At 41.6% G+C, this 144,179-nt stretch overlaps 3 protein-coding genes and 1 pseudogene across 3 annotated transcripts in view; all 4 read right to left on the reverse strand.

Moving 5' to 3' along the window:
- Positions 1–1,284, reverse strand: part of LOC121810589 — a 1,293-nt gene extending 9 nt beyond the window's left edge. The window contains exon 1 of the mRNA XM_042211350.1: positions 1–1,284. This exon is cut by the window's left edge and continues 9 nt beyond it. Within this exon, the coding sequence (XP_042067284.1) occupies positions 1–1,284 (1,284 nt within the window).
- Positions 1,285–10,515: 9,231 nt separating this feature from the next.
- On the reverse strand, positions 10,516–13,444 carry LOC121810590 (histone-lysine N-methyltransferase set-26-like). Its single transcript, XM_042211351.1, has 2 exons — positions 12,519–13,444; positions 10,516–11,056 (listed from the first exon to the last, which is right to left on the reverse strand). Exons 1-2 carry the CDS (start codon positions 13,442–13,444, stop codon positions 10,516–10,518), a joined length of 1,467 nt encoding a protein of 488 aa, XP_042067285.1.
- A 10,520-nt stretch (positions 13,445–23,964) lies between these two features.
- On the reverse strand, positions 23,965–97,889 carry LOC121810592 (annotated as a pseudogene).
- Positions 97,890–112,854: 14,965 nt separating this feature from the next.
- LOC121742012 lies at positions 112,855–118,158 on the reverse strand. The gene is made up of 7 exons (XM_042135022.1): positions 117,808–118,158; positions 117,139–117,195; positions 116,898–117,047; positions 116,466–116,536; positions 114,576–116,351; positions 113,772–113,922; positions 112,855–113,677 (listed from the first exon to the last, which is right to left on the reverse strand). Exons 3-7 carry the CDS (start codon positions 117,037–117,039, stop codon positions 112,965–112,967), a joined length of 2,853 nt encoding a protein of 950 aa, XP_041990956.1. The 5' UTR covers positions 117,040–117,047; positions 117,139–117,195; positions 117,808–118,158; the 3' UTR covers positions 112,855–112,964.
- Positions 118,159–144,179: the final 26,021 nt, after the last annotated feature.

Consider the following 144,179-nt stretch of genomic DNA (forward strand, 5'->3'; position numbering starts at 1 on the left):
GGTTGAGTTTGCGCTACTGGTCACGGTGTGGTTTACTCCTTCTTCCAACCTGATATGGTGCATGCATAAATCTGGGCTAATGCCCACCAGATCTGTCAACTTCCACCCGATGGCCTTCTGATTTCGCCTCAGTACTTCCAGCAATTTATCTTCCTGCCCTTGGGTCAACTGACTGTTGATGATAACTGGCTTTATTTCATCTTCCCCCAGATAGGCGTACTTCAAATGTGCTGGAAGGGGCTTCAATTCCTTTGCGGGCGTCGGTACTTCAGTAGGCAGATGATTTTCTTCCGTTTCTCTTCTCAGTGGCTTGCCTTGATCAGGCAGCTTCTCGAGGCTAGACACTTGAGAAATCCCGCTTGACCCAGCTGGTGGCCGTCGTTCGCAGAAATCCATCACCACTTTCGCGATGGCTTGATCATCCATTTCACCGACGTTCATGGCTTCACACCAGTAGGCGACTTCTCTCTCAACCTCTTCGTCCGCGGTGGAGTCTGTGAACTGCCTTTGTATGAATTCCTCCTCCAGATACTCCTGGACTAGCGGGTCGGTCGCATCCACCGAATACATGTTTTCACTGTCCGACGGCCTCTTCATTGCTTCGTCAATATTGAATGTAAACTGTTCTCCATTGAAATCCAAACTGATCGTCCCATTACGGACGTCGATTATAGTGCTGGCCGTAGACAGGAACAACCTTCCCAACAGGACTCCACTAGACTCCTTCACCGCTTGTTCTATCATTTTTATGACGAAGAAGTCGGCTGTGTATAGAAAATCATTCACCTTCACTATTACATCTTCCAGAATTCCCTCCGGGTGAATGCAAGACCTGTCGGCCAGCTGTATCATGATGTCAGTATCAACTAGCTTGGCCTCTCCCAACTTCTTATAAATGGAATACGGCAGAACATTGATAGACACCCCCAAATCACACATTGCGTGCTCCACTTGAATATCTCTGATCGAAATTGGGAGTGTGAACATCCCTGGGTCGGTCTTCTTTGATTGGAGGTCGCTCCGCTGGATCACTGCAGAGACATTTTCCTCAGTGATCATTCTCCCTTCTTCATTGACCTTCCCCGCCAGGTAGTCCTTTATAAACTTGCTGATTAGGGGCATCTTTAATGCCGTCAAGAGTGGCACCTTGACTTCCACATCCTTGAACAGACTGGCCACATCGATCGTGGTGTCTCTCTTCCTGGTGACCATTCCACGATATGGGTAGGGCTTGACCTTCTCAGCTTCTTCTCCTTGACTTTCTCCTGAGGTCTCGCCGCCCATTTTTGCTTTCCCTTTTGTCTCTTGCTTTGGCTTGATCAGGGGGACTGTACTCTCTTTCTTCTTTTAGGCTTGATCCAGGCATAGATACTGGGGGTACCACAGGTGAGCTGGGGCTCTAGTATACCTTCCCTGATCTCAGGGAGACTTCGCTTATGTTCTCCCGCCCATGCGGTTGCACCGTGGCAGGGATCTTCCCTTCGTTTCCTCTCAGCTCTCCCAGCGACATGGCGACTTGAGATAATTGCTTTGTAAGCATGTCCAGCGCTGCCCTCTGCTCCTTCTGAGCCTCCTGAATCTCACGCATCGCATCATTAGGATGGTGCGGAACCATCATTTCTCCTGTACCTTCATTGGGTTGCAGGTTATATCTTTGATTCGAAGGTCCTCCATCGTGGTTACGCTGAGGGTAGTCGGTTGTCCCATAGTGCCCTGGCTGATACTGTGGCTGATGATGCTGTTGATTCCCTTGGGAGTATTGTTGGTTCCCCTGGTGCTGTTGGTTGCCTCTTTGATGCGGCGGGACATAGCTCACAACCTGATTATTGGGTTGCATTGCGGTGTTGCTCGACTGGGGGCTTTGATGTCTGTAACCCTAGTTTCCTTCCTGCTGTCTACCTGACCAGTTAGGCTGTCCTCCACTGGACCAGTTGCCCTGGTTAAAGCTTGACCAATTGCCTTGTGGTCCGCCTGACCAGTTCGCTTGACCACCTTGCATCCTGTTTCCTCCATTATGTAGTCTCTCTTGATTTCGAACGGGCCAATTGGGCTGCCCCTCAGAGGGTTGTATTTGTTGTGTGGATGGTTGAGGCGGTTGGCCTTGGCTCTGGTCACTCCACCTGAAATTGGGATGGTCTCTCCACGGAGCATCCCTCTGCTTTCCCTAGATCCAGTTGCCATTTGGGTTCCAATGGCCGACGGCATTCACCTGAGTTTGCGGCTACGCTTCAGGAGGGAACTCGCAGTAATAGTAATGGTGCTCCTCCGGCGGTGGTGGCACATATGGCTTCTCCTTAGGGGTAGGAGGCGGAGGTGCTCTGGATTTCGCCACTGCCTCTAGCAGCCTTTTTTCCATCTGCTCGAATCGAGCCTCCAGCTTCTCGTCACTACGTGCCTCTGCTGCGTGCGCTGCTCCTCATCTGTATTGGCCGCGAGAGGTTTCATACGATCTCTTTGCTTCGATTAGCCTTTCCAGAATACTCTTCGCTTGACTGAATGGGGTTTTTGAGAAATCCCATTGGGCTGCTAGGTTGAGATCGTTTTTATTGTCCACCATAAGTCCGCCATAGGAGGTTGAATAGATCTCTCGCTCTCCCATCTTGTGATTCAGACACGCTTGAAGCAGTCCTTGAAATCTGTCCCAGTATTGGCCCAAAGGCTCATCACACTCTTGCCTTGCCTCTGTAATCTCTCTTTTCAAGGCACTTGTCTTTGACGCTGGGAAGAAACGGTCCAGGAAGATCATGCGACACTCGCCCCAGGTTCTAATTGAGCCTTCTGGCAGTCTTCTCAACCAGATTCCTGCATCACCCTTCAAAACGAAGGGTATTGCCTTGAGCCTATAATCTTCTGATATGGATCCAGCCGGCACGGGTTGAATGTCACAGTTTTTGCAAAATTCTTCTAGAAAAGCGTAAGGACATTCCTTCGAGAGGCCATAGAAATTCGACAATATGGCTAGCACCCTTGATTTGATCGCGATTGCTCGCATTCCTGGAGTGATGGCGATGGCATAAGTGGGCTCTTTCTCGTCATGAGCGTGTAGGGAGCCAATTCCTGAATCGTTGTCGACGAGGGACATCTTCTTTTATGCTTCCTCGAGAGGTGGTTTAGGTGGCGTGGTCTGTTCTCCTTCTTCTTCACTGGTCAGTTGCTCCGCAGTTGATGACGATGCGGCTGCTGCTAACGCGGCTCTGTAACGGGTGGTTACAACACCGGCTTCCTGGACTCGCCAATGAGCGTTTGTATCTCTGTAGATGAGAGGATGATTCTAGTGTCCTCCACGGTGGTACCTTCTCATGAACGGAAAGAAAAACAAATTAGAAAAGAAAGAAACAAAACTATTTACACCTATGCACTAAACACATCCATGTAATAGCACCATGTATCCCCGGCAACGGCGCCATTTGGTGAATGCGGAGATTTTGCGTGGATCAAGTTATATGGAAAGATAATCGAACCGGTGGATCAGTTTGCAATAGTCGTTGTGACTTGATCAAGGCGCTTTCTCTTTCACAAAAACATTTATAACTCCCAAACATGCACTACTTTAACAGTAAAGCGGCAACTACGAGGTCGATCCCACAGAGAAACTGGTGCGTTGAGTGTGTGAATAGTGAACAGGGGTCGGCTGCTGCCACGCTTTAAGTTGGGAGTTTTAAACTACTGGATTACGCTGGGCAGAATATAAACTAACTAGGGGCTCATCATGCGGACAACAGATAACGGTCCAAGTAAACGACAGATTGAAATAAAGACTTAACTACCTAAACATGCTACTAAACTACAAACCACTTCGTCATTCATCATAATGCAGATTCAAGCACTCGATCTGGGATTTCAAAACGAAACTAAGCTGGAACAGTAAACAAGAATTCCGAAAACAAACAACTTTGATTTTTATACTCGGAACGCAAAACAGTACTGTGAACATGCGAAATACAAAACAAGAACTATTCCTTAACTACGTAACAACACGGAATTAAACTTAAACAACTAAAACTACCAAGTAAGAAAGCGAATAAAGCCGAGAAGCTCTCGGTTGGAAACTTGAGATGGCGCCGAACAGATCTGAGTTTCTCTGTCGCGCTCCCTTCGGTCGCTCTCCTTCTAACTGACCATTTCTACTCTCTAACCTAGGTTATTTTGGAACGTGGAAGAACTTGGAACCAGACGAGAACTAAACTAAGGGATAATCCGAAGATTCTCATTATGGTGCTGCGTCTTCTATTTATAGGCTCGTCGCAACAACCTCCAGCTAGGATAACGACTTCGGCAACGAATATTCGTCCTTGCTGGGATTGCGCACCTCATCAATTGATACGTGCCCTCATTCTAGAATGCAGTGGTTCTTCAATAACCGAATGAGGATTCGACTTCGTCCTTGCGCGTTTTATCCATCGATACGTGTCCTCTTTCTGTTTCACAGTTGTAGTTCTTGATAACTAATTAAGGATCGCTTTCCAGTGCATCGACCTCACGTGTCCTTCTTCTAGAATGCAGTGGTCCCCCTGCACTGCTTGATCACCACCTTGATCAACCCACCCAGTTTTGGCCTTTTTTGCCTCCTGTGCCAGCTTGATCAGCTTGGCCTTGTTGCCCTTAGTCAAGCGGCATTCCTGCACAATTAACACTCGCTTTGCGTGATAAACTGATCAAGTAGCCTTCATTTTACCCCTAAACTGATGCATGAAATAGGCCTTATCACCCCTGTCATGTTAGCTTTCTTTAAGAGATCTTTGATGTAGTTGGATTGACAGAGATGGAGTCCTCCATCAGTAGTCCTTACAACTTCAACTCCTAAAAACAAGCTCACCTCCCCAAGATCTTTTAAAGAAAAGTGAGAATTAAGCTGAGAGATGATCTGTTGGATAGAGACTTGAGAGTTCCCCGTTATAAGCATATCATCAACGTAGATAAGAAGATAGATGATCTCACTACCCCTCTGTCTAATAAACATAGAAGCATCAGACTTTGGTTGTGAAAATCCAAGCTTGAGGAGAACTGCATGCACAGTGAAAAACCATGCTCTAGAAGCCTGCTTCAATCCATAAAGTGCTTTATTGAGTTTACAAACCAGATGAGGTCCACCTTGTTCAAACCCAAGAGGCTGCTTCATGTAAATGTCCTCTTTGAGATCACCATTCAAGAAAGCATTATTGACATCAAGATGAGTTATTTCCCAACAAAGAGAGGCAACTAGACTAAGAATGATCCTGATAGTTGTAGGTTTGACAACCGGACTGAAGGTCTCATTAAAATCAAAACCAGGTTGTTGAGAGAATCCTTGAGCAACCAACCTAGCTTTATACCTAATCCAAGCCCCTTAGCTCAAGTGGTTGAGGAGGGAGGCAAGGATACCGCGCCATCCTAGACGTCACGAGTTCAACCCCTGGGAGGCGCATCTTGGGGATTAATTTTCCCTAGGGGGTTCTTGAGTCCTGGCCTGGACCCAGGCGCTGGGGGAGATAGGTTAACGACGTCCCCTTGATTGAGTTGATAGGTTAACTGGTCTGGACCTGTGCTTGGGGAAAGGTTGGCTGACTCGTTCCTTCCCATCCCGACAATGAAGCGCATCTCGGTGGTAAGACGCTTCACTTCCGACCGTTAGGCTGAGGGTCCGAGTCACTTCGGGGGGTAGATGGGTAACCATAGTAGATCCTCCTTAAAAAAAGAAAAAAAAAACCTAGCTTTATACCTGGCAATTGCTCTAGATAAATGCAGTTTAAGTTTGAAAACCCAAGTGCAAGGTTCTTGCCTGGAGGTAGTGTGGTTAATACCTATGTTTTATTGTTAAGAAGTGCATTAAACTCACTCAACATAGCAATTTTCCAGTTAGGAATGAGAAGAGCTTCTAAGGCTAACCTAGGCACGGATTGGGATATTGCAGAAATAGTAAAAACCTTAGGTTTGAAAATACCAGATTTTGATCTAGTATTCATTGAGTGAGTAGGCTGAGATGAGTCTGGTGGAGGTAATATGGGAGCTAAGGCAGAATGAGAAGATCCCTGAGAGCCCGGTGGATGGATATCAGCATGAGCATGATCTGGTGATGAAACATCATGATCAAATGGTGATGTAGAAGGTGAGTGAGATGATGAAGTAGGTGGTGTAGAAGAAGGTACATTATCTGTAATAGAAGGTGCAGGAACAGGATGTACATGTGGCAGGGAATGAGGACATGGGAAAGCTGATGAATCAGCAACAGGTGAAGCAGAAGATTGACTTTGAAAAGGGAAAATGAACTCATCAAAAATTATATCTCTAGTGACTATCACTTTCCCATCAGGTAAGAGCACCTTATATCCTTTGTGAGAGACGCTATATCCCAGAAATGTTCCTCTAACTGATCTAAACTGGAGTTTATGTCTATTATAGGGCCTAGTATAGGGAAAACAAAGGCAGCCAAACACTCTTAAGAATGAATACTCTGGCTTTTTGAGGAAGAGAGTTTCATATGGTGAAATGTTGTTTATGATCTTGGAAGGCATAAGATTGATCAAATAAACGGCTTTAACAAAAGCATCATCCCAAAATCTTTGAGGAAGAAAAGATTGAGCTAACAAGGCTAGACCAGTTTCAACTATATGCATATGTTTCCTTTCTGCTAATCCATTCTGCTGTGGGGTGTATGGACAGGAGACTCTGTGAATGATTCCACACTCTTTTAGGAAAGGAGCTAAACCTTGGAATTCACCTCCCTAGTCAGATTGAAGAAATTTGATCTTTGATCCCAGCAGATTCTCACTCAAAGCCTTGAATTGTTTGAAAACAGAGGAGATCATTTTTGTGTTTCATCAAAAAGATCCAAGTGAATCTAGAGAAATGGTCTGCAAAGGAGACATAATATGAATATCCATTTCTAGATCTAACATGCGAGGGACCCCAAAGATCACTATGAACAAGCTCAAGGGGTGATGTATACTGAGAAATGGACTGAGAGTAAGGTAGCTTATGAGCCTTAAATACACAGCAAGGATAGCAAAGTGAAGGAGATTTCATTGCATGATAAGAGATATTACAACTATTAAGAGCAAGTTTCACCACATCTAGAGTGGGATGTCCTAGCCTATTGTGCCACAAAGACAAATCTGAGTTTCAAGACTGACTAGAACTACTGCTGGACAGTGGATTGGCCAAGCTTAGAGAGTGAATAGTTGGTTTCTCTGGATAGGAAGAAGAAATGGGGACTGTGCCACGCTTGATTGGGGAATGATTGAAAGGTCTTCAGGGTGCGTAGGTGTCGTTCAAGTAAGGATATATCCTAATGGTCAGGATAGAGATCCTAACTAAGCCTAGACCCTGGTTTCAAAGATTCCTCAACCCACTCCTACTGATCAGTATAGTGGTGATAAGGGTCGAATCCCACAGAGATGGTGCGTTTAAACTACCGCGGTGATATTTTGGAAGGGTTGGTTAGCTACCACGCTTGGGTTGAGTCTCTACCTAGACTGGAAATTAAGATGGTGTCCTACTGACTAGGAAGGGTGAATGGTGGTCGACATGTAGTAGTGTACGTGGAATTATGGTGGATACGGTGTAACAGAAAATATGCGGAAAGTACTAGGTTACTATAAAAGGCTAAACAGAAAAACAGAGAATAAGTGGTAGTTGTGGTGACTAGGCTGACAGATCTGCAGGGTGTACTAAAGGTGAAGGACAAAAACAAAAAGCTTCTAAAAAAGCAAAAGTGGTCCCAAACTTGGATATGGACATCATCTTCTTCAACAACCACAAACTAAAATCAGAAAACAAATCCAGATTCAACACGGAAAACACAGATTATCAACTCGCGAACACAGATCTAAAACAACGAAATCAGATCTGAAATCAAGCACTGGAGCTGGACTTCTGCATACTGGTCAACATGGACAAACGATTAGGAAATTAAAACTAAGCTTTGTATTCGACGATTCACAATCAAACAGTGCCAGATTATACTATCCTAGAGAAACTTGCTACGTAAAACATAAATTATAAATTCAACACTTAAAACACCAAGAAACTTTAGATCTAAGCTAACTAGGCAAGGAAGGAAAAGAAAACAACACCATAAACGAAACGGAAATTAACTTCATAGCATAAACACGTTCGGATCTTCATCAAGCACTTCAAAAGCAGAAAATATCCCAAAAGCAACAAAGATCCAACGTAAGGAAAATGCAAGTAAATTAAACTACGAAAGCGAAATAAAAGTGTTTTGCCACTCCGGGCGCTGGAATCTCTAAACTATGATCTTGCTGGCCGGAACAAGGATGACTGGTACTCCGGGAACATCTGGACGTCAGGTGATCATGGCTGCGGCGAGGCAAGAAGTGGGACACGGCTGAAAGACTGGTATTACCGAGAGAACTCTCTACCTAAAGATGGTGGTGAATGAGTGAATGTGTCTCCCTCTCTCTCCTTCTTGGATTCCTTTTATAGGGAGACTTTCCCTTGATTTTTAGGGTAAATCCTCATTGCAAGTTGACTTCTTTGCCCTTAACTGTGGGTAATCCATCCCAGCTATCCGCCTTCTCCATCTCAAGCCGTTTCAGCACGAATACTGATCAGTATGAGATCATGCTGGCGCCCTTTTTCACCTGAACATTCCGAAACTTCCCTACTGGCTAGAACACTTAACCTGCACACTTTGAGCAACTGTTTTGCAGATATAATCAATTTTGCACATCATACTGACCCGTAACCAAGGCCTAGAATATGACTTATCAAACTGCTCACACTTACCACATGCTTGTCCTCAAGCGTGAAGAACAAACAAAAAGAAATAAGTCAAATTCTAGCCTGGTTACTCCCCTGACCGACTCTACCTAAACTAGACTCTATACTACAACAGAAAGAGAAAACAAAAAACACAAAAACAAGCACAGAAAAAAAAACACACATAAACGAACACAGAAAGACTAAACACAAAGATTGGGCTATATTTTCAATCATCCCTCCCCTCGGGATCAGGTGAAATCCGGCCTTAGACAACCTTGAACTTCTGCCTCCCCCTTTTCTTTCCCAGTCAGTACATCCGCTTGTCAAGATCGCCCACACTCTCGGCCAAACACTAGGTTCACTCAGTCACTCATACCTCACCAGGAATGTTAGGACTGCATTCTCTCATTATGCTCAACCACAGTTGCTTCGGACTTAGATCTCACGAGTAGCTACTGAAGGGCTCAAAGGCTTGTAACGGGGCTATTGGTTTGTAGTGTTTTGGGTGGATGTTCCTAAGGGTCTAAGGTTCAAAAAAACTTCTATTTTATTTGATGTGGGGGAACTGTGTGCATTTGGGCCTCTGGTTAGTTGCTTTTCTCAGCTGGCGCTTCTGGTTTTGATCTCCAACTGGTCAGTAGCATCTTTGTGGCTTCGCCACCCTTATTCCTTCATTCATTTTTGTGGTCAAGTTTTCTGACCATTTTTCTCCATTTTTTTTGGCTTCGCCACCCTTATACCTTCTTCTTTTTGGGACCTGGGATGACTCCCTGGTCGATTTTCTTCTGAACTTCCTTGCCCAGCTGGTTCCTGCCTTCTCATACATCCTTCTGGCCAGTAAGCTCTAATCGTCTCATGTCTTGCACACAAAGTCCCAGTGGCTAGGGGTGTATATCTGGGTATAAAGAGTTAAGAAAATGGGTTCTAAAGGTGATTTTTTTTTTCGGGGGGGGGGGGGGGGTTTCCTACTGCCTTCAGTGTTGCTACACGCAGTCACTTCACCCTAGGCAATTTGTGGCAGCCGCTCTTTTCTTTTCTAAACATGTGGAAAGTGGTTCCACTTAAAGCTTATAACTCACATTTTAAGAGGGCTTTCGTGTTTGGCTCTAAGTATGGGCTTTTCTTTCATACTCGCATCATCTATCCTGGCTAGGAGGTACTAAGGGGGGTGGTTTCGGTTTTCCAGCATGTCCTATCTCCCTCAATTCCCTTCACCGTCAGCTCAAGACGGTTGAGTTTTAAGCCCAATCAACACACAAAAGAAAAAAAACTAGACCTAACAAGTCACTAACACAAGCACAAACACAACGACTACACATATATACATACTCATCATACTGGTCATTGCGTCCCCCCTCCCACTTCACAAGTGTCTGCCCTCAGATAGGGCTGTGAAGTGGAAAAGGTAAAGGCCAGTATGATGGACACATAGACAAACAGACAAAAACAACAAATTAAAACTAAAACTTCTCACACTTAGACTATGGAATAGGCTAAGTGGGAGAGTTTGAAAACCTAAACAGAACCCAACAAACAAAACACACATATATACAAAACTCCTCACACTTAGGCCATGCAATGGGCTAAGTGTGAGTCGGCATGCTTACAAAAAACAGAAAACACAAACACATGCGCCAAAAAAGACAAACCCTTTACTTCTCACACTTAGACTATAAAATAGGCTAAGTGTTATGAATGGGGTTTGCGCACAAACAGAATTTATACTACCTAAACAAACAAAACACAATTAAAAAACGAAAACTAAAAACTGAAAAAAAATAAAAAGAAAACTAACTGGTCAGGTGGGGTGGTCTATCGGTGACGCCTGCTCCTTCGCGGCGCAGGCGGTGCAGGTGGTTCCTTTTCAGTTCCAGCTTGGTTCTCGTCAAAGTCCGCCGGCTCCTCAGCATGCGCCGGCACATCGGTCTCCTTTTCTTCTGTCTCAGGTACTTGCGGTTCATCAGCTCGGCCTCCATGGCCACTTGGTTCAACAGCTTGTTCCTTCCTCTGGTTGGTATTCTCTCCTAGGATGCTATCGATATTGGATAACATCCTATTCATTGCTTGCTGCATCTTGTAGTTCTCCTTTCCCAAATCTGTCACTATCACCTCCATCGAGGCCTGCCTCTGAGCCAACAACTTCTGCTCTGCAGCCCCTTTCAACATTCGTTCCACCTCCGATGCCAATCGCATCACCTCCACTTTCAACTGTTGATTTTCTTCTCTCACTTCTTCCATCGCTTTCTCCATCCTTTCTTGTCTCTGCTCCTGATCCTGTGTTCCCGGATGTACTGCAGATCTCCCAGTCGGTACAGCTTCTTCTCCCATTGCGTAGAATTGGGGTGCGCCCTGCCTTATGTAAATGGTGTTCGTTCGGACGAATAAAGGTGTATCAAAAAGACCAGGAGGATCCACCATGATCTGGTCGGATAAATCTTCGGCCTCCGTGATGATGATGTTGTTTCTGACGAACACTCCCAAGATATGGCAGAGAGTGAGGTTCCTCGCTGGGTGGGTGGCAATTAGATGGCATTGGTAGGCGGTCCAAAAACCCAGATGCAACTTCCTCCCCTGCTTGGCGCACCAGAGAAGATATAACTCCGTCATCGATGTCCTAACAGCGGAGTTCGACTGCCCCAATAAATTGAAATCCAGGTAAAGCTGTACAAGACGCAGAATTGGGTTGTTGAAATGAACGGAGCGAGAAATAGTGGACTGGAATTGCCCTGCATCAGGGTGAGTAAGTTCCTCCCAGGCCTCCTGGGGCTCAAATTCCACATGTCTGCGGGGAATTCCCCGCTCCCTATTTCTCCACTCAGGCCCTATGGCCTCCTCTAGACTGCACATTCCCAGATGCACGGTCCACTCAATCAACCTCATCCGTTTCTCTCCTCCAAACAGCCTAAAACTGATTCACTCCTCATCTAGATCAGTGGTGACCTTAAATCTAAAGGTCGTGAAAAACTCCTTTGCCAATCTAACCGGGACACTAGGATCCCCATTCTCCAACAACCATTCAAATCCTAACGCGTGCAAATATGATAGAAACTGCTCGCGGACACCTAACTCATCCAAAGAAGAAATGTGAAGTACCTTTCCGCTCTTCACCTGCTTACTCCCTTCATCCTTACTATCGAAAGCTTTCTGTAGCTCCTTCGAGTCGAAAAGCTTCATCTCTTCCACCAGTTCATCAGTAAGGTCCACTGTCCAGCGCTTATATCGGAGTCTCTCTGCTGGCGGATGTAATAACTCCTGATGATCGTTCGGAAGTTTATGTTCCTTGTATTCCTCATCCTCCATGGACGTATCACTGGCCGATTCAGATTCCTTGCTGAACTCATACTCACTATCACTCTGCTCTCGTCGGCTGGATGGGGTCCTCTGAGCAGCCTCAGTGATCACTATGCCAGTGTTCACGAGACGCGGTTTCTTGGTGCTAGGCTTCTTCTTCATAGGGGCCTTCCCCTTTCGTTTTCTCTCCTCACGGTATCTCACTTCCTCTCTGTCAACTTTTTTCTTTTTCTTATTCGGGTTCTTTCTCAGCTTGTGATAAAAATGGATCATGGGTAGTAGGACCGGTCTCCCTGTGGCCTACTGACCTGGATGCGAGGTCCAGACCCTCAACCATCCCGTCAGCCTCTTCACCTTGGCCACTCAGTGTTGGAGAGACCGCTTTGGTTTCCATTGCAGTATCCTCTAGGTCAGCAACAGGTAAAGACTCCTCCCCAGGTTTTGTGGGAGTGGTCCTCTCCTCTTCGCTCAAGATCTCCACGGGATCTGCCTCTGTGTTCGGCTTCGCCCTACTAGCTGCCCACTTTCCCAAGCATCTCTGCGAAACCCTCTGCGGTTTAGGCCGGTCTGCCTTAGGATCAGCCTTCAATATTAAGCTCCGCTTTATGGGCTTGGGCTTCACTACTGGAGGCGCCTCTGGTTCTGGCTCTGGGATTTCTGCAGCTGGTTCCTCCTCTCCTACTTGCATTCCACCACCCCCTACTTCCACTCGGGGATCTACTGGCTCCGACTCTTTCTCTTCTTCGTGTACTTCCTCCTTCCCTTCTACTGACTGGGAAGTATGACCTTCCGGTGTGGTTCCTGTAACGGCTTTCTCAACCCCTCCTACTGACCTTGATGCGAGGTCTAGACCCTCAGCCATCAAAGCAGTATCTTCTCTGCGGTTTACCTCTTCCACGATTGACTCAAACTCCGTATCGGTCATAAGGCTGCGCTTCTGTGCCGATTCGTTCAGATCTATTTCTTCCCTAACCCTTTCTTGACGGACGGTCTCCACAGTAGGTGTTCTCTCCATTTCGCCATTCCCTTCATGGGTTGTCTCTTCTTGGCTGGTCCTTTTCTTAGGATCCTCAGGGTCGGAGTCGTAATAGGCGGCGACAGCGTCGAGCTCCGCCGAATCTGGCACCGAGGTCTCCGACGGCGCGGTCGCCGATGAAGATCCCTCCTCTGATTGTTCCTCTGCGTGACTGACCGGTGCAGGTGGAATTTCACTGGGTGCGGTTATATTCCCCTGCCCTCTGATTTGGCTGAAATTCGCCAACTCCGCCGCCCAGTTCCTAGTGGGGTCTTGTAAACGGAGAAACTCCGCCATTGCGTCTAGAGATATCATCGGTGGGGCTTGCTGAGTTGGTGCCGAAGGTTGAGGGTTCGGCGGTGGTTGCGTTCCAGGGTTTTCTTCACGGCGAGACGAAGGTGGTTTAATCTTAGTAGCGAACGCCTTTTTCCCCATGGTTTCAGTGGTGATTTGTTGGTGGGGTCTTGGGTTTTGATTTCTGGGAGAGAGTTGGGTTTGAGAATTTCTTGAAAGGGAAATTGAAAATGAGGGTTTGTGAGGGAAAAGTGTTGGGACGGTGAGTTTAATTTGGGTGAGAGAGAGCGTTGCAGGTGGTTGTAACCGGCTATCAGGGGTTGCCGGTCGCGACGCTTCAGAAGGGAGGCGGTTGAGATTGCTGGCCTCTGATTGGTCAGCGTGTCCCTTCTCTCTGCTCACGCACCACTCTTAGCAGCTGTCACCCTGCAAAAGCTGCACAAGCCTTAATTCAAATTATCGTCCCCTCCATAATTTCCCCTATACTTACCTAAAAAAGAAACTAAATCAAACGGGCACCTAAATAAAAATTGAAATAGCACCAGATAAGTAATCCCTTGGTCAATGTGTAATCCAAATTAAAATTAAGGCCCAAAAATATTTTTGGATTTTGAGAGATTATCTTGCATGCAAAGATTAACTACGTATTTACAATATTTACATCTTCCTTAGGCAATTTGGAATTCTACTCGGCCAGTATATGCAAACTATTTTCAAAAAGAACTAGCCACGTGGAACTCCAAATTCCTATCTTACTGATCAGTAGACCACCGTAGTAAGTGGTTGCAGTGGAATTTCGTCCACTACACCCACCTCACTATTTTCCCTAAAAATTTTTAGCCTATGTCCGTTTACTATGAAAGGTTCAGAGTTAGGAAAACTCCCTGAAATTTCTACAGCTCCATTAGATCGGAGTGCAGTGATGGTTTAAGGTCCTGTCCATTTGGACTTGAGTTTCCCTGGCATAAGCTTCAATCTTGACTGGAAGAGTAGTACTTTCTGGCCAACATGGAGTTCCTTAGTTCTCAGATTTTGATCATGCCACAATTTAGTTCGCTCTTTGTACCACAAGGCTGAGTCGATTGACTCCAATCTAAGTTCCTCAAGCTCCTGCAGTTGCAGCTTCCTTTCCTCTTCACAGGCTGTAGCATCCATATTCACTTTCTGTACTGCCCAGTATGTTCGATGCTCGATCCCAACCGGTAAGTGGCACATCTTCCCAAAAACAATCCGGTAAGGGGACATGCCTATGGGGGTTTTGTAGGCTGTTCGATACGCCCAGAGAGCATCTTCTAACCTTACACTCCAATCCTTCCTAGAAGTGTTCACAGTCTTCTCCAGAATTTCCTTTATCTCGCGGTTAGAAATCTCCGCTTGACCATTTGCTTGCGGATGGTAAGGGCTGGATAGTCTATGGTGCACGCCGTATTTCTTCATCAAGGCTTCAATTGTGCGATTACAGAAGTGTGTACTTTGATCGGATATGATCGCCCTGGGCACACCGAATCGGCTGAAGATATGACTCTTTAAGAACTTGGCCACCTCCTTGGCTTCACACGTGCTTGTGGCCTTGGCTTATACCCATTTGGAGACGTAGTCTACGGCAACTAGGATATACAGATTCCCATAGGATGAAGGAAACGGACCCATGAAGTCCATTCCCCATATGTCGAATAGCTCGCAAACTATTATAGGTACCTGCGGCATTTCATCCCGGGCAGATATTCCACCGGTCAGTTGGCAACGCTCACAGCTCCTGCAGAACTCGTACGCATCCTTGTTGAGAGTTGGCCAGTAAAAGCCGCTATCCAGAATCTTCCTGGCCGTCTTCTTGGACCCGAAGTGCCCTCCACATGCTAACGAATGGCAGTGTGTTAAAACATCCCGCTGCTCCCAGTCCGGAATGCACCTCCTTATCACTTGATCGGACCCCACTCTCCACAGATAGGGGTCGTCCCAAAAGTAGTATTTTGCTTCACTCTTGACCTTCATTCTTTGGGCTTTGGTAACACTCGGTACTTCTGGAAGCTCTCCAGTTACTAGGTAGTTGGCCAGGTCCGCATACCATGGCTCTTGCCCTACCTTCTCTTTTCCTTTTGCTGTATCATTCTGACCAGTAAGGTTGAAAACTTCTTCCCAATCAATTTTTCTGGGCGCAAAAATCACCTCACACAAATGTTCCTCCGGAAACTTGTCATGTACTTCCTCACCGTTTCCATCTTGCATTATTCTGCTCAAATGGTCCGCCACCTTGTTCTCGACTCCTCTCTTATCTTCCACCTCCCAATCAAATTCTTGTAACAAGAGTACCCATCGGATCAAGCGTGGTTTGGATTCCTTCTTGGCAATCAGATACTTAATCGCTGCATGGTCAGTATACACTATGACTTTGGATCCCAGCAAATATGGCCGGAACTTCTCGAAAGAATACACTACTGCCAACATCTCTTTTTCAGTGGTATCGTAATTCCGCTGGGCTTGATTTAGAGTCTTGGACGCATAAAAAATTACGTACCTCTTCCCATCGATCTTCTGACCCAGCACGGCTCCTACCACAAAATCGCTGGCGTCGCACATTACTTCGAAAGGATGGTTCCAGTCAGGAGCCCTTATGATAGGTGCGGATATCAGCTTTTCCTTGAGAAGATTGAAAGCAGCCTTGCATTGCTCATCAAAAACGAACTCCACGTCATTCTGAAGTAATCTGGTAAGGGGTTGGGCGATCTTGGAGAAATCCTTGATAAATCTTCGATAAAATCCGCCGTGCCCCAGAAAACCCCTTAATCCCTTCTGATCAGTAGGGAATGGCAATTTTGATATAACATCCACCTTGGCTCGATCCACTTGGATACCTCTTTCTGAGACCACGTGTCCTAGAACTATCCCTTCGGTGACCATAAAATGGCACTTCTCAAAGTTCAAAACCAAACTCTTTGCCTGACACCTTTCCAAAACTATATCCAAATGGCGAAGGCAAGAGTCGAACGAGTCTCCGTAAACTGTGAAGTCATCCATGAATATCTCTATGCAATCCTTAATCAAATCGGAAAATATGCTCATCATACATCGTTGAAACGTCCCTGGAGCGTTGCATAGGCCGAAAGGCATGCGACGGTATGCATAGGTTCCAAACGGGCAAGTGAAAGTGGTCTTGTCCTGGTCCTCAGGATCTACGTAAATTTGGAAATACCCGTTGTACCCATCTAGAAAGCAGAAAAACTTCTTCCTAGCTAATCTTTCCAACATTTGGTCGCTGAAAGACAGGGGAAAATGGTCCTTTCTGGTTGCATTATTCAGCTTACGGTAATCGATGCACATTCGCCAACCCGTGACTAGCCTCGTTGGGATCAGCTCATTCCTCTCATTCTGAACTACTTGGATGCCCGACTTCTTTGGGACCATGTGGATCGGGCTGACCCACTCACTATCCGGTACTGAATAGATAATCCCTAGCGACAACAGCTTCAAGATTTCCTTCAATATCTCTTCTCGCATGTTAGGGTTTACCTTCCTTTGAGCATCTCGATGTGCCTTCGCTCCTTCCTCCAACCTAATGTGGTGCATGCAGACGTCGGGGCTAATTCCAACTAAATCTGTAAGACTCCATCCAATCGCCTTCTTGTTCTTGCTCAGCACGGTCAGTAGCCTAGCCTCTTGTTCTTTCGTAAGGCTGCTACTGATGATCACTGGATATGAGTTCTCCTCTCCAAGGAAGGCATACTTCAAATTCGGTGGCAACTTCTTCAGCTCAACTTGGGGTGGAAGTGTGTCTTCGGGTATAGGGTTTTTCTCAGTCTCTCCTTCTTTTTTCTAAATCTCCCTCTGATGGTTCTTCTATACTGACTGGTAGTTGAGCCCCTGCGGCTCCAATGAACTCCGATTTCTGACAGAATTCCTTGATCGCAGCTACTTCTATTTCTTCATCAGTCAACCCTTGGCTACTGATCAGATCACACCATGCAGCAGCTTCTATGTCAGCCTGTTCATAAACATCTAAAGCCTGGAGTTTCTCCTGCAATAGTTCGGTCTCAAGAAAATCTTGGACTAGGGGGTCAATCACATCAACATAGCATAGATTTTCAGAATCGATGGGTTTCTTCATGGCATCATTTATATCGAAGGTAAACTTCTCCCCATGAAAATCAATGCAAATAGTCCCCTCAGCCATATCCACTATTGTCTTGGCCGTTCTCAGAAAAGGTCTTCCTAACAAGACTCCACTAGACTCCCTCGCTTCATGCTCACTCATTTTGATCACATAAAAATCAGCAGGGTATGTAAAATCATGCACTCTTACTAACACATTTTCTAAAACTCCCTCAGGACTTATGCATGACCTGTCAGCCAGTTGGATCAACACCCTAGTATTTGACAGCCTCACTCCTTTCAACCGGTTATAGATAGACAATGGCATGACATTTATAGATGCCCCCAAATCACACATTGCATGTTCGACCTTTACATCTCCTACAGTTATGGGTAGGGTGAACATACCTGGGTCGGCTCTCTTGGGTGGTAACTTCTCTTGCACTATTGTTGACGCTATCCCTTCCACCATAATCTTGCCATCCTTCTGGGCTCTCCCGGCTATGAAGTCCTTTATGAATTTCCCGAGAAGGGGTAGCTTCACGGCTTGGAGGAATGGTATGGTGACATCCAACTTCCCAAAAATTGACAAGTAGTCAACCGGGTTCTCTTTCTTCCTCTTTGTAACAAATCGGAATGGGAATGGTTTCTCCCCTTTTTTCTCCTCTCCTGGTCCCTCAGCAACCTTCTTGGAGTCTTTCTTGGGTAGTTCCTGGGTCTGGGCCTCCATTCTGGGCTCTTTCTCTTGAGGAGGTTCCTTCCTGGTCAGTAGGGTGTCGGGTTCACCTCTAACACTTGGTGTATCATCCAAGAAGAATGGATCCTGCATCCGAGGCATAGGTCTCCCTAATTCTTTCGCTGAAATGGTATCGCCTCCTATCTTCGTTCCATTGGATCCTCCACTAGGTCGTTTCGGTTGAGGCGCGTCATAAGTAGTTCCTGACCTCAACGTAACCTTACTCACATTTGCCTTTTCGGGCACTTGGACTGTAGATGGGAGCTTCCCCGCATTTCCCTTCAAATCACCCACCGAACTAGCCAGTTGAGCTAACTGCCTATTCATCATATCCATGTTCGCCTTATGTTCCTTCTAGGCATTTTGCATCCCCTGCACGACCTCATTATGGGATTGCAATTCTCCTTTGATGCTCTGTTGTGACGCTAGCATTTCACCCATCATGTCCTCAACGGATCTCCTTGGCCTGTTCGAATTTTGGAAATGACTCGGCCCTTGGTGTTGATAGTTCTGGGAGTTTTGCTGGCCTTGATTAGGCGGGTATTGGTTATACTGGGCAGGAGGGGTGTACTGATCTTGAGGATATTGATTCTCGTGCTGGCCTTGGAATTGATTTTGGTTCTGATGGTGTTGGGGTCCTGGGTTCGGCTGATTTTGGAAATTTTGGAAGTTTCTCTGGTGGGGCGGCACATAGACAGGGTTCGGGTTCTGGTTTTGTGGGTTTTGGTTTTGGGATTGTTGGTTTCTTCCTGACCAGTTGGGCTGGTAGTCTGGGTTTGCTGTTCCACGGTTAGGGTTTTGGTTCGGATGGGGGTTGTACTGGTTCTGACCTTGGTTCTGATTTTGTCTTCCGTCACCCCATCGGAAGTTTGGATGATCCCTCCATGGTGCATCCCGTTGTCTACCTTGAATCCAATGCCCACTAGAATTGAAGTACCCCGCAACATTAACTTGCTCCATATTCCCGAAGTCATTAGGCTGATCGTAGCTCGGTCCTTGATTTCCCTGCTCTGCACCCTTGTAACTCCCAGCTGGGGGAGGTGATGGAGTGCTCTTCTCGATCGCACTTAGAAGTGACTTCTTCAGCTCCTCCATTTTCAAATCCATTTTCTGCTCCAGCTTATTTTCCTGATCAGTAGACGAGGCAACAGCTGCCCGCTATCGGTTGTATCCTTCCCTTGAATGGTCATATTCTTTCTTTGCATTCAGTAGCTTCCTTAGGACTCTCTTCGCTTCGCTGACCCGTAGCTGCGTGAAGCTTCCTCCTGACGATGAATTTGCCAGGTCCTTGGTTACCGCGTTCATACCTTCGTAGAAAGTATGATGTACTTCAATGTCCGCCATGCGATGGTTGGGACATGATTCCAAAAGACCCATGTATCTTGCCCAATAATCACTCAAAGGTTCATCATACCCTTGCTTCACATTAGTTATTTCTCTCTTCAGTGCACTTGTCTTGGATGACGGAAAAAACTCACCCAGGAATGCTGACTTGAAATCGGCCCAAGTTTCAATAGAGTTGGGGGGCAGGCGCATGAACCAGGTGTTAGCTTCTCCCTTGAGCACAAATGGCAAAGCCTTCAGCCTATAATCATCCTCAGTCGCTCCTGCTGGTCTCCTCTGCGCCCTACAAATTTTACAAAACTCATGAAGAAACTCATACGACCCTTCATAGCTCTTCCCACAGTATGTAGGTAGGATTGCGATCACATGAGGTTTCACATCGCAGGCGGTTTGCCCTGGAGTAACGACTATGGCTTGCGGGGGCTCTCCTTCAGTATGTGCATTCAGCGTCCCGATCTCCGGGTCTTCATCTCCCTGGTTGGCCATTTCCCTTGGGATGCCTTCCAACAGTGGTTTCTCTTCTGGTATTGGTCCCTCTATGGTGCCCTTCTCTTCGTCACTACTCGTGCCTAGGTCAGACAAGGTGGTCGACAGGCCAGAACGAGTGGTTACGAGTATAGTTCCTCGCTTGAGTATTTTCGGCCTCCACTGATCAGGAGGCGAGCTACTGCTCATAAACTGAAATGAAAAGAAAAAAAGAAAATTATACACAATATATACACCAAAGTATCACACACAATAGCAACTAAAAAACGCCATCCATTCCCCGGCAACGGTGCCATTTGAAAGGTCTTCAGGGTGCGTAGGTGTCGTTCAAGCAAGGATATATCCTAATGGTCAGGATAGAGATCCTAACTAAGCCTAGACCCTGGTTTCAAAGATTCCTCAACCCACTCCTACTGATCAGTATAGTGGTGATAAGGGTAGAATCCCACAGAGATGGTGCGTTTAAACTACCGCGGTGATATTTTGGAAGGGTTGGTTAGCTACCACGCTTGGGTTGAGTCTCTACCTAGACTGGAAATTAAGATGGTGTCCTACTGACTAGGAAGGGTGAATGGTGTTCGACATGTAGTAGTGTACGTGGAATTATGGTGGATACGGTGTAACAGAAAATATGCGGAAAGTACTAGGTTACTATAAAAGGCTAAACAGAAAAACAGAGAATAAGTGGTAGTTGTGGTGACTAGGCTGACAGATCTGCAGGGTGTACTAAAGGTGAAGGACAAAAGAAAAAAGCTTCTAAAAAAGCAAAAGTGGTCCCAAACTTGGATATGGACATCATCTTCTTCAACAACCACAAACTAAAATCAGAAAACAAATCCAGATTCAACACGGAAAACACAGATTATCAACTCGCGAACACAGATCTAAAACAACGAAATCAGATCTGAAATCAAACACTGGAGCTGGACTTCTGCATACTGGTTAACATGGACAAACGATTCGGAAATTAAAACTAAGCTTTGTATGCGACGATTCACAATCAAACAGTGCCAGATTATACTATCCTAGAGAAACTTGCTACGTAAAACAGAAATTATAAATTCAACACTTAAAACACCAAGAAACTTTAGATCTAAGCTAACTAGGCAAGGAAGGAAAAGAAAACAACACCATAAACGAAACGGAAATTAACTTCATAGCATAAACACGTTCGGATCTTCATCAAGCACTTCAAAAGCAGAAAATATCCCAAAAGCAACAAAGATCCAACGTAAGGAAAATGCAAGTAAATTAAACTACGAAAGCGAAATAAAAGTGTTTTGCCACTCCGGGCGATGGAATCTCTAAACTATGATCTTGCTGGCTGGAACAAGGATGACTGGTACTCCGGGAACATCTGGACGTCAGGTGATCATGGCTGCGGCGAGGCAAGAAGTGGGACACGGCTGAAAGACTGGTATTACCGAGAGAACTCTCTACCTAAAGATGGTGGTGAATGAGTGAATGTGTCTCCCTCTCTCTCCTTCTTGGCTTCCTTTTATAGGGAGGCTTTCCCTTGATTTTTAGGGTAAATCCTCATTGCAAGTTGACTTCTTTGCCCTTAACTGTGGTAATCCGTCCCAGCTATCCGCCTTCTCCATCTCAAGCCGTTTCAGCACGAATACTGATCAGTATGAGATCATGCTGGCGCCCTTTTTCACCTAAACATTCCGAAACTTCCCTACTGGCTAGAACACTTAACCTGCACACTTTGAGCAACTGTTTTGCAGATATAATCAATTTTGCACATCATACTGACCCGTAACCAAGGCCTAGAATACGACTTATCAATGATCTACTAGGAAGTGGTATAAGCCTCTCTCAAGTGTTCCTCTGAGCACAATTTCCTTGGTGCTCAAATCCTTAACAAAACAAAAGTTCGGGTGAAATTCAAAAAAGACAGAATTATCTTGAGAAAAATTTAGAGACACTCATAAGATTTTTGGTTATGTTAGGGACATGCAATAGATTCTTGAGGTGAAGTGTTCTAGAAAGGTTAGTTGAGTGAGATTTAAATGCACTTTCACCAATATTTTGAATATTAACCGCAACACCATTTCCAAGCAATAAACTCTTACCTCCAACATACTCAGTGCTTATGTTGAGGTTGCTTAGATCATTGGACACATGATGTGTTGCTCCTGAGTCTGGATACCAGCTTGAGGAGGCATTGGAAGTGTAACTGAATTCTAATTGAGTTCCAGTTGAGAAGGCTGAAGGAGATCTGAGAACTGACTGCACTAGATGAACTGAAGGATTAAAAAATCCTTGACTTTGTTGTTGAGGAGCACTTCCTCTAGGCTGAAACTGAGGTGGTGTGAAGTTTTGCTCAAATCTATGCCAGCACTTTGCTGCTGAATGCCCTGGCTTTTCACACAATTGACAAATGATTTTGTTGTTGCTTCTTCTGTCGTAGCTTCTTCCACCTCTTCCTCCTCTATTAGATCTACCTCCAAAGCCTCTTCCACTGCCTGACTCAAATATGTTGTTGTTGAAGCCTTGTTGCTCCCTCTTTTGCCCAGGTTGCTGCTGAACCATGTTGAGTGATGGCTGAGATCCATATGAGCTAATGGAGTGTGATCTTGTTGACTCCATTCTTGACTCAAAGCTGAGCAACAAGGCACTAACATCTCCAATGCTCCATGGATTAGATCTAAAGGTCACTGCACAAACTGCAGGATCATAGTCCTGCCCAAGTCCTCCAAGTATGTGAAGGACTTGCTCTACTTCTAAGATTCTACAGCCAACAGACCCAAGCAAATCAAAATAGGTTCTCATTTTACCTAAGTAGTCATTCATAGACATTGATTCTTTCTTCAAATTCTGCATCTGCTGGCGATATTTCATCACTTTAGTTGTGGAGCGGCTTGCAAAGTTGGTCTCCAATGCACTCCAAATGTCTGTGGCAGATCTGAGCCCTACCACCAAGGTTAGAGCATTATCTGATAATGAGGAGAGGAGCCATCCAGTCACCCTTCTATCTTGTCTCTGCCAGGTTATGAAGGCTGGATTTGACACTATGGACTCTCCATCTCGATCAAGAATCATCTGTGGAGGAGGTTCTGATTCTCATGTGACAAATCCTTCAAGGCCATAGCCATACACAGCAACATCAACTTGATGCTGCCACATGAGGAAATTTCATTCAGTGAGCTTCACTGAGATTGGATGCAATTGTGAGAACATGGGTGGTAGTGTTGCCACGGGGATTGCTTCATTAGCTTCTGCCATTTTCTTAAAGAGAAAAACAAGAAACTAAACTATGGATGGGAGAGACAGGATCACAATGAACCTGCTCTGATACCACGAAAACATGTGACCAAACACATGAAGAAGAAGAATGAAGCAGACATTGTATCTAATATTCCATTTGAACTCAAAATGTATTTTTCATTGTGATCAATACAACAAGATTCAACTACATATACTTCTCATTGGAACAATCTAGAATCTTGCTCTAATCTAATTAGCACGATGTTAATCATGCTTTACATTCTTAATCAAACTAACTCTGCAAAACATGTTTCCTCTTTAAACCACGCAACACCACGTCGCGCCAAGTATAGCGGTGGTCCTCCACCTTAGCTGGCATACTTGACTCAATCACAGCTGTAGCTTGTGTGAGCTCTCTGATTGGTTCTTTTGGTGTACCAGCCTTTGTCCTTTCTTTTGGCTTATCTATCACCTTGACTCATATGGAGTTGATGACTTGTTTATCACGTGCATCTTGCTTTATTGCCATACACTGATCACCACAGTTAGCAATCTCAGCATTGCATGCAGCAGCTTGATCAACTTGGCATGCAGCGGCAGCTTGATTAACCCGGCATGCAGCGGCTTGACCATCAACTTTGCATGCAGCGGCAGCTTGATCAACTCGGCATGCAGCGGCTTGACCAACAGCTTGATCAACTTAGCATGCAATGGCTTGACCAACTTTGTTATCACTTCCAACAATCAAACCTCAGTTACTTATGCCAGAGATAATAGAGTCAGAATCACTCGAATATCATGTGTCTAGGTCGGTGTCTGCGTCTGCGTCTACCCCTTGTGGTTGCTCAAGGATTATATTACAAATGTTCATTGTACGAGCATCCAGAAGACCATGATTCCAGAGTTTGATCATAAATAATATCCAGCACCTGAAAACGGTCAAAGAAACAGACTTAAATACAACGACTCGCAAAGAAAGTGTACGAATGCTAAATAGCAGCCGAGATAAATAATTGTTGCTACAGATGACCAGGCGTCAGTCTTGTAGCAGATATAGAAGGAAAAAATAAGTTGGGGAATTCAACAAACAACTCTAAACAGTTTTCTCATGAAAACTCAGCACAGTAGAAGCTACCAAAGTAGTGCTGGTATCAGAACAAGGTCCTGTTTGTGCAATTCGGAGAAAGCCTCGCACGCCCAAGAAATATGACCATCCGCCAGTACCCTGCCATTATGACGGAAATTACAAATGAAGCAAGAACAAATATTATGCAAGCAACAAAATAATTGGACACAAACATTTTTCCGACACAAAAGATAAATCATGATGATCTACATGCTGTTGTACATGGGAAGTTTAATACTCCCTCCGTCCCACTCTAAGTTGAACATTTCTATTTCGGCACAAGATTTTAATTTTTATGTAATGTTGTTTTGTAAGTTAAGTGGAGTGGAGAGAATAAAGTAAGAGAGATGGAAAAAGTAGAGAGTGACGTTTCTATTTTAAAAAATGTGTCATTTAGAATGGGACATCCCAAAAAGGAAAATGGTTCACTTAGAGTGAGACGGAGTATAATGCAGCTAAAAAAGTTCTTTGAAAACCGAATGCTTGGGTCACCCTATTGAGAATAAAACTAACTAAAAGCGAACTGAATTGAGCAGTCGACAGCCCATCTTCATGACCAAGAAATGGTTATACTACTACTACTTAAGAGCTATTTGGAGTTTGATTCTCTAAAAGCTCACTCAACCTTACTCAGTGAGGCTCATTATCATAAACAACTCAAGCTTTAGTTTGACAATACTTGGCTCATTATGCCGTGAGCAAGTTTGTCAATATATCAACAAGCTAGGTTGAATTTGTAAAACTATTAGTTTACTACTCCATCAGTCCACGAAGAAAACATAACAATTGCCTTATTTGGAGTCCACAAAGAGTATATCACTTTTCTTTTTTAGGACATGACCCCACACTCAACATTATATTTCAACATTACAGACACCTCTTATTTATCAAACCCACACTTCCCTACATAGTGGAATCTCAGTAATACCTTTTAGCCACTACAAACATCCAACAACTATTTTTTAAAACCCGTGCCAGCCAAATGTTATATACTCTCCGTAGATGGAGAGAGTATAACTTATATTATCATACTTATAGTAGTGACAAGTATGCAATGATCTAATCATCCTGTTCCATTATAGAAAAACTATGAATTTTAGTAGTACATACTCTCTCCGTCCCACCCTAAGTGAACCATTTTCCTTTTTGGGATGTCCACTCTAAATGACACATTTCTAAAAATAGAAATATCACACTCTCTACTTTTTCCTCTCTTATTTTATTTTCTCCACTGAATCACAAAACAACACTACATAAAATCTCGTGCCGGAGTAGAAATGCTCCACTTAGAATGGGACGGAGGGAGTAATATTTTTGTTGGAGAAAAAATAATTATCCTAAAAATGATAAAAAAAAATTGAATTGCAATATATACATTTACAAGGCTTGTTGAGCCTCAATTAAGCTCAAATGAACTGATGCCCCTTTAACACGTTCGATAAATTAAGCTTGAGCTTTGCTAAATAATAAACGAGCCACACTAAAATTTTTTAATACTATGTACTCACTTGTAAGCACTCCACATTACTATTCCTCATACAAATTTGTAAGCTAGCAGAAGGGTGGATTACCAATGTTTGTACACACGTTCTACACTCCACGGGTAGCAGCTAATAAAAGAACTTGAATATCCATTTCTAAACCTATAAAATAATGGTAAGCAGAAAAGGTGAAGATTTTCAGTTATTTCTAACCAAGTTGATTAATGCAACAGAACAATAGAAATGCTCTTTCTATGAAAGATAATTTATCATTACTACATGGCAGTACATTAGTATGCATCATGGTATATGAGCAGATTCTATCGGGATGGTAAAAATGGAAGAGGTTTAAAAAGATGCTGACCTTTGCTTCCTAACAAAAGAGTTCCAAAGATGCATCAACCACTTCTCATCTTTTGTGACATCCACAAAGTCATCCAGCATCTGCTCCACATGTGTAAATCATATGCAAACTCAATGTAATGAATCTCCAAAAGTATAAACAAGGTACTCTCTCCGTCCCACTCAAGATGTCACATTCTTGAGTGGCTCGAGATTGTAGGAGAAGTTGTTAGGTGGAGTAAGTAGAGGGAAAAAAGTAGTTCAATATTTTAATGAGGAGAGAGGAGAGAGTGATTTATTTCCAAATATAGAAAGTGGACATCTTGAGTGAGACGAACTAAAAAGGAAAGATTGGACATCTTGAGTGGGACGAATATAGTATTACTTATGAAATTGGTATTTGACCCATCTGGTTCCTAGAATATTTTGCAGCATTATCTTAGCAGAAAGAGTTAAACAGATGAAATACTTTGTCTAGGTTATAGGTATTCAAAGCCGCAAAGGAAAAAGTGAGGGACTTAAATACTAAAATCAAATAAGGAATACAATTCCTGAGAACAAAATTTATTATGGATTAAAGAACCACGAGGCTGTTTTTTTTTATATCTTATTTCACGTAGAACAGTAGATGTTTAAACCCCAAAAAAATTCTGACTCTTCAGATGAGATTTTTTTCATTAATTCAACCAAGTTTTATTTATCAAGAATATATTTTATAGGTAGTTTCTCCGCAGAAAAAGATTCCTTACTCTATCTGAGGGTATATGTTATTACAAATACATGTACCCATGGGCAATAGTATCATGTTGACAGTCAATTTCACTAAAATAAGCTGGCCATATTATAAAGTAGTTCAGATCAATTATATGTATCATGTCATCCTGCTGAAAGGTGTTGCAACGTTCACACAGACCAGATTGTTATAGTATGGCAAGAGATCTTATACTTCTAACGTGAAAAGAACATTGAATTACATCAATTGCAATTAGCTACACAGTGAGGCCCATAAACACAATTAAATTGTACTCCCTCCGTTCTATAGTAGTGGAGACGTTTCTTTTTGGCACGCAATTTAAGAAAAATTGTGTTAAATGAGTTAAGTAAAGAAAGAATAAAGTAGGAAATGAAAAATGTAGAGAGATGAAAAGAGAGTAAGTAAATGAGAAGAAATGTGTTGACTTTTTACTAAAAAGGGAAATGACTCCCCTCCTATGGAACGTACCAAAAGGACAAAATGACTCCACTAATATGGAACGGAGGGGGTATATAATATTAATATCAAATGTACATGGGACAGTTTATTTAGCTACAGTTAAAGTGTTCATTGCATATTTGCATGTTTGATATCTCTCCGCACAAGTTTGTACTCCCTCCGTCTCTCTCTGCAGATGAGGCGTTTAATTTTCAGCACTCATTTTGAAAACATGATAATAAATAATTAAAGTAGAGAAAAAGTAAATTAAGAGAGAGAATGATATAAATAAGACTTTTCATTATATTATCTCTTTCTTACTTTACTCTCTCTGCACTTTAACTATTTATTATCATTTTTCCAAAACAATCTCAAAATGAAATGCTTCTACTACTTCTTTATATGATTATAGTTATATTTTACAATATATACAGGAAAAACGTTTGTTCCTTAGGATCAACACCAGCCAGCTGCAACAGTCTGCACAAAACAAAGTACAGGTGTTAGTTGAATTCATTAATGCAATTAAGAGACATCAATTATACATTAATATTTCTCAGACTTGGGAGCGTCAATGCCCAAGGCAGATCCATGCGTTTTATTACCCCTTTACTGCACAGAACTATGTAAGCATAAAAGTTACTAACAAACATGTGAAGTCAAAGCCAGAGAAAAAAATAAACATACTGACCTCAGATCTCCATGTAGGGATGTCAATCGGACTGGCCCATCGGGTTTCAGACCAGCCCTACTCGGGTTGCGGGTTAATCAGATGCGGGCTAATCGGGTTGTGAATTCTTTTGGGTTGTAAAAGTTCAACCCCTAACCCTAAAAGCTTGGGTTTCGGGCTAGCCCAGCGGGTTAATCAGGTTGCTACCGATAAGATTAACATGCGATCAATCCAATAAATAATGATGAAAATTAGTTATATTCATAAAATGTAAAATATTTAATTATGATAAATTTGAGATATATGGTCAAACTCAATCATAAACATGATCAAATACTAATATTTGAGATATTTCGTGAAATTATAATCCATGTTTTAGAAATTTAAATATTTTTTTAAGTGAATTTGAAAATTTTAATTTATTTATCAATTATTATATTAATAAAAATTCAATATAAAATTTGTATATTTAATATAAAATTGAAAGTTATTTTTTTAGTTATCTATATTATAAAAGTAATCAATGAAGTGTCGAATTAGGAGTAAAAAATAGAATAACAGAAATTTTATCGGGTTTTCGGGCCAGCCCATCGGGTTTTCGGGTCCAGCCCTAACTGGTTTTCGGGTTAATCAGGTGCGGGCTAATCGGGTTTAATTTTTATTGGGCTAGAAATTTCCAGCCCTAAAGTCCATGTATCAGTCCTTACAGATATATTGACAGCTTGAAATTCCTCTGTTACCTACACATTTTCTTCATATGAATCAGTGCAGTTATTTACTTATATTGTAAAATTAATGACATCGATTAAGTTTACCAACCCAAAATTCAAAGTTGAAAAGGTCATGGCAGGCAGGCAGATGATACTTGAGACCCTATTAAATAAACTTCAGGAATCAATACATGGTCCGGAGAGCAATTTTCATTAGAAAAAATATGGACGATCATATTTTACAGTACCTTAAAGCTTGCACATATGACCAAACATAAAGGGCATGCAAAGTCCTCTGTTACTGTATATATACATTATAGAGTCAGCCTTTTCACATGCAAATGCTCAGACAAAGGTACAAGTCAAATACTCCGAAGAATAATACTCCTTCCGTTCCAGTTCCATAGTAGTGGATGCATTTCTTCCCAGCGCGGAGATTAAGAAAAAAGTGTGTAATGTATGTGGATGCATTTCTTTCCAGCACGGAGATTAAGAAAAAAGTGTGTAATGTATTAAATAAAAAGATAATAAAGTAGGAGAGAGGAAAAAGTAGAGATAGTAAAACAAGAGTGGGAAGATGTGTTACTTTTTACTAAAGAAGGAAATGACTACTACTATAGAACATCTAAAATGGAAAAATGACTCTACTACTATGGAACGGAGGGAGTATACAAGTTAGAATAGTCATTGAAACCAAACATGAGTTATGCTTGGATATGGATCTTATGAACAAACAAATGTTTCCTTGAAACAAAGGCAAATCATGCAGGTAGAGAATCCAGAGGCACTTTTACACGTATGGGGAACAATAGGAAGCTAATACCTTCAGTCCTCTGCAACTTGTTATTATAGTATCGGTAGTTGAAAACAACATTTCCAGTCCTCAACCTGGATGGCAACAACCAATAGGATAGGTGAACCACCCAATTACCAAAAAGTAAAAAACATCTTGACCAAATTTGTGAGGCAATGAGATAAGGATATGGAATGATGAATTTTCTTCAGGAAGGAGAAAGTAATTCAAATGAACATTTTATTTGTATTGTTTTAAGTCATGTTCCTCATTAACTTGCTCAATTTTATAATTGCAAATATGTAGTTCTCAATCCCTGATATTAGGAGATATAACCAAAGTTCACATACCACAAAGTAAAGAGAATATGCAATCACATTCTTATCAATAATTACATTAAGCATTAACTTTGGCAATAATACATTTTCAGGATGCAGAATATTATCAGAAACAAGAATTCATGATATTAATCATCAATTCTCTTCCATGACGAAAGAGGTTGCCTCCGTCATACTAGCATGTAAAATACCAATGGCTCAGTATAGCAGTAGAGCAATATCCAGAACTTAATAAGATAAGGAGAGTCCATAGTTATTGGTTATTGCAAGATTTTATAGTGAGATATCGTTTGCAGGTGGTAATATGAATCACAAGAAAGCAAGCTGCATTTTATAGTGTGGATGCTTAGGTTTTGGTTAGCTCAATATGTCTAAACAGTCTTCAAGCATTTGCTAGTACAACCCAGCTAAATTTGCAACCCTGGGATTAGGACCCAGGCCCTTAAACAACCCATCTGTCCACCACCCCTTAGGCTGACATTTTAATTCATTTTTAGGTAGTCCATGTGATGAATTGAAGTCAGAAAAAGAAACACCACGAGATGTTCGCCATGGTATATGGTAACAATGAGGTAAATTACTAATTGCTTTTATACTGAGATGAGTGATGCCCAGTGGCTATTTTAGTCAGACAATGTGGATGGTGAGCTTATGTATTTACATTGTGGTAATGCAAAGAATCTACCTGATAATCTGAGGTAAAGTAGAGGAAGGAACATCATTGTATGAGAATGAATCATAAGGAGATCTCTCTTTAAGCCCAACTTTTTCTGCTGCAACACGGACTTGCAGTTGTTGAGACAAAGCATTTGGAAAAGCAGATAAACAAGGACCAGTTAACAAAAATGTTAACTAGGGCTTCTCTGGATATAAGAAAGTTGTCTCTGTAAAATGGGAAGATACCATAGCTCCAGCATGGGTACTATGAAATGAGAAGCATTTATCTTCTCCGAAACAGCCAGTCTGTGGAAAAGAACTATTCAGAAAAGGTGAAGAGAATAAAAATGAGGAATCTGATTAAGGATGAGGATGACTAATTTACAAAGTTAAACATATTCATCCTTCTTTACTTCAAATATTAATATAAGAAATCTAATAGCATCACATACCTAAGAACTAGCTTTGTAGCCTCAATGATCCTGGGAACTGGGAGTCAGAGACAAATTATAGTGATCAGAAATAGTTAACTAAAAAGCACATGGCTCATAACAGACTTGATATGAATTGAGTATAAAACTACAGGTCTGAAGGCCTCAAGAAGACATCTGCATTACATCTAATGATGGCAACATTAAATTATAATAGGAGAAAATGGAAAATGGGGATAATTAATAGGGACTGGAGGGAGCAAAATGCACCATGTGTAAAACAAAATTATATGAGGCAAAAGAATATGTAACATTATATGTTATATTGATAGACATAAAATACATACTATTGGAAAATAATGTATGAAATATAGATGTAGACTATGTTGGGGATATGACAATTGAGGATATTTTAATTTAGATATGATATGCATGATAACTTTACATTTTAATTATTGAGCTAAGACTTCAATTACTCCCTCTGTTCCGTAGTAGTGGAGCCATTTTGCCATTTTGGTACGTTCCATAATAGTGGAATCATTTCATTTTCTAACAAAAGTCAACACATTTATTCTCTCTTATTTTACTCTCTCGTACTTTATTCTCTCTCCATCTCTCCACCTTTTTCATTTCTTACTTAATTCTTCCTTTACTTAACTAACCTAACACATTTTTTCTCAAATTGCGTGCCAAAAAGAAGCACCTCCACTACCATGAAACAGAGGGAGTATTAGATATATTATACTCCATCCGTCATGCCATAAGCGAGGCATTTCTTTTGGAAATGATATTTAAGAAAATGATGTTTAGAGAGTTGAGAGAAGAGAAAATAAAGTAGGAGAAAGAATAAAGTAGAGTGAAAGAGAGAATATATTAAGAGAGAATAAATGAAAAGAGATTAATTGAGTTATATTTTTTCAAAAAAGAAAATGGCTCACTTTAGGTGGGACGTCCCAAAAAGAAATACGAATCGCTTGTTTTGGGATGAAGGGAGTATACTCACAACTTCATGCTTTATTATGCTCTAAGATTTGCAATATTATATTTTTATTATTTTCTAATTTATTGCATTTTATAATTGTTTTTTGATATATAGATATTAATAATATTTTTTTAAATTTATCGACCCCCCATATTTATTGGAAGGCGCACAAGCAATTCCAGCCTAGTTGTGAAGCTGCTGGACATGCATGTGACGAACCCAATTATTCAATACTGTTGTCGGTGGCCTTATGATAATCCTGCAATAACTTCTAACCACTACATCCCAAGTATATGAATTTTGAATAGATTAGTAATGGGCAGTAGGTAATTAAGGTGAAGATGAGTAAACTGGGTTGAAATTAAATATGTACAAGGGAGGAAGAGTCTGCATAGGGGACGAATACATGAGAGAGAGAGAGAGTTGGCAGAGTGGTCGGGATAGAGGGAAAAAGAGGGTCAAGAGAGAGATAGAAGAAAAGGACAAAAGGGGCATTATTGTCTGGAAAGAAGACTTTCAATTATACATCCCCAATAGTTTTGGGACCAATTATGTAGTTTACTCATAAAAATTGATGAATTAAAACAATGGAGTTGTGGAAGAAATTTGAAATCCTGATGCAGCCAGCACAGCTAAAAAGTGGAGTTGTGGCTGAACCTTAAGACACCTCCAATGTTCTAACAGGCACTAAGGCTATGCAGCACGCATGCAGGGGCCTAGCATCATCCTAGGTGCAATTAAAAGCTTCTATTTTTCTTTAAGGGAATGGGGGGTGGATGGCCAAGGGCCACCAGAGGCCTTGGCAGGACCTATAGAACAACTAGAGACATTAACGAAACAGCACAAAATAAGGCTACTATTTCAACAGGAATAAAATAAAACATATATGTGAGAAAAATCACAACACAAACATAATAACCATCCCATTCATGCTATTTTGTCATTAGAAAGTAACATATCTTAGCTTAATTGATGGCTTTAGAAAGTCATACACAAGACAAAGGCATCCCAAGTTTGAACAGGTGTCCAGAATTTAGCAGACTCAATTCCACAGATTGGAAAAAAAAAACATATTTACAAGTTTTAGAAACATAGGGAAGTGTAGATCACCATATTTAGTTTCATTATTTTGCAATGACACATGATGCAACCAAAAGAATTATCACTATTGCATACCTTCAGGAAGCAGGAATGCAAGTCAACAGCATCTCAGCTCTCTCCCCACTGTCCAAGTTCATAGACTTTTCCCACGACAACTGAAGCAAATCCATTGGAATCTTACCCATGAAGCAGTGACCTCCAACATTAGCTATCATCATTAAGGAACACTTAGGCAATAAACCAGATAAATAAAAGGAAGAAACCAGAGGTGAAAGAGAAAATAGAAGGAGAGGGCAGAACCTAAAGCCTCAATAATAAGTTGCAATATAAAAGAAAATATAATACATAGCTTCTCTACCTCCTAAGATTCTAGTAAAAAAATAAAATTTTGCATTTTCGGATCAAACAATTTCTTAAAAATCTGACAACCAACAAAATTAGAATTTAAAAGAGACCAGATTAAATGTTGATACTCCATTTCCAGTTGATATATTACTGAAGCAGCCTAATCTAATAGAATACACCTATCCAGTATATTCTAACTCACCTGGAAATAATGGCGCATCCAGGTGCTCCTTAAACAATTCAGCTACAAGATAGCTGCAAAACATGACAAATTTGCAAGCTTGTAGTATAAGTTAATGTAGACGTCAAGTATGGAAAAAGCATACCACAACTAACAAACAAAATTGTAATAGAGCCTGATTTGACATCTGCTGATAGTTTATTAATCTCCGGAAGAATAAATTTTGCTTGATCCTGGTACATTGCTTCATCTCCAGTACATTTAGTAAATATACATTCTCGACTAAATCGGTAAACTGTGGAATACTGAATTAATAAGAAGTCAGAGAGAGAGAGAGCACTGAAGGACATACCAAGAAATCTAATAAGTTCTACAGAACTCAACACTACCTCTACAACTGCAGGACTATAAACGGGTCTATCCAACATTATACACAAAGGTAATAGATTTTGAATTTGAGATTCATCATTTACAGTTGATGGTAGTGATATTGTCATTTCAATCCTACAAACAAAGAAATGCACATGTAAACTGCATCAGTATTGCAAAAGAAGAAAGAAAATACAGTAGTGGTAAGTACTCCCTCCGTACTACAACAGTAGTAGAGTCATTTCATTTTCTACATTCATTTTAGAAAAATAACTATAAATAGTTAAAGTGGAGAAAGAGTTCAGAAAGAGAGAGAATATTGTACATAAGACTTTTCCTACATTATTCTCTTTTCTACTTTACTCTCTCTTTACTTTAACTATTTATTACTATCATTTTTTAAAAACGAGTGTAGAAAATGAAATGACTCCACTACTGTGGAACGGAGGGAGTAATATTTAAGGGAGGACCAATGGAAGATCTTGCAAATATGTTTAGATTGCCCATTGTGATTAACCTTCAGACCCAATCAGTATTTTAGGGTAAAAGAGACAAAACATTATAGGCCCAACCAGTCCAAGATTCAAAAAAATAAAATTGGAGGACACCATACAAAGCTTGTTATAAAAGAAACAAGGAATAAGGAGCCAAGACCGAGGAAAGAGACAGCATAAGGCCATCCACAACGCTGTCTCTATACCGTCTCTTAAACCGTCTCTTAACTACTATTTGAGCACTATTTGAGGGCCCCACTGTCCTTTTTTCCTCCATCTCTTAACTAAGAGACGGAACCTGCAACGCTCCGTCTCTTAACCGTCTCTATACCGTCTCTTAATTACTATTCATTCAATTTAATTTATAATTTTTTTTTAAAACCCAATTCAATTTAAACAAACACACTTTATTAAAATTAAAACAAAAAAAAACACACAAAATAAAAAAAACACACACAAAAAAAAAATTTAAAAAAAACACAAAATAAAAAAACACACAAAATAAAAAAAAAACTAATCGGAAGGGCTAATCATCGCCCACTTCCACCGCCTCGGCCTACTCCCGGCGTGGGATCAACTGGAAAATCCTCCCGGATCTGGGATAATCCCTGCGAAAACCGCGGGACGTTGGGACGAACATATGCATCAAGGTCAAAATTGGGTGGTTGGTACCCCCGGCGTCGCCGAACCCTGGGTCCCCGGCGTTGACGAACCTCCACCGCCCAATGTGTTGATCATGTTCTCCCAATCGCCGAATGAGTTGAGATCCCACCCGCCGGAGCCGGAGCCGCCATAGTTGCCCTCGCCGTCGCCGGACATCTTGAGTTGGGTTATGAAAATTTCAGCGAAAATTTGAGAGAAAATTTAGATGATAGGAAGAATAGATGTATAGTTGTGTGTAAATGAGGATGGGTTTAGGAGTATTTATAGAGTAAAAAATTTAATAAAAAACAAAAAAATATAAAAAAAAACAAAAAAACGGTAATAATACCGTTACAAAATTTTTTTTTTTATTTAAATTCGATTTTTTTTTAAAAAAATATTTATTGCGTCAGCACGTGACGACGCCCACTCGCGGGCCGGCGAGTGGGCGTCACGCACGACGCCGGGCTGCGCCACGTCGCCTAGGCGCGTGGCGAGACAGCTCGTCTCGTGGCTCGCCGAGGCGAGACGCGCGACGAGACGCGCGACGAGACGGGACGAGATGGAGGCTGCAACGCGTCTCGCCGGGGTCTCGTCTCGCTGAGACGAGACGCGAGACGCCGGCGAGACCCGTTGTGGATGGTCTAACTTATCTTTAGTAGAGCTATAATTAAGTTCAGAAAGTACCAAACAAGAGTGCGCAAGAATATTATCGCTCATGGATAAAAATATAAATGGTTGAGCAATAGGTGGAGCCAAGGAGGCAATGTAAACATTTCCTATAATCATGGCATATGAAACGTATGGTACGAAAGACACGATTAATAATGAAGAAGGTGCCAGAACAGGAAATAAAATAAATTAAAGATAAGCACTGCTCCTATGACTAAGAGATCATTATCCTATAAGGCCACAACATAAATAGCAGAACTAAACTTTAACCTTAAATCCAGACTTTAAAAAAGATTGCAACTTGAATAAATCTCTAAAAGATAACCTATCTCAAAGACTTCACCAATGATGAGACTTTTGCTAACAAGATTTAACTAAGTAACAATTAATAAACTAAAAGTTACAGCTGCAGATCATTATCAATACTCCCCTTGTCGAAATAGCGTTGCCCACAAGGCTGGAATTGAAACCGGCCAAGAGGGCTTATTTCAAGCTTGAAGACATGAGCAAATGTGTAGACTCACATAAACTCCAAAAAGGCAAAACATGAAAATTGCATGACGAGCCGAAGAGCAGTGGGTGTGAATAATTGGATGGAAAGTAGTGGATTCAATGGAGGCAGCGACAGATAGTGGTTGTGTTAGAATATGGAAAGGGAATAATTTGTAATTAGGGAACAAATCATGGGATTGATATGTGTAATTGATAGAATCATAATTAGGGGATCTCCTACCATATGTAAATTAGGGCAACTTTCTATATTAAGAGAGTTGCTCCGGTCGATCATTAACACACAGAAATTCATCCCAACCATGGCTATTGCTTCTTCCCTCTCGGTTATCAAATTCAATATGGTACCAGAGCAGGTTGAGCAATAGGGACTCAGAATATAACATCATCATCGTCCAAATACCAATCTCGAACCCCGGCCAAGAGGCAATAACCTGCAATCATCAGAAACACGATGTCAGAATCAGAAAACGAGAACAAAAGTTCGATTGTGAACGTCTCGGACGACATCACAATGAAGTTTGCAGAATTTTTCCGACACCTCCAGACCGCACCAATCCCCCCACGACCAACGACGGTAAACGCAGACAACCTCGGTGAGGTAGTCGTCTCAACCAAGTTATCGGGAGACAACTACCCTCGGCGAACCTCATCAGATGTGCAATTGGGGAAAAGGGTTTAACCTCCCACATCTCGGAGGATTTAGAACCACCGGCAGAAACAGATCTCAGCCACGAGACATGGCAAAAATTGGATCACTGCGTGTTCGGGTGGATTATCAACAACATGGAGCCCGAACTCGTGAATGAGGTATCACAATACCCAACTGCTCGAGAACTTTGGGAGGGCTAGCTGTGACATACGGCAGTGGAGGAGACTCACTCCAAGTCTACGATTTGCACCGGAAAGCAAGCAACATCAAACAGGGCGAAATGAACCTCGAACAGCTGTGGAACCGACTCCAAAGCCTTTGGATGTCAATTGATAGAAAGAAGCCAAATCCGATGAAGGACCCGGAGGATATCATGGTCTACAATCGAGAGAGACAAGAGACCAGGCTCTTCCAATTCCTAAAGGCCCTCAACGATGAACACGAAGTAACCCGGAGAGAAATTCTCAAGCTGGAGCCCTTACCCTCGGTTCGGGACGCCTACGCGACGGTCCGGCGTGAAGCAAAAAACGACGAAGTACTCAAACCCCAGATTACCGAAGGGAGAGAACATCAAACCAACAGCGGAATCGGGACGGGACTTGCGTCTCGCAGTGGGGGACGGTCGGGGCAGACCCCTGGTCGAGGAGAAGAGCGACGGACAGAAGACGATCGAAATAAACTGATCTGCAGCCATTGCGGGGGGAGAAAGCACACAAAAGACCAGTGCTTCCTCCTCGTAGAGTACCCAGAGTGGTGGGACGAGATGAAGCGGAAGAGAGCTTCACGAAATGGCAACCGCCGAGGAGGACCAGGGACGACCACACCAATCTGAGGAGACCCGGCTTCCGGCGCCGCTTGCGCGGCGGGTAGCACTAGCACCCTCACCGGCAGGATCGTCGAAACTGAGGGAGGAAGAGAGCTAGCGGCGCAAGAAGGGGAGGAAGTGGCAGCGGAGAGGGTTTGTCGAGGTAGAGGGGGGTAAATTTTGCACATAAACCCCTCAAAAACAGGTTCTTTATTTAATATACCCCCATATTTGCCATTATCACATAATATACCCACATCTTTGCCATTATCACAGAACACGCCCCATGTTTCCAGAAAATTGTGTCAAACACCCCTGGATAGTCCGAAATTAGTTAATAAGCCCCATTACTCACATATTGTTGGAAAAAGGCCCAAATATAGCCCATTCTCTAAAATTAACTCCAAAATTCAGTGCAAAAATAGGTTTTATGTGCTTGAAACACTCTCTACTGTTAGGATTGGTATACTGAAAAGCATATTTTGAGCATGTTGCACGGATAGAATTGCTTGTATACAATAAATTCTACAATCCACTTTTAACCCAAGGCGAGAAGAATTAATTTTATCGCATTGGTGTTTGCTTATGCATTTATAAGATGTTTCTCAAACATTTAAATGTATAAGAAGCAAATAAGTCTAATTCTTCTACATAGTAGACTGGTCGTGAACGACGTTCACAGAAGGTGACGCAGTCGGTCCTTTGTAGAAGAGAAATAGAATTTCACAACCTAGATAGGCTTTGGCTACTTATCGTGAAAGGTTGCAGTGTCAGTCCGCATGTTTCCTTACCTTAGGAAATAAACGACACTGGTGTGGTATAGCACTGAAGGATCTAACAGTTGAGATAAGTCTTTCTTGCTATTTACTGCGAGGTCTCGGTGATTGTTATTTCTTAATCATTGTTGACATAACATTGAGCATACGATATTGATTATGCACTACTTTGATTTATCAAATGGTGCGGATTTTTCGCAATCCAAGAATCCTAGTATCTTGGGTAGTGGTGATCAATGTCTAGAGGTGCTAGTATTGTTATTGCAATGAATCGTGTGCTGGGTGAGTCCAGTTTGATAATATCCTCAAGAGGTGATCGAAAAAGGTTTTATTATTCAGAAACCCGGCCGGTTGGAATTTATTCCAGAATAATAAATAAAGATTTTGAACTAGACAACTATTGGAAAAAGATATTAATTAATTAAAGTCAAATAACAGACTTAAATTAATTAATGGATATTTATATCTTAAACACGTGATAATAAATTAAAGAGATAAAGCCCGGATTACTCATAATTTGGGATTGGACGGGTAGTCAATATTATTTTACTGTAGTGGCTGATAATAATATTCTGTCGGACTTGTATTAAATTGGGGCTTAATTTAATTAGTAAAAGTCCAACAGGTTTGGCCCAAGTCCAACCTCCATGGATCCCTAATCTGGCCCATCATAACTCTATATAAAAGAAGATTAGAAAGGAGATTCAATAAAAATTAAGTGTTAATTTTCGTGCTCCCCTGTGGGAGTGGACGAAAAATCGGTTTTTGAAAAAACTGATATTCTGTCTCCTTTCTAATCAAGCCCTTTTCGATTCTGACAAGCTTTGCCCACCCAAGGGTCGGATTCTGAGTTCGGGATACAAATTAGAAGGTTCGTGGTTGAGTACGAAGAACATCACGTGGAGAAGGCGCAAGCAATCGACGATTCTTTGGAGAATCAGATCGGTAATTCTAAACCGTAGGAATTCATGTTTTAGGTTTTAATTCCTTTTACATGTATTATGTGCGTTCTTGGATGCAATTCTGTGTTTAACATGTAGTTAATTGATCCCATAATCGGTCAAATAGATCTGTAATTATGATTTATTTGTGTGCATAACTTCCGCTGTGCAAGGGGCTCCAAACCCCAGCAATTGGTATCAGAGCCAATTTTTGGCTCTGATTATGTGGATTAATTTCATGTTACGTGAATTGATTGAATGCATAAGCGTTGTTTATATGTTTTGTACGTGTAAACAAAGTTCGTATCTTTGATCGAAATTTTTATTTCTCCGCCTTCACCTTCCACACGTATCGCCTAATTGCACGATTTGAAAGAATCAAATCTCATTTTTTTAAATATGTGATTTGTGATCTGTCATCATTACTTGTACATGTATGAAATGATTACATATGATTACTTATTGTTATTGTAATCATTTTTTCGTGCATATTGTTACGTGGAGTGAATTGCGGTGATATACGCAAGAATTCATTTTGAATTGCGTGAATGTAGTGATTCTATTAACTAATTTTTTGGTAAGCAATCATTACATGGTATTATGGTTTTGATTAACCATTGTTCAATTCGTACGTGATTTTGTATCACGACGTCGGTGAATCGCTGCATTCGAATTGTTTGAGACATGGAACAACGGTGTTATCCGCAAGGCTGCCGAATCATGACAGCAGCATCTCCGGTGGCTGATCTGTTCCTAGAGGGCAGGCTGCCCTAGCCTTCGGGCTGGGTTTTCTTTGCGGTGCGGTGCAGCAGAAACGATGTGGCTGCCAGCGGGACTGTTGGGCTCGCAAAAGCGGCGATCGGGCAGCAGCGGGCGCGACGACGCTGCGACAACAGCGTCGGTATCCCGTAGTGCAGCGCCGGTGATGCGACGACGCAGCAGCAACATCAGCTGTTGTGGTTCGAGTGGGAGCCCTTCGTGGGCAGTTCTAGGCTCGAAAAAATAGTCGGCAAACGCCGGAGGCTGTTGTCACAGTGGTGTTCTGAGTTGGAGCCAAATGGCTGTTCCCGGGCTCGTGTGGTTGCGTTGAAATTTCCAAAGTTAGTTAGGGTTTCCTAAACCCTAGGAATAATTTTGGATATATTCAAGATATAATTAGAATAAGTTTTGAATTTATCAATTTAATTGGATTATCTAAAATTTTATATTTTAATTAAAGTATGGATTAATGAGATATTTATCCTTATTTTATGGATTTAGATAGATTGAATTCTATCTAGATAAATCCTAGATAAATTTGGATAACAATAATTATTTTATTTTATCTTATGGATTTATATAGATTTAATTCTATGTGAATAAATCCTAGATAGGCTAGATAAATAATTAATTATATTTGGATTTTATCCTCATTTTATGGATTTAGATATATTTAATTATATCTAGAGAAATCCTGGATGAATGTTGATGATAGTAATTAAATTTATTTACGTCATATGGATTTAGACAGATTTTATTCTATCTTGTTGAATCCTTGATTGACTAAGATAAATATTAATTAAGTTTATACATATCTTGTAGATATTGATAGATCTATATCTATCTAGAATATATCTTAGTAGATTTGTATAATTAAAATCCATATTTATCTTTATCTCGTGGATATTTATAGAATTAATTCTATTTAGAAAAATCCTAGTAGATTTAGATAATTAAATGTATCTCTATCTTATAGATATTGATAGATCTATATCTATCTAGAATATATCTTAGAAGAATAAGATAATTGTTAATCCAGTATTGTAATTATCTTTTGGATTTAAGATAGATTTAGTTCTATCTAGTTAAATCCTAGTTGAATTAATTAATATTAATTCTAGTTTATCCTAATTTTATGGATATAAATAGATTTATTTCTATTTAGAAAATATCCTAAATAAATTTGGATAAAGATAATACAAGATAATCCCAATCTAATTGGATTTTGATAAACTTAATTTTATCTAGAATAAATCCTAATAGATATGATATATTCTAGTTTCTTATTCTAAATAATCTAAGATTCTTTAAATCTTGGAATGATTGGATTTTATCTTCGTCTTATGGATTTGGAGAAATTTGTTTTTATCCTGAAATATCCTGGTAAGATTTAGATAATGATAATCCAAGCTCAGTTTTATCTTGAATTTTAGGATTTGATTTTATCCATGTAAAATCTAGAATAATCCTAAGAGGATTTAGATAGATTCAATTCTATCTAGATAAATCCTAAATTAGTTTGGATAGTCATTATCCAAATAAATCGTATCAAATCCGAAATTCCTATTTTGGATAAGATAAGGAATTAATTATTTAATTAAATCTCCCTAGATTTATTAAATAATTTCAATAATTATCCAGTGAGATTAATTATCATATTATTAAATGGATTTATCTATCTATTTGGTGTTAATCTGTTTTAAGTGGATTATCTGTCTTATCTACTTATGTGATGATTATGTAAAAACCATGTTTAAAATGACTAAGCGATAATTACAACAGTGCGTTGTATATGGTCTCCATAAATTGGTCTATATATGAAGCAGTTTCTAATATTATCGCGACCCACCTTAGTGGGAGCAATAATCCTACGAAATAGCAAGTTCATAAGATTAGACTTCTTAATGGTAAATTGTTTAATCTGGAAGCATGTTTCTAATATTATCGTGACCCACACTATTGGGAGCCATAATCCTACGAAATTGCAAGTTCATATGTTTAAACATATTTATAAGATGGGTATGGAATTTTGTTAGTGGCGTGCGACCTTCCCTAGAAGGATTATCAAAACAGAAACGAAATTCCTAGATGCTAATATTTATGGTTAAAGCTTAGGCAATATTTGGCGGCCATGCCACCTTAGTGGTCTCTGGACTATTCGTCGGTATTGTGACCAGGAAATTGTTGGAATCCAAATTTGTATGACCTCCTTAGAGGCGTACTTATTTTGGTTGTCACGGTTGCGAGATACATAAATTGTTTTGTGGTTGTTTGTGATTATGTATTAAGCATAGTATGTGATAAATAGTTTTATTTCTTCTAAGCCAAATTCTTAATAATGTCTGTGAACCTTAAAGAAATCATACTCGAAGGCCAAAATTATGTAGACTGGAAATATTAAATGGATAAGATTCTCATTGCTTAAAACTTAAAGTTTGTACTCACCAGTTCATGTCCTCCATTTCCTCGACAAAATTCTATAAAGAAAATCCAAGAATGCATTTCATGCATGTACTTGACAAGTTCTTTGAGATAGAAGGTCAAACTACTTTCTTTTAAGTAGTAAGACACGTCTTGGTTTATACCGATGATAAAGGGATATCCAATGAGGACGTTGTCCAGATTCTATTGGAACATCCAAAAGAGATAGAAAGTTTTGATGAATCTTCTGATTCAGTTACTCAAATAGTTTCTACACTCAGTTCATCGCCAATTGTAATAGGAAGTGATTATTTGAAGGCTGTTACTGAAAAGTTGGAAACCTTCGGCATTGTATTCACTTTATTACTTTTGGAGGAAGATAACATGATAGTTGACGAATTCATTAAGGCTGCATCTTTCCTATGTCTTAGTTCAATCGAACAGAAGACTAGCAATGGAAAGAGGGAAGAGCTGAATTGTCATCAATGAAAGCTATAAAGGCAAGTGAAGTGAGGAAGAGCTGAGTCGGATCGTGTGTGTTTCGTGTGCTTACAGGGAACACTAATACAAGTGCTCGGTCAAGACACCGCGCTTCTTAAATCCACTGGATCACTAGGTCCAGGAACCCAAGGAACACGGAGTGTTGTTGTCGTTGGACACGCTCGACTCTCCTTCAAAAATTAATCCCTCAACCCAAATTACTATTAAATTAGTATAGGGAAGTGGGGTCGATCCCACGAAGATGGATTCGTGAGTAGTGTTTAGAGACTCTGGAAACAAGCGGCTGCTGCCACGCAAAGGGTTGAGGTTTATAACAACTACCACTAGACCTAGGCACGGAATTTAAATGCTAGACCTAAGAAACAGAATACTTGTAAAATCAGACATCAACACCGAAAGAAACAATAGCTCGCTAGACCGTGTAAATGATTAACTAAATATGACTAGGCAGGAAGAATTAAAAAGTGGGGACCAGGACATTCAAATAAGGTAAGTACGGTAAAAACTGCAACTAACAAACTCATGCAATTTCCTATCCCACCCAGAAACGTAAATGAAGAAAACAGAGCATACTCCTAGATTCGAACAGAATATAGAAATCGGGACGCCGGAAACTTGCTACGAATCGGAAGTACATCAGATCTACATAAACTGAACGAAATGAAACGAAAACACGTAAGCTAGGCATAAAATTAAACCAACACGACTCAGATTCACGTCGAATGCTTAATCCACTCCGGATCCAAAACATCCGAACTCAACACCCAGCACAATCAACTCCATAGCTCCGATTCTCACAGATCTACTCAAATCAACTCCAGATCCCAACAATCACAGACAACCCTACGACATCAACAAGTTAAGAACCCGATTCATCCACAAACAAACTCCATTCTCCCAGATCCAACCACAAACCTACGATAATCTAGAAAACAACCAACTCCAAAAATCCAACTCAGAATTCAAGTAAACATAATCGAAAACAAAGATCAACACAGTCGGCATAAACTAAAACGAAACTTGCATAAACACAGAGAATATCAAGAAAACAAAGAGGTCCGAGCCTCGAATAGCGAAGCTCGGCGAATTCAGCAGAAACGTAAACAGAAAATAAATTGTTTCTTCGCCCTCAAGTAGGATGGTGTTACCACCAGATCGAAAAGTGTGTAAGCTAGAAGTGAACCCCAAGTATGCCCTGAATTTCCCACGAAAGAACCCAAGTGTGTGAAGAAAAGTGAACTAAGCTACAAGCTGTTGGCGAGGTCTCCAACCGAGAAGATCCCTCCAGCGTGCATGCTTATCTCTTTTATAGACGCGGACATAACCTTCTAGAGTCTTCGTAGAAATCTCTATTCTACCCTTCAACTCCGAGGCTTCCTCCGTCGAGCAATTTTCCGCATAATGTCCACTCTTTCGCCTTCTTCCTAGGTCCACGCAACTGTCTCCCTTTTTTGCTGGACCTGGCAAAAATCTTCACACACCTGGCTTAAAACGCGTGTTAGACCCAAAAATTTCACGAATTAAAGCCCTAGACCTATGCATGAAATTAGCCTTATCAAACTGCTCACACTTAAACCATGCTTGTCCTCAAGTATGAAAGACAAGAAAATGAAATAAGGCAAATTTCAATGCACGGTTCCCAAGAACGATCCTACAAACAAGATTTAACAAAAACAAAAACCTAGACCTAGAAAACTAACAGACTCAGAAAAGGAAATAACACACAAAGAACACAAAACACAACACATAATCATGCACTAGCTTCAACTTTTAGGCGACTGTCCCCACAAGCTTAAGTCTTTTCCGATCGTCTACAGTCTCCAAATCCTCCTTCTTCCTTCGTCAACCCAAACGGTTCGTCAGTTTGTCAAGAAACCTATGGATTTCCTAGCGGTTAGGTTCGCTCGATCACTCATTCCTCACCAGGGATGTTAGGACCAAAAACGCTCCAAGGTTAAAGTTACACCACTGATGCGTTGGGTTATGAGAGTTTCTGCTTACTTATTATCTCCCCTTTTTTCTGGGTAAGGTAAATATTTCCTAGGTCAGGTAATTTTTACTTCCTGCCCTTAGATAATTAAGCTCCTTTTTCTCTTCTTTTATTTTCCCCCTGGACTTCGTCCAGCTTATACCTCCCCCCCTTTTTTTTTCCTTGGACTTCGTCCAGCTTATACCTCCTTTTTTCCTGGACTTCGTCCAGCTTATACCTCCTTTTTTCCTGGACTTCGTCCAGCTTATACCACCATAACCCATTTTTTTCTCCTTTATACTCCACTCCCTAAGCATCAAGTGGCTGCCCATTTTTTACAAGTTAGCTCAAAGTGTTTAGGCTTATAACTCACTTTATAGTAAGGCTGCACAGCTAGGTTATCTAAGGTATCCTCTATCGTCCTCACTTCATCCAAACCGCTTTTAGTTTATTAAGGAAGAGGGCATCAAAGTTGACGTGTATCCTATCTTCAATCGCTCTCACTAAGGGAATATTTCTGTCTTATTGTATCCACTAGCTCATGCAACACGTAACACACAGACAAGACCTAAAAAAACCATAAGACTTACAGTCACAGACTGCACCTATTCCCTCCCCCTCCCACTTCACTCAAGCTTGTCCCCAAGCCATCCTAGTGAAGGGGGTAAATAGGGAAGTACAAACATGTAAAACAGAAAACCAAACAAATAAACAACGTGCCAAAACAAACAAACTTCTCACACTTAGACCGTACACCGGGCTAAGTGGGAGAAAGCACAACAACCAAAACCAAACATGCAAAACAGCTCAACCCCTTCTCACACTTAGACCAGAAATTGAGCTAAGTGTGGAAAGTAGCAACACATATGTACAGAGCAAGCATGCTGGCACAGAACATTAAAACAAACAAAAAGCAGAAACAGAAAGCAATAAAAGACGAAAAGTAAAAGTTACTTGGGTTGGGGGAAATTAATTCGGGGTCTGGCCCCCTCGGGAGCCAGACTTGGGCGGCACAGCCTGTTGGGTCACTTTAGCTTTCTTTCTTGCCGGTGATTCCGGCTTCTCTTTCCTCTCGTCAGTCTGTCCGGGTACGGTCTTCTTCAAGGTCATGGGTCTAGCAGAGGACGAAGTGATTAGAGGCTTGGTTACTTGTGGCTGCTTCCGGATAGATAGATCTCCTGGACTTGGCGCCCTGGGTCCGCCACTAGGTCCAGGAAGTAATATTGGTGCGTCCGGGAATTTCTCGCGCAACCACTTGATCATTGCCATCATTAACGTGACACCCTCCGTCATCTTTTCAGTGCATCGGGACGACATTGCCACCAGATCAGAAACGCGCCCCTTGAGGGCCACCATTTTCGTTCGTACTCCGGCAACTTCCTTCCTTACTCTCTCAGCTTCACCACTGTCTTTTCCTTTACCCCGCAGGGCCACAATCCCTTCCATCACTTTTTGAATCTCGGATCTCATCCAACTGACTTCCTTTCTCATTGCATCCACCTCCACAACTGGCTTCCTGGCTTCACCTGCATCAGCAACGTCCTTCACACCCGCCACCTCTTGTTCCTGTTTGATCTGGGCCTCCGATTTACCAACTTCGTAAAAACAGACATCCCTCTTGTGCATGATTAGCAGCCCCTTGTTGAAGAAGTACTCCATATTGAAAACCTCGGGGGGTAGACACATCTTCACCTCCCGGCAAGCCTTGTGGATCTTCATAATCACATTGCGCTGCAGATAAGCTCCCAGAAGGTGGCATGTGTATAGATGCCGGGAGGGATTGGCAGTTACTTGGTGGCAGGCTTGAGCTAACCAGTAGCCCAAATGAACACGTACACCCGTGGCCATGCACCAGGTAAAGTATAAGTCGGCGGTTGTCAAGGCGGTGTTGGCTGTGCCCATCAGGTTGTAGCTAATGAAGGTTTGGGCGAACCTCAGAACCCTGTCTTCGATGTGGTGAGCCTTCGAACAACTAGTTTTAAATTGACCCACCCTCGGATGAGTCAAGAACTCCCATGCGCTCTGCGCTTTGAAACCTTGCGTGAGTTTTGGTGGACCAACCATTCTCTCATTCCATAAACCATCGTCATCTTCCGTACGCGTTAGCAGACCCATCCGTAGAGTCCACTCCCTGATGCTCATCACATGCTCTTCATTGAAGAGCCGGAAGTTAATGGAATCGGCATCCAAGTCGGTGGTGGATTTAAACCGGAAAGTCGAGAAAAATTCTCATGCCACGTCTATCGGAACCTCAAGGGTGCTATGCTTTAGCAACCAGTCAAAGCCGATTGCCTCTATATACCCCCGAAACTCGTCATTGCTTGAAATCCCCTTAAGCTCTGCTGAATCGTACTTCTTTCCCGATTTGGCATGTTTCCCCACGGTACTCTTCTCTGCATATATCGCTGTACGTTTTGGGTCATCAAACTTCATCGCATTCAGCAGTTCCTTAGTTATCCAGATTTCTTTTGGCTCAAAATTGAGCTCCACTCCTTGATCTTCCTCGGAGTCACTGGACTCATTAGGGCTTTCCGACTCGGCATCGGACGATATTTTAGCAGGTGGAGATGGAGAATGGTCGGCGGACTTCCCTCTTGCTTTCTTGGTCGAGGAAGGAGCGATCTGCTTCCCCTTCCTCTCGACCGCGCGTCTGCGCTCCTCCTCGTCGTTCTCCCCATCGTCAGGTCCGGGAGAATCTGCCTGCTCAGGTGCTGCGGCCCCTCGACCCAGCATGTCCTCCTCCGTCTGCTGGACGGTTTCGTCTATCTCATCAAGCAGACTCCGACGAACCTGCCTCCTTGCTTCCCTTGCGTTTACCGGTGAATCGGTCCCATCAGGGACATCAGTCAGATCCACCATTAGAGTCATCCCGTCGTCGACGGGTTCCTGTGCCTCGCCAGACGCGAGGTCGTCTTCCTTCCCAATCAATAGGGTTGCCCCCTCGATGTAAACAGGGGTCTCTACCCCACCCGGACTTCCCGTAACAAATTGGGCTTCGGTGCCCTCAACCACTTCTGGGGTTTTCCCCGCCGATTGTCTTTCAGAAGTTAGGGCTTCGCCGCCCGTTGGAACATCGCAACCAACAACAGGGGTTCCCCCCTCGACCAACTCCTCCAAAACAGGGGTTTCCCCCTCTGTAAATTCCTTCACAACAAGGGTTTCCCCCTCCTCAGTGACAGAACCTAACCTAAGCTCACTTACGGCCAACAACTCCAACCCTGCGGTCAGATCTGCTTCTTCTTCGCGAGATTCTGCGGTGGTTGGTTCTTGAACAGTGACGGCTTCTTTTGGTACAGCGGTGGTGGGTTCTGCGGCAGCCACCGGTTTGGGTGTTGAAACCCCTGAAGTTCCCGGTTGTGATACGGCAGATGTAGAAACGGCTAGTGCAGATTTCCCCATTACCGCCGCGAACATGGCAAATGCCTCCATCGCCTTTTCTGGTCCCCCAAATTTTTGTAGTATATCCGCCATAAACGCCGCCGCACTTGAATCGGCGGATCCTGAAGTGTTTCCGGTACTTGGCTTGTTATCCATGAAGAATTCTGTAGAAAATCTTGACAAAAACTAGGACAGAAATTTCTTTGATTAGGGTTAGAGAAAGAAACCCTAGGGAGAAGTTTGGGGAATTCTGGATGTAGAGAGAGAGTGAATAAGGGAAAATGAAAAGAGAACACGGTTATTAACCGATAGGTATGGGAGAGGACGGTTTGCAGGCGGTTACAAGCATGACGCTAGCGACTGCACGCCTTCCCATAAAGGTGTCCTTTGAAATTCGAACCGGTGCCAACTCCCTCCAAAACTTTACTTCTCAACTCCTCGCCCTAGCAAATTCCTTCTGCAAAACCGTACTTAGAAAAAAAAAATTAAACAAAAACTTGAAACGCCAGACTCCTCGGTTTTAGGGTATGACAGTATCAAAAACATTCCCAAAGAGTCTGACATTTCGAAAATATTTTTGGAAGATTATTTTTTTTGTTTTGTTTAGGTTTTTCTAGATTTACGAAAAGCGATTAAATATTTACAAAATTTCTTACGAGTGTTCTCAAGATTCCCCGGGTCAGGGTATAAAAACTTTTCAGTCACTCGACCCAGGAAATCTTTAAAGAACACTTCCTTCCTAGACCCATTTGCGGATATCAAGAAGCGCGTGTAGCGGCACTTCGTCCACTACACACATCTCCGAGGCATCCCTAAACACCTTCAGACGATGACCATTGACAAGGAAAGAAGTAGAGTTTGAAGAACTTCCCTGGATTTCTACTGCTCCATTTGCACGCAGACTCACAACAGTGTATGGCCCAATCCATTTGGACTTTAACTTGCCGGGCATTAACTTGAGCCGAGACTGGAACAGGAGAACCTTCTGCCCAACTTGCAGTTCCTTGGTCCGGAGATTTTTATCATGCCACAATTTGGTCTTTTCCTTGTACCACATTGCTGACTCGTAAGATTCAAGTCGCAATTCTTCCAACTCTTGGAGTTGCAGTTTCCTCTCTCCCTCACAAGCTCGAGGACTCATATTAATCTCCTTGACCGCCCAGTACGCCCTGTGCTCAATTTCCACCGGTAGGTGACACATCTTGCCAAATACTAACCTATAAGGAGACATTCCAATGGGCGTTTTATATGCTGTTCTATATGCCCATAATGCATCATCAATTCTCTTGCTCCAGTCTTTCCTCGACGGATTCACCATTTTTTCCAGGATCGCTTTGATTTCTCTATTTGATATTTCTGCTTGGCCGTTGGACTGAGGATGATATGGTGTGGAGAGGCGATGGTGAAATCCGTACGTTCTCATTAGAGCTTCAATAGTCCGGTTGCGGAAATGCGTCCCATTGTCAGATATTATAGCTCTGGGTACTCCGTACCTGTTGAAAATGTTAGCTCTAAGGAACTTCGCTACCTCTTTAGCTTCACACGATGCTGTTGCTTTTGCCTCTATCCACTTCGAAACATAATCTACTGCCACAAGTATGTAGGTGTTTCCGTATGAAGACGGAAATGGACCCATGAAGTCCATCCCCCAGACATCAAAGATCTCACATACAATTATTGGAACTTGTGGCATTTCGTCCCTCATGGAGATTCTCCCGGTCTGTTGACACCTCACACAGTTCTGACAGAATTCAAAAGCAACCTTATTCAACGTGGGCCAGTAAAACCCACTGTCCAACACCTTCCTTGCGGTCTTCCTAGGTCCAAAGTGACCTCCACACGCTAGGGCATGGCAATGGTTCAGCACATCCCTCTGTTCCCACTCTGGGATACACCTCCGGATAACTTGGTCGGCTCCCATTCGCCACAAATACGGGTCATCCCAGAAATAGTACTTGGCCTCACTCTTCAATTTCATCTTCTGGGCCCGGGAGATTTCTTGGGAACTGGGTACCTCTCCAGTGACTAAGTAATTTGCCAGGTCAGCGAACCATGGCTCAGAGTTTGTCTGACATTTCCCTTTCTCGGCATCCCCTGGATCTATTAATGCCATGAGCTTTTCCCAATTGATGGGTCTAGGGAGTTCTTCTAGAAAATACAAATGCTCCTCGGGGAATGCATCTGGAATTGCTTCCTCGGTCTCTCCTTGAAAGATACGACTTAGGTGGTCAGCCACCTTGTTCTCAGTTCCTTTCTTATCCTTAACTTCCCAATCGAATTCTTGTAAAAGTAATACCCAACGGATTAATCTTGGTTTAGACTCCTTCTTTGCCAGCAAGTACTTAATAGCTGCATGGTCCGTGAAAACGATCACCTTCGACCCCAGCAAATACGGGCGAAACTTCTCAAATGAGTATACCACCGCCAGCATTTCTTTTTCGGTGGTGTCATAATTCTTCTGAGCTTGATTCAGTGTTTTGGATGCATAAAAGATCACATAGCTTTTTCCATCAATTCTTTGACCTAGCACTGCTCCCACGGCATAGTCGCTTGCGTCACACATAATTTCAAAGGGTAGATTCCAGTTGGGCGCTCTAATAATGGGGGCAAATACTAGTCTATCTTTCAACAACTGAAAAGCCCTTTTGCACTCCTCATCGAACTCAAACTCCACATCGTTATGCAATAAGTGAGTGAGTGGTTGAGCAACCTTTGCGAAATCCTTTATAAACCTCCTATAAAATCCTGCATGCCCTAGGAATCCCCTCACCTCTTTCTGATTCGTCGGGTAAGGCAGTTTCGAGATGACATCGATTTTTGCTTGATCTACCTGTATGCCTCTTTCCGATACCACATGCCCTAGGACAATTCCTTCAGGGACCATAAAGTGGCATTTCTCGAAATTCAAAACCAAATGCTTTTCCTGGCACCTCCTCAGCACTATATCCAAACTCGCCAAACACGAGTCAAATGAATTCCCGTACACAGTGAAGTCGTCCATAAAAATCTCGATGCAATCCTCTAGTAGATCCGAGAAAATGCTCATCATACACCGCTGGAAAGTCTCTGGCGCATTGCAGAGACCAAACGGCATCCTCCTATAAGCGTACGTTCCAAAGGGACACGTGAAAGTTGTCTTCTCTTGATCCTCGGGATCCACATAGATTTGAAAATATCCACTATATCCGTCCAGGAAACAGAAATATTGCTTACCTGCCAGCCTCTCCAACATCTGATCAATGAAAGGTAGCGGGAAGTGATCCTTCTTAGTAGCCTCGTTCAGCTTCCAGTAGTCAATACACATCCTCCACCCAGTAACAAGTCGAGTGGGGACCAACTCATTTTTATCGTTCTTAACTACCTGTATTCCTGACTTCTTTGGTACCATATGTACGGGACTAACCCATTCACTGTCTGGTATGGAATATATGATTCCTAGGGATAGCAGCTTCAATACTTCCTTCAGCACTTCTTCCCTCATGTTCGGATTCAACTTGCGTTGCGGGTCCCTACAGGCCTTTGTTCCTTCTTCTAAACGAATGTGATGCATACACATATCTGGACTGATTCCAACCAAGTCAGAGAGCGTCCACCCAATGGCTTTCTTGTTTCTCCTAATTACATTTAGCAGTTCCTCTTTTTGTCCCTCGGTCAAGCTGCTGTTAATAATCACCGGGTAGTTTTCGTTCTCCTCCAGATAAGCATACTTGAGCCCCGGTGGAAGTGTTTTCAATTCTTTCTTGGGGATATCTTGTTCTTGGGGCAAGGGACTTTTTTCTGTTGTCATTCCTTTCTTAGACTCAGCAGAACTGTTCATGCTCGCCACATAAGGTGTCTTCCTTGACCTAACTAGCTCCGGACTTGTACAGAATTCCAGAATTGCTTCCGCTAGTTCCTCATCTGATAACTCATTTGTGTTCATTGTTTGACACCAACTGGCTACTTCTCTATCAATGGCATGACCCATCTTAGAATTCTCGATCTGTTCCTGCATTAACTCTGTCTCAAGATATTCCTGGACCAAGGGGTTAATAACATCTATAGCATACAAATTTTCAACGTCAAGAGGTCTTTTCATTGCCTCATCTATGCTGAATGTATATTTCTCCCCATTGTAATCAAGGCAAATAGTACCGTAAAAAACATCAATGATAGTTTTAGCAGTTCGTAAAAAAGGTCTCCCTAGAAGTACTCCGCCAGACTCTGCAGACTCATTATCACTCATCCTTATCACATGGAAATCAGCTGGGTACAAGAAATCATGTACCTTTACTATCACATTCTCAAGCACACCTTCAGGACAAATGCATGACCTGTCTGCCAATTGGATCACAACTTTCGTGTCCACCATGCCTACCCCTACTAACCTCTTGTATACAGATAGCGGTAACACATTTATCGACGCACCTAAATCACACATAGCATGCTCGATTTTCACATCACCAATAGAGATGGGTAAGGTAAACATACCTGGATCATTGCATTTTGAAGGCATCCTCCGCTTTTGAATCGCTGCTGAGACATTCTCGCCTATCAAAATTTTCCCACTGGGTCTAGCCTTTCCAGCTATAAATTCCTTGATGAACTTGCTAAACACCGGTAATTTCAAGGCCTGCAGGAATGGTAGATTAATGTCTAGTTTCCCAAAAATGTCCATGAAATCCACCGGCTCTTCTTTCTTCTTCTTGGCTTCCCCTCGGCTCGGGAAAGGCTTCAATCGTTTTCCTGCTCCTGTAGAACTGTCAGCTGAGAATTCTCCAGTCTTCTCCCTTTCTGCCTTGTTCTCAAATACTGGCTCTGGATCGAGGAAGAATGGCTCAGTTGACTTAGGCAAGGGTTTCTCCAAATCTCCTATTTTAAGGTCATCCTTGACCAAAGAACTTTCTCCTTCCAAGTCCCCAGACCTAGGAATAGTATCTTCTTCCTTACCTTCCTTGGGGCTTATCGCTTCCTTCGTTCTCACCACTGGCCCATCATATGCCTTCCCGGATCTCAAGGTAACCTGAATTATATTCGTCCTATCTGGTGGCCTTACTGAGGCGGGAATCTTTACCTCGTTTCCTCTCATATCACTCAAAGCAGTGGCTATCTGGGACAATTGTTTAGCCAGCATATCCATGGCTGCCTTTTGCTCCTGTTGAGCATCTTGAAGCTTATGCACTACGTCATTGTTCGATTGCAGGTTGCTTTGCATATGTTGCTGAGAACTGACGAGGTCGTGCACCATATCATCGATACTCTTTGGTGACTTTTGTGGTTGACTGGGCCATGGCCCTATACTCAGCGTCGGTCCACTCGCTTGATTCTGACGAGCGTTCCCTTGACCGCCTGAAGAGTTGTTGTATTGATTTCCTTGGCCCTGGTAATTATTCTGAAAATTCCTTTGGTGCGGTGGCACATAAGAGTTCCATTGATTATTCTGATTTCTGTTCCCCCAGCTTGAGTGGTCTCCTTGGTTCCGATTGATCCAGCTGCCCTGCCCCTCTTGATTCCTTCCTGACCAGTTACCTTGCCTTTCGGGCTGAGGTGCAAACTGCTTACTTTGTTGTGGTGCTGGCTGATTCTGCTCATTGTCAGTCCACCTGAAATTCGGATGATTCCGCCAAGGTGCATCTCTCTGTCTTCCTGGATTCCAGCTCCCATCGGGATTCCAACTACCCATTGCATTGACCTGGGCCTGATAATCTCCTTCCTGGGTCCCGTAATATTGCTGAATTTGACTATCTCCTGGACCCAGAGATTTCTCCTTCCCTTGTGAAGTCAGTGGATTCGTTTTCTCAATCGCGTTCAAAAGAGCCTTCTCGAGCCTATCAATCCTTGCCTCCACTTTATCATCTTCTTGCTCTCTTACGGAATGCACCGACCCTCTTCTCACAGCATTCCTAGGGTTATCGTACGCCTTCTTAGCGTCGATCAATTTTCCCAGAATTTCCCTTGCTTCACTTCCCCTCTTTCTTGTGAAATTCCCCCCGCTCGAGGAATTCATTAAATCCTTTGACTCAGGAGTTGCTTCTTCGTAAAACAGAGAGTAGGTCTCTGCCTCTATCATTCGGTGGTTTGGGCATGCATTCAACAACCCCTTAATTCTCGACCAATACTGACTCAAGGATTAGTCGTAATCCTGCTTACACTCTAATATTTCTTTCTTCAGTGCATTCGTCTTGTTGGATGGGAAGAAATAATCTAGGAATTCCAATTTGAAATCCCTCCATGTGCGAATAGAATCCGGGGGTAACCTTAATAACCACGTGTTAGCTTCCCCCTTCAAGGTAAACGGAATCGCACGTAGGCGATAATCCTCCTCTGTTGCATCATTCGGCCTCTTCTGAATACCACACAACTTGCTGAATTCATTTAAGAACTCATACGGACACTCATTTCTACGCCCAGAGAACGTCGGCAAGATGCCGAGCACGTTTGTCTTGATCTCAATAGTCCTCTGGCGTGGATTCATCACTATAGCTTGAGCTGGTTCTCCATCTAAATGAGCAGTGAGAGAACCGATCTCTAGATCTGGATCTACTACCTGCGCCATGACTATTTCCTCTGCTTCCCCTGTTTCTGACTCCGTTTCTGATTCGGGTGGGGATTCTGGATCTTCGCGATGTCAAAGATTCGTCGCTAGTTGATTCACTCGGGAACGGATCTCCTGTGGTGAACCCTGATCTGGTGGTCACAGTAGAGGCTGTATCCTTAACCTGTCGAGTAAACTGGTCGTACTTCCTCCCAGACGAGTTGCTCCAGTAGGTAGATCCTGAGCCTCTGCTCATAAACTACAAACAAAAGAGAAAGAAAACAAATCAAAACTATTTACACCACAGACTCTGAACACTAACACTAAGCACGCCATCCATCCCCGGCAACGGCGCCATTTGAAGTGAGGAAGAGCTGAGTCGGATCGTGTGTGTTTCGTGTGCTTACAGGGAACACTAATACAAGTGCTCGGTCAAGACACCGCGCTTCTTAAATCCACTGGATCACTAGGTCCAGGAACCCAAGGAACACGGAGTGTTGTTGTCGTTGGACACGCTCGACTCTCCTTCAAAAATTAATCCCTCAACCCAAATTACTATTAAATTAGTATAGGGAAGTGGGGTCGATCCCACGAAGATGGATTCGTGAGTAGTGTTTAGAGACTCTGGAAACAAGCGGCTGCTGCCACGCAAAGGGTTGAGGTTTATAACAACTACCACTAGACCTAGGCACTGAATTTAAATGCTAGACCTAAGAAACAGAATACTTGTAAAATCAGACATCAACACCGAAAGAAACAATAGCTCGCTAGACCGTGTAAATGATTAACTAAATATGACTAGGCAGGAAGAATTAAAAAGTGGGGACCAGGACATTCAAATAAGGTAAGTACGGTAAAAGCTGCAACTAACAAACTCATGCAATTTCCTATCACACTCAGAAACGTAAATGAAGAAAACAGAGCATACTCCTAGATTCGAACAGAATATAGAAATCGGGACGCCGGAAACTTGCTACGAATCGGAAGTACATCAGATCTACATAAACTGAACGAAATTAAACGAAAACACGTAAGCTAGGCATAAAATTAAACCAACACGACTCAGATTCACGTCGAATGCTTAATCCACTCCGGATCCAAAACATCCGAACTCAACACCCAGCACAATCAACTCCATAGCTCCGATTCTCACAGATCTACTCAAATCAACTCCAGATCCCAACAATCACAGACAACCCTACGACATCAACAAGTTAAGAACCCGATTCATCCACAAACAAACTCCATTCTCCCAGATCCAACCACAAACCTGCGATAATCTAGAAAACAACCAACTCCAACAATCCAACTCAGAATTCAAGTAAACATAATCGATAAACAAAGATCAACACAGTCGGCATAAACTAAAACGAAACTTGCATAAACACAGAGAATATCCAGAAAACAAAGAGGTCCGAGCCTCGAACAGCGAAGCTCGGCGAATTCAGCAGAAACGTAAACAGAAAATAAATTGTTTCTTCACCCTCAAGTAGGACGGTGTTACCACCAGATCGAAAAGTGTGTAAGCTAGAAGTGAACCCCAAGTATGCCCTGAATTTCCCACGAAAGAACCCAAGTGTATGAAGAAAAGTGAACTAAGCTACAAGCTGTTGGCGAGGTCTCCAACCGAGAAGATCCCTCCAGCGTGCATGCTTCTCTCTTTTATAGACGCGGACATAACCTTCTAGAGTCTTCGTAGAAATCTCTATTCTACCCTTCAACTCCGAGGCTTCCTCCGTCGAGCAATTTTCCGCATAATGTCCACTCTTTCGCCTTCTTCCTAGGTCCACGCAACTGTCTCCCTTCTTTGCTAGACCTGGCAAAAATCTTCACACACCTGGCTTAAAACGCGTGTTAGACCCAGAAATTTCACGAATTAAAGCCCTAGACCTATGCATGAAATTAGCCTTATCAAACTGCTCACACTTAAACCATGCTTGTCCTCAAGTATGAAAGACAAGAAAATGAAATAAGGTGAATTTCAATGCACGGTTCCCAAGAACGATCCTACAAACAAGATTTAACAAAAACAAAAACCTAGACCTAGAAAACTAACAGACTCAGAAAAGGAAATAACACACAAAGAACACAAAACACAACACATAATCATGCACTAGCTTCAACTTTTAGGCGACTGTCCCCACAAGCTTAAGTCTTTTCCGATCGTCTACAGTCTCCAAATCCTCCTTCTTCCTTCGTCAACCCAAACGGTTCGTCAGTTTGTCAAGAAACCTATGGATTTCCTAGCGGTTAGGTTCGCTCGATCACTCATTCCTCACCAGGGATGTTAGGACCAAAAACGCTCCAAGGTTAAAGTTACACCACTGATGCGTTGGGTTATGGGAGTTTCTGCTTACTTATTATCTCCCCTTTTTTCTGGGTAAGGTAAATATTTCCTAGGTCAGGTAATTTTTACTTCCTGCCCTTAGATAATTAAGCTCCTTTTCTCTTCTTTTATTTTCCCCCTGGACTTCGTCCAGCTTATACCTCTGAAGTGGGTCTCACTCGACTCTAATGTCGAATGACTAGATTCAGGAGTAAGCGAGTGTGCACATATGAGAATTAATGCAAAGCTCGGTCCAGACACAACGCTCCTTAAATCCACTGGATCACTGGGTCCAGGAACTCTAGAGAACTACAGTGTTTTTGTCGTTGGACACACTCGACTCCCCTTCAAAAATAAATCCCTCAACCCGAATACTATGAATTAGTATATGGAAGTGGGGTCGATCCCACAGAGATGGATTCGCAAAGTAGTGCTAAGAGACTATGGAAACAAACGGCTGCTGCCACACAAAGGGGTTGAGATTTAAACTACCACTAGATCAAGACAAGAAATGTAAACGCTAGACCTAGGACACAGAAAACTTACTGGAATCAGACATCAATACCGAAAGACACAATTACTCCCTAGACTAAGTAAACAACTACCTAATCTAGCTAAACAGTAAGCAACTAACAGTGGGGACCATATTTCCAGAAATAGCAAGTACGGTAAAAAGCTGCAGATAACCAACCCATGCTCCAACTAACTACGACATGCTCCTTCGCAACTAAACTAAACTCGCAGATGAAGAAAACAGAGCACACTCCTAGATTCAAACAGAATATAAAGATTTGGACGCCGGAAACTTGCTATGAATCGGAAATACATCAGATCCACATAAACTAGGCGAAATGAAATGAAAACACGTAAGCTAGGCATAAAATTAAAACACTCCTGCTCAGAATCACTTCAGACGCTTAATCCACTCCGGATCCAAGCCATCCGAACTCAACAACCAACAAAATCAACTCCATAACTCCGATTCTCACAGATCTGCTCCGATCAACTCCAAATTCCAACAATCACAAACAACTCCACAACATCCGCAAAACAAAACCCCGATTCATCCACAAACAAACTCCATTCTTCCAGATCTCACCATTAACCTGCAATAATCCAGAAAATAACCACGAAAACAACCAACTCCAACAATCCAACTCCAGAATTCAAGTAAACACAATCAATCGACAGAAATCATCACGATCGACGTAAGCGAAAATGAAACTTGCATAAAAGTAGAGAAATATCCAGAAACAAAAGAGGACCGAGCTTCGAACAGCGAAGCTCAGCGAATTCAGCAGAAACGAAAAAAAAAAGAAATAAATTGTTTCTTCGCCCCAAAGAAGGACGGTGTTACAACCCACAAACACTATCGGAAAGCTAAAAGTGAACCCCAGCGCGAACCCGAGATCCTCCACGAATTAGAACCAAGTATGTGAAAAGTGAACTGAGCAACAGGCTGTTCGTGAGGCCTCCACCGAGAAGATCCCTCCAGCTTGCATGCTTCTTCCTTTTATAGATGCGGACATAGCCTTCTAGAGTCTTCGTAGAAATCCCTATTCTACCCTTCAACTCCGAGGCTTCCTCCGTCAAGCAATTTCTTTCATAATGTCCGCTCTTTCGCCAGTTTCCTAGGACTATGCAAGCGTCCTCTTCTTTTCCTGGATCTAGCGAAAACCTTCACACACCTGGCTTAAAACATGCGTTAGACCCAGTAATTTCACGAAATAAAACCCCTAGACCGATGCATGAAATTAGCCTTATCAAACTGCTCACACTTAAACCATGCTTGTCCTCAAGTATGAAAGACAAGAGAAAGAAATAAGGCGAATTTCAATGCACGGTCCCCAAGAACGACTCTACAAACAAAAACAAAAACAGACTCCTGGACCTAGACAACTGGCAAATAAAAAAAACAGACTTATAAAAGAAAACAACACAAAGAATCAAAACACAAACAAGCATGAACTAGGTTCGACTTTTAGGCAACCGTCCCCACAAGCTTAAGTTCAATCCGATCGTCTACAGTCTTCAAATCTTCCCCCTTCCCTCTTCTACCTAAACGGTCCGTCAGTTCGTCAAGATAGCCTATTGACACCCCAGCTGTTAGGTTCGCTCGATCACTCATTCCTCACCAGGTATGCTAGGATCAAAACACTCCCCAGTTAAAGTTATGCCACTGATGCGTTGGGTTATGAGAGTTTTACCCTTCTTACTTCTCTTTTTTTTCCCATTGATTTTCATGGGTCAGGTTGAAATTGCTTCCTGACCTTGAGGATACTAATATTATATTTATTTATTTTTTTATTTTTCCTGTATTATATCCCCTTTTCCCCTGGACTTCGTCCAGCTTATACCTCCAATTTTTTTTTATTACTCCTCCCCTGGACTTCGTCCAGCTTATTCCACCTTTTTCTGGACTTCGTCCAGCTTATACCTCCGAAACCCATTTTTTTCTCCTTCATACTCTACTCCCTAAGCATCAAGTGGCAGCCCAATTTACATGTTAGCACAAAAAAGTGTTTAGGCTTATAACTCGCTCTTATAGTAGGGCTGCACAGCTGGGTTATCTAAGGCTTTTTCCATCGTCCCAACTTCATTCAGACCGCCTTTGGTTTATTAAGGAAGAAGGTGTCAAAGTTGACGTGCATTCTCTCTTCAATCGCTCTCACTAAGGGAAACCTACCTTATTATCTCACTAGCTCATGCGAAACATACATCCTAAAGACTCTTAAAACAGAAAGAACACAAACACCATACTTACTCCCCCCCCTCCCACTTCACTCAAGCTTGTCCCCAAGCTATCCTAGTGAAGGGGGGAAAAGGAAGTAAGAACAGCAGACAACAGACACAAACGCAAACAAAGCACAAAAACAAAACAAACTTCTCACACTTAGACCGAACATCGGGCTAAGTGGGAGAAAGCGCAACATACAAAACCAAAACAAAACAACCCCTTCTCACACTTAGACCAAAAATTGGGCTAAGTGTAGGAAGGTATAACACATATATACAGAACGATGCATGCTGGCACATAAATACACAAGCGAAAGAAAAACGAAAAGTAAAAGACAGAAAAGTAAAAGTTACTTGGTTCTGGGAGAAATTCAATTCGGGTTCTGGCCCCCGCGGGAGCCAGACTTGGGTGTCACTGTCTGTTGTGTCACTTTAACTTTCTTTCTTGCCGGTGACTCCGACGTCTCCTTCTGATCTTCTGTGGGTCGGGGCACGATTTTCTTCAAAAGCACTGGCCTGGAGGAAGACGGGGTAATCTGAGGCCTTTGGGCTTGTGGCGGCTTCTGCACAGCTAGACTCCCTTGACCCGGTGTCTTGGATGTCCCTTCGGTGTCTCGGGGAACTTCGCTTGAAGCCACTTCGTCATCTTCATCATCAGTGCGACGGCCTCCGCCATCTTGTCGGAAAGCCTTGACGATTCTGCCACTAGGTCGGTGATACGCCCCTTCAGGGCTACGGCCTCCTCTCTACTTCTCCCAATTTCCCTCCGTATCTCCGTCACTTCTTTTCGTACACCGATTACCTCCTTCCTCACATTCTCTACTTCGTTTCTCACTTCCTCAACTAACTTTCTGACTTCTGCATCCTCAGCACTATCCCTTCCTTTACCCCGTAGGGCCACAATCCCCTCCAAAATTTTACTTCTCAATTCCCTGCCCAAGTAACTTCCTTCTGCAAAATCACACTTAGAGAAAAACATTAAACTAAAAAAAATGAAACGCCAGACTCCCCGGGTCTAGGGTATGACAGTATCAAAAACATTCCTTAAGGAGTCTAGTATTTCGAAAATATTTTTGGAAGATTATTTTTTTTTCTGATTTGTTTGGGTTTTTCTTGATTTTAAAGAAAGCGATTAAATATTTACATTTTATGTTCAAGTGTTCTCAAGATTCCCTAGGTCAGGACATGTTAAAACTTCTTGGATGCTTGACCTAGGAAATTCTCTAAGAACACTCACTTCCCAGACCGATTAGGCGATATCAGGGAGTGCGCGTAGTGGCATTTCGTCCACTACACACATCTCCGAATTATCCCTAAATACCTTCACCCTATGGCCATTGACAAGAAATGGAGCAGAGTTTGGAGCACTTCCCTGGATCTCTACTGCTCCATTTGCACGAAGACTCACAACAGTGTATGGTCCGACCCATTTGGACTTCAGCTTACCAGGCATCAACTTGAGCCGGGATTGGAATAGGAGAACTTTCTGCCCAACTTGCAATTCCTTGACTCGGAGGTTCTTGTCATGCCAAAGTCTTGTTTTCTCTTTGTACCACATTGCCGATTCATATGACTCCAGCCTTAGCTCCTCCAACTCTTGCAGCTGCAATTTCCTCTCTTCCTCGCAAGATTCGGATCTCATGTTTATCTCCTTGACCGCCCAATATGCTCGGTGTTCTACTCCCACGGGCAAGTGACACATTTTGCCAAACACAAGCCTATATGGTGACATCCCAATAGGCGTCTTGTATGCCGTCCGGTAAGCCCATAGTGCGTCTCCAAGCCTCTTACTCCAGTCTTTTCTAGACGGATTAACCGTCTATTCCAGTATCACCTTTATCTCTCTGTTGGATATTTCCGCCTGGCCGTTAGATTGAGGATGATAAGGTGTTGACAGTCTGTGGTGGACGCCATACTTTCTCATCAAAGCTTCAATAGTCCGGTTGCGGAAATGCGTCCCATTGTCAGATATTATAGCTCTGGGCACTCCGTACCGATTGAAGATATTAGCTCTAAGAAACTTCGATACCTCCTTAGCTTCGCAAGATGTGGTCGCCTTGGCTTCTATCCATTTCGAAACATAATCCACTGCCACTAGTATATATGTATTTCCGTATGAAGATGGAAATGGACCCATGAAGTCCATTCCCCAAACATCGAAAATTTCACAAACGATCACCGGGACTTGCGGCATTTCATCTCTTCTGGAGATTCCCCCAGTCTGTTGACACCTCTCACAATTCTGAAAAAACTCGAACGCATCCTTATGCAATGTAGGCCAGTAAAAACCACTATCTAACACCTTCATTGCGGTCTTCCTAGGTCCAAAGTGACCTCCACAAGCTAGGGCATGGCAATGATTCAGCACATCCCTCTGTTCCCACTCCGGAATACACCTCCGGATTACTTGGTCGGCTCCCATTCGCCACAAATACGGGTCATCCCAGAAATAGTTCTTGGCCTCGCTTTTCAATTTCATCTTCTGGGCCCGGGAAATTACTTGCGAACTGGGCACCTCTCCAGTGACTAAGTAATTTGCCAGGTCTGCGAACCATGGCTCAACGTTTTGATGACATTTCCCTTTTTCGGCATCCCCTGGACCTGTTAACACCATAATCTCTTCCCAGCTGATAGGTCGAGGAATTTTTTTTACAAAGTACAAATGTTCCTCCGGGAATGCATCCGGTATTGCTTCCTCGGTCTCCCCTTGAAATATCCTGCTCAGATGATCGGCTACTTTATTTTCTGTTCCCTTTTTGTCTCTGACTTCCCAATCGAATTCCTGCAAAAGCAACACCCATCGGATTAATCTCGGCTTGGATTCTTTCTTTGCCAACAGGTACTTTATAGCCGCGTGGTCAGTGAAGACTATCACCCTCGACCTAAGCAAGTACGGGCGAAATTTCTCAAATGAGTATACTACCGCCAGCATTTCTTTTTCAGTAGTGTCATAATTTCTCTGAGCTTGATTTAGCGTTTTTGAAGCATAAAAGATCACATAGCTTTTCCCATCAACTCTTTGACCTAGCACCGCTCCCACGGCATAATCTCTTGCGTCACACATAATCTCAAAGGGTAGATTCCAGTCGGGCGCTCTAATAATAGGCGCAGATACTAGCTTGTCTTTTAACAACTGAAAAGCCTTTTTGCATTCCTCATCAAAGACAAAATCATCATCGTTATGCAACAAGTGGGTGAGTGGCTGAGCAATTTTTGCGAAATCTTTTATGAACCTCCTATAGAATCCTGCATGCCCTAGGAATCCTCTCACCTCCTTCTGATTCGTCGGGTAAGGCAGTTTTGAGATCACCTCAATCTTTGCCTGGTCTACCTGTATACCTCTTTCCGAGACTACGTGCCCAAGGACAATTCCCTCAGGGACCATAAAGTGGCATTTCTCGAAGTTCAAAACCAAATGTTTTTCCTGGCACCTTCTCAATACTATATCCAAACTAGCCAAACATGAGTCAAATGAATTCCCGTACACAGTGAAGTCGTCCATAAAAATCTCGATGCAGTCCTCCAAAAGATCCGAGAAGATACTCATCATACACCGCTGAAAAGTGCCTGGCGCATTGCACAGGCCAAACGGCATCCTCCTGTAAGCGTACGTGCCGAAAGGACATGTGAAAGTTGTCTTCTCCTGGTCCTCGGGATCCACATAGATTTGAAAATACCCACTATACCCATCTAGGAAACAGAAGTATTGCTTGCCTGCTAGCCTCTCCAGCATCTGGTCAATGAAAGGTAGAGGGAAATGGTCTCTCTTGGTCGCTTCATTTAACTTCCTATAATCGATGCACATCCTCCACCCAGTAACTAGTCTGGTGGGCACCAATTCATTCTTGTCGTTCTTGACCACCTGTATTCCTGACTTCTTGGGTACCATACGGACTGGACTCACCCATTCACTGTCTGGTATGGAATAAATGATTCCTAGGGAGAGTAGTTTCAATACTTCTTTCAGCACTTCCTCCCTCATGTTAGGATTCAATTTGCGTTGAGGATCTCTGCAGGCTTTTGCTCCTTCCTCCAAGCGGATGTGATGCATGCACAAATCTGGACTAATTCCTACCAGGTCAGAGAGTGTCCACCCAATAGCCTTCTTGTTTCTTCGGATTACCTTCAGCAGTCCCTCTTCTTGTCCCTCGGTCAAGCTGCTGTTGATAACCACAGGGAAAGTTTCGTTCTCCTCTAGATAAGCATACTTTAGGCCTGGTGGAAGTGTTTTCAACTCTTTCTTGGGAACATCTTTTTCCTGGGGCAAGGGATTTTTCTCTGTTACTTCCGTTGTCATTCCCTTCCTCGACCCAGTAGAACCTTCCACACTCGCCACATAAGGTGTATTCCTTGACCTAGCTAGCTCCGGATTTGCACAGAATTTTAGAATTGCTTCAGCTAGCTCCTCATCTGATAACTCGCTTGTGTTCATTGTTTGACACCAACTGGCCACTTCTCTATCAATGGCATGACTCATCCCGGAGTTCTCAATCTGTTCCTGCATTAATTCCGTCTCAAGGTATTCTTGGACCAAAGGGTTAATAACATCTATAGCATGCAAATTTTCAACGTCAAGAGGTTTCTTCATTGCCTCATCAATGCTAAATGTGTATTTCTTCCCATTATAATCAAGGCAAATTGTTCCATCAAAAACATCAATGATAGTCTTAGCGGTACGTAGGAAGAGTCTCCCTAAAAGTACTCCGCCCGACTCTGCAGACTCATTATCACTCATCTTAATCACATGGAAATCAGCAGGGTACAAGAAGTCATGTACCTTGACTATCACATTCTCAAGCACCCCTTCAGGACAGATGCATGACCTGTCCGCCAGTTGAATCACAACCCTCGTGTCTACCATGCCTACCCCCACTAATTTCTTGTATATGGAAAGTGGTAACACATTTATCGACACACCCAAATCACACATAGCGTGCTCGATTCTCACATCACCAATAGAGATGGGCAAGGTGAACATACCTGGGTCATTGCATTTTGAAGGCATCTTCCTCTTCTGAATCACTGCGGAGACGTTCTCGCCTATCAGAATTTTCCCACTGGGCCTAGCCTTCCCAGCAATAAATTCCTTGATGAACTTGCTAAAGACTGACATCTTCAGGGCCTGTAAGAATGGCAGATTGATTTCCAACTTCCCAAAAATGTCCATGAAGTCTACCGGTTCTTCCTTCTGTTTCTTGGCTTCCCCCCGACTCGGAAAGGGTTTCAGTCGCTTCCCTGCTCCGGTAGAACTTTCAGCTGATAACTCTCCAGTTTCTTTTCCCACTGCCTCATCTTCCAACTCCGGCTCTGGATCGAGGAAGAATGGTTCAGTTGATCTAGGCAAAGGTTTCTCTAAATCTCTTGTCTTAAAGTCATCCTTGACCAAGGGACTTCCTCCCTCCAAGTGTCTTGGCCTAGGAATTGTATCCTCTTCTTCCCTGTCTTCCTTGGGATCTGTCACCTCCTTTGTTCTTACCACTGGCCCATCATATCCCTTCCCGGATCTCAAGGTAATCTAACTTATATTAGCTCTGTCCGGTGGCCTTACGGAGGCGGGAATCTTCCCTTCATTTCCCCTCATATCACACAAAGAAGTAGCTATCTGGGACAATTGCTTAGCCAACGTATCCATGGCTGCTTTCTGCTCCTGTTGAGCATCTTGAAGCTTGTGCACTACGTCATTGTTCGATTGCAGGTTGTTTTGCATATGTTGCTGAGAACTGACGAGGTCGTGCACCATATCATCGATACTTTTTGGTGGTTTCGGTGGCTGACTGGGTCCTGGGCCGATACTTAGAGTCGGTCCACTTGCTTGATTCTGACGAGCGTTTCCTTGACCGCCTGAAGAGTTATTATATTGATTTCCTTGGCCCTGGTAATTGTTCTGAAAATTCCTTTGGTGTGGGGGTACATAAGAGTTCCCTTGACTGCTCTGATTCCTGTTTCCCCAGCTCGAGTGGTCTCCTTGGTTCCGATTAATCCAGTTGCCCTGCCCCTCTTGATTCCTTCCTGACCAATTACCTTGACTTTCGGGCTGAGGTGCAAACTGTTGACTTTGTTGCGGTGCCGGCTGATTCTGTTCATTGTCAGTCCATCTGAAATTTGGATGGTTTCTCCAGGGCGCATCTCTCTGTCTTCCTGGATTCCAGCTCCCATCAGGATTCCAACTTCCCATTGCATTGACCTGGGCCTGATAATCTCTTTCCTGGGTCCCGTAATATTGTTGAATTTGATTATCTCCTGGACCAGGAGATTTCTCCTTCCCTTGTGAAGCCAGTGGAATCGCCTTTTCAATCGCGTTCAAAAGAGCCTTCTCGAGCCTATCCATCCTTGCTTCGACTTTGTCATCTTCTTGTTCTCTCACAACATGCACCGATCCTCCTCTCACTGCATTCCTAGGGTTATCGTACGCCTTCTTAGCGTCAATCAACTTCCCTAGGATCTCTCTTGCCTCACTTCCCCTTTTTCTTGTGAAATTTCCCCCACTCGAGGAGTTCATTAAGTCCTTTGACTCGGGAGTGGCTCCTTCGTAAAACAGAGAGTAGGTCTCTGCCTCTATCATTCGGTGATTCGGGCATGCATCCAACAACCCCTTAAATCTCGACCAATACTGACTCAACGATTCATCGTAATCTTGCTTACACTCTAGTATTTCTTTCTTAAGTGCATTCGTCTTGTTGGATGAGAAGAAATAATCTAAGAATTCTGACTTGAAGTCCCTCCACGTGCGGATAGAATCCGGAGGCAACCTCAATAGCCACGTATTAGCTTCCCCCTTCAAGGTAAACGGAATCGCTCGTAGGCGATAATCCTCCTCTGTTGCATCATTCGGCCTCTTCTGAATACCACATAACTAACTGAATTCATTTAAGAACTCATACGGACACTCATTTCTACGCCCAGAGAACGTCGGCAAGATGCCTAGTACGTTTGTCTTGATCTCGATAGTCCTCTGGCGTGGATTCATCACTATAGCTTGAGCTGGTTCTCCATCTAAATGGGCAGTGAGAGAGCCGATTTCTGGATCTGGGTCTACCACCTGCGCCATGACTACTTCCTCTGCTTCCCCTGTTTCTGACTCTGTTTCTGATTCGGGTGGTGATTCTGGATCTTCGCGTCCTGATGACGTCCAAGATTCGTCGCTAGTAAATTCACTCGGAAACGGACCTCCCGTGGTGAACCCTGATCTGGTGGTCACAGTAGAGATTGTATCCTTAACCCGCCAATCAAACTGGCCGTGTTTCCACCCAGATGAGTTGCTCCAGTAGGTAGATCTTGAGCATCTGCTCATAAACTGCAAACAAAAGAGAAAGAAAACAAATCAAAACTATTTACACCACAGACTCTGAACACTAACACTAAGCACGACATCCATCCCCGGCAACGACGCCATTTGAAGTGAGTCTCACTCGACTCTAATGTCGAATAACTAGACTCAGGAGTAAGCGAGTGTGCACATATGAGAATTAATGCAAAGCTCGGTCCAGACACAACGCTCCTTAAATCCACTGGATCACTGGGTCCAGGAACTCTAGAGAACTACAGTGTTTTTGTCGTTGGATACACTCGACTCCCCTTCAAAAATAAATCCCTCAACCCGAATACTATGAATTAGTATAGGGAAGTGGGGTCGATCCCACAGAGATGGATTCGCAAAGTAGTGCTAAGAGACTATGGAAACAAACGGCTGCTGCCACACAAAGGGGTTGAGATTTAAACTACCACTAGATCTAGGCAAGAAATGTAAACGCTAGACCTAGGACACAGAAAACTTACTGGAATCAGACATCAATACCGAAAAACACAATTACTCCCTAGACTAAGTAAACGACTATCTAATCTAGCTAAACAGTAAGCAACTAACAGTGGGGACCATATTTCCAAAAATAGCAAGTACGGTAAAAAGCTGCGGATAACCAACCCATGCTCCAACTAACTACGACATGCTCCTTCTCAACTAAACTAAACTCGCAGATGAAGAAAACAGAGCACACTCCTAGATTCAAACAGAATATAAAGATTTGGACGCCGGAAACTTGCTATGAATCGGAAATACATCAGATCCACATAAACTAGGCGAAATGAAATGAAAACACGTAAGCTAGGCATAAAATTAAAACACTCCTGCTCAGAATCACTTCAGACGCTTAATCCACTCCGGATCCAAGCCATCCGAACTCAACAACCAACAAAATCAACTCCATAACTCCGATTCTTACAAATCTGCTCCGATCAACTCCAAATTCCAACAATCACAAACAACTCCACAACATCAGCAAAACAAAACCCCGATTCATCCACAAACAAACTCCATTCTTCCAGATCTCACCATTAACCTGCAATAATCCAGAAAATAACCACGAAAACAACCAACTCCAACAATCCAACTCCAGAATTCAAGTAAACACAATCAATCGACAGAAATCATCACGATCGACGTAAGCGAAAACGAAACTTGCATAAAAGTAGAGAAATATCCAGAAACAAAAGAGGACCGAGCTTCGAACAGCGAAGCTCGACGAATTCAGCAGAAACGAAAAAAAAAGAAATAAATTGTTTCTTCGCCCCAAAGAAGGACGGTGTTACAACCCACAAACACTATCGGAAAGCTAAAAGTGAACCCCAGCGCGAACCCGAGATCCTCCGCGAATTAGAACCAAGTATGTGAAAAGTGAACTGAGCAACAGGCTGTTCGTGAGGCCTCCACCGAGAAGATCCCTCAAGCTTGCATGCTTCTTCCTTTTATAGATGCGGACATAGCCTTCTAGAGTATTCGTAGAAATCCCTATTCTACCCTTCAACTCCGAGGCTTCCTCCGTCAAGCAATTTCTTTCATAATGTCCGCTCTTTCGCCAGTTTCCTAGGACTATGCAAGCGTCCTCTTCTTTTCCTGGATCTAGCGAAAACCTTCACACACCTGGCTTAAAACATGCGTTAGACCCAATAATTTCACGAAATAAAACCCCTAGACCGATGCATGAAATTAGCCTTATCAACCTCCCCCCTTTTTTTCCCCTGTAAGCTCCTTTTATTTCCTGCCATTTGAAGGGAGAGAATTTTGCACGTGTGTCGTGTGCACGTGTTCCTCCTTTCAACAAGATTTATAATTTTCCCACTATTGCAACAAATATTACGAAGTATATGCGGCAAGAGCGGGGTCGAACCACGGAGACTAGGGACCTACTCGAGATTGTTTCTACGACACATTCAGAAAAGTGATCGGCTGCTGCCACGCAACGAGAGGGTTGAGTTTTAACTCCTACACCTGGGAATTTAAACCTAATCTATTCTATCTACTGGGTCCAAAGAATGGAAATTGCTTGAAATATAAATGCATGCATGATTCGAAACTGAATTTAACTTTGGAACATTCACCGAATTTCCTGGGTCAAGCAAATAAATTTCCTAAAACAGCCAGACAACAGATTGTAAGAAAAAAAAAACAGCAGAACTGATTTCCCTAAATAGCCTGACAGAAACTGTAAAAGCAAAAAGCAAAAGCAAAGCAGATCTGATTCTCTAACCAACTTCCCACTTCATCTTCTTCATGTAACTAAGCTAAAACAAAGTGAAAACAGAGCTTTGAACACCATTGACGAAATAAAACAGAGCATGCTTCAAAACCTCTCGTAAACACGAAATTCAAGCTAGAACTAACAGATCTACTCTCCTGGGTCAAGCGGAAAGCAGAATAAACACAAATATACCTTGCATGCATCACCTAAACTAACAGATCTCAGAAATCTAGCACGAGAACAACTAGATCTCAACCTCTAAACTACTGGAAATCATGTAAACATCATGGATCTAAACATCTAAGCCATCAATTGCGAAAAGCATCCAAGAAACATAAGTAAAAACATCATCAACATGAAAGTAAACACCAAAGCTTAATAAAACCAGAAATAAGTCGAGATCCAAAGGCGGAGTCGTCAATTCCTCCGATGAAACTCGAGATCTTACTACATCGGATCCAACGTCGGAGGCGTCAATTCCACCGTCGAAACCATTGAACTAAGCTAAAAAATCAGCAACCAAACTAAACTAAGCTAAGAGAGCAGTAGCGTTAAGCGCCTATGAGAGTTTCCTACCTAAACTACGAGAACGGTAGCGTTAAGCGCTACCGAGAGCTCCCTACCTAAACTACCTAAACTTCAAATGGCGCCGTTGCCGGGGATGGATGGCGTGCTTAGTGTTAGTGTTCAGAGTCTGTGGTGTAAATAGTTTTGATTTGTTTTCTTTCTCTTTTGTTTGTAGTTTATGAGCAGAGGCTCAGGATCTACCTACTGGAGCAACTCGTCTGGGAGGAAGTACGGCCAGTTTACTCGACAGGTTAAGGATACAGCCTCTACTGTGACCACCAGATTAGGGTTCACCACAGGAGATCCGTTCCCGAGTGAATCAACTAGCGACGAATCTTGGACGTCTTCAGGACGCGAAGATCCAGAATCCCCACCCGAATCAGAAACAGAGTCAGAAACATGGGAAGCAGAGGAAATAGTCATGGCGCAGGTAGTAGATCCAGATCCAGAGATCGGTTCTCTCACTGCCCATTTAGATGGAGAACCAGCTCAAGCTATAGTGATGAATCCACGCCAGAGGACTATTGAGATCAAGACAAACGTGCTCGGCATCTTGCCGACGTTCTCTGGGCGTAGAAATGAGTGTCCGTATGAGTTCTTAAATGAATTCAGCAAGTTGTGTGGTATTCAGAAGAGGCCGAATGATGCAACAGAGGAGGATTATCGCCTACGTGCGATTCCGTTTACCTTGAAGGGGGAAGCTAACACGTGGTTATTAAGGTTACCCCCGGATTCTATTCGCACATGGAGGGATTTCAAATTGGAATTCCTAGATTATTTGTTCCCATCCAACAAGACGAATGCACTGAAGAAAGAAATATTAGAGTGTAAGCAGGATTACGACTAATCCTTGAGTCAGTATTGGTCGAGAATTAAGGGGTTGTTGAATGCATGCCCAAACCACCGAATGATAGAGGCAGAGACCTACTCTCTGTTTTACGAAGAAGCACTCCTGAGTCAAAGGATTTAATGAATTCCTCGAGTGGGGGGAATTTCACAAGAAAGAGGGGAAGTGAAGCAAGGGAAATTCTGGGAAAATTGATCGACGCTAAGAAGGCGTACGATAACCCTAGGAATGCTGTGAGAAGAGGGTTGGTGCATGCCGTAAGAGAGCAAGAAGATGATAAAGTGGAGGCAAGGATTGATAGGCTAGAGAAGGCTCTTTTGAACGCGATTGAGAAAACGAATCCACTGACTTCACATGGGAAGGAGAAATCTCCGGGTCCAGGAGATAGTCAAATTCAGCAATATTACGGGACCCAGGAAGGAGATTATCAGGCCCAGGTCAATGCAATGGGTAGTTGGAATCCCGATGGGAGCTGGAATCCAGGAAGACAGATAGATGCACCTTGGCGGAATCATCCGAATTTCAGGTGGACTGACAATGAGCAGAATCAGCCAGCACCACAACAAAGTCAGCAGTTTGCACCTCAGCCCGAAAGGCAAGGTAACTGGTCAGGAAGGAATCAAGAGGGGCAGGGCAGCTGGATCAATCGGAACCAAGGAGACCACTCAAGCTGGGGGAACAAAAATCAGAATAATCAAGGGAACTCTTATGTGCCACCGCACCAAAGGAATTTTCAGAATAATTACCAGGGCCAAGGAAATCAATACAACAACTCTTCAGGCGGTCAAGGGAACGCTCGTCAGAATCAAGCGAGTGGACCGACGCTGAGTATAGGGCTAGGGCCCAGTCAACCACAAAAGTCACCAAAGAGTATCGATGATATGGTGCATGACCTCGTCAGTTCTCAACAACATATGCAAAGCAACCTGCAATCGAACAATGACGTAGTGCATAAGCTTCAAGATGCTCAACAGGAGCAAAAGGCAGCCATGGATATGCTGGCTAAACAATTGTCCCAGATAGCCACTGCTTTGAGTGATATGAGAGGAAACGAGGGAAAGATTCCCGCCTCAGTAAGGCCACCAGATAGGGCGAATATAAGTCAGGTTACCTTGAGATCCGGGAAGGCATATGATGGGCCAGTGGTGAGAACGAAGGAAGCGATAAGCCCCAAGGAAGGTAAGGAAGAAGATACTATTCCTAGGTCTGGGGACTTGGAAGGAGAAAGTTCTTTGGTCAAGGATGTCCTTAAGATAGGAGATTTGGAGAAACCCTTGCCTAAGTCAACTGAGCCATTCTTCCTCGATCCAGAGCCAGTATTTGAGAACAAGGCAGAAAGGGAGGAGACTGGAGAATTCTCAGCTGACAGTTCTACAGGAGCAGGAAAACGATTGAAGCCTTTCCCGAGCCGGGGGGAAGCCAAGAAGAAGAAAGAAGAGCCGGTGGATTTCATGGACATTTTTGGGAAACTAGACATTAATCTACCATTCCTGCAGGCCTTGAAATTGCCGGTGTTTAGCAAGTTCATCAAGGAATTTATAGCTGGAAAGGCTAGACCCAGTGGGAAAATTTTGATAGGCGAGAATGTCTCGGCAGTGATTCAAAAGCGGAGGATGCCTTCAAAATGCAATGATCCAGGTATGTTTACCTTACCCATCTCTATTGGTGACGTGAAAATCGAGCATGCTATGTGTGATTTAGGTGCGTCGATAAATGTGTTACCGCTATCTGTATACAAGAGGTTAGTAGGGGTAGGCATGGTGGACACGAAAGTTGTGATCCAATTGGCAGACAGGTCATGCATTTGTCCTGAATGTGTGCTTGAGAATGTGATAGTAAAGGTACATGATTTCTTGTACCCAGCTGATTTCCATGTGATAAGGATGAGTGATAATGAGTCTGCAGAGTCTGGCGGAGTACTTCTAGGGAGACCTTTTCTACGGACTGCTAAAACTATCATTGATGTTTTTGACGGTACTATTTGCCTTGATTACAATGGGGAGAAATATACATTCAGCATAGATGAGGCAATGAAAAGACCTCTTGACGTTGAAAATTTGTATGCTATAGATGTTATTAACCCATTGGTCCAGGAATATCTTGAGACAGAGTTAATGCAGGAACAGATCGAGAATTCTGAGATGGGTCATGCCATTGATAGAGAAGTAGCCAGTTGGTGTCAAACAATGAACACAAATGAGTTATCAGATGAGGAACTAGCGGAAGCAATTCTGGAATTCTGTACAAGTCCGGAGCTAGTTAGTCAAGGAAGACACCTTATGTGGCGAACATGAACAGTTCTGCTGAGTCTAAGAAAGGAATGACAACAGAAAAAAGTCCCTTGCCCCAGGAACAAGATATCCCCAAGAAAGAATTGAAAACTTTTCCACCGGGGCTCAAGTATGCTTATCTGGAGGAGAACGAAAACTTCCCGGTGATTATTAACAGCAGCTTGACCGAGGGACAAGAAGAGGAACTGCTGAATGTAATTAGGAGAAACAAGAAAGCCATTGGGTGGACGCTCTCTGACTTGGTTGGAATCAGTCCAAATATGTGTATGCATCACATTCGTTTAGAAGAAGGAGCAAAGGCCTGTAGGGACCCGCAACGCAAGTTGAATCCGAACATGAGGGAAGAAGTGCTGAAGGAAGTATTGAAGCTGCTATCCCTAGGAATCATATATTCCATACCAGACAGTGAATGAGTTAGTCCCGTACATATGGTACCAAAGAAGTCAGGAATACAGGTAGTTAAGAACGATAAAAATGAGTTGGTCCCCACTCGACTTGTTACTGGGTGGAGGATGTGTATTGACTACCGGAAGCTGAACGAGGCTACTAAGAAGGATCACTTCCCGCTACCTTTCATTGATCAGATGTTGGAGAGGCTGGCAGGTAAGCAATATTTCTGTTTCCTGGACGGATATAGTGGATATTTTTAAATCTATGTGGATCCTGAGGATCAAGAGAAGACAACTTTCACGTGTCCCTTTGGAACGTACGCTTATAGGAGGATGCCGTTTGGTCTCTGCAATGCGCCAGGGTCTTTCCAGCGGTGTATGATGAGCATTTTCTCGGATCTCCTAGAGGATTGCATCGAGATTTTTATGGACGACTTCACTGTGTACGGGAATTCATTTGACTCGTGTTTGGCGAGTTTGGATATAGTGCTGAGGAGGTGCCAGGAAAAGCATTTGGTTTTGAATTTCGAGAAATGCCACTTTATGGTCCCTGAAGGAATTGTCCTAGGGCATGTGGTATCGGAAAGAGGCATACAGGTAGATCAAACAAAAATCGATGTCATCTCGAAACTGCCTTACCCGACGAATCAGAAAGAGGTGAGAGGATTCCTAGGGCATGCAGGATTTTATAGGAGGTTTATAAAGGATTTCGCAAAGATTGCTCAACCACTCACTCACTTATTGCATAACGATGTGGAGTTTGAGTTCGATGAGGAGTGCAAAAGGGCTTTTCAGTTGTTGAAAGATAGACTAGTATCTGCCCCCATTATTAGAGCGCCCAACTGGAATCTACCCTTTGAAATTATGTGTGACGCAAGCGACTATGCCGTGGGAGCAGTGCTAGGTCAAAGAATTGATGGAAAAAGCTATGTGATCTTTTATGCATCCAAAACATTGAATCAAGCTCAGAAGAATTATGACACCACCGAAAAAGAAATGCTGGCGGTGGTATACTCATTTGAGAAGTTTCGCCCGTATTTGCTGGGGTCGAAGGTGATCGTTTTCACGGACCATGCAGCTATTAAGTACTTGCTGGCAAAGAAGGAGTCTAAACCAAGATTAATCCGTTGCGTATTACTTTTACAAGAATTCGATTGGGAAGTTAAGGATAAGAAAGGAACTGAGAACAAGGTGGCTGACCACCTAAGTCGTATCTTTCAAGGAGAGACCGAGGAAGCAATTCCAGATGCATTCCCCGAGGAGCATTTGTATTATCTGGAAGAACTCCCTAGACCCATCAATTGGGAAAAGCTCATGGCATTAATAGGTCCAGGGGATGCCGAGAAAGGGAAATGTCAGACAAACTCTGAGCCATGGTTCGCTGACCTGGCAAATTACTTAGTCACTGGAGAGGTACCCAGTTCCCAAGAAATCTCCCGGGCACAGAAGATGAAATTGAAGAGTGAGGCCAAGTACTATTTCTGGGATGACCCGTATTTGTGGCGAATGGGAGCCGACCAAGTTATCCGGAGGTGTATCCCAGAATGGGAACAGGGGGATGTGCTGAACCATTGCCATGCCCTAGCGTGTGGAGGTCACTTTGGACCTAGGAAGACCGCAAGGAAGGTGTTGGACAGTGGGTTTTACTGGCCCACGTTGAATAAGGATGCTTTTGAATTCTGTCAGAACTGTGTGAGGTGTCAACAGACCGGGAGAATCTCCAGGAGGGACGAAATGCCACAAGTTCCAATAATTGTATGTGAGATCTTCGATGTCTGGGGGATGGACTTCATGGGTCCATTTCCGTCTTCATACGGAAACACCTACATACTTGTGGCAGTAGATTATGTTTCGAAGTGGATAGAGGCAAAAGCAACAGCATCGTGTGAAGCTAAAGAGGTAGCGAAGTTCCTTAGAGCTAACATTTTCAACAGGTACGGAGTACCCAGAGCTATAATATCTGACAATGGGACGCATTTCCGCAACCGGACTATTGAAGCTCTAATGAGAACGTACGGAGTTCACCATCGTCTCTCCACACCATATCATCCTCAGTCCAACGGCCAAGCGGAAATATCAAATAGAGAAATCAAAGCGATCCTGGAAAAAACGGTGAATCCGTCGAGGAAAGACTGGAGCAAGAGAATTGATGATGCATTATGGGCATATAGAACAGCATATAAAACGCCCATTGGAATGTCTCCTTACAGGTTAGTATTTGGCAAGATGTGTCACCTACCGGTGGAAATTGAGCATAGGGCGTACTGGGCGGTCAAGGAGATTAATATGAGTCCTCGAGCTTGTGAGGGAGAGAGGAAACTGCAACTCCAAGAGTTGGAAGAATTGCGACTTGAATCTTACGAGTCAGCAATGTGGTACAAGGAAAAGACCAAATTGTGGCATGATAAAAATCTCCAGACCAAGGAACTGCAAGTTGGGCAGAAGGTTCTCCTGTTCCAGTCCCGGCTCAAGTTAATGCCCGGCAAGTTAAAGTCCAAATGGATTGGGCCATACACTGTTGTGAGTCTGCGTGCAAATGGAGCAGTAGAAATCTAGGGAAGTTCTTCAAACTCTACTCCTTTCCTTGTCAATGGTCATCGTCTGAAGGTGTTTAGGGATGCCTCGGAGATGTGTGTAGTGGACGAAGTGCCGCTACACGCGCTTCTTGATATCTGCAAACGGGTCTAGGAAGGAAGTGTTCTTAAAGATTTCCTGGGTCGAGTGACTGAAAAGTTTTTATACCCTGACCCGGGGAATCTTGAGAACACTCGTAAGAAATTTTGTAAATATTTAATCGCTTTTCATAAATCTAGAAAAACCCAAACAAAACAAAAAAAAATAATCTTCCAAAAATATTTTCGAAATACCAGACTCTTTGGGAATGTTTTTGATACTGTCATACCCTAAAACCGAGGAGTCTGGCGTTTCAAGTTTTTGTTTAATTTTTTTTTCTAAGTACGGTTTTGCAGAAGGAATTTGCTAGGGCGAGGAGTTGAGAAGTAAAGTTTTGGAGGGAGTTGGCACCGGTTCAAATTTCAAAGGACACCTTTATGGGAAGGCGTGCAGTCGCTAGCGTCATGCCTGCAACCGCCTGCAAACCGTCCTCTCCCATACCTATCGGTTAATAACCATGTTCTCTTTTCATTTTCCCTTATTCACTTTCTCTCTACATCCAGAATTCCCCAAACTTCTCTCTAGGGTTTCTTTCTCTAACCCTAATCAAAGAAATTTCTGTCCTAGTTTTTGTCAAGATTTTCTACAGAATTCTTCATGGATGACAAGCCGAGTACCGGAAACACTTCAGGATCCGCCGATTCAAGTGCAGCGGCATTTATGGCGGATATACTACAAAAATTTTGGGGACCAGAAAAGGCGATGGAGGCATTTGCCATGTTCGCGGCGGTAATGGGGAAATCTGCACCAGCCGTTTCTACATCTGCCGTATCACAACCGGGAACTTCAGGGGTTTCAACACCCAAACCGGTGGCTGCCGCAGAACCCACCACCGCTGTACCAGAAGAAGCCGTCACTGTTCAAGAACCAACCACCGCAGAATCTCGCGAAGAAGAAGCAGATCTGACCGTGGGTTGGAGTTGTTGGCCGTAAGTGAGCCTAGGTTAGGTTCTGTCACCGAGGAGGGGGAAACCCTTGTTGTGAAGGAATTTACAGAGGGGGAAACCCCTGTTTTGGAGGAGTTGGTCGAGGGGGAAACCCATGTTGTTGGTTGCGATGTTCCAACGGGCGGCGAAGCCCTAACTTCTGAAAGACAATCGGCGGGGGAAACCCCAGAAGTGGTTGAGGGCACCGAAGCCCAATTTGTTACGGGAAGTCCGGGTGGGGTAGAGACCCCTGTTTACATCGAGGGGGCAACCCCATTGATTGGGAAGGAAGACGACCTCGCGTCTGGTGAGGCACAGGAACCCGTCGACGACGGGATGACTCTAATGGTGGATCTAACTGATGTTCCTGATGGGACCGATTCACCGGTAAACGCAAGGGAAGCAAGGAGGCAGGCTCGTCGGAGTCTGCTTGATGAGATAGACGAAACCGTCCAGCAGACGGAGGAGGATATGCTGGGTCGAGGGGCCGCAGCACCTGAGCAGGCAGATTCTCTCGGACCTGACAATGGGGAGAACGACGAGGAGGAGCGCAGACGCGCGGTCGAGAGGAAGAGGAAGGGGAAGCAGATCGCTCCTTCCTCGACCAAGAAAGCAAGAGGGAAGTCCGCCGACCATTCTCCCTCTCCACCTGCTAAAATATCGTCCGATGCCGAGTCGAAAAGCCCTAATGAGTCCAGTGACTCCGAGGAAGATCAAGGAGTGGAGCTCAATTTTGAGCCAAAAGAAATCTGGATAACTAAGGAACTGCTGAATGCGATGGGGAAGTTTGATGACCCAAAACGTACAGCGATATATGCAGAGAAGAGTACCGTGGGGAAACATGCCAAATCGGGAAAGAAGTACGATTCAGCAGAGCTTAAGGGGATCTCAAGCAATGACGAGTTTCGGGGGTATATAGAGGCAATCGGCTTTGACTGGTTGCTAAAGCATAGCACCCATGAGGTTCCGATAGACGTGGCACGAGAATTTTTCTCGACTTTTCGGTTTAAATCCACCACCGACTTGGATGCCGATTCCATTAACTTCCAGCTCTTCAATGAAGAGCATGTGGTGAGCATCAGGGAGTGGACTCTACGGATGGGTCTGCTAACGCGTACGGAAGATGACGAAGGTTTATGGAATGAGAGAATGGTTGGTCCACCAAAACTCACGCCAGGTTTCAAAGCGCAGAGCGCATGGGAGTTCTTGACTCATCCGAGGGTGGGTCAATTTAAAACTAGTTGTTCGAAGGCTCACCACATCGAAGACAGGGTTCTGAGGTTCGCCCAAACCTTCATTAGCTACAACCTGATGGGCACAGCCAACACCGCCTTGACAACCGCCGACTTATACTTTACCTGGTGCATGGCCACGGGTGTACGTGTTCATTTGGGCTACTGGTTAGCTCAAGCCTGCCACCAAATAACTGCCAATCCCTCCCGGCATCTATACACATGCCACCTTCTGGGAGCTTATCTGCAGCGCAATGTGATTATGAAGATCCACAAGGCTTGCCGGGAGGTGAAGATGTGTCTACCACCCGAGGTTTTCAATATGGAGTACTTCTTCAACAAGGGGCTGCTAATCATGCACAAGAGGGATGTCTGTTTTTACGAAGTTGGTAATCGGAGGCCCAGATCAAACAGGAACAAGAGGTGGCGGGTGTGAAGGACGCTGCTGATGCAGGTGAAGCCAGGAAGCCAGTTGTTGAGGTGGATGCAATGAGAAAGGAAGTCAGTTGGATGAGATCCGAGATTCAAAAAGTGATGGAAGGGATTGTGGCCCTGCGGGGTAAAGGAAAAGACAGTGGTGAAGCTGAGAGAGTAAGGAAGGAAGTTGCCGGAGTACGAACGGGAATGGTAGAAATGAGATCGGAGGTTCAGACGGTTAGGGAGGAAATGGTGGCCCTCAAGGGGCGCGTTTCTGATCTGGTGGCAATGTCATCCCGATGCACTGAGAAGATGACGGAGGGTGTCACGTTAATTATGGCAATGATGAAGTGGTTGCGCGAGAAATTCCCGGACGCACCAATATTACTTCCTGGACCTAGTGGCGGACCCAGGGCGCCAAGTCTAGGAGATCTATCTATCCGGAAGCAGCCACAAGTCACCAAGCCTCTAATCACTTCGTCCTCTACTAGACCCATGACCTTGAAGAAGACCGTACCCGGACAGACTGACGAGAGGAAAGAGAAGCCGGAATCACCGGCAAGAAAGAAAGCTAAAGTGACCCAACAGGCTGTGCCGCCCAAGTCTGGCTCCCGAGGGGGCCAGACCCCGAATTAATTTCCCCCAACCCATGTAACTTTTACTTTTCGTCTTTTATTGCTTTCTGTTTCTGCTTTTTGTTTGTTTTAATGTTCTGTGCCAGCATGCTTGTTCTGTACATATGTGTTGCTACTTTCCACACTTAGCCCAATTTCTAGTCTAACTGTGAGAAGGGGTTGAGCTGTTTTGCATGTTTGGTTTTGGTTGTTGTGCTTTCTCCCACTTAGCCCGGTGTACGGTCTAAGTGTGAGAAGTTTGTTTGTTTTGGCACGTTGTTTATTTGTTTGGTTTTCTGTTTTACATGTTTGTACTTCCCTATTTACCCCCCTTCACTAGGATGGCTTGGGGACAAGCTTGAGTGAAGTGGAAGGGGGAGGGAATAGGTGCAGTCTGTGACTGTAAGTCTTATAGTTTTTTTAGGTCTCGTCGGAGTCTGCTTGATGAGATAGACGAAACCGTCCAGCAGACGGAGGAGGATATGCTGGGTCGATGGGCCGCAGCACCTGAGCAGGCAGATTCTCTCGGACCTGACGATGGGGAGAACGACGAGGAGGAGCGCAGACGCGCGGTCGAGAGGAAGAGGAAGGGGAAGCAGATCGCTCCTTCCTCGACCAAGAAAGCAAGAGGGAAGTCCGCCGATCATTCTCCCTCTCCACCTGCTAAAATATCGTCCGATGCCGAGTCGAAAAGCCCTAATGAGTCCAGTGACTCCGAGGAAGATCAAGGAGTGGAGCTCAATTTTGAGCCAAAAGAAATCTGGATAACTAAGGAACTGCTGAATGCGATGGGGAAGTTTGATGACCCAAAACGTACAGCGATATATGCAGAGAAGAGTACCGTGGGGAAACATGCCAAATCGGGAAAGAAGTACGATTCAGCAGAGCTTAAGGGGATCTCAAGCAATGACGAGTTTCGGGGGTATATAGAGGCAATCGGCTTTGACTGGTTGCTAAAGCATAGCACCCATGAGGTTCCGATAGACGTGGCACGAGAATTTTTCTCGACTTTCCGGTTTAAATCCACCACCGACTTGGATGCCGATTCCATTAACTTCCAGCTCTTCAATGAAGAGCATGTGATGAGCATCAGGGAGTGGACTCTACGGATGGGTCTGCTAACGCGTACGGAAGATGACGAAGGTTTATGGAATGAGAGAATGGTTGGTCCACCAAAACTCACGCCAGGTTTCAAAGCGCAGAGCGCATGGGAGTTCTTGACTCATCCGAGGGTGGGTCAATTTAAAACTAGTTGTTCGAAGGCTCACCACATCGAAGACAGGGTTCTGAGGTTCGCCCAAACCTTCATTAGCTACAACCTGATGGGCACAGCCAACACCGCCTTGACAACCGCCGACTTATACTTTACCTGGTGCATGGCCACGGGTGTACGTGTTCATTTGGGCTACTGGTTAGCTCAAGCCTGCCACCAAATAACTGCCAATCCCTCCCGGCATCTATACACATGCCACCTTCTGGGAGCTTATCTGCAGCGCAATGTGATTATGAAGATCCACAAGGCTTGCCGGGAGGTGAAGATGTGTCTACCACCCGAGGTTTTCAATATGGAGTACTTCTTCAACAAGGGGCTGCTAATCATGCACAAGAGGGATGTCTGTTTTTACGAAGTTGGTAATCGGAGGCCCAGATCAAACGAGAACAAGAGGTGGCGGGTGTGAAGGACGCTGCTGATGCAGGTGAAGCCAGGAAGCCAGTTGTTGAGGTGGATGCAATGAGAAAGGAAGTCAGTTGGATGAGATCCGAGATTCAAAAAGTGATGGAAGGGATTGTGGCCCTGCGGGGTAAAGGAAAAGACAGTGGTGAAGCTGAGAGAGTAAGGAAGGAAGTTGCCGGAGTACGAACGAGAATGGTAGAAATGAGATCGGAGGTTCAGACGGTTAGGGAGGAAATGGTGGCCCTCAAGGGTCGCGTTTCTGATCTGGTGGCAATGTCATCCCGATGCACTGAGAAGATGACGGAGGGTGTCACGTTAATTATGGCAATGATGAAGTGGTTGCGCGAGAAATTCCCGGACGCACCAATATTACTTCCTGGACCTAGTGGCGGACCCAGGGCGCCAAGTCTAGGAGATCTATCTATCCGGAAGCAGCCACAAGTCACCAAGCCTCTAATCACTTCGTCCTCTACTAGACCCATGACCTTGAAGAAGACCGTACCCGGACAGACTGACGAGAGGAAAGAGAAGCCGGAATCACCGGCAAGAAAGAAAGCTAAAGTGACCCAACAGGCTGTGCCGCCCAAGTCTGGCTCCCGAGGGGGCCAGACCCCGAATTAATTTCCCCCAACCCATGTAACTTTTACTTTTCGTCTTTTATTGCTTTCTGTTTCTGCTTTTTGTTTGTTTTAATGTTCTGTGCCAGCATGCTTGTTCTGTACATATGTGTTGCTACTTTCCACACTTAGCCCAATTTCTAGTCTAACTGTGAGAAGGGGTTGAGCTGTTTTGCATGTTTGGTTTTGGTTGTTGTGCTTTCTCCCACTTAGCCCGGTGTACGGTCTAAGTGTGAGAAGTTTGTTTGTTTTGGCACGTTGTTTATTTGTTTGGTTTTCTGTTTTACATGTTTGTACTTCCCTATTTACCCCCCTTCACTAGGATGGCTTGGGGACAAGCTTGAGTGAAGTGGAAGGGGGAGGGAATAGGTGCAGTCTGTGACTGTAAGTCTTATAGTTTTTTTAGGTCTTGTCTGTGTGTTACGTGTTGCATGAGCTAGTGGATACAATAAGGCAGAAATATTCCCTTAGTGAGAGCGATTGAAGATAGGATACACGTCAACTTTGATGCCCTCTTCCTTAATAAACTAAAAGCGGTTTGGATGAAGTGAGGACGATAAAGGATACCTTAGATAACCTAGTTGTGCAGCCTTACTATAAAGTGAGTTATAAGCCTAAACACTTTGAGCTAACTTGTAAAAAATGGGCTGCCACTTGATGCTTAGGGAGTAGAGTATAAAGGAGAAAAAAATGGGTTATGGTGGTATAAGCTGGACGAAGTCCAGGAAAAAAGGAGGTATAAGCTGGACGAAGTCCAAGGGAAAAAAAAGGGGGAGGTATAAGTTGGACGAAGTCCAGGGGGAGAATAAAACAAGAGAAAAAGGAGCTTAATTATCTAAGGGCAGGAAGTAAAAATTACCTGACCTAGGAAACATTTACCTTACCCAGAAAAGAGGGGAGATAATAAGTAAGCAGAAACTCTCATAACCCAACGCATCAGTGGTATAACTTTAACCTTGGAGCGTTTTTGGTCCTAACATCCCTGGTGAGGAATGAGTGATCGAGCGAACCTAACCGCTAGGAAATCCATAGGTTTCTTGAATAACTGACGAACCGTTTGGGTTGACGAAGGAAGAAGGAGGATTTGGAGACTGTAGACGATCGGAAAAGACTTAAGCTTATGGGGACAGTCGCCTAAAAGTTGAAGCTAGTGCATGATTATGTGTTGTGTTTTGTGTTCTTTGTGTGTTATTTCCTTTTCTAAGTCTGTTAGTTTTCTAGGTCTAGGTTTTTGTTTTTGTTAAATCTTGTTTATAGGATCGTTCTTGGGAACCGTGCATTGAAATTCGCCTTATTTCATTTTCTTGTCTTTCATACTTGAGGACAAGCATGGTTTAAGTGTGAGCAGTTTGATAAGGCTAATTTCATGCATAGGTCTAGGGCTTTAATTCGTGAAATTTCTGGGTCTAACACGCGTTTTAAGCCAGGTGTGTGAAGATTTTCGCCAGGTCCAGCAAAGAAGGGAGACAGTTGCGTGGACCTAGGAAGAAGGCGAAAGAGTGGACATTATGCGGAAAATTGCTCGACGGAGGAAGCCTCGGAGTTGAAGGGTAGAATAGAGATTTTTACGAAGACTCTAGAAGGTTATGTCCGCGTCTATAAAAGAGAGAAGCATGCACGCTGGAGGGATCTTCTCGGTTGGAGACCTCGCCAACAGCTTGTAGCTTAGTTCACTTTTCTTCACACACTTGGGTTCTTTCGTGGGAAATTCAGGGCATACTTGGGGTTCACTTCTAGCTTACACACTTTTCGATCTGGTGGTAACACCGTCCTACTTGAGGGCGAAGAAACAATTTATTTTCTGTTTACGTTTCTGCTGAATTCGCCGAGGTTCGCTCTTCGAGGCTCGGACCTCTTTGTTTTCTGGATATTCTCTGTGTTTATGCAAGTTTCGTTTTAGTTTATGCCGACTGTGTTGATCTTTGTTTGTCGATTATGTTTACTTGAATTCTGAGTTGGATTGTTGGAGTTGGTTGTTTTCTAGATTATCGCAGGTTTGTGGTTGGATCTGGGAGAATGGAGTTTGTTTATGGATGATTCGGGTTCTTAACTTGTTGATGTCGTAGGGTTGTCTGTGATTGTTGGGATCTGGAGTTGATTTGAGTAGATCTGTGAGAATCAGAGCTATGGAGTTGATTGTGCTGGGTGTTGAGTTCGGATGTCTTGGATCCGGAGTGGATTAAGCATTCGACGTGAATCTGAGTCGTGTTGGTTTAATTTTATGCCTAGCTTACGTGTTTTCGTTTCATTTCGTTCAGTTTATGTAAATCTGATGTACTTCCGATTCGTAGCAAGTTTCCGGCGTCCCGATTTCTATATTCTGTTCGAATCTAGGAGTATGCTCTGTTTTCTTCGTTTACGTTTCTGAGTGGGATAGGAAATTGCATGAGTTTGTTAGTTGCAGCTTTTACCGTACTTACTTTATTTGAATGTCCTGGTCCCCACTTTTTAAGCACACGAAACACACACGATCCGACTCAGCTCTTCCTCACTTCCTGCCCAGGAAGTTTAGGTAGTTTAGGTAGAGAAAAAGGAGCTTAATTATCTAGGCGCAGGAAGTAAAAAGGAGCTTAATTATCTAAGCGCAGGAAGTGAGGAAGAGCTGAGTCGGATCGTGTGTGTTTCGTGTGCTTACAGGGAACACTAATACAAGTGCTCGGTCAAGACACCGCGCTTCTTAAATCCACTGGATCACTAGGTCCAGGAACCTAAGGAACACGGAGTGTTGTTGTCGTTGGACACGCTCGACTCTCCTTCAAAAATTAATCCCTCAACCCAAATTACTATTAAATTAGTATAGGGAAGTGGGGTCGATCCCACGAAGATGGATTCGTGAGTAGTGTTTAGAGACTCTGGAAACAAGCGACTGCTGCCACGCAAAGGGTTGAGGTTTATAACAACTACCACTAGACCTACGCACGGAATTTAAATGCTAGACCTAAGAAACAGAATACTTGTAAAATCAGACATCAACACCGAAAGAAACAATAGCTCGCTAGACCGTGTAAATGATTAACTAAATATGACTAGGCAGGAAGAATTAAAAGTGGGGACCAGGACATTCAAATAAGGTAAGTACGGTATATTGGGTAGTGGCGATAATTATCTAGCGGTGCTAGGATTGTTATTTCGTTGAATCGTGCCCGAGGGGAGTCTCGTTTGATAACATCCACAAGAGGAGCTCGAAACAATGTTTTATTATTCGGAACCTAGCTAGTTGGAGTTTAATTACTCCATGAATAATCAATAAGAGTTTCTTGCTAAGTCCACTCTTGGAGATTAAAATATGTTAATTAATTAAGTCCATAGCAGACAATAATTAATTAATGGATGTGTCTATCTTAAGAGCGGGAAATAAATTAAATGCAATTAAAGGAAACCCGGAATACTTGTAATTTCAGATTTGGAAGGCAGTGCAATATTACTTCTGTAGTGGCTGCTTGTAATATTAGAATATAAGTTTATATTAAATTGTGGGTTCAATTTAATTGGTAAAAAGCTAATTGGGTGAGGCCAGTTCCAAATTCTTCCTTAGATCCCTGACTGGGCCCAATATGTGACTTAATATAAATAGGAGAATAAAGGAGACAGAAAATACACATTATTACTCTATCAAATTTTCGTCCCCCTCTAAGAAAGAGAGAGCTCGAAATTTTGCCTCCTCCGTGAGCTGAGTTCTGTCTTCGTTATTCAAGTCCTAGTACGTTGGTGAGATTTGCCCACACAAATATCAGCGTATAGTCTGGGACACCAGTCAGAAGATCCAAGGTCGAGTATTGAAGATCTTCACGTGGAGACGGAGCAAGCCATCATCGATTCTTGATTGAATCAACGAGGTAAATTGGCTAATTCCATAGTAAGCATGTTTTAGGGATTTTTATATGCTAAAGCATGTTTTAATTCAAGTTATGAGCATGATACATGTGATAATTACGCGAATAGAATTTGTCTAAATAATCTGCTAAATAGATCAAATTTATGTGATCATTAAAGGTTGCACGCTTCCGCTGCCAACCCCTTCACTTGCCCAGTCAGCATCAGTGTATCCTGAGACTTCTAAGTGCCCTTCATTCTTCAGTAAAATTCCATACCCTACTGTGCCCTTCAAGTATCTCACCACCCTCATTGTTGCGTTCATGTGCTCCTCTTGTGGATTGTGCATAAACTGGCTTTTCACTCCAACAGCATAGGCTATGTCCGGTCTGGTATGAGCTAGGTAGATTAGCTTCCCGACTAAGAGTTGATAACGCTCTCTGTCTGTAGCCCGTGCTCCTTCTTCTATCTTTAGGCCATGATTCTATACCATTGGCGTCTCAGCAGGCTTGCAGTCAAGTAAGCCGGTTTCTGTCAGAAGATCGAGCACATATTTCTTTTGTCGTAAGAATATGCCCTTTTTTTATCTCAGCACTTCAATTCCAAGGAAGTACTTCAGTGCACCCAGGTCCTTCATCTCAAACTCTTTGAACAGGTTTGTCCTTAGTTTCTCGATTTATTCCGTATCATTTCTTGTATTAATCATGTCATCCACATATATAAGGAGACACGTTACTTTGTTACCTTCCCTCTTGAGGAATAGAGTGTGGTCTGAGTTACTCTGCTGGTAGTCATACTTCTCCATTGCTTGACAGAACCTTCCAAACCATACCCTTGGGGACTGCTTCAGGCCATATAGGGTCTTCTTCAGGCGACAGACTTGCCCAGGTGCAAACTCGTATGAGTATCCAGGGGGAACCTCCATGTATACTTCTTCTTCCTTCTTCAGTTCTTCGTGAAGGAAGGCATTGGTGACGTCAAATTGGTGAAGTGGCCAATTCTGATTTGCGTCAACGGTCAGTAGGACTCTAACAGTACTCATTTTTGCCATGGGTGAGAAAGTCTCAGCATAATCCACCCCATAGGTCTCGGTGTATCCCTTTGCGACAAGTCTAGCTTTGTACCTCTCGATTGATCCATCGGCTCGCCTTTTGATCGTAAAGATCCACCTACACCCAACGGGTCTCTTCCCCTCTGGCAATGCACACTTTTCCCAAGTGTTGTTCTTTAGTAGTGCGTCCATTTCTCGTTTCATGGCATCCCTCCATTGTTTATGCTTCATTGCTTCTTCCACAGAGTGTTGAATATCTTCCTCATACAGCGCTGCTTCAAAGACCTTCGCCATTTATGTCATATGGGATTTCACGGAATTCACAATGGAGTATTGTGTTTTTCGTCCCTTCCAGTCTGGGAGTATTTCTTTGGTGGGACTCCCCTGGTGCTTCTTGGCGGTAGAACCCGTTGTTGTCCACTTGTGATTGCTTCCGGCTCTTTGCTGTGATCATGGTTAGTTTCAAGCCAAAGAGTTTTACTAGGGTCGGCATCTTGTCTTACCTCAGGAATATCGGTCGGGGATTGTACTGCGACGATGTCACCGATCTTGACGGGCTCTACTGGAGTGTCATAGACGTGCTCGGCGGTATTGCTAACCTCCTCTGTTGGGTCCTCTTCCCGATCAGGACTTGGCTCATGACCAGGATTTGGCCTCAGGCTATGGTTTATAATAGGAATGGGAATGGGAAGCAAACTTAGTGGGTCAATTTCTGGTTCTGGTTCTCTCTCCCCCTGACCGCTAAGTTGGTGGTAAAAGTATTCATTTTCAACGAAGTCATAGTTCATCGTGACAAACATTCGTTTGGATTTTGGGTCGTAGCAACGGTACCCCTTTTGGTGCATTCCGTATCCCACAAACACTCCTTTTATCGCACATGGGGAGAACTTGGTTCGTTCAATTTTGGGAATGTGGATGAAGACAGAGCACCCAAAATTTTTTTGTTCAAGTGTGAGTGGTAGGGGCAGTTCTGTATAGGCTGATAAGACTTCAATGGGTATTTTTCTGTCAAGGCCTTTTGTTGGAAGACGATTCAAAGTGTAGACTGAGGTGGCTAGGGCTTCCGGCCAAAAGGATTTTGGGACCTTGGAATCAATTAGGAGAGCTCTAGTCATTTCGAGTAGTTTCCTATTTTTTCTTTCGGCTACCCCGTTTTGTTCAGGTGTGTGAGGACATGTGGTTTGGTGTATAAGACCCTTTTTGGCAAAGAACTGTTGCATTTGGCTATTGACATATTCCCCCCCCCCCCTCTCCCCCGTTATCGGACCTAAGTATTTGGATATTTTTCTTGTATTGAGTTTGGACAAAGGTGTAAAACAGGACAAATTTTTCAAAGACTTCAGATTTGGACTTTAAAAAATAGACCCATGTCATACGCGAGCAATCATCAATAAAGAGCAAAAAATACTTAAAACCTCCACCACCCATGACTGGTGCAAGCCCCCAAATATCAGAATGAATAAGGGAAAAAACATGGTCCACGTGGGTATTATTAATTCTAAACGAATGTCTGTGGCTCTTTGCCAGAAAACAAGTATCACAGTTCAAATGAGAAATTTTATCAAATCTAGGAAATAAGGTTTTAAGATACCCTAAAGATGGGTGTCCTAGTCGCCGATGCCATAGCCAAGCCTGTCGGTCTGTGGATCCGAGAGTCAGCAACACATTACTTTGTTGAGCTATCTCGTCCACATAGTAGAGTCCTTCTCGTTCAGCGCCACGCCCAACAATCGTCCCCATCCGGATATCATGTAACATACGAAAAAAGGGTTGTATCAGTAGAGTACAGTTAAGCTCCTTTGTAAAATGACTCACTGATAGCAGTTTGTGGGACAAGGACGGAACATATAGACAATTTGAAATACTCAGAGTGGGCAAAATTTTAATTATTCCCGCTCCTTGGACTGGAAGTAATTCCCCATTAGCTGTCTGAACATAGCTTTTCTTGGATTCAGTGATCCCAGTAAAATCAGCAATATCAAATGACATAGTGTCAGTAGGTCCACAATCAAAAATCCAGTCCCTATCTTTATGTGGTTTTTTGGAAGTAAGGCATGCGGTAGATGTTGGGGTTTGGAGCCCCTTGCACAGCGGAAGTTATGCATTCACAAATAAATCATAATTACAGATCTATTTGACCGATTATGGGATCAATTAAGTACATGTTAAACACAGAATTGCATCCAAGAACGCACATAATACATGTAAAAGGAATTAAAACCTAAAACATGAATTCCTACGGTTTAGAATTACCGATCTGATTCTCCAAAGAATCGTCGATTGCTTGCGCCTTCTCCACGTGATGTTCTTCGTACTCAACCACGAACCTTCTAATTTGTATCCCGAACTCAGAATCCGACCTTTGGGTGGGCAAAGCTTGTCAGAATCGAAAAGGGCTTGATTAGAAAGGAGACAGAATATCAGTTTTCTCAAAAACCGATTTTTCGTCCACTCCCACAGGGAAGCACGAAAATTAACACTTAATTTTTATTGAATCTCCTTTCTAATCTCCTTTTATATAGAGTTATGATGGGCCAGATTAGGGATCCATGGAGGTTGGACTTGGGCCAAACCTGTTGGACTTTTACTAATTAAATTGAGCCCCAATTTAATACAAGTCCGACAGAATATTATTATTAGCCACTACAGTAAAATAATATTGACTACCCGTCCAATCCCAAATTACGAGTAATCCGGGCTTTATCTCTTTAATTTATTATTTCTCGTGTTTAAGATATAAATATCCATTAATTAATTTAAGTCTGCTTTAATTAATTAATATCTTTTTCTAATAGTTGTCTATTTCAAAATCTTTATTTATTATTCTGGAATAAATTCCAACCGGCCGGGTTTCTGAATAATAAAACCTTTTTCGATCACCTCTTGAGGATATTATCAAACTGGACTCAATACTAGCACCTCTAGACATTGATCACCACTACCCAAGATACCAGGATTCTTGGATTGTGAAAAATCCACACCATTTGATAAATCAAAGTAGTGCATAATCAATATCGTATGCTCAGTGTTATGTCAACAATGATTAAGAAATAACAATCACCGAGACCTCGTCTTTCAGTAAATAGCAAGAAAGACTTATCTCAACTGTTAGATCCTTCAGTGCTATACCACACCAGTGTCGTTTATTTCCTAAGGTAAGGAAACATGCGGACTGACACTGCAACCTTTCACGATAGGTAGCCAAAGCCTATCTAGGTTGTGAAATTCCATTTCTCTTCTACAAAGGACCGACTGTGGCACCTTTTGTGAACGTCGTTCACGACCAGTCTACTATGTAGAAGAATTAGACTTATTTGCTTCTTATACATTTAAATGTTTGAGAAACATCTTATAAATGCATAAGCAAACACCAATGCGATAAAATTAATTCTTCTCGCCTTGGGTTAAAAGTGGATTGTAGAATTTATTGTATACATGCAATTCTATCCGTGCAACATGCTCGAAATATGCTTTTCAGTATACCAATCCTAACAATCTCCCACTTATACTCAAAATCATGCTTTCGAGTATACCCACTGCCAAAACTCTCCCACTTATACTCTAAGCAGGTCTCGGGCCATGATACATCGAACTACCGTACTTTTCATCTCATGTGTAAAACATGTTGCCACATAGGTTTTTTGTGAAAAGTTCTGCCAGGTTGTTCCCTGATGATATCTTGGAAACCATAACGGCTTGCTGCGCACTTAATCCTTAATTAATTTCATACTTCATCTCTATGTGATTGCTTAACTTTATCAGATCGTGTTTCCCTCGAGTTAGACACTTGGGTAGAGTAATCATAACAAAATATAATACTCATAGGCATACTCGGATTCACGGTCAAAGCTATTAGGAAGTTACTGAGATTAACAACTACCTTAGTAGTTTCTGATGAAACCACACTTGTAATTTTCATGATAGAGTCTGTGATGTAATCACACTCCTTCATGACTCAGTTTTCAACTCCTAACGTTAACACATAGTCAGAGGATAACTCGATCATCAATCAATTATAAAATCAAGTCGATGTAACCTAAAGGACATAACATGGATGTCTGGTAAACTAGAGCATACCGTTTAGTCTTCTTCAAGTACTATAGTATATTCTTTACCCAATCCAATGTCCTTGGCCATGGTTAAAATGATATCATGCTTCTATGCCAATGGCAAAGCTAATATCTAACTTAATACACACCATAGCATATATGAGACTTCCAATTATGGAACTTGTCTCATTCTTCTTGATCTCGTTCAATGTCGAAAAACACTTGACTAGAGACAAAATAATTCCGTCTAGAAAAAGAAAAACCTTTTCTTGGAATTTTCAATGCTAAAGTGTCTAAGTATTGTGTAGATGTAGGATTCTTTAAGAAAACATACATTTTTTTTCTAGCAATCTAATGACACAGATGCTTAGAATGTAAATAGATTATCTTAAATCCATCATCCTTAAACTGGATAGACGATCAGTTTCCTACGCTAGATAACTCTCTTAGTTGTTTATCAACTTTTATAGATGTCATCATCGTAGAGTACCAAGAATACCAAATATAGTGCACTTTCAACTTTCTTGCCCTGTATTACATAACCATTAAGATGTTCCATGCAGATGATCTCCTAAAGACTTCTACTTAAAGAAAACTGTCTTGACAATCATAGTATATACTCCCTCTGTCCAGCAATAGGAGTCCCATTTCTCCAGGGCACGGGTTTTAAGAAAGTTTTGGAGTGTGTAATAAATGGTGTGTGATAGTGGAATTTGAGACCCACCTTAATTGTTTTAAACCCTTTTTTTAGCTTGCATACAACCAGCTGCCTTCTTTTTTGTCTACAACAATGCAACACGTTTTCATATCAAGGGGTGCAACATGAATTTAATTTTATGCATTATGATTTTAATTTTAGGCTACCAAAAAAATGGACACAATTAATGGGAAACTGAATTTAATAAGAACACTCAACATAAAAAAATGCCTTCCATTACATAAGTGAATCACGAAATTGAGTCTGAATCCCGAACACCAAATCTGAATCACGAACACCAAATAAGTGAGTCTGAATCACGAACACCAAATAAGTGAATCACGTTTTCTTTAAAATTGAAATTGGAGCTAAGAGAAAGAGGGGGGAAATTAGGTTACTGTACAAGAACAAGCTACTCCGATTCCCCAAATCCCCGCCGCCGTCTTCCTCGTCCTCCCCCTTCGGCACGGTCACTACCAGCTCACCGTCCTCGTAGGCGGCGGACACGAGCTCGGGGCGCATGGATGGCGGCAGGCGGAACCGCCACAGATCGAGCTCGAATTCCGTCCCGGAGACATCGACGACGCCGTCTCCCCCCACGAAGATCTTCGTGACACCGGGGTAGATCGCGACGGTGGCGGCGGTGAATCTTCGTCAAAACGGCGTGGATTAAGGTTTCCACATAGGAAGAGGATGGAGTAAACGGCAGTGTAATTGAGAGAGTGGGAGAGTGTAATTGAGAATTGGGGGAGGGTAATTAATTTTTCTAAATATGGTAAGTGAACCGGGACTCCTATTCCCGGACGTCCCAAAACGAAAAAACGGGACTCCTATTGCTGGACGGAGGGAGTACATCCTAATTTATGTAGGCTACAATAAACAATATACAGATCGACTTAGGCAAAAATGGCAGGCGAGAATATAATTCTCTCTGGGTATAACCCTTTGCCGTTATTCTAGCCTTTTGAGATCCATGCTTACACTTGCAGGTCCACTAGCTCCCACTGACTGAAATAATCTATGGGTAGTATCGCAAGCCTTGCAAACATTCTTGTTTATTTAAGATTGTTATTCAGAATCTATCATCTTATCAAGAATGATTATCTGAATAAGTCATTGCGTCCTTGTAGTTACAGGGATTATATTCAAGTTGATCTAAGATTGAGTCTTAAGACTCTTTTAGACCCATGAACTTATTATGTTCGCAAAGAACGCTCCCACTACGACACTACTCTTACAATCTTAGGTACAAACGTTGATTTTCTTAGTGCATAAGTTTCTAATGGTATGACTTATTGGTTAAGATGGAAAATAGATATTCTCATTATCTTGAGAATTATCATGTTTGTTAGGCTTGTAGTTCTCCTCATAATCTTCATCAAAGAATCTAGCATTCGTGTAAACAAACACACATCTTGCTGTGAAGATTATAGAACCTGTACATTTTCTATCATTTGGGACAACCTTAAAACATACCTCAGTACACAACTCCAATTACTTGGATACCTTTTCCAAAACATGTCTTTGAATAACTCCACACCTTGAGATGTGCTGGACTAAACTTACCTCTAGTCCACAACTCGTGTGTTGTAGAAGGTACTGATGTTATGGTAGTTTCTTTAGGGTATAACTCGTTGTTTCCAACGTATATCCCATCAATGATAAGGTGTTATTGAGTAAAACTGTTCACTTATCGAACTTGTCTTGAAGAGACTTCGATATCTTCTTATATGACTATCCCATTCTTTAGAAGTATGCTTGGAGTAGTCAACTAGGATTTAGCTCCCACTACTGATCTTAACTCAGTGCTCGTCTCCTATGGTATAAACCATTAAGACTTGCTAGTCTTTCTATGTCACACCTCTATAAGTATTCTGAATCCCTTGAACCACCAAAAGATTCTAACTTATTGTGCATCAACCAGACTTACCTGACTTTCAAGCTATTTAATAAGTAAGCTGTTAAAATCTCGATAGTAACTTGAGTTAGACAAAATCAGTTTGAACAATTACTAAGTACTTTCTCGGCCTTATGATTAAGTACCATAAATATTTTATCATTCATTGTTTAAGAAGTTGAACTGTGTTGTTATACTCAATCTTTTGCAATTATATTGTTTAGATACTATGATGTATAATTTGTTTTTCTATGGTACTATGATAGATATTCGATCCACATTTCTCAATAATGCAAGCATTATAAAATGAAATTGAACATCGTAGAATCATAAATGAGTTTATAAACTGAATATAAATTCATTCTAAACAAGACTGTATCAATAAAACAAAATCTCTAACATCAAAACAAAACAATAAAGTGAGCATAAATAAATATCTCCCACTGCAACAACTGCCCAACTGGATTTAGATCTCTCTTTAGAAGTTGCATTGTTATCTAAGTCATTGTCCTTTATATAAGAGGTCAATCCGACTTACAATGTATCTTCTCTTTGCCTTTTCACCAAATATTTCTTGCTGATAAGGCTAATTTCATGCATAGGTCTAGGGCTTTAATTCGTGAAATTTCGGGGTCTAACACGCGTTTTAAGCCAGGTGTGTGAAGATTTTCGCCAGGTCCAGCAAAGAAGTGAGACAGTTGCGTGGACCTAGGAAGAAGGCGAAAGAATGGACATTATGCGGAAAATTGCTCGACGGAGGAAGCCTCGGAGTTGAAGGGTAGAATAGAGATTTCTACGAAGACTCTAGAAGGTTATGTCCGCGTCTATAAAAGAGAGAAGCATGCACGCTGGAGGGATCTTCTCGGTTGGAGACCTCGCCAACAGCTTGTAGCTTAGTTCACTTTTCTTCACACACTTGGGTTCTTTCGTGGGAAATTCAGGGCATACTTGGGGTTCACTTCTAGCTTACACACTTTTCGATCTGGTGGTAACACCGTCCTACTTGAGGGCGAAGAAACAATTTATTTTCTGTTTATGTTTCTGCTGAATTCGCCGAGCTTCGCTGTTCGAGGCTCGGACCTCTTTGTTTTCTGGATATTCTTTGTGTTTATGCAAGTTTCGTTTTAGTTTATGCCGACTGTGTTGATCTTTGTTTGTCGATTATGTTTACTTGAATTCTGAGTTGGATTGTTGGAGTTGGTTGTTTTCTAGATTATCGCAGGTTTGTGGTTGGATCTGGGAGAATGGAGTTTGTTTGTGGATGAATCGGGTTCTTAACTTGTTGATGTCGTAGGGTTGTCTGTGATTGTTGGGATCTGGAGTTGATTTGAGTAGATCTGTGAGAATCGGAGCTATGGAGTTGATTGTGCTGGGTGTTGAGTTCGGATGTCTTGGATATAGAGTGGATTAAGGATTCGACGTGAATCTGAGTCGTGTTGGTTTAATTTTATGCCTAGCTTACGTGTTTTCGTTTCATTTCGTTCAGTTTATGTAGATCTGATGTACTTCCGATTCGTAGCAAGTTTCCGGCATCCCGATTTCTATATTCTGTTCGAATCTAGGAGTATGCTCTGTTTTCTTCATTTATGTTTCTTCATTTACGATTCGTTGGGTGACGAAAAACCCGCACCTTTGGTAAGTCCAAGTAGTAGATACTCAATATCGTATGCTCAATGCTAACGTACATTGATTCAGAAATTAATTATCAAGACCTCGTCTTTCAGTAGATAGCATAAAGACTCGTCTTGCTGTTAGATCCATTCAGTGCTATACCACACCAACGCCATCTTATTTCAATAAGGCTTAGAAATAATCGGACTGACATTGCAACCTTTCACGATAGGTAGTCTAGGCCTATATAGGTTGTGAAATTCTTATTTTTCTTTGTTTAGAACTGACCGTGTTACCTTAAATTGGACGACGCCCATAACCGGTCTACTAAAACAAAGACTTAGATTTTGTTACGTTTGCTTATACATTTAAATATGCAATAAACAACCATTAAATGTAAAACATAACAACATTATGACAAAAAATAATATGATGCATTTATTGGAAAATAACAATTAGAGTTTTACAGTATCCAATCACTTGAAAGGTGATTTCTAGTATACAAAACCCTAACAATCCGATCGACCGAAAGTCAACGGCCGGATACTTCACATTCATAGGTGATAACCTTGTCACTTGGAGGAGCAAAAAGCAGAAAGTAGTAGCTCTTTCTAGCGCTGAAGCAGAATTCCGAGGGGTAAAAAGCGGAATCACTGAAATCCTATGGATACGAAGGCTGTTAACCGAGATTGGCTTTCCACCCACTCAGAAAAGTAGACTATTCTGTGACAACAAAGCAGCAATCAGCATAGCCGAGAACCCAGTCCAACATGATCGAACCAAGCATGTGGAGATCGACCGCCACTTCATCAAAGAGAAGATAGAAAAAGGAATCATTGAGCTACCCTACGTTCGCTCAGAAGACCAACTGGAAGACATTCTAACCAAAGCAGTCAACTCAAGGATGTTTGAAGAAGTACTCGACAAACTAAGTATCGGAGATGCCATTATTTAGATTGAGGGGGGGTGTTAGAATATGGAAAGGGAATAATTTGTAATTAGGGAACAAATCATGGGATTGATATGTGTAATTGATAGGATCATAATTAGGGGATCTCCTACCATATGTAAATTAGGGCAACTCTCTATATTAAGAGAGTTGCTCCAGTCGATCAATAACACACAGAAATTCATCCCAACCATGGCTATTGCTTCTTCCCTCTCGGTTATCAAATTCAATAGGTTGTGGCACAACGAGGCACGACTTTACTGAAAACAAACAAGGTTAAGTCTAGGGCAGTGACATAGGTGTGGACAACAGCTTAAGAGCCATCGGAAACTGTGGTCGTGGCGGTGGTGGAGGGTTGGACTTCAGCAGAGGCGTTGGTGCAACGTCGAAAGGTGGAACCACCAGAAATGGAACTTCCTGACACTGAGGTGGTGGCAGTGGGGTGCTGATGCACTCACTTAACCCATTCACCTGCAACTCGGCTTATTTTCCCAAAATGGTTCAGCCTATCTGACAAAAATCCGACCCACCAAAATCCGACCCATAACCCATTTACATATTTGAAATATGGTTTAAATATTTTTCAACTTTCACATTTATCAGATTCAGATTTTAGAACGCGAACTCTCTGTTAACCCTATCTCCACTGCCCTAGCCGCGCTACCGCCTGCCACCTAGCTCCCCACCGCCCTCCTAGAGAGCTTTATAGTGAATTTTTTATTTAATTTCACATTTAAATTTGAGGTAGATTGGAGGAAAACATACAGTACATACTTCAGCAAAATAATACTTCATCTGTCCCACTATAAGTGAGGCGTTCCTTTTGGGCACGAGATTTAAGAAAATGATGTTTAGAGAGTTAAGTGGATAGAGAATATAGTAGGAAGATGGACAAGTAAGAGTTCGAAAACCCATTAGTGACAAGACGGTAAGATAAAAAGACCTTATCTCTTACGTGCATACATTTGGCGCATGATGTTAACTACATGGACTGCATACATTTGACGCATGATGTTAGCTATTCATAACTAACATCTCATGGCTGCTGAAAATTCAAAATTAGGTGTAGAAAAACAAGTCACAAAAAAGTTTTAATATATTTAAGGATTTCTACCTTTTCTTGTGTTTTGCTTGTATTTTGTACCGTAAACATCTCTGAAGAAAGGATGGCTGCAACAGAACCTGCCTCTAGTTTAGCTTTTGTTATCCAAAATACTCTTTCCAACAAGCATATACAGGAAAGAGATTGGAATGAAATGAACAAAATTCATTGTGGGTGGATAGCTTATCAACAATAAGCAAAAAATCAAAAAAATAAGTAATTGATATGTATATGTACGTATTAATTCACCATTAATGTGCTGCTACCAAATGAAGTAACTCCCCAAGAAATAGCATTGGATAATTCCACCATCATATCCAGAAAGCTACTTAAATATCTTTTTTGAAAAAAGAAATAACATGAACAACTGAGACTAAGAGGAAGATGGCGCAGGCCCGCAGCAAATTAGAAGAACCTTACGTTTCTAGCAGCACGGCGCTGAAGAATGTTGTACAGCTCAACTGGCTTGCAGTGAATTGAGAGGCTTTCCTCAGCGGCAATTTGCTCTTCTGGAGACAAATGCGCACGGGGATCTTGTCGACACACATGGTCCACACCTCGGGAGTAACTGCAATTGCAAAAACAATTCCTGTTCCAAGATAAGATTACACTGATTATTCTGGCCGATTGCAGATACAATTCATGTTCCACAATCTAAAATGCAGAGAATATCCTAGTTGGCATCTAACAATGACATTTCAAATGCAGTCAACTTGGTTAAAAATTTAAGATGCCAAGTTCGTGAATCTAACAGACATTCGTCAAATTGAAGAAGAGGGAAAACGTATTTACCGGTTCATAACCAAGACTATTTTTCGTGGAAGGAGGTAGTATCTTAATCATGTTATACCTCAGATCGGCAGGAAATATTAAAAAGGGCAAAGAATGTAAAATCCAATTACAGAATCAGCCACTCAGTGCAAAGAATGTAAACACTCACGCAGTTTCACGAGCCACGAGAGGTATGCCCGGCATCCGTTGCTAGGGCTGTTTTAAAAATTTAATCAAGCCGACCGGAAAAGAGGCTGGAGCTCGGGTTGTATAGTCCAAACCATCAAATTCTTCTTCCTCTTGCAAATGCCAACACTGCCACTTGTATGAAAGCGGCACTAAGTTTGCTGATTCGCTGAATAGATGCTACTTTCTCCAGTCATACTCGCCAACTCCTCATCCTCCTCGCAACGAAAACATTTGATCTAACGGTGCTAATTCATCCGATCTTTGTGTTCAAAATTTGGATTGATAGAGAACGAAGCTCCTAGCTCGTAACCTTCAGTGCGAAGAATGGTGGAATGCGGTAAAATTGGAGTTCGAATTTTAGAAATTAGGGTTTATTTCATGGTAAGTAGAAACTAAGAGCATCCACGATAGTTTTCGTCCGGCCATAGCTCAGCCATAGCCTAGTCACAAACTCCTCCTGCCACATTATCAGCACTAAAAATCTTCCTGCCACATCAAGACAAGCAAATAGCCCAAGAATAGCCTAGTCATAGCCTAGCCACATCACTCAAAATTATATAAAACAAATAATTAACAATCACACAAAATACGGAATTAAATTTACGCCACAGATACAGGAAACTGCAATAATTTTATTTAAATTTTAAAAAATTACATTTAAAAAAATTACATAATTAAAAAAAAACTAACTCCGTACAGTCCTCCGCACCCATAACTCTTCAATTAAATCCTTTTGGAGTCGAATATGCGCATCCGTTTAGCGCATGTCGGCATGTGCTTGGAGGAGGCCGGCTTCATCGTGAGGTATAAATAGTGTTTCGAAAATTAAAAAATAAAAAATCCGCTGGGCGATGCGCTCGGCGATCCGGAGCTTGCAATGGCGCCGAGTGGATCGCCCAGCGCCCAAACATCGCCTAGCGCTAGGCGATTTTTTTTTCGGAAATCGGCCCGGCGCTAGGCGGTGCGCTAGGCGCCATTGTGGATGCTCTAAAGGCATTAAAACATTTGAATTAATGTTTGATTGCATAGCTAATACTTGGGAGTGATATTAATGTGCAATTTGATAGGGTTGATAATTCATTGAAGAATGATTTAAAAGAGTAACTTAAAATATACTCGCTCTGTTGTTTCACTGTAGTTGAGTCATTTTGTCATTTTAGTACGTTACATAGTAGTGGAGTTAGGTAAAAGTCAACACATTTCTTCTCACTAACTTTACTTTCTGTTACTTTATTCCCTCTTCTTCTCTCTACCTTTTTCATTTTCTACTTTATTCTTCCTTTACTTAACTCACTTAACACAATTTTTCTTAAATTGCGTGCCGAAAAGAAATGCATCTACTACTATGGAACGGAGGGAGTAGTTTATTAAGAGCATCCACAATAGCAGATTAGTCGACGTTAACCGACGTGCGGCTAGTCCACTATTTCATTAGGCTAGCCTGACGGACGAAAAACCAACGCCTTAGTGCTAGGGCGTGGACTAATCGGCTAGCCGATCGCTGGCCGCCTATTGCGCGGCGAGCGAGCGGCTAGCCGAATTTTTTATTATTATTTATACTTTATATTTACAATTCACTGCACTTAATTTTTTTATTATTTGATAAACACCAAGAATTAAAATGAATTAATCATATTTGTCAATTTATCTGGGCTAGGGCATTGGCTGGGCTATTGCTAGGCTGTTGTTTGGTTAGGTTATTGCTAGACTGTTGTTTGGTAAGGGTATGGTCATGTGGCAGAAAGAGTTTTTGGCTAGGCTATTGCTAAGCTATTCCTAGCCTATCCTTATTGTGGATGCTTTAAACAAATATACTCTATATAAATCACAATGACTTCATTTTTACTTTATCTAAAATTAAACCTTTTTTTTCATTTTATTAGTGTTGAGATATTTTTTAGCACCAAAAGAAATAAGTATTTTAGTTTGTTTTGAGTCTTAGTTTGAGTAGTTAATTTTATTTTGCTTAAGTAGTTTGTGTTGGTTTTAGCTTTTGGTTTGGGTTTTGCTTTAATAGACCAGAAGGTTGAAATCCTAAGGAGCATGATAGAGAACATAAAATTTATGTGTTTTTGACATATATTAGACTGAATTGTCTATGGCGTTAAAATTCTTTCATACTTAAGTTTTCTTGGCTAATGATTTAAAACGTTGAGTAAAAATGCAGTACATGAGTAATGAATGTATTGTTTGCCTTAAATCATGCTTAATACCTTGTGAGATTTGAACTTTTAATTCATTTTTGGTGTGGATGCATTAATGTACATATTTCAAAAACATGCTCCTTGTATGCTTATACCGGTGATTTAAATGATAAAAGATGAAATTATATCACCCTACTTAGCTACTTTATATCCATAATAATGATTTGTACATTTCATAAATTCCTTAGCTAACCACTTTTAACCCTATTACGTCTTATTATTTGCAAGTTAATTAAAGGGGATATTCAAATACTCTTGGGAAGTATAGATTATATATTGTGAAAAGAGTTGGAGGGATAAAGTAGAAAGGAAAAAAAAAGTAATGTTGTGTACTGTTGTAATTTTTATAACTTTTAGGTGGTGTTCGGTTGTCATGACTAATATCATGAGACTATCCATCTATGATTAAATTGTGAGATTATTTTAGTTGGAGGGGGAGGCTATGACTAATTATCATGAGACTATCCATCTAGGATTAAGTTGAAGGGTTCAATCTTATGAACCAAACATGATACATATTTAATCATGAGATTTAATCTTGCCAACCGAACACCCCCTTAGAATATAAATTAAGTTCACAAAACAAGTTATGAATCCCTAATAAAAACCACTTTTGCAAATATACAGACATACAATGTAGTACAAAAGGTGTCAAACCCACAAGAATGAGATTAATTGCTAAATCTATTAAAAAACGGTAAATTTATGGTTTTATATATTTAGATAAATGACTCAAGCAAAATGATCGAGAAAATAAAACTTGAGAATAACACAACAAAGGAGAACTACTCCTAAATTGGTTCAGATTGCTTTTTCACATGACTCCTATTTCATAATTACTTTTCTTGTACTTTTAGGGATCATGTTGATTTTACACTCTGAAAAGCTCGACTTTTCACTCTCTATTCTTCTCATTCTTTTGGTATATCGTTGTGGCTTGCTCAAGTTGAAGGGTCAAACTGATCCTGCCAGCCTATATATGCCTGCTACCTGCAAAACGCGGGTGAGTGGATCCAGTGGAAACTCAGGTTGATCAACTTGACTTAGATTCGACTTGAGTGAGATGAGTAGAAAAGCTAAAAGTGTGTTTTCAAAACCTTAACCCACTAATACTATTAACTATTATAGGGAAGTAAGGATCGATCCCACAGAGATGAGGAGTTTGGCGATTTGTTTGCATGACACGACTTGAGGATGGTTGCTGCCACGCTTCTAGGGGGTGGGTTAAGTTAAACTACTTGACTTTGGGAAAAGTAAACTATCTAAACTGATCAACTCATAAAAACCGAACTAGTCTACTTGATCAACTTAACTGAACTTTGCATAAGTGGACAAACGGAATAAACGGGGACTATCAGTCCCCTGCAAAAAGCACTGTAAAGTAAAAACTTTCTAACAACTTCATCTTTTTCACAAAATCAACATGGAAAGCAGCGTAAAGAACAGATCTGAAAAGCTAAGGAAGGCGAAACATCAGGACAACTCATAAAATTAAATCTACTCCTAAGATCTAAGCTACAACTACGTAAACAAGAAAACTAACCCATGCTCATGCAAAAACAGAAAATGCTAGATCTAAACATCCTAAACACTTTCAAACATAAAACATCAAATCTGACCAAATCAAAACAGAACAAGACATTTCTGAACTAAGATATGCAAAATAAAAAGGAAACCGAAAGTAGATCAGAAATATCAAGCATGAAACAGAACGCAGAAGCTGAAAGTGGAAACATAACTTTAGATTTACTAAATCAAAAGTATCAAAACATCAATAACATCAAAGGTACACAGAAAACAAACAAGGAAAACAGGAAATTGTCTCATCACCCCTTCTCGGAGTGGAATACAGAACCGAAAGCTAAAAATGCAAGAAACAACACCAAACACCAACTAAACTAAACTAAGCTAGGACCAAGTGTGTGAGTGCAAAGGAATCAAGAAGATGAAGTGAAATGAGCTCCGATATCAGCCCTAGAAGAGAGCTGAATTCCTAAAGAAATTCTAACTAAGACAGCTTGTGAGACCCCCCTTCTAACTACGGCTGGGACACCCTTTTTCTTGTGTCGGGCTTCCTTTATATAGAGAGTCGTAGGGCTCTGATCCCTAGGGTACCACCTCTCTGAAATGTCGTTCCTGCCCTTCACAATTGGTGGTGGGGTCTTCAGCTCTATCTTCCAATGCAGAACTCCTGCTGGCTCCACTTGATTTTTGACTTGATCAACTCAATGCCGCAGTTTTTGCCTTCTTTTCTTGATCCGTTCGTCCGCCCAACTGATTTGTTCTTTCTTCTGAAAATGGCGGATTTCACACACACCTGGCTCAAAAATAGACGTTAGTTCATAGATTTGAGTGCAGTTTTTCCACAGAACACGTGCATGAAACGAGCCTCATCAAACTCGCTATCATGTCTCCTAAGTTCTACTCACTAAAATATCACTCTTACAAGACGCATTGTAAGCTTTAGATTAGCTTCTATTATAGCCCGGAAGTTCCTTATCTTTATTTGCTCCTTATTCTATGTTAAAGAGACTTTAGAATTAAGACAATTCCCAAATTAAATTTTCTTGCTTTGCTCAACACGGATAAAAATAATCTCCAAAGATAAAAACTAATAAGAAGTTTATGTTCAATAACCCTACTACAAATTAATGTAATTCTAAGCTCTAGGAACCCATGGTGGTCACAATAACAAGAAAATAAGTTAAAGATATCATGAGGGACAAGGTTGGGTGGATGAAGCTTCAATCTTGCTCTCCTACTTCAATCTTGTTCAAGCCGCCAAAAGTTTGTTTGGGAGTCGTAGTGTTGTACTTATCATGGAGAGTTACCTCCTCTCCATTGACTCTAAAAGTCATAGTATTGTATCTAGTGTGGAGAATCACGTTGCTCATGGCCAAGATTGGTTGCCCAAACATAATAGGCATGTTTTTATCCTCCTTCATGTCCAAAGTCATAAAGTCCACATGCAGAATGAACTTATCAACTTTAATGAGGAGATCTTCCACAATACCTCTAGGCTTGATAATGGACTAGTCAGCTAACTAGAGGTGGACGTTAGTTGACTTCATTCTTTTCAAAAAGCACATTTCATCTTTAGTTTTTTGAGCCATCAGTGAAATGTCAGATCCTTGGTCAAGTAATTAGCTCGAAAACTTCTTATTTTTTACTTCACATGAAATATGGCAACTCCCATAATCATTCATTTTTGGAGGTATTCGGCTATTCAAGATTTGTGAGCATTGTGCACTCACTTGCACCATCCCTTCCTCTGACAATTTTCCTTTATTTGAGATCAACTCTCACACAGTGAATAATTTTGGGAAGTTGGCCATCAAGCCCATAAGGAATACCTCAACATTCACCTTTTTCAGGATTTCTTTCAACCATTCAACACTCTGGGACTTCTTCTTTCCAACAAGAGGAAAAGGTAGGGGTGGGAGATAATTGAAAAAATGGTAGGGGCTCTTTCGGTCTCTTGCAGGACTAGCTTAGCTTCTCTTCTCTTTGTTCTTAGCCAAATTACCTAAAGTTTCTTATCTTGAAATCCCCATTGCCAGATGAAATCTTTTCTCCCCTTTTTTGATTCATGTGCAATCACAGTAGCCTGCTCACTTACCTCGTCCGCTCTTGCGTGCGAGGTTTGTGAACCTAACACATTGTCTGCCCCTGCGTGCAACGTGTTAAGACTAACTAGGGTTGCCCCTAACTCTTTTCCACTCCTCAGTATCAAAGGCATTGCAATGTCCAATGTTTCCCTTTGGATTTATCACCGTATGACTTGGTAATCCTCTAGGCATACTCGTGTTTAGTGTTGTAGCTATTTGGTCGGTATGGGTCTGCATACTTTTCATAGTAGCATCCTCTTGCCAAAATTTGTTGACTAATCCTTTTTGAACTGATCATTTTTCCTTCTTACTTTCAGACATGAAAGAAAAGATGGCAGTTAGTGACTCCCCAATCTCTAACTTCTTCGTTTCAAACCTAGGAGGTGCATTTGGCCTCCAATTTCCACTTGGCCTTTGATTTCCTTGGTGGTATTGATTGACTTGGAAAGACAATTGATTCTAACCTTGATTGAAATCTTGACGATCAACGTGGCACTTATAGTGTGGTGATTCCCTTGGCAAACTCTACATCTCACAATGGAAACAGTCGAGGGGGCACCCATTTGCAAGGGATTGAAAGCTTTAGACAAGACCCTCACTTGGGTGTGGATGCTCGCTCTCTGGCCTATCACCGTGGCCAACTCATCATCTCTCAACCTATCACCAAATGTCTTTGCTTTCTTACTAGCCCTCTGTGAGCTATGCCATGTTTTGTGTTGTCGTTTGAATCTCGAATAGCTCTCTCACTTGATCAAAAGATATCGTTCTCAAGTCTTCCTTGCTCGCTGCATTGATCCAATGCACATCCTCACAAGTAAGACCTTTGTAGAACTTGTGCAACTCCTTGTTTGGAGCCATGCCATGACTTGGGCACTTTCGAAGCAAGTCTGAGAATCGATACCATGCATTGGAGAAGCTTTCACTATCATCTTATTGGAAGTTGTGGATGACTTCTCTCAACTTGTCCAAGCTCTCTGGCGAACTCAATCAGAATCTTTTTCTTATCTCCTCAAATGTAGCAATCTTGTACCCCGGTAAGGAATCATACCATAGACGTGCCTTTTTCGTTAGAGAGAAAGCGAAAATGTATCGTGTGACACTCCTTGCGGCTTGTAGTTACTTGTCAGCTCATAGAATAAATTAAGATGGGCTACGAGGTCTTCATCACACTTCTCCCAAAACTGAGATCATTCAATAATTAAACTGATGAAAAACATCTTAATAATCATCAGCCACTTGGAAAAAATCTCAGAATTTTCTCTCTACCGTTCATGTTTTCTGCTAGCAACAATATCCCTTCTGAATCTGAGCTCTCTGAACCAAACCCCTCAGTCTCTGTCTCATTGAACTCAAGGTACCAAACTCGGCTAGACCATTTGATCATGTAAACATATTCTATTACCCTTGTTGAGCAGAAAATACCAAGCAAAACACAATAATATAAATCAAAGCAAGTAAGGGATTAAGTTGGCACGATGTCACCCCTCTACTGGAAGGGAGAACCTCGACAACTCCGGGATTAGTCCTAATAATCGTGTGTGCAGTAAAGAAAGTGTTTTAGCATAAATCTGTGTTTAGTAACAAATGGCTTTACTCTCGCTCTTAGAAAAAGCAAAAAGAAAAACTCACAGTCCAAACAACTAATGCCTTTCCCGGTAATAGCGACAAAAACTTATGATTTTTAGGGTGTAAATTAAGTTCTTACTGTTAGAGTTTGTATACTAGAAATCACCTTTCGAGTGATTGAATACTGTAAAACTCTATATGATATTTTCCAAAGGAATGAAACAGATTATTTTTGTCATAATGTTGTTATGTTTTACATTTAATGGATGTTTATTGCATATTTAAATGTATAAGCAACATAACAAAGTCTAAGTCTTTGTTTTAGTAGATCGGTTGTGGGCGTCGTCCACTTTAAGATAACACGGTCAATTCTGAACAAAGAAAAATAGGAATTTCACAACCTAGATAGGCCTAGACTACCTATCGTGAAAGGTTGCAATGTCAGTTCGCATATTTCTAAACCTTACTGAAATAAGATGACATTGGTGCGGTATAGCACTGAATTGGATCTAACAGCAAGACGAGTCTTTATGCTATCTACTGAAAGACGAGGTCTTGATAATTAATTTCTTAATCAATGTACGTTAGCATTGAACATACGGTATTGATTATGCACTACTTTGACTTACCAAATGGTGCGGGTTTTTCGCAACCAAAGAATCCTGGTATATAGGGTAGTGGTGATTGATATCTAGCGGTGCTATGATTGTTATTATATTGAATCATGCGCGAGGTGAGTCTCCTTTGATAACGTCCACAAGAGGAGCTCGAAACAAGGTTTTATTAATCGGAACCTAGCTAGCTGGAGTTTGATTACTCTATGAATAATAAATAAGCGTTTCTTGCTAAGTCCACTCTTGGAGTTAATAATATGTTAATTAATTAAGTCCATAGCAGACATTAATTAATTAATGGATGTTTCTATCTTAAGCGCGGGAAATTGATGACAAACAAATGGAAACCCGAAATACTTGTAATTTCGGATTTGGATGGGCAGTGCAATATTACTTCTGTAGTGGCTGCTTGTAATATTCCAACATAAGCTTATATTAAATTTTGGGTTCAATTTAATTAGTAATAAGCTAATTGGGGGAGGCCATATCCAAATTCTTCCATAGATCCCTAACTGGGCCCAATATGTGACTTATTATAAATAGGAGAATAAAGGAGACAGAAAAGATACATTATTTTCTCCAAAATTTTCGTCCCCCTCTCTGTCTTGAAGAGGGATGATTTTCAACTCTCCTCCGTGAGCAGTTTCCGTCTTCTTTATTCAAGTCCTAGTATTCTGGTGAGATCAGCCCACACTGATACCAGATTAAAGTCCGGGAACCAGTCAGAAGATCTGTGGTTTAGTACTCAAGATCTTCACGTGGAGAAGGCGCGAGCTATCTTCGATTCTTCAGTGAATCAACGAGGTATATTGGCTTACTCCGTAGCAAACATGTTTTAGGTGTTAATTGCGCTAAAGCATGTTTAAATTCAAGTTATGAGTATGATACATGTGAGAATTACGCGAATAGAACTTGTCTAAATAATCTACTAAATAGATCAGAATTATTATGTGATCCGTTAGAACGCATGCTTCCGCTGCCAACCCCAACACTTACAACAATTTATAAATCCTTAAAAATACCAATTCTATAAGTATACAGACGTGCAATGTAGTACAAAAGATGTCGAACCCACATGAAGGATATTAATTGCTAAAACTAATTAAAACTACTAAAAAACGGTAAATTTGTGGTTTTATAGGTTTAGAAAAATGACTCAAGCAAAAAGATCGAGAAAGTAAACTTGAGAATAGCATAACAAAGGGGAAGAACTACTCCGAATTGGTTCAGATTGCTTTTTCACATGACTCATATTTCATAATTACTTTTCCCCATACTTTTAGGGATCATGCTGCTTTTACATTCCCTTGGAGTTGAACATTGAACGAGGAATTATGCACCTAGGATAGGGTAGCTCTACTTGCTAACATATCACCCCCTACAAGACGCATAGTAGGTTTTTTAGATTAACTTCTATTCTTGCCCGAAAGTTCCTTATATTTGTTTACTCCTTGAAAAATTCAAAGTTAAAGAGACATTAGAATTAAGGCAATTTCCAACTTTTCTTGCTAAACTCAACACAGATAAAAATAAACACCAAAGATAAGAAATAATAAGAAAAGTAAATTATAAAAATTAAATTAAAGGAGTTCATGTTCAACAACCCTACTATACATTAGGAGTAATCTCAAGCTCTAGCCACCCATGTTGGTCACAATAACATAGAAATAAGCTAAGATACCATGGGGGACAAGGCTTGGGTGGATGGAGCTTCAGTCTTGCTCCCCTTCTTCAAAATGTGGCTTCTAGGCTCAAATTCTCATGGAAAAATGTGTTCCAACCGCCAAATGTCTGTTCGGGAGTCGTGCCCTAGCTATTTAAATAGTTAGGGCTTGAAAAAACAGGTCCAGACACATTTTTCCCGATTGGACATTTTTGGCTCAAAAAACACCCGACCGATGCATTTTTTCTTACTTGCGAACGCCCAAATTACCCGGTCGGGCGTTTCTGGTTTAAAAAAGCTCGGGTGGCGCATTTTTATACTACAATTCACAGTCTTCGTAAAACAATCAGTTCTTCTATGGGACTATGATTGAGGCATGCAAGATACACACACGAAGCTCTTTGAAAGATGAATGCAACAATGACCTTGTAAAAGCATCTGATATTAATCTTGGCATGCTGATTACTGTTTAGATTAAGACCTTTTTTTTTCTCCGCTCTCTCGTAGAGCTCGATCTTTTGTCGTACAGTTTATCAAAATGAGTCTGTTTTTCACCTTAAAAAGTGTGCTAAAATAATACAATAAAAGATTATAATTTAACTAACATCATGTACATGAAAGAAAAGAAATGATGCACAGAAGAAACAAAAGAGAGGTTGAAAAAAATGAAATGAAAAGAAAAGAAAAAATCAACGGAAGTTGAATAGTGAGAAGAAATTTAGACTGTCTAGAATTTACTAAGATTTTATATGCTGAATGAGCAGTGAACTAATTGTAGTAGAAATTGATCACTTTTGTTATTTTTGGATTTAATTATTCCCTCCATTCCAGATTAATAGAGACATTTCATTTTCTGCATTCGCCTTTTGGAGCTAAAGTTATTACCAAGTCAATAATGGGCCTCCAAGTCTTTGAATACTCCCCATAATACATCATTGAAGAGGTCCAGAATTTAAGTTCCAGTTCCTTATATTTTCACCATCTTCCATCCATTCATCAACTTGGAGCTATGATCAAGGCAGGAGAATATGAAAAGCTTCTTATTCAACTTTAGGATTTTACTAGTTGTTATTTCATGTCTAATTCTTTAAATATGATTGTTGCTACTTTGTCTATGGATAGGTTAACTGCATAACTTCTGGCGATTGATAGTAGCTCTTCATGTTTATATAAATTTCGGTTTTGATATCGAATTACATCATTTACTTTGTTCCGTTTTAGTGCTAATAAATTGTGCATCACTTTCCTCGGCTCTCTAAATGTCTCCGGTGGGTCGATGGGTTGACGCGATGCGAAACCCGCACGGCCTGCTGTGTTGACCCTATTTGACATCCTGACTCCAATTTTTGTGCTTTGTATTCTGGACACATTTTATGCTTTTTTTTGTTATAAAAATTCAATGGAATGCCAAATAATCAATTTGTAGGAGTGCAAAAATATCAAGCTGAAATCAAACGCTAATAAATCTTATTAAGTCTAACCCTTAAAATTGTATAGTGAAAATTGGCCAGAGGAAATTTGGACAAAAACGTAACTTTTCAATGTTAATCTACGAAATAATCTCGGCTGCCAAACACTTTTCTATTTTTATCTTGTTTTTACTCTTATTGGCTTAACAACAAAACATAAACCAACAATAACAATCTCATTTTAACTTTTCGGCTAATAACAATTTAATATTACTCCCTCGTCCCACTAGAAGTGAGACGTATTCCTTTTTCTACCGTCCTATTATAAGTAGGGATGTCAGTATAGCCTGCAGCTCATGGATTGGATCGAATAGCCCGCCAAATTTATAGGATTATGGCCGGAAATTTCTAGCCCGATAAAATTAAAATCTGATTAGCCCGCACCCGATTAACCTGCAACCTGTTAGGGCTAGACCCGAAAATCCAATAGGCTGGCCCAAAAATCCGATAAAATTTCTATTATTCTATTTTTTTACTCCTAATTTGACACTTCATTGATTAATTTTATAATATAGATAACTAAACAAATAAATTTCAATTTTATATTACATATACATATTATACATATTATACATTGATATTTATTAATATAATAATTGATATATAACTTGAAATTCACTAAAAAAATATTTAAATTTCTAAAACATGCATTAAAATTTTAAGAAATATCTCAAATATTAGTATTTGATCATGTTTATGATAGAGTTTCAGCATATATCTCAAATTTATCATAGTTAAATATTTTACGTTTTATGAATATAATTAATATTTATCATTATTTATTGAATTGATCGCACATTAATCTTATCGGTAGCAACCTGATTAACCCACTAGGCCAACCCGAAACACGAGCTTTTAGGGTTAGGGTTGAATTTTTATAACCTAAAAGAAATCACAACCCGATTAGCCCGTACCCGATTGACCGGCAACCTGAGTAGGATTGGCCCGAAACCCGACTAGCCGACCCGATTGACATCCCTAATTATAAGTGACACATTTCATTTTATGGTAAAAAAAACACTCTATCTTTCTTACTTTATCATCTCTCCTACTTTTCTCTCTACTTTTTTCTCACTCTTAGAGCATCCACTACGCGTCCCGTCACCGTCCCGTGTTCCGTCACAGAGGGACGGAACCGCGGCGGGACGCGTTGCAGCAGGTCGTTCCGTCCCGAGACCCGTCACGCCGCGACGCGGGATGCGACGTCTCGCCACGCGCCGAGGCGACGTGGCGAGCTCCCAAGCCATGCGTGACGCCCACTCGCTGGCCCGCGAGTGGGTTTCGTCACGCTGACGCAATAATTCATTTTTTTAAAAATTTGAATTTAAATATTTTTTTTTTCAAACGGTAATGTTACCGTTTTTTTAGCCGTTTTTCAATTTGTTTTTTATATTTTTTTTAATTTCTTTACTCTATAAATACTCATATTTCATACTCATTTCATACACAAACACACATCTATTCATCTCAAATCCTCTCTATATCCACTCCAATTTCCATCTCAAATCAACTCAAACTAATGGATCCTTTTGAGCAAATGCGTCAAATAATGGAACAATCACTTGAAGAAGATCGACGCCGGGAGGCGGAGGAAGCCGTGCCGCCCCAACGACGCTCCCGGACGTACATCCATCGTAATCGGGAGGAAGCCGCCGCAAGGTTAGTACGCGACTACTTCTGCGATAACCCGGTTTGGGGAGATACCTACTTCCGTCGCCGTTTTCGTATGGGGAAACAGCTATTTCTCCACATCGCGAATACTTTGGCGGCCCGAGAAGAGTTCTTCCGAGAAGGGTTCGACGCGGTCGGCCGTCCCAGCCACACGACGCTGCAGAAATGTACTGCAGCAATCCGTCAGCTTGCGACTAGACAAACGGCCGACATGTTCGACGAATACCTCCACATCGGAGAGACCACTGGGCGCACGTGCTTGCTCAAATTCTGCAAAGGCGTCCGAGCAACCTTCACCGACGAATTTCTCCGGAGACCAAGCACGACCAATTGTCAGTTCCTCCTCGACTTGCACGAACAAGTGCACGGATTCCCCGGGATGCTTGGCAGTGTCGATTGCATGCACTGGCAATGGAAAAATTGCCCGGTGGCGTGGAGGGGGTCCTACACGAGCGGCCACAAAGGCACCCACCCAATCATTGTACTCGAGGCGGTTGCCGACTACCGGCTTTGGATTTGGCACGCGTACTTCGGGGTCCCCGGGTCGAACAACGACGTAAACGTGCTCCACCAGTCCAACCTCTTTACCGAAGTTTTGGACGGTAAAGCGCCGGCCATCAACTTCGTCGCCAACAACCGGCTGTATAAAATGGGGTACTATCTCGCCGACGGCATCTACCCGAAGTGGCTGACCTTCGTGAAGACGTGCACCAGGCCTGCGAACCCAAAGCAGGCTCTTTTTGCGCAGAAGCAGGAGGCTGCTCGCAAGGATGTGGAGAGGGCGTTCGGGGTTCTCCAAGCGCGCTTCAACATCATCAAAGCTCCGACTCGTTCGTGGTTCATGGGGCAATGGAGAGCATGGTCGACATCATGTATATGTGCATAATCTTGCACAACATGATTGTCCAAGACGAAAGACCCGAGGCGGGAAATTGGTTCGACCCCGAATCCCCCGGAAGCTCAACCGCAAGTAGTCCGTCTCGAAGTGGAGCGCATCCGTCTATACAAGACCGGTTATCTATTCGTGAAAGGACACGCGACTCTAGCGCCCACACTCAACTCCAAGAGGATCTAATTGAGCATTTTTGGGCAAACTTTAGCGGAGGAAATTATTAAATTATGTATTTTTATTTTTTAGGAAATTATTAAATTATATTTTTTTTACGAATTTTATGTTGTAAGTTTATTTTATTTAATGGAGTGTGTTTTTATTAATTGAATTTGGTTGGAAATAAAAAAAAAATGAAATTGAATGAATAGTAATTTAAGGGACGGTTAAGGGAAGGAAAAGGGACGGATAAGGGACGGAGGGTTGCAGGTTCCGTCCCTTAGTTAAGGGATGGAGTAAAAAAAGACAGTGGGGCCCTCAAATAGTAGTTTAAAGGACGGTTAAGAGACGGTATAGTGACAGCGTAGTGGATGACCTTACTTTATTATATCTTCATTTAACCACTAAACATTATTCCCTCCGTCCATGAAATGTTGTCCAAGTTTGACTCGGTGCAGGTTTTAAGAAATGTATAGAAAAGTGAGTTGAAAAAGTAAGTAGAATGAATGTCACACTTTTATATATTAGTTTTATAATAGAATATGAGTGTGAAAAGTTAGTGGAAAGTGAAGTTCATTTTACCAAAAATAGAAAAAAACAAAGTGGACAAATTTTCATGGACAGACCAAAATGGCAAAACTAGACAACATTTTACGGACGAGTACTACCTAAAAACTTGTGCCAAAAAAATTTGTCACATATAATGAGACAGAAAGTAACATTTATCTCATTGTTATCTTAGCTAAAAACCTGGGCAAAACCACAAAGATAAGTAAAGACAAACAAGACTTACACTTGAAGTCATGTAAGATTCATTCAGCAAGATGTAACAGCAACTGTTTAGCATTCGGCACATGTCTCACTATATGCTATCGTTGCATCATTTAATGCATTGTGCGTTTCTGCTTTTATTCATTTACACTATTCTAGTAAAAAGCTCACGTGATACATCAAGTTCATAAAGATCTCTTGTCTTCATATTTCAAATCTTATTAATAGGGGCATTGTAGAGGAATTTTTCTAGAGAGAGAGACTGGTGAGGGATCCAAACTCACTACCCACTATCATAGTTCTACCACTATCAAACAAGTTATACAAATAATACACATAAGAGGTCATATTATGGGGTCATATGCATATAGGGGACAAGTTGCATCACTTAACTGAACAATTGGAGATGGGGTGGGGGAACCGTTCTCGTTTGAAACACAACAAAAAAACAATAATAAGTGAGTATAAATACATTGCTAAAAGAATACAAAAGCATCGTCACCTCTACCTGTCAATTCAACCACTGCCTCCTGCACAATCTCTTCCAGCAATTCCACTTCAATTTCCTTACCCAAATTATCCATCTCCAATCTCAAATGATCTACCCACCCACTGTCCACCACCTCCTTCCTCATGACCCTATCAACCACCAGGCTGTTGTTGTCCCCGTCATCGCATTCGACGTCACTATTAAACCAAGCACTCATCCGAACCCACACCTCATCCAACATGTTAGTGTTGGACTTGATGCTTGGAATGGCTCGTTGGGTGGGACCAGGCCCGTATCCTGCTACGTCCACTAGCACTGCATTTACGCAATCAAACACAAGCTTTAGCATTGATCTCTTTTGCCTCCGCTTGGCCTCGTGCAGTGTGTCCTCGTTTAGATCAACATACTTGTCTCTTAACGATGGATTCAGAGGGCTTTCCAGCGAGTGCCATCTTGCCAGAAATGATTCTGATTGCACCTCACCCTGCAACCCAGCTACAGAGAGTAATGTCTCAACTAGAAGAACCCATTCTCGCTCTCCTTCCTCAATTCCTTGGGCAATTGAGGATTCCTTGATGGGGTATGATGAAGCTGTGTCCATGCACGAGTCGTCCCATGATAGGGTACGAGCAATAGAACCAATAGGTGGTGATTTGTCAATTAAGTTTGAACTAATTGCATTGTGTGGCAACTCATATCCTGAAAAAGATGGTGGAATAAAACAATTAACAACCAATACTATCAAAGAAGGAAAATTGCAGCAATAGCAAAATTAAGGCAACATCGACTGTACCATGTTGATCGGGCTTGCCATAATGGGAGAACACTTTCTTCGTGTTATCACAATCCTCAAAGAGTGGATCTAAGACGGATACTGGACTAGGCTGGTCCTGATTTTCAGTGAAATTTGCAAATACAATTGGTTCTGATACAGACAACTCTGCCTGCAAATGTTGGAACGTATCATAAGTGTACAGTTGGCAGTTTAGATAAAAAATAACTATCCATAGTCAAAACCTATAAGATAATAAGAAGTGTATATCCCTGCAATATAAAGTACTCGGTCACAAGAATAAAGCACACAGCAATTATTTTGTCTGAAACCAACACATTTGAATGTGTCCAATAAGCCAAAGCTCTAGCAAACATAATAAACAATCATTACAAGTTACTAATTCTGTGTATTTCTTTCCTCACTAGCTATATCTCTATTGCCATGTTGATAGACTCTGTAAGCAATTTTCCACCTCATTGGTCCCCCACCCAAGATCCTTTAGCTTCTCAATCATGATCAAACTTCATAATAGCCAAGCCAGTTGGAGTTTTGCAACAACACTATCTGTTCTCTCGTAAAAACAGTACAATTATCATCTTGGTGGAAGCCATAAGAATTTCTTCAAGATTTTAGGAGAAATTCATAGAAAACAGGTGTAAAAAGTTTTAAGAAGCACTTGAGTGTGATTGATACAACTGCATCAGCTAAAACTTTGAAAGTTGAAACATATTTCATGTAACTAATCTTGCACCTGTAAACACACAGTATGAATCAAGTGGATAAACAGTCGAAGCAATTATGCATATTACATAATAAAATTACCTCCGGACATATCAGGCCCTTCTTGAAGATAGGGTTTGAAGAAGATGCCTTAATTGATGACCCCAGCAGATCAGCTGGCTCAGAGTCATGCCCTATGCTAACAAGACTTTCAGTTTTACCGCTGATAATGTCTGCAGGACAAGAGGGGCATTCATGTTTGGTGTCAGATACAAGGAAATTTTCTTTACTACTCTTTTTGTTCCTTGAGGAGAAAAAACTTGAAACTTTCCCTTTCAACGATGATTTGGAACTTCTTACTTTCCTGTCCTCCTTCGAAATTTCCAGTTTATCCTTCTCAGAGGCGGAAACTAAGGCATGTAGCCCGGTTCCTAACTTATTAGATGATACAGGCAGATACTTTGACCTGGTGAGATTTATTGTTGAACTATCCACATTTCTGTTTGTCCTCTGTTCACTGAATAAGTGATAATTTGCATCCTTTGATTCTTGATTGGAACTGCCTCCTTCCCCAGGTAAAGCTACCTTCTTTGTCTCAGACAGAGCAAGCATTTCACCCAATGTACTCAAGCTTCTCCGTACATGTCTTTGTTCTTGACAGCTCCCACTAGATGCCATCATGACCCACCTTTCAGAAAGACGTTTCTTTGCTTCTCTGCAAACTGACGATTCTGGAGAATAAGATGCTCTACTAAAAGAGGACGACGAGAATGGACTACCAAGCCTATTGACATAATCCCAGGAGTGCCTAGACAAAGGTGACGCAGCTTCTGAATCACTAGTATTACCAGCTGGATACTCGATTTCTGATCTATTAAATGAACTCTCATCAGCGACATAGCCATTAAAAAAACCTGACGAAAACAAGGTTTCATCTCGGTGGTGCCTACCAAGTTTTTCACGCATTTGCTGAGTAACTGATTTTGCAATTTCTCTGGATTCCTGATTATCATTGTCTTCTTCTTCGCCAAAAAACTCTTCACCATGCACCCTTGCTGACTGGGATTGTGGAGAGCCCACAGCCTTATCATCAAGTATTTTTCCGAGACTTGGTTTTAGAACAACTATTCGAGTCGGTTGAGTAGGAGTTTCATAATTCTTCCAACTTGCAGAAGGGGAATTCCCCAGATGGCCTTTTTCCAAGCCATTCAGATGAACAAAGGCACACTTATCCATTTGTTTATCTTCTCTGTTCCCAGCAGCAACATCATGATTCCCAGCCATCTTTGAAGGTCTAAGAACAGTGATACGCTTTGTGTCAGGTGGAGGAGGAATTGAATGCAGATCGTACAGTTGCTGTGAAATTGCAAAATTTGGTTCCTTCAGACACTTGAGAAATAAATCTTTATTGGAATTCAAAACTTCTAACGCATCTTGGAATTGCTTAGACTGGCGAAGATTTTCATCCATGGAAAGGCGTTTTGCTTCAACAAATTTCTGACGAACAAAAGCCAGCTTTGTGTCCTTTGTAGTTTCATCATGCCTTCCCTTCCGTGTTGATTTCTTTGATTGCTGCCATATTTCATAAACATCTTTGAATTCATCTCTCTTTACATGATGAAAAAGTCCATTCTGTTGTTCCCAGTTACTCATAGGTATCTCTGAATGACATCGAGGATGACCTTTAGAGTGGTTTCTTTGTGTTGCTGCGCCAAGTTCGTGTTGTGGAATGGGATCAAGCCCCATCAACTTTGCAACTAAATTAGGTGGACAGTTTCTGGAGTCCACTTCTTTACACATCTCTTGCGCAATGAGCATCTTCACAGGCGTCGTATTTGTGTTTTTGTTTGAAATTGTGTCCAGATATTCAGATACTATCTGCAATCCACACACAAGAATAAAATATATCGTCCATGTAAAATCTGGAAAACATTGTGGGGAAAATATTTTCCACATAATTCTCTAATTACATAGTAATAGTCCTGTTACCACCTTTTCTTCAATTTGATCAAGAGAATGGCCCATGCTTGATACATCTGATCTGCTTCTTGAGACAGGTAAACCTGAAAATAGGTTGAAATTATGTAAATCAGCAAGATCACATTACGGTCTGCTAAAGGAGAAATGCTACAAAAAATGAAACTTCAATTCAATGGACCCTTAATAAAAGAAGAAAATTAAGTTGAGGGCAACAAATTTAAAACCCAGCAATCATTTATAAAATAATTAGGTAGACCAAAAGAAAAGTAACAGACAGCCACATTGAGGCCAATAAAAGATAACTCTGCAATAGAAATAATCCATCTAGTTATTTTAAACATATATAATGGTCTCTTAGAATGTATATGACCTGCATGAGAACTCTAGATTTCAGTAAGGAAATTATAAAACATAACAGAACATTCAAGTAGAACGAGTGTGCACCATCTCCATGTGGTTTATCAGTTAGAAGTCTGTCTGCAGATACACCAATGTTCAACTCGAACAGGTTCACCATTCTTCCTAAGCATCCTGGATGTGTCTTTTCAAAGTTTCTAGCCTTGCCATTGCTTGAAATACCATTCATCCCAATACCTTGTAAAAATAATATTAAACCATATTACATAGACTGAAACGGTGGACCTCCCTGCTAAGTCACAATACATCAAAAGCAAGAAAGTAATACCCAGAAAAAGGTAGATGTCCAGCAAGGAAAGGACTTCAGGAATCTGCAGCTTTCAATCTGAAAACAGAAAAGCTACTTTAGAAAAATTTAACCACCCAGAAAATCAAAGAAAAGCATAAGAAAAAAAATTGGCTGATAAATTAAACGTTAATTGAATGATTTGCCTAAAAAATTAGCAATGTTAAAGAGAAAGGGGAGGGGGCAAATTGAGGGTAAAAAAAGAAAAAAGTAAGGCTTATTGCTCTGAAACAGAAAACTGCGTAATGTTAATATTAAACCTCACATCTGTAGGCTGCATCAGTGAACAAACTACACTTTTTCACCCACACAAAAAGATAAGAGAAAGAGTTACCAAAAAAAAAACTTCACATACCAATTTCCTTTACTTTAACCGATCAATAGTTTTTTGAAAGCTCACATTTGAGCCTAACTCATAAGCTTTCCATAACAAATTTAGGCAAAAGGAAAACTCGGATGCAAAAAGCAAGCCCAAGGAACACCACATTCAGTGGTAAAGCAAGTTAATTATTCAGGGGAAATGTAAATTGAAAAAATTGAAAATTACTTGAAAAAAAAACAGAAGTCCATTAATTTATTCATAAATCATTGGAGAAAGCTGCACCAAGAGAAAAACAAAACGATAGAATCGGATTCGGCTCATTTCTTCACCTCCGGGAATCGAGATCCGACGAGTACAAAACCGTAAATGAAGAACCGGAGAGACTCCGATAAACGTCAACGCCTCAAACTACAACTCTTCCAACGCCAAGCTCCGACAATGCGAATGCGAAAATGAATCACTCAAATTAAATGGCGGTTTTAGATGTAAACAGAAGCAGGGCGCTCGAAATACGACACACGCCACGGAGGAAGAAATCGGTGAAACTGCCGGATTTTTACATACCGGAAAAATGTCGCCGGAGAAAGAGAGAGAGTTTTGTTTGTATCTGTTCAGTAAAGGTTTGCTTTTTTCTTCTCCACCGACCCGCTTATGTTTACTGGTAGTTTCGAATACGTAACTAATCAGAATTTTGAGAAAATGGAATTACTACACAACAATAAATAATAATAAAACTATAAACTTGAGTGAATTACGAAAATAAATAGTGGAAAATTAGGTTATCAGGGTATCGAAACGGGTACCCGTGGGTACCCAAATCCGATTTTGCGGGTACTCGTATCCAAAAACTTCAATATTATACTATCCAATCCCGACCCATATAGTTATACGGGTAACCCGATACCCGCATCGGGTATCCCAAACCCGCAGTTGTGGGTACCCAAACCCGCAGGCTTAATTTGAATTGTGTATTACTCCATATTATTCGATGGAATTATGCTTTTAGTTTTCGCTTATCATCAATCCTAGCCATCTAATATAATGATTTTATGTACATGTTTGTAATTCTAGAATGAATTTTGGGATTATTCCTAGTTGCTACATTATGATATTAGATTTGTAATTTTTTACTTTGTTGTATTTGCATAATTTCCAACTATTAACTATGCACAAATATGGTTATTTCTCATCTCTTAAATATAATATGACTTCGTATGAAATATAATGCAAATTCAAATTTCAAATAATCAATTATGATAGAAACATCAAGCATGCCTGAAATTAAATCACCATTCAAAAGTTTAATATAAATTAATTATATATAAATTTGAAACTAAATAATTAAAATACAATATTTTAAAACCCTAACCCTAAAAATAACAGGTATTATCTGGTTTAACGGGTACCAGCGCGAGTATACCCATACCCGTAAAAATTTAAAACAAGCTACCCGGTCCCGCCTCGTTTCCCATTGTCGTCGGGTAGCGGGTACTCGATACCCAGCGAGTAGCGGGTCAGGTTGAGGGTTTCCCGATACCAGCTACCCTTTTCGGACACCCCTAATTATCACTGCGATTCCATTAATTTTATCAATATGACCGACTTTAGATATGAGGCTATTGATGTTCTTTTATGGAGTATTGCTATAGAATATTTTAATCACTCCGTCCGTGAAATAATATTCTATTTTATTACTTCCTCTGTCCCACTTTAACAGTCCCAGTTACTTTTGAGCACTCATTTTATAAAAATGATAATAAATAGTTAAAGTGGATAAATGGTAAAGTAAGAGAGAGAATAAGGTAGATAAGACTCTTCTCTACATTATTCTATCTCTCACTTTACCATTTCTCCACTTTAACTATTTATTATCATTTTTACAAAACGAGTGCTCAAAAGTAACTGGGACTACTAAAGCAGGACGGAGGGAGTATTTCAGGGTGTTCGCAATTTATAATCTCATTCATCTTTTTCCTTTCTAAGTAAATGGACCACATCATCCATCTAAGTCGTTAGACTCACATTCTATTATACAATCAATATATAAAAATGAGATCCGCATTTCAGTAACTTAATTCCATATTTTTTCTTCTTAAAGTCAAATAATTTCTTAAAACACGTGCCGAGTAAAAATGAGACTATAATTGCCGGACGGAGGGAGTATTATTTTTTCACTTTAATAGATTATAGGGTCAAAATTATCTATTAATTGTATCTATTAATATGTGTCATTAGTATTAAATAATTTACTAAGGGGTAATTAATAGCTAATTATATGCTAATTACAAACTACTATCAACCCTGTACCAATAGATTTTAGAATCTAATGATCCATATTTTGCCATGTGAAATTTTAAAATAATTTTTTAATGTGTAAATTGTACATATGTCATTTTGTTATATTATTAGTTATATACCACTATATTTTAGAATCTAGTGATCCATATTTTGTGGAATTTTAAAATAATTTTTAATGTATAAATGGTACAAATGTCATTTTGTAATATTGTTAGTTATGTATTTAAATCTCCCATAATCTGGATGAATTCCACGATCAATGTCTCTCATAATTTCCAAACTAATTCTTAATCTATTGATTCTTAATCCAATTTTTCGATCAATTCATAATTTGTGGATTATCAATTAACTTTCTCGGTGAGTTTATAATCAGTCGATTCTCGATCAATTCACACGAATTCACGTCACACGTTTCAGTTATTTTGATTCTCTATCCAATTCTCGATCAAGCTTGAACTGGATCTCCCATTATCTGTCGATTTTGCGTTATACTCCTTCCTTCTGTCCCTGTCATGAAACATTTTCCTTTTTGGGTTATCCTATTAAAAATGAAATGTTTCTAAAAATAGAAACATCACTCTTTTTACTTTTTCTTCTCTTACTTTACTCTCTCTTCATTAACTTACAAAACAATACTACATAAAATCATATGCCGAAAACCAAATGTTTCATATTTAATGGGACGGAAGGAGTATGTGAGTACACAGTTTAAGGAGCTCTTTTGTCGCCTCAAGATACCTGGAGCTCCGAATCTAAAACTGTTGTTGCATCATCTGGCGATACCTGGAATTAGTCGATTGACCGACGTCATTTCCTCACATCTCAAAGGCTGCAGATTGGTTGTGGCTAAATGAGTGAGAGAGAAAGCGAACCTTGAGCTTGAGTGTTCGCCTGCCTTTGATTTCCGTACGGATCATCGATAGTTGATACAATCTTAGCTCGTGATCTCCCAATTTTGGATCGGAATCACACGTAATTAGCAATCAACACTCAAAGCAACAATTAATCCACAACAGCTAAGATCTAAACACAATGCAATCGAATAGGAATTGTATTGATAGAAGACATCAACAATAGCAACACAAGGAATTCAACGTAATACGCAATGAAGATAAATGCTTAAGATCCACGATCTTAAACCCATGAACAATCACACAACATAATATGCATCTAAAGGTGGTGGTCCTTTCTTTTATACTCGGTCCCTTCACGCACTCTACGCCTCTCTCGCCACCTCAACATGCTAGCTCAGATGAAACATGTGTTGCTTATGGATCCACGTCAGCTTATTCATAATCCTATGCCACATGAGCATCGCCATACCCGATCACACCCATGACGTCTTGTAATGTTGTATGCATGCGTAAGAGTTATCACACAATATTTATGCATGCAACAATACCTCCCTCTCAAGGTTCCTTGTACTCAAGGAACCAAGGAAACCTCTCCTTGATCACATCTGCATATTCCCAAGACGCATCTGCAGGCGACTTCCCAGCCCAATGAATCAACCATTTCGTAGCCGCTTGGTTGTGCCCTTCACCATTTTGCGCTCAAGAATGGCCTATGGTATAATATCATTGATGTGTGACGACTGAGGAAGATCAGTTATCGGCCCCATAGGAGGTGCAGCTGGCCTTAGTAGGGAAACATGAAACACATCATGGATGGTGGCCGAAGATGGCAGGTTCAATTCGTAAGCAACTTTCCCAATTTTGTCCACTATCTGGTAAGGTCCAAAGTACTTAGGCTCAAACTTTTGGTGCTGTCCCCTGATGATTTCTACCTATAAGCTTGTAATTTCAACCAAACCCAATCCCCTAGGACATACTCTTTATCACTTCTATTTTTGTCGGCCTGCTTCTTCATCCTATCAGCAGCTTTTTTGCACATTCCTCTTGAGCAGGGCTATCATTTCCTCCCTATCTCACAAGGTAACATCCACAGCTTAAACATTGGAATCTCCAGGAAGATAAGGTACATGTAATGGAGGAGCAAATCCTAACAAGGCATCCAATGTAGTCATTTGGATGCTAGAGTGGAAAGAAGTCTTATACCAATATTCAGCTAACCTGTAGCACCCCGAAATTTTGCGACTTCTATTTCTATTAATGTGGATGTTGAATAAGAATTTCTTTTGTGGAAATTGAGTCTCTATGTGTTTGAGTTAATTATGTGAAATTAGTTGTTGTGGGTTATGTGAGTTAATGTGATTAAGCTTCCAATGTGTGAATTAAATTAAGTGGGATCATGCATAATCATTCTAGTCATTTTATTTGAATTTTTCGGTCCTCCTATTTATTGGAAATAATACTTTCTTTCTTGGATTTAATTAATTGCTTTGGGATATTTATCCAAATTAAATCCAAACCAAATTATGCCATCCCTTGAGATTTTTGAAATCTCCTAGTAATTAGGAGAAGGAATTAGTTTATGGATTTAATTGGTATCTTGTTTGTCTCCTTCCTTGATTTAAAATCTAATTAAATCTTATCATATCTTACCAAATTTAAATCCTATTCCTATCTGATTTGAGGATTTAAGTATTTTTTTCCCTTGATCTCTCCCATTCCACACGCCTACTTTCATTTTTAATTGTGGGATTTATCCTGGACTATAAATAAAAAGAACCCCAACCCTAGCCCTCATATTTTTCGCCTCCCTCTCTTCTCTCCCCCCACACGTTTTTTTCCTCTCTTCCTCTCCTTCTCCACCAATTCTTCACCAATCCTTTGTTCTTGCATCAATTTGGAGTTAGAAATTCAAGATTCATCGAAGAATCGCATCAATTATCTTTCCTACCGATTGTTATTTAACAAGAAAGGTATATTTGAATTCTCTTTCTCATCCTTTCCATTGAACCCATGTTTCTTGATTCCCCAATGCATATAGTGAGTGTAGAAATCATAGATCTAAAAATTAATCAGTTGGGATTGATGTTTTGCATGAGAAAGTATGTGGATATGCGTTTATGTATGTGTATGTGTGAGGTTGTGGATGATTCGTTGGTAAATGACATGTGAATATATGAGAACTTGGTTGTGAGATCTTTTTGAAGCATGGTTATGTGTTCGAAGCATGAATATATGTGTTTGGATGAATGATAGATAAACCCTAATTCGAATTTGTGAAGCATAAAAACTATGATGTTCAAACAGTAGATTCTGACGTGTGTTTGACCGAGCAAACGATCTTATTTTGGCACGAATTTTTAACTGAGTAAATTTTGAGATTCCTTCTGTGTTGTGTATAAATTTCAGCATCTTTTGACAAAAGATGAATTTTAAATGAATTTTTAAAGTTAACTGCGCAGTTCTGTCAGAATTTGTATTCTCGTCCAGTAAGTTTCATTTTTTATTTGACCGACCTAAAGATGTGATTTTGATGTTAAATTTTAACTAGATTATCCTTGATGTGTCTACTGTGTTTTGATAAAATTTTAGCCCCAACGGAGGTCGGATGGATTTTTAATGATTTTTACAAAACGACTACGCAGTTCTGCCAGATTTCTGTCATGTTAAAATAATACTTGTTGTCAAGTTTTGAGTGAATAAATGATACATGTGTGAATAAGAAAAGTATCCTATGATGTGGCTATGTGTTACACGTTGATGTATGCTTGAGTGTTCGTTTCGTTTTTGTTGATGAATGTTTGGGGATGAGCAATCTAAGAAAACGATGAAAGGAACGATAGGGCATGCATGAGTAATGTGTTGATAGAAAACTGATTGTGTTGTATTACGTGGTTATGATGTTGATAAGGGTTGTTGTGAGTACGTGGGTACGAAGAGCAAGGATTTCAATAAAGTTGTGAACCGTGTTTGTAAGCAATCGAGGTGGGCTTTCTAACTAAGTATTTCGTGGGCTTTCTTTACTTAACTCTTTTACGTTTCAAAAGTATGATTGTGGAGCTATAAGGGTGGTTTAAAGTGTTATGTAATGTCGTGATTGTTGCTTGATGCCTAGTTCGTTTGAGCTTGCTCCGTTAGGCTATAGGGCTATGTTGAGATTGTGCTTGATGCCTAGTTTGTGAGTTCGCTCCATTAGGCTATAGGGCTATGATAAATGAATTCGGGTTTGAGTAGGGCCGCAAACCCTATCAGGCTGTGTACACAGAGGGGATCGTGAGCCGTCGTTGCTAGTCGGCCGGTCTCGTGGGTGAATAGTGTGGTCACATTTTCGTCGCACTATGGTAAGAGGATGTGAATGATTGATTGTTGAGAAAGTGGGGAGATTGTTTTGCCTGGCCAGGCTATGAAAATGTTTTGTGATACTCGATGATATTTCTTTTCTAAAATGTTAAAACTCGAGTTCACTATGGTATGGATGACATAACCTTTATCAAATATTTTGGCGTGTGTTCACTGAGTATATCAAATACTCAGCCCTGCATATGTTTTCTTTATGTGCAGGTTGAGCGGGGTGTTGCGATGGATGTTGAGCCGACTTAGGAAATTTGGATGCGTTGTGTCTTCATACATATGCGTCATTTTATGACTCTCTTTGATAACTTATTTCCGCTGCTTACTTTTGATAAACTAAAATGTTTTTGTAGACTAAAGTATTTTCCCTTTTGGAAGTTAATCAAATTTTTGCATTAAGTGTCAACTTTTATTGTGTCCCCCATTTCTTCCCCGCTCCTTAGTCCCTCCCCTCTTCACGTTTTCCCCGTCTTCACTATCCTTAGTAAGGGCGGCCATGACATAACCCCAGCTAGTGGAGCCAAAAGTGAGACTTCTCCCCTACAGAATACCTCAAGTAACGTTGAAGGCATCTATTAACTACCTCCGATTGCCCATCAGTCTAAGGGTGATAAGCAGTAGAGTACATAACTCCACCCCCAACAAAGCAAAAAACTCTTTCCAGATAGCACCAACATATATGGCTCATCTGTCACTTACAGTTTTAACCGGCATGCCATGAAGTTTAAAAATAGAATCTAAGAATATCTTTGCTACCTTCTTAGCCGTGAAAGGATGTGATAATGCCATAAAATGGACATACTTAATCATTCTATCAACTACCACCAAGATAGTATCCTTCTCTTGAGACATTGGAAGTGATTCAATAAAATCCATAGTCAAGTCAGTGAAGATAGCAGCAGGCATGGGAAGGGGTTGTAATAAGCTAGCTGGTGCTGAATTTCCTGGATTATATTTCTGACAAGTAATGCAAACTTTCACAAATTCCCGAACTCTTTCATTAACTTGGGCCAATACAGTAGGGCATAGATTCTCTTGTAGGTGTTCAAAGCTCCAGAGTGACCGCTAGTGTTGACTCATGGAAGATTGCTAATATATGAGCCTTCAGTTGCAAATTATTTCCTACCACCAGCCTTCCATTTCTCCTTAATTCCCCATTGCACCAACTGAATTTAGGATGAAAGTCAACCTTGTGTTGTTTATGAGCTATTATATGCTGAATCTGAGAATCCCCTTCCCAATAAGCTTTGATCTTAGCAATTAGTTCCAATGGAATAATAAAGGAAGTCGGAGCATAAGTCATGGTTTCTGGTACTCTAGACAAGGCATCTGCAGGAGTTTACTATCCTTTCTTGTATCTTATCTCATAATCAAAATGCATCTATTTTGCCATCCAAGCCAGTTGTCTAAGAGTAGTTAACTTCTGCTCCAATAAGTACTTCAAACTCTGATGATCTGTTAAGATAATAAACTTCCTACATTGGAGATAATGGTACCATTTCTTCACTGCCATCAATAAATCCAATAATTCCTTCTCATATATAGACATATACCGATATCTAGGAGACAAAGCTTTAATAATATATGCAATTGGATGCTTCTCCTGCATTAGAACAACTCCTATCCCCACCCCTGAAGCATCAGTCTCCACTATAAAATCCTTAGTGAAATTAGGCAAGGCTAGCATCGTGGCTGAGATCATAGTAGATTTCAGTTTCTCAAAGGCAACTTGAGCCTCATATGTCCACTTAAACACAACACATTTGATTAATTCCACTAAAGGTCTAGCCATCATTCCATAGTTTGGTACAAATTTTCTATAATATCTTGTCAAATCCAAGAAACTTCTGATATGCTTGATAGTTTTGGGTTGTGGCCAATCTCTGACAGCCTCCACTTTTCTTTCATCTGTAGCTACTCCCTCCTTAGAGATTACATGCCCCAAATGCTCCACCTTCCTACATCCAAATGTGCATTTAGACCTCTTGGCCAGTATGCAATGCTGTTTCATTAGATCCATCACCACTGCCAAATGAAACTCATGCTCTTCCCCGCTATTGATATAGATCAAAATGTCATAAAAAATTACATGCAAACTTCCTCAAATAATCCCTAAAACCATATTCATTAAGTTTTGGAATGTAGCAGGGGGGCATTGATTAAACCAAAAGGCATTACCAAGAATTCATAGTGCCCAACATGAGACTTAAAAGCTGTTTTGTGTGTATCTTCTGGTCTCATTCGAACTTGCCAATAGCTTGAACACAAATCCACCCTTGAAAACCATTCAGCAGACCCCAACTCATGCAACAACTCCTCTATAATTGGAATAAGGTATTTGTGTTTAACAATGATGGCATTTATGGCTCTATAATCGACACACATCCTCCAAGTAGTGTCCTTCTTCTTGACCAACACTATGTGACTGGTAAAAGGACTGTCACTATGTCTGATTACTCCAGCCTTCAACATCTCATCAATCATGGATTCAATAACATCCTTCTGCTCCCTCTTTTAGAATTATTTTGTGATCTTGGTCCCTTGGTGGTGATAGAGTCCTTGGCTCTTCAAATAACTCAACATAGTTAGATAATATCTTGTCATGACTTGGCCATATTTCTTCTACACTGATCCCCAAACAATAGCCAAATGTACCATCCACCCTAAACATCAGCTGGTTCACATTTCTTTCCTCTTCATCTATTTCTTATTGATTCAAAATATGCAAGCAATGCTACTGCTCTCCTTTTGGTAATCACAGTTCACCCTGTAGCTTAATCTCCACTTCATCCAGCTCAAATATCATACTAAGTCAGGAATGTCTCCTGCAACATTCCCCTCTGCCTCAAGTTCCTGAGATCTTCTAAAGGATCTACATAAACTTGTGCTCCAAAACGAGCTGCCAACACTACGATGTAGGATGCCCAGTCCGCATACGCCATCTCACCGTGCAAACTTGCGAAACCTCTTTGTCATTGTAAAACTTTTCTTTCGAGATATAAGACACGTTCGGATTTTACACTGTTTTAAGGTCTTTATTTGGTTCGTTTTGAGTGTCAAAGTTGCATTACATGTCTTATAATTGCATATTCGGTCTATTTTGGTATTTTGACGTGTTTTGTGAGAAATGTGTAAAATAGAGTGTAAAAAGATAGCTAAAAGTCGAAGTTAGAAAACTGGAGCTTTCGAGAGGTCCAGCGGTCCGCTGCAACACAGCCAGCGACCGCGGAACATGTAGCGGTCCGCTTCGGGAAAGTTGAGCTGAAAAAGAGGAACACGCCTAGCGACCGCTGGGTGTGCGCAGCGACCGCTCAAGGAGATCCAGTAGCTACGGGATGATCGCCAACAACCGCTGAAACAGGAGCAGCAACCGCTGATCAAGAGACAGAAGCTATGGAACAATGCACAACGACTGCTGGACAAGGTGCAGCGTCCCGCTGGAAAAATGCGGCGCACAGATTTGACCTACTTTCTCCCCGAGATTTACCATACTGTGCTGAATATTTGCCATAATTATGGTACATGAAAATTAGGCTATAAATACCCCCTCAAGCTTTATCAATGAGGATTTTCATCAAGTTCAAGGGTTTGAAGAATGATTCAAGAGAAGATCAAGGCTACAAGAATTCAATGTGAATTCTTAACTTATGATCTTGTTTGTCCGTTGAGTTAGCCTTTGCTAGAGTAAAATTACTCATAGGCATACTCAAACTTACTATCAAAGCTACTAGGAGTATACTCCTAATGTAAACACATATAATGAGGACGACTTACTCGATCACTGATTAGTCATGAGACTTAGTCAGTGTAACCCCAAGGACATTACATGAATGACTGGTAAACTAGAATATATCGATTAGTCTTTCTCAAGTACTATGGTATATCCATTACCTCAATCAAAGTCCTTTGCCATGGTTAAAATGATATATACTTGCTATGCAAAAGCACAACTAATATCAAACTTAGTACACATCATAGCATACATGAGACATCTATCTGCAGAACTAGTCTCATAATTCTTGTTCTCACTAAGTGTCAAACGACACTTGACTAGAGACAAGACAATTTCATCTTGAATGGTAACAACCTTTTCATGGAATTTCCAATGCTAAAATGTTCCAAGCTATGTATAGATATAGGATTCCTAAGAGAATCTCAACATTCTTTCTAGCAATCTTAAAGAAATAGATGCTTAGAATGTAATTAGTTTCTCTTAAATCTTTTATCTTAAACTGGGTGGACAACCAGTTTCCTACGCTAGATGTCAATCTTAGTTGTTTGCAACTTTTATAGATTTCATCATCGTAGAGTACCAATAATACCATATTTAATGCACTTTCAACTTCCTTGTGCTTACAACACGCTTAAGGGCACATGTCAAATTTCAAACATTTGACAATCTCGCTAAAACACATACTCTGATTTAGATGCATGCCTAAGACCATAAAGGTCTTCATTAGCTTCCAATCATGTGTTTCTTGCCCTTTATTACATACCCATTAGGATGTTCCATGTAGATGATTTCCTCAAGACTTCTATTAATAGAAAGCTATCTTGAAAATCATAATACATACATTCTAATTTATGTAAGTTCTGATAGACAGTAGGATCGAACAAATCTTGGCACAACGACAGCGAGAAGATGATATTTCTCTTTGGTCATAGCCCATTGTCACTGTCTAGCCATTTGAGATCCATATTTACACTTGCAATTATACTAGTTCCCACTGACTGACACAGCCTGTAGGTAGTATTGCAAGTCTTATAAAACATGTTGTCTATCTAAGATTGTAGTTTGGAATCTATTACCTTTTCAAGGACGAATATCCAAATTAACCAATTCTACATTGTAGTTAAAGGGATTATGTTCAAGTTAATCTAAGACCGAGTCTTGCGACACTCTTAGACCTATGAGCTTGTTATGTTCCTAGGAACGCTCCCACTACGACATGGTTCATACAATCTTAGGTGTTGAAGTTGATTTTATTAGCGCAAAAGTTTCTAATGGTATGACTCTTTCGTAATGTGGAAAATTCGATATCTCTCTTTGTCCTAAGAGTTATCATGCTGTTAGGCTTTTAGTTCCTGTCTTGATCTTCAAACAAAAGTTCTATCTTTGAAGATTACAGAACTTATAATCTTACATCATTTGGGACAACCTTAAAACATGTCTGATCAGTACTCAACTCCAATTACTTGGATACCATTCCAACATGCATTGGAACAACATTACACCTTGAGATGTGCTAGACTAGGGTCGCTCTAGTCCACAACTCGTGTTTTGTAGAAGGTACTGATGATGGTAGTTTCTTTAAGGTGTATCTCGTTATATCTAACGCTTATCCCATCAATGATAAGATTTTCATGAGTACAACCCATCACTTAATCAAACTTGTCTTAGAAAGACTTCGATTCCTTCTTACATAACTATCCCATTCTTCAGAAGAATGCTTGGATTAGTCAATGGAGGTTAGGCTCCCACTACTGATCATAACCCATTGTTTGTCTCCTTATGGTGTAAACCATTGAGACTTGCTAGTCTTTCATTGTTTAAGAAGTTGATGTGTTGTTTCATACTCAATCTTGTTGCATTTGTATCGTTTCAATACTATGATGCCTTAAACATCAACCATAAAATAATAATTGAGCAAAAATAGCTCCCACTGCAATAAAAACCTAATTGGATCAAGATCTCTTACTTAGAAGTTGCATTTCCATATAAGTCATTGTCCTTCTTTAAAAGAGGTCAATCCAACTTACAAAACATCTTCACTCGATTCAGACAAACTTTGATTACAATTCGGACTCTCCCATTTCCATATCTAGTCTTTTGTTCAAATGAACTAGGACTTAGGAAAAATGCAGCCTTCATGAATTCGTCATCTATCATGTTACTTTCCTCTAACAGTAATATAACGACTAATATTCTGAAGGTTTTCTACTTTTCAGTTAAACCTTCTTGTAGTCATTTCTTATTACTTTAGGCGATGACTTGAGTCAGAAAATTATTTGAGTGATCAAAAGATTCCTCAAAACATTCTGTCCCTCTAGGATATTCCAATCGAATTATCTTGACAAATTCTATTGACATCCATCTGTCATCGTCACTAACCAAGACTTGTCGTGCTACTTAAAAGAAAATAGCTTGACCTTATTCCTCAAAGAACTTTTCAAGTACATGCAAGATGCATTCTCGAACAATCTTCGTGGAATTATGTCGAGGAAATGGAGGACACGAATCAGTGAGTATAAACTCCAAGTTTTAGCGATGAGAATCTTATCCATTTACGTTTCCAGTCTACATAATTTTGGCATTCGAGTTTATTTCTTTAAGGATCGCAGACAAGATATGGAATGACATAATGAAGATTTGGCAAATAAACTTATTATCACTTACTTATGCTCAATACATAATCGCAAATAACCACAAAACAATTATGTATCTTGCAACTGTAAAATTAAAATTTTGTATCCTCCAGAGTATGTCAATACGCATTAAAATCTTACAATTTTACTGGTCACAATCATCGACGAATAGTCCAGAGACCACAAGTGTGGCATGGCCGCCTAATGTTGTATAAGCAAGACCACCGAATTTAGCATTACAGAGTCTCATTTCTACAACACACTCCCATAACAATGCTCATGTGCTGCTAACAAGATCAAGTTATCCCATAAATTATGTATGAACTTCTGAATCTCGTAGTTTCTTAGGATTATTGTCCCCACAGTGCAGGTGGCGATAATATTGGAAACCACATTCTAGTTCATACTATTTATATTTGAGAAGTCCGCCTTATGAACTCACTATTTCTTAGGATTATTGTCCCCACAGTGCAGGTGGCGATAATATTGGAAAAAAGCTTCATAAATTACAGATCAATTGGTGGAGACCATATACAACGCACTTGTTGTAATTATCGCTTAGATATTTTATATGGTTTTTGCATAATTATCACATAAGCAGATAAGGCTGATAATCCACTTACAAAGATAAACACCAAATAAACAGATAAATCCATTTAATGCATGGTATTTAAATATACTGGATAATTAACGACAATTATTTAATCTAGTCAAGGGAGAATTAATTAAATAATTAAATTTTATCTTGGATAATGATTATCCAAATTCTTTTAGGATTTATCAAGATAGTGTTAACTATCTAAATCCAATTAGAATCATTCTAGATTTTATTTCGATAAAATCAAATCCTTCAATTCAAGATAACCTTGACACTTGATTATCATTATTTAAATCGTTCTTGGATATTACTAGATAGAAACGATTCCATCATAATCCATACGATAAATGAAATCCAATTAACCAAGATTTATACAAATCTTAATTCTATTTAGAATAGACATCAAGAAACATTACTTAGGATTTCTTCGATAAATAAACTTATCTAAATCCAATTAAATAAGGATTTTCTTATATATTATCTTTATCCTAATCTATCTAGGATATAAATCCAAAAGATAAGGATAACTTGGATTAATGTTTATTTTAATCCATCTAAGATTTGTCTTAATAGAATTAACCTATTCAAATCTATAGGATAAAATAAATTAATATAAATATTTATCTTAATTCATCTAGGATTTTATCTTGGAAAAATCCACATAAATCCATAAAATAAGATAATATTATATTATAATTATTCAAATCTATCTAAGATTTATATAGGAACAAATCCATATAAATCTATAAGATAAGAATAAAATATTATATTATCACTATCCAAATCCATGTATAATTTATGTATGAATAAATTCATATAAACTCATAGGATAAGAATAAAATAATATTATCATTATCTAAATCCAACTAGGATTTGTTTATGAATAAATCCATATAAATCCATAGGATATGGATAAAAAATTAGATTATTATTTTCCAAATATAACTAGGATTCATCAAGGAATAAAATCCATATAAATCCATTAAATAAGGAAAAAATCTAATTAATCCATGATTTAATTCATAATCAAATCTAATATAATATATAAAATTCACAACAGATATATTCAAATCTTATTTCCATATTTATCTTGAATTACGTCCAAAATTGAATCCAAGGAAAAACCCTAATCAATTTTTGGAAAGCGAAGTCATGGGCAAGACGATGCGGCGTCGAACTCGAGTCTGGGAAGCTGCGCGCGAAGGACTCCCACTCGAATCACAGCCGCAGCTCTCCGTCGCCGTCGGTGCAGCACTGCGGGATACCGACGCTGCTGTCACTGCGTCGTCGTACCTGCCGCTCCCCGATCCCCGCTGCTGCTGTGTCACCGCAGGTGCTGCCTGATTACCGCTGCTGCGTCGTCGTCGCTACTGCGACGTCGTCGTCTCTGCAGCCACCGACGCTGCTGTACGGAACAGCCATGATCTCACCTCCGGCGCTGCTGCTGCATCGTCGTCGCCGTTGCGACGGCGGCTTCGCAGCGGCTGCTGCGCCGTTGTTTCTTCTCGCCTGCAGTCGCTGCTGCCCGAGATTCGATACGATTCCACAATCACGAACAAAAATGATAGCAGCATAATGGATACAAACTCTCGTGCAGGTAATTGCAACAATTTGTAATCAACATAAGTAATCATTACTTAATACATTAGATTAGAATTATTTTATAAAAGATTCCTGTTGGTTTCTGGGGATTACAAGAGATAACAGTAGGGCGTAATACAACCCAAAAGAAAGAAAAGGAGAAACTGAACTAAAGAAATTACAATAGAAATCGAAACAACTAAACCAGTATGATAGCCGAGTCGAGGAGGCCTCTTACCGCAAGACGAGATACGCCCCGGTAGTGCTCTCGGTTTGGCGTGTCGTTCCCAAAGGTAAAACGGCTACGTCTCTTTTGATGCAGCACCGCAATCAGCAGAGCTCCGGCGAACTGGATGGAGGAGAGGGCAGAGCTTCGGCAGAAAAAACTATGCAGAGAGAGGGAGAGAGCTTATGTTTGTGAATTGTGTGTAGAATGCAGTGGAATGGCTAGCCTATTTATAGGCCAAGCCACCATGCAGGGTCAACCAAGCCATGAAGGCTCATCATGGCAGATTCATAACCGCCGGCGGTTACGAGCGTGCCTTTCGCGTGTGGAGCGTGTGGATTTCTTATGTGGCAGCCGTGACTGTGCCTCGCTTGACGACGTATCAAGCCACTTGGACTGCTGATTCGGCGGTGGTCTAAAAAGATTAGTTTGGGCCAAGCACCAAGCCCAAAGACCACCCAAAGACCAATTGCCAAGATCCAAGTCCAAGTCCAAGTCCAAGATCGGGATCGGGATCGGGATCGGGCCCGGGCCCGAGGCCCGCGATCGCGACCGCGAGCACGGGCTCGGGCGGGCGGGCGGCGGCGGCGGCGGCGCGCGCGTGTGCGCGCGTGTGGGCTCTTTCACCCATCTTGGTCCACTATAATTATTAAGTAACATAAAGACACTTAATTTAAGCACATTAAAAGATGTGTTAATCCTCCAATGTGGGATAATTAACACTAGTTAATTATTCCCTAAGCTCCAACTCCAAGCTTTAATTAAAAGCTAATTATGCCCAACTTTAATCCACTATTTCTCACTCACCGGAAATCGGATTTGAGAAGGTGAATATACTACATTTATCTACGTAAAATGTAGATCGACGCTATGTCATTTAATTTCACAATATTAAATGTCTCGTCACATTTATTATTTGGTCAAAATCCATTGACCGGGCATATTTAATCCATGATTTTTACAATCCCCCACATGAGTGGAAATAGCCAAATGCATATGCATGCAGACACAAGCTCAACCCTCGAGAGGTATATAAGCATAAGGATAGGTAGTGGTTGGCTTTGAACCCTCCATAGTCGACACCATCGGATACACAGGCGGCTTAGTAGCGCGATGCTTTGAACTAATCCCCCACGGCGTGCACCGAGACAATGGTGTTAACGCTTAAACACCTCAACCTCATCCGTTCTCACGTTTTGTGTCCATTGCGGTCTTGGACACCACTTTGGATTCATAAGTGTGTTTTATGAAGCGACCACACTTCGCACTTACATAGGTGATTCTTAGTCAAGTACCTTGCCATACTTGGTCTCTTTGAGAACTCCATCTCTTTGAGATCCTTAAGAACCATTAAAAGTCATAGACTTAGCCTCTACTTCTCTAACACTCTATTGCTCTCTAGGGAATAGATATAGTTGAGTGTTTCTCATGAACTCTCATAGCTTAGTTGTCCATTTGAACCAAGTTCTTGGGATCTCCAGTCATCATGGTTGGGTTACCACTATAATAGTTCTTTAGTTTGTGGATTTCAAACCCATTCCCTCTAGCAACTTGTTCATTTGATCACGGTTTAACCATTTGGTTAGCGGATCCGCTAGATTATCTATTGACTTCACATAGTCAATTGTAATCACCCCTGTTGTGATCAAATGTCTCACGGTGTTATGTCGTCGACGTATATGTCGAGACTTACCATTATAGAATCCATTGTTTGCCCTTCCAATAGCTGCTTGGCTATCGCAGTGGATCAACACTGGTGGCACTGGCTTAGACCAACATGGAATATCTTCAAGGAAGTTCTTAAGCCACTCGGCTTCCTCACCCGCCTTATCTAAGGAAATGAACTCCGATTCCATTGTTGATCGGGCTATACATGTCTGTTTTGTGGATTTCCACGATACAGCACCACCCCCAATAGTAAAGACGTATCCACTTGTTGAAAGTGAGTCTCTATTATCGGATATCCAATTGGCATCACAGTACCCTTCAAGTACCGGGGGGTATCTCGAGAAGTGTAGCCCAAGATTTTGAGTATGTTTTAAATATCTCAAAACCCTCACAAGAGCTCTCCAATGCTCTTTGCTTGGATTGCTCGTGTAATGACTCAACTTGTTCACGGCACAAGCAATGTCAGGTCGAGTGCAATTAGTCAAGTACATGATGCACCTGATGACCCGTGCATACTCATCTTGTGCAACGGGCTCGCCTTTGTTTTTGCTCAAGTGAACGTCGAGTTCAATTGGAGTCTTAACTGGCGCGCCATCATAGGCCTTGAATTTATTCAATATTTTCTCAACATAATGAGATTGTGTTAAGATGATTCCATCAGACGTTCTTAGAATCTTCATTCCAAGAATTACATCGGCTAGACCCATGTCTTTCATGTCAAAGTTTCTCTTTAACATGGCCTTTGTATCGTTAATTACTTGAGTGTTACTACCCAAGATTAACATATCATCAACGTATAAACACACTATAACATGACCGTTATTAGTGCTCTTGATGTAGACACATTTGTCACACTCGTTGATTTTAAACCCATTTGATAACATCACATTATCAAACTTCAAGTGTCATTGCAATGGCTCTTGTTTCAATCCATATAGAGACTTTACGAGCTTGCATACTTTTTTCTCTTGTCCAGGTACTACAAACCCTTCGGGTTGTTGCATATAGATTTCATCTTCTAGTTCACTATTTAGAAACGCGGTCTTTACATCCATTTGATGAATCTCAAGATTGTGCAATGCAGCAATAGCGAGAAGCACTCGGATAGATGTAATCCTTGTTACAGGTGAATATGTATCGAATAAGTCATGCCCTTCCTTTTGTTTAAAACCCTTTACTACTAATCGGGCTTTATACTTATCTACTGTTCCATCGGCCTTAAACTTTCTTTTAAGGACCCATTTGCATCCTAAAGGTTTAGCACCTTCGGGTAAATCAACCAACACCCAAGTGTGGTTTAGCAAAATTGAATCAATTTCGCTTTGAACAGCTTCTCTCCAATGTAACCCGTCTGGGCCATCGAATGCTACTTTTATAGATGTCGGTTCTTCATCTAACATAAAAGCAATGTAGTCAGGACCAAATGTTTTTGGTGTTCTGACCCTATTACCACGTCTTAGTACTGTATCATTCGGATCGGGCCTTGCACGCTTGCGCAATTTAGGTTCCTCATCCGCTGATTTAGAACTAGTGGCTTCTTCTTCCACTGGTTTAGAACTAGTGGCTTCTTCTTCAATTCTTGTCTCAGAATTGATTACGACCTTTTCTTTGTCTTTGCAAGGAAATGTATTTTCGAGAAATACGGCATTCCTTGACTCAATTGTTGTCCCTACTGTTATAGTCGATATTTCGGACTTGTGAACAACAAATCGATATGCACTACTATTAAGTGCATATCCAATGAAGATGCAATCAACCGTCTTAGGTCCGATTGTAACTTCTTTGGGCGGAGGAACCATCACCTTTGCCAAACACCCCCACACTTTGAGGTATTTGTAGGATGGCTTCCTTCCTTTCCACAGCTCATAAGGAGTAACATCTTTTCCTTTGAGAGGAATCTTATTCAAGATATAGTTGGCTGTCAAAACAGCTTCCCCCACATGTTATGTGGTAATCCTGAAGTTAGAAGCAGTGCATTCATCATCTCTTTCAGAGTTCGATTTTTGCGTTCTGCAACACCATTAGATTGTGGTGAATATGGTGCAGTCGTTTGATGGATTATACCACGTGCGTTGCATAATTTCTCAAACGGGGCTACATATTCACCTCCTCTATCGCTTCGAATCGATTTGATTTTACAACCAAGTTGATTCTCAACTTCGTTCTTATAATTTTTGAACGCTTCTATTGATTTATCTTTACTTCTTAAAAGATAGATGTAGCAATACCTTGTGCAATCATCTATGAAAGTGATAAAGTACTTTTTACCACCTCTAGTTTGCACCATCTTTAAACCACATACGTCCGTGTGAATTAATTCGAGGGGTTTTGTGCTTCGTTCAACCGAGTGAAACGGCAACTTAGTCATTTTTGCTTCAAGACAAATTTCACATTTATCTTGGATATCCAATTCATTAGCCTTTAGTAAATCTAGATTTACTAATCTTTTAATGGCTTTTGAATTTACATGTCTCAATCTACAATGCCATAAATTTGAAGACTCAGTCAAATAAGAGGAAGTAGATGCTTTATTATTGGCCAGAGGCTTAGCAATACTGCGAGTCGTCACACTAAGTTTGAAAAGCCCATCGGTTACATAACCTTTTCCGAGGGATTTTCCAAACTTATACAAAGCAAACCTATCAGACTCAAATACAAGTTTAAACCCCTTATTAACTAGTATTGATCCTGACACTAGGTTCTTACGTGTTGGGATTCAATACGCACAAGACTTTCACACACTCAGGTGAATCACACACACACTCACAGTTGTATGATAACTCACAATGCAGAAGAACACACACTCACACTTAGAGTATCGAAGATGGTAATCTTGGAGAGAAAACTTGAAAACTCTTTATTGATTTTCACTACTAACTACGTACATGGTTTTGAGCTATTTAAAGCTCTACAATCAAGTAGCAACTGCTACTAACTAACTACAAGAAGAATCAAGAAAGCAAGAAGAATAACTGCTACATCTCGGCTAACTAACTGCTGCACCAACGGCTAGTTTCTCTAGGCCGAACTTCCTTCTCGGTTCAAGACCGAACTGTTGCTTCTTCTTTTTCGGCTCAAGACGAACTCTATTCTTGACTCAAGACCGAACTTTCTTTTCGGCTCACAACCGAGCACTCTCTTCGGCTCACAACCGAGCTCCCTTCTCGGTTCACAAACCGAACTCCTTTCTCGGTACACAAACCGAACTCCTTTGCTTCTCGGCTCAAGACCAACTGTCTTCTCGGCTCAAAGCCGAACTCAAAGCCGAGCTCAAAGCCGAGCTTCCTTCTTCTTCTCTTCTTCTTCCAACTGAAATGAGCACTCCATTATTACAATTCTCCACCTGAGGGCTCATCTCAGTTCTCGCACAAACATTGATCAACTTCTTGCAATGATCAAACTTGTCTCTACTTAGAGATTTAGTTAGCATATCTGCCGGATTGTGCAAGGTGTTAATCTTAACCACCTTCACCCTTCCCCTTTCAATCTCATCTCTAATAAAGTGCAACTTTATGTCTATATGCTTGCTCCTTTCATGGAAACCCGGATGTTTAGCCAAGCATATAGCTGAGCTGCTGTCACAATGAATCACCATTGTTTCTTGGTCAAAACCAAAATCAGAAATTACTCCCTGGATCCAAAAGCTCTCCTGTACAGCTGCAGTGAGAGCTATATACTCTGATTCTGTAGTTGAGAGAGCAACTACACTCTGCAGACCTGATTTCCAACTGATCACAGTTCCAAACATGGTGAACAAATAACCTGTTTGAGACTTTCTGGTGTCCAGATTTGCAGCATAGTCTGCATCACAATACCCCTGCACAACCTCCTCAGATCCACCTTCCCAGCCATTGAACACAATCCCCCAGTCCTTAGTTGACTTCATGTACCTCAATATCCATTTAAGAGCATTCCAATGCTCCTTCCCCGGGTCTGCCATGTATCTGCTAGTCACTGAGATAGCATGAGCAAGATCTGGTCTTGTACAAATCATAGTGTACATGATACTCCCAACAACACTAGCATAAGGGATAGCCTCCATCTCATCAGCCTCTTGCTTAGTTTTAGGAGCTTGTTCCTTTGATAATCTGAAACTCTGGGACAAGGGTGTTGAGGCAGGTTTAGCATTCTCCATTCTGAATCTCTGCATAACTTTGTCAATATAATCAGTTTGCAGCATCCACAGCTTCTTGCAGCCTCTATCTCTCTGAATATGTATGCCTAGGATCTTCCTTGACTCTCCTAGATCCTTCATTTCAAAGCTCGACTTCAGATCTTGTTTAACTTTCTGAATTTCTGTCATAGAAGGGCCTGCAAGTAGCATATCATCCACATAGAGTAATAGGTGGGCAATGGGAGTCCTGCCTGCCTTCTTGATGTAAATACAATCATCATATTCTGACTTGGAGAAGCCAATCTTCTTCATCTGTGCATCAAACTTCTTATTCCACTGTCTAGGACTTTGCTTAAGTCCATAAAGACTTTTCTGTAGCAGGCACACCTTGCCTTCTTCTCCAGTCTTCACATAGCCCTCTGGCTGTTCCATAAAGATAGTCTCCTCTAGATCCCCATTGAGGAAGGCTGTCTTCACATCAAGCTGTTGTAGCTCCCAGTCTAGCTGGTTCACAACTGCCAACAAGATCCTAATCGAAGTGTGCTTAACAACTGGAGCAAATACTTCATTGAAATCAATTCCTTCTTGCTGTGTGAAGCCCCTAGCCACCAGCCTTGCCTTGAATCTGATTCTATCTTTATCAGTGGTCTCAATCTTTTTCTTAAACAACCACTTACAACTGATCAGCCTCCTTTCTTTTCCATCTGTAGTCAGTCTGGATTTATCCACCAAAATCCATGTTTTGTTCTTGAGTAAAGATTCCATTTCCTCATTCATGGCTTCAATCCACCTTTCTCTGTCTTTACTCTTCATGGCTTCTTTATATGTGAGAGGATCTGCAATATCAATGCCCTCAGCAGCACAAAGTGCATAGTAGACCACATCAGAAAACCTTTCAGGTGGTCTTGTATTTCTTCTGCCTCTATCTCTTGCTATCTGGTACTCTCTGGCAGAATCTGCTGTAGGCTCATCAATTTTTCTACCTCGAGCTAGAGCACCATCACCCTCTGGTTCAGACTCACTTTCTGAGTCAGAGGCTCCACCTGCTCCTTGGCAAAGTCCCACTGGCTCCACCTTGAGGAAATCACTCTCAACTTCATTGGAGTCCAGCTTCCTTTTTAAGTATGGCATCTGATCCTCCAAGAACACAACATCCCTACTCACCACCACCTTCTGCCTACCAGGCTCAATGCACCAGAGCCTATACCCCTTAACACCCCTCTGATACCCCAGCAATATGCATTTTAGAGCCCTAGCCTCAAGCTTACTTTGCCTAGCATGAGCATAGGCTGCACACCCAAACACCTTGTATTTTGAGTAGTCACTATGGGCTCCATACCACATGTAATCAGGAGTCTCAGACTTAAGGGCAGTAGATGGACACTTATTTATGAGATAGGCTGCTGTATACACAGCCTCTCCCCAAAATCTGTTGCTCAGACCAGACCCTTAACACCCCTCTGATACCCCAGCAATATGCATTTTAGAGCCCTAGCCTCAAGCTTACTTTGCCTAGCATGAGCATAGGCTGCACACCCAAACACCTTGTATTTTGAGTAGTCACTATGGGCTCCATACCACATGTAATCAGGAGTCTCAGACTTAAGGGCAGTAGATGGACACTTATTTATGAGATAGGCTGCTGTATACACAGCCTCTCCCCAAAATCTGTTGCTCAGACCAGAACTGAGTAACAAGCACCTTACTCTCTCTAGGATAGTCCTATTCATCCTCTCCACAACACCATTTTGCTGGGGGTTACCAGGAACAGTGCGGTGCCTCTTCATACCCTTCTCTTTGCAAAACAGATCAAACTCAGTAGACAGGAATTCCAAGCCATTGTCAGTTCTTAGGCATTTAACACTCCTTCCCTTCTCTAGCTCCACCTCTTTACACCATATCTTGAATTTTGTGAATGTCTCTGATTTTTCTTTCAGTATATACACCCACAGTTTCCTAGTGTAGTCATCAATAATAGCAAGGTAGTATTTCCCACCACCAATTGAGCTTACAGGTGAAGGGCCCCAGAGATCACTATGAATGTAGTCTAATGGGGCTGTAGAAGAGTGAATACCTGTAGGATAGGGTGCCTTCTTTGCTTTTCCAAGTATACACTGCTCACAGGGGTCCATCTTGTTGAAATCTCCAGAGATCAGGCCCTTCTTGATGAGTTCTTTCAAGCTTCCTTCTGCTGGATGGCCCAATCTCTTGTGCCATAGCATTATGGAATCATCTGACACTGCATTGCTTTCTCCATCAACAGCCTTAGCCTTCAGATAATAGAGAGTGTGCTCTCTGTCAGCCTCCATCATCACTGCATTCCCAGATTTCACAAGCATCTTTCCCTGACTCATCAATATGGTGAACCCTTTCTCCTCCAGCATTCCCAATGAGATGAGATTTCTTTTCACTTCCGGAATATACCTCACCCCAGTTAGGATCTTTATAGAGCCATCTTGCAAACTTAGCTTCACTTTCCCTATCCCTTTGATCTGACACACATGGTTATTTCCAAGAACTACAGTCCCTGATGCTTCCTGAAGATCATGAAACCAAGATTTGTTGGGGCACATATGGAAGCTGCACCCTGAGTCCATTATCCACCTGTGACTGATCCCATTATCACTTACATTCATGAGTTGAGCAGGGGGATCAGTACTCTCTACACAATCAGAAGTGTTGTGGCCCTCAGAGGCTAGTTTTCTCTTCCAGGCATGGCAGTCCTTCTTCAAGTGCCCTGGTTTCTTGCACCAAAAACATGCTCTGGTTTCCTTCTGAGCATCAGAACTTGAGGGTTTAGAGCCCTCAAACTTTTTCTTGAAGTTCTGCTTTTTGAACTTCTTCACATTCAAGGCCTCTGCAGCTTGAACATTGGAGCTTGCAGAGCTTCTGCTGGTAGTCTTCTGGAGTTCCTTAGCCATCAAGGCCGAGTAGACTTCTGCATAGGTGATAGGCTTATCTCTGCCATAGATAATTGCATCACTCAACTGGTCATACGAGCTAGGCAAGGCATTCAATGTAAGAATGGCCTTGTCTTCATCTGAAATTTTAACATCCACAGAGCCCAGATCATCAATGATCTTATTGAACTCCTCCAACTGCTCTATGATAGATTTTTCACCAGAAAAACTATAGGCATAGAGCCTCTTCTTGAGATACAGCCGGTTAGCCAAAGATTTTGCCAGGTAAACTTCATCTAACCTGTTCAAGATCTCCACCGCAGTCTTGGCTTCTTGAACTTCCCTCAAGACCTTATCTCCAAGGCACAGAATCACTGCAGAATGTGCCTTGAGCTGCATCTCCTCCATCCTTGCCTGAGCTTTATCATCAAGCATTGGAGCCTTTCCTTTCTCTTCTGTATTTGCAAGAACTGCGGCCAAGCCTTGTTGAATCAAGACCGCCTTCATCTTCATCTTCCACAGGCTATAATCATTCTTGCCTGTGAACTTTTCTGCATCAAGCCTTGCTGCCATCTCTGAAACCGTTTGATCCTCTGCAAATCAGCTTCAATATCCCCTTCCCACAGACGGCGCCACTTGTTGGGATTCAATACGCACAAGACTTTCACACACTCAGGTGAATCACACACACACTCACAGTTGTATGATAACTCACAATGCAGAAGAACACACACTCACACTTAGAGTATCGAAGATGGTAATCTTGGAGAGAAAACTTGAAAACTCTTTATTGATTTTCACTACTAACTACGTACATGGTTTTGAGCTATTTAAAGCTCTACAATCAAGTAGCAACTGCTACTAACTAACTACAAGAAGAATCAAGAAAGCAAGAAGAATAACTGCTACATCTCGGCTAACTAACTGCTGCACCAACGGCTAGTTTCTCTAGGCCGAACTTCCTTCTCGGTTCAAGACCGAACTGTTGCTTCTTCTTTTTCGGCTCAAGACGAACTCTATTCTTGACTCAAGACCGAACTTTCTTTTCGGCTCACAACCGAGCACTCTCTTCGGCTCACAACCGAGCTCCCTTCTCGGTTCACAAACCGAACTCCTTTCTCGGTACACAAACCGAACTCCTTTGCTTCTCGGCTCAAGACCAACTGTCTTCTCGGCTCAAAGCCGAACTCAAAGCCGAGCTCAAAGCCGAGCTTCCTTCTTCTTCTCTTCTTCTTCCAACTGAAATGAGCACTCCATTATTACATTACGGATGTCCGGGACATGCAGCACATCCTTCAAAGTGATTGTGACGCCAGACGTCATCATGAGGATCACATTTCCGATGCCAAGGACTTCGGAAGATGCTTGATTCCCCATGTTGATCTTCCTTCCTTCAACAGCAGTGTAGGAGGCAAACTTGCTCCTATCTGAGCAGACATGAGCAGTAGCGCCGGTGTCGATATACCAGCCACCATTGTTATCAACAAGGTTAACCTCTTCAGTGACCACATCAATGAGGTCGTTTTCATCCCAGTCTTTGAACTCCTTCTCAACGACGTGGGCAGCCAGCTTCTTCTTCTTGCTGCGGCAGTCTTTAGCAAAGTGGCCTTGTTTGCCACATTTGTAGCAGTCGCCTTCAAACTTCTTTGAAGGCTGCTTTCCCTTCCCTTTGTCATTTGGACGGTTTGGGCGAGGGCGTTTGTTGGAGGGACCGCCCCGCTCCAACAGATTGGCTTTGGCTTCATTTGGGGTGAAGCCCTTAGCCTTTTGGTCGCTTTTGCGCACATCAGCCTCAATGCGCAACTTCACGATCAAGTCTTCAAGGGTCATCTGTTTTCGCTTGTGCTTGAGATAGCTCTTGAAGTCCTTCCAGCTGGGAGGAAGCTTGTCAATGATCGTGCACCTTAGGAATTTATCGGGCAAGGTCATCCCTTCAGCCACTAATGCGTGGATGATCATTTGGAGCTCTTGGACTTGCTCCATGATGGGTCGAGAGTCGACCATCTTGTAGTCCATAAATTTGGATGCTACAACTTGTTCAGTCCCTGCAGCATTATCTATGCTATATTTCTTTTCTAGGCTTTCCCACATTTGTTTAGATGTGGTTACATTGGAGTATACATTGTACAAACTATCATCTAAAGCACTTAGAATGAAATTTTTACAAAGATAATCTCCTTTCCTCCAAGCCTCATAGTCCGCCATGACTTCGAGCCTAGTCTCTTGGTCACTTGGCACGGGCGGCTCGTTCTCCGTGAGGAAGTTGGCGACGCCCAATGTTGTCAAGTAGAACAACATATTTTGGTACCACATCTTGAAGTCAGATCCTCCAAACTTGGGTGGTTTCTCGGCAGGTGGCATCATTCTTGGTGCCAAAGGTGCCGAACTTGGTCCATGGAAGGAACCAATTCCGTTGCCCTATCCCCGAAGGGACTAGCACCCGCATGAGACCCGAAGACCCCAGCACCTGTGTGAGACCCGAAGGCCCCAGCACTCGTGTGAGACCCGATGGCCCCAGCACTCGATCCATCAAAGGATCTGAAGGAACCACTAACAGTAGGGCGTAATACAACCCAAAAGAAAGAAAAGGAGAAACTTAACTAAAGAAATTACAATAGAAATCGAAACAACTAAACCAGTATGATAGCCGAGTCGAGGAGGCCTCTTCCCGCAAGACGAGATACGCCCCGGTAGTGCTCTCGGTTTGGCGTGTCGTCCCCAAAGGTAAAACGGCTACGTCTCTTTTGA

The sequence above is a fragment of the Salvia splendens genome, chromosome 7 (genome assembly GCF_004379255.2).
Source record: "Salvia splendens isolate huo1 chromosome 7, SspV2, whole genome shotgun sequence".
Taxonomy (NCBI): domain Eukaryota; kingdom Viridiplantae; phylum Streptophyta; class Magnoliopsida; order Lamiales; family Lamiaceae; genus Salvia; species Salvia splendens.

Excerpts from the sequence above, each read along its gene's own strand:
- LOC121810590 (XM_042211351.1), bottom strand. The coding sequence starts at position 13,444 with ATGGGGAAAAAGGCGTTCGCTACTAAGATTAAACCACCTTCGTCTCGC. Across the intron at positions 11,057-12,518 it reads TCGCAGAGATGCTTGGGAAA|GCAGGGCGCACCCCAATTCT; the intron begins GTGGGCAGCTAG and ends CATTTACATAAG.
- LOC121742012 (XM_042135022.1), bottom strand. The coding sequence starts at position 117,039 with ATGAATGGTATTTCAAGCAATGGCAAGGCTAGAAACTTTGAAAAGACA. Across the intron at positions 116,537-116,897 it reads TGATAAACCACATGGAGATG|GTTTACCTGTCTCAAGAAGC; the intron begins GTGCACACTCGT and ends ACCTATTTTCAG. Across the intron at positions 116,352-116,465 it reads TTGATCAAATTGAAGAAAAG|ATAGTATCTGAATATCTGGA; the intron begins GTGGTAACAGGA and ends TGTGGATTGCAG.